Genomic DNA, 144,179 nt, shown 5'->3' with positions numbered 1-144,179 from the left:
AGAACTTCAGCAGGTGAGGTAGAAAAGCTGCAGCTACAGTTTCGCCAACACACGACTGCTTTATACACACTGATCTAAATCCTGCAATCGAGAAAGAACCGGCGTTGCACGTGCGTACCGCGGTCTAATCAGGCACGCACCGTCGCCTGATTCACCCTCTCTCTTTTGTTCCTGTTCGCTACGCTTGCGTGATTCGTGAAGATTAGGCTAACGACGGGACCCGGGAGTTGCAGCCTTGGCCGTTTCCGCGTCTACTCTGGCTCTCATTATGTAAAACGTCTCTCGTGTTTTGTCTAGAGGGAGGAGCTTAAAGCGCGTTAATTCAAGACGGTGCTTTATCCGCATTCGCATTATACCCGCTTTCGCGAGCGAGCATTCGTCTAAATTAAAATTGCGCCGTGCAAGTGTATGACAACAATACCTTCGGATCGATATAGGTGTCCGAACTAAGCCCATTAAAGCACATCTACGAGCTAAATAACTACGTTAACGTTTCTGTTACAACCAAACTTTATAATGGCTGGTTAACTGAGTGAAGGCTCTCGATAGGCACAGCATTCGTAATCATGCTTGAAGCTAATCTGGACTTAGCGTCTCGTGGTTGCAATATCAGCTTTAGATCCCTTTGACATGAAATTCACGGTATGATATCGCTGAGATGTGGATACGTAAACACTTGTACTCCTTAAGGTGACGCAATTGTGATATTCGCGGTCAACTCCACTGAAACAATATGCTCATATCATCGCCTCAGTCAACGGCCAGGCGTCAACCGCACGACATTCCAGTAATTAGCAAACGTCCCGAAAGACGATAGGATGCATTTGTAGGTTCGAATTATGGTAATTACTGAAAATACATGCCCAGTTTTCCCCTTAAGCAGCTCTCCAAACATACAGTCTTCGTCAAAAGATTAGAGCCCAGGGAGTGTGCTCCTAAATCGTATAGCGACACTCCGTTAGCATTCATAGAAGCCATGCTCATCGGAGAAGGTAGGAGAAAAGCTCTTCCTAAGTGCAAGGGATTTGGAACGCTGGTAATGCATTATGAGCCATACGGGAATAAAGGAGATATTATTCACTGACATCCAATCAAGTGCAGCCGTACGGTTACAAAGAAAAGCTATACAGCTTTCTCAGAAACTTAATAGTTAAAGAAAATTCGTCCTGGTCCAGGAATCGAACCCGGGACCAGCGCTTTTCCGAGGCAGTCGCTCTACCAACTGAACTAACAAGAACGGTCATCAGCTCAGCTGGTAGGGCGAGAGCGAGTTGATCATTAACTTGAAATGGGAATGGTGTTGATCAAATAATTGGGAGAATCCCCCAATGCGGAGTGGATTTGTAATAAGAGTTATTACTCATTGACATCCATTCAAGCACATCGATACGGCTACAAAGGAAAGCTATACAGCTTCTTCAGAAACTTCGTAGTTTAAGAAAAATTAGTCCTGGTCCCTTTTACGCTCGTAATACAAATCTACTTTAGCTCGGGGTATTTTCCTAAATATTTGACCGAGCCACACGGTGTGATTCGAAAGCATGCTCCCTGGGCTCTAAACTTGTGACAAACGCTATTCATATTGCCAGGTGGTGATTTCGGTAGTTCGACAGTCAGTAAGGCAAGAAATAGCTTCCAAAAGAAACTGAAGATTTTGACCTGAGAAAGTCCACCACTCGGCGACAGCGATAGTATCAAGCCTGCTCAAGGGAATAACAGAACCATGGCCACTATTGGCCACGCTTAGTTTACAGCTGACAAAGCACTTTTAAGATGAGGGGGCAGAAGCAACAGCCACAATCTCGAACAACATATATAGAAGCAGTTTGGCATGGATGTGATATCTCAAGATAAGCCTGTTTGCATCACGAGTCACAAACAAAAGAATAAAGCCGCTTGCCATTGACATCAAGCATGAAAACCAATTATTACATTACAAACGTTTGTGGCAAATACTTAATGCATTACGTATAGCCCTTGTGTAACGAAACTATATGTGCTAAGAGCAGCAAGCATTTGCGAAAATGTTTATTGTAGCCCTACATCTCTAGCCAATCGTTTTGTACTACAGACTGGCATTCTGTGGAAGTACCAATGGAAGGATCACGTACTTCCTTTATACTCCCCAACATTTAAGGCGATCGACTCTTAAATGTCCGTTTCCCAATAGTCCTATTAAAACAGGCTCAATAACTGGCCTGATTGTGCAGGAAGTGTTAGTGTGCAGAAATGAAATTCTTATGCGGTTTTGCCTCGCACCAAGACAATGCACAATTTTGAAGGTCAGACAAAGGGAATCTATTGCTTTCAGGGGCCAGTTCTTGTTTACATTGAAAGCTAAAAAATGTTATTCCCCTAAACAGTAAATTGAGGCCATGAGGAAGATAATTTTCGTTTGTTTTTTTCAACACAAAATACTAGCGACTAACTCTTGCAGGGATGTGTAAAATATTGTGCCGCTTGATAACAGTTAGAAATGTGAACGCAAAAATGACGCGACTTTACAAGCTAACTTTTCTCTTTCGAACGTACTACATTCTACGATTGAAATTTCGCGACAAAATTTATGTAACTTCTTGGGGCAAAATATGTTTGCATAACAACAGCAGGCAAAGCTCTACATCACTGATTGTTAGAGAAATATTATTTACTGCCTTCGTTATGCGGGGAAAACTTCCGAGCACTGTGGAATCGACCCTGCAGGAACGCAAAAGCCGGAGCGTTGCTGCAGCACATGGTGCATCACGTTTGCTTATCATCAACTAAATGCACCGTCATTACCATTTTTACTGTCATCATTGTTTTTATCAATAAATGCAGCATCATTGTCATCGATACTATCATCCTCACGGTAGACAAGGAGAATTATGGCCTCCCTTTTACGATCCCGGGCGTGGCGCACTCGGCTGGGGATCCGAAGGAGGAGGTTAGGTTCCCGGTGGAGACAGGATTTTTATTTTTCTCATTACGTCATCAGGATGATTGACAGGTGAAGCGCACAGATCCGATCGACAGATCCAACGTACGGATCTCGCGCACAGCTCTCGTGCACAGGATTTCTTTCCATTAGCCTAGAAAGGCTTTCGCTTTCAAAGACCTGCTTGCTCGACGTGACTGATCCAAGCGGTAAGCTTCATTATGCTGAAACAATGAATTCACTACTATGTGCAGCACAATCTCATAAATAGCGTCTAGTTTTCTTTGTGCACAATTATGTAAGTAAGGAGCGAAATGGTTAAGTCCCTTCAACCTTAATTCGAGTGTTGCGTCAACTGTTGCTTCAAATGTTACTTCGGAAAGTAATAAAAAAAAAACGCATCGAGCACGTTTGCTCGTTGGGTGTTCCCATATAAGCACACTTTCTCGTCGCTTTCGGCTTTCGCATAGTGGGCTTTCCTACCGCGCGCTCCTCCGTCTGATAAGATAACAGGTGTCACGAGGATACCCGCAATGCTACGCACCAGTGCGAAGGTAAACAGGCCAAATTAATTTGACGCATTTCGTTAGCATTTTTCAAGGGTCCTTTATTCGCTTTGCTAACATTTCGAAGAAGCACTGTTCAAATATCCTTTGTTAGAAACCTATATCCGGCTGAAGCAAGAGGGGGTAGGCTGTTATCTTGGAGTAGACGTAACCAAGGTGCTCATTACTATACCGACAACATTGATGATTGTGAATTCAATGCTGTATTTCTAGGTCTGCTAGTCCTCAACTTGCCTCGACTTGGCACAATCATTCGGTCTCTCTAAACAGATTTATCGATGCCCAGCCATGCGCCACCTTGAGAGACCGACCAACGTGTCCAAGAGGCGGAAGGCTATAGAACGCCCACCTTTCAATCTTGCGTTCCGAGAGGGAGCTCCAAGCGGAAGCGCTCTATTTTCCCGGAATTGGAAAAGGTTGTGCTTTAGTGCTTCCTTGCCTTAGCGTCTATCTATCGATCATCGCGAATGAAAGCATTCTGCGATAAAAAAAAATATAGCAAAAACATGAGCCTTTTCATTTATTTTTTTTTTTTTTAGACATCCAATACACTTTTCAGCAGTATTTACGAATCCCGGGATGCGTGGGAGGGGACCGAATGGATCTCAGGGAAGAAAGCAGGGCTTCCAGAAAACTGCAGGAGAAAGCTACGAGTTTACGTGACCCATCCTTGTCAACTGAGCGTGTACAACATGTGTGGTGTGCTATGTTTGTTGTGTTTCGTTGTTTTGTCGTATTTATTATGTTGGGTTGGGTTAAGTTGGGTTGGGTTGGGTTGGGTTGGGTTGGGTTGGGTTGGGTTGGAATGGGTTGGGTTTAGTGGGGTACAGCATGCTTTTTTCTCTAGTTTATTAAATCAGTCCAATCGGCCTAAACGTATATTGCTTCGACTTACGACTTAACGGAACAGTTACAACCGCGCCTACATTCAGGAACGCAGGCTCTGCATAAGCCATTCGGATGTTTAGTTACGAAATGCATTTCAGGACTCTGAAAGACTCGTCAATTTTACGAAAAAGAAATTCGACACTACCAATAAGGCAGCACTGACTCTTACTAGCTCTAGTCGTTTTACATGTTAACAAAAACAAAAAAAATCTTGATGTTTAGCTCTTCTAAACCTATATGAACAGCGTGAACTCTGTTTGGCTTTGTTAAGCTGGTTGTTAAGCTTTCATATCCAAGGTCAAAGGTCGAGGTCATTCGAGCAGTGTCAAGCGGCCTACGTAACCTAAAACGAAACTGTTATTTTCAAGGTGAAATTGTCCCACCCGATGACCTTGGCGAAACCTGGCGTAGTAGAGCTCTCGCTCCAAAAAAAAATAAATAAAAGGCATCGCAAGCACACGCCAGCTGCAGCAACCGATGAGACCACCTTTACATGTTTAGTTCTGTTCCTCAAGTAGAGATGTGATCCGAAAATGCTTGCTCACTGTGCTTACCCTGTCGCTATACGAGCTATATGAAAAAGCAGGCTTTTAAATAAAGGGCTAAAAATAGTTTGACTTCTTCAGAAACCTTTTACCAGCTTCTTCTTTCTTTGTTTACGCGATAATGCGGTGCTTTAGATTTTTGTATTGTGTATTCCATATTTTTGCTCCTATGCACGATATGCCGACATGACGCGAGTACCGTAGCTCCTGTTCGACTCTCTTTCGTTGGAAAAGCATCGGATATCAGGGTCTTCATTAATCGCACCCACGCAAACATGACTTCAAATCACATGCTGCCATGACTTCAACCTTCTCCAGCCGTAGAGATTACACGTCTTCTGATTGCTTTCTTCTCTGAAAGATCGTTCGAAACAAGAAAAGAACGTACAAGTGCAGTTTTTTGTTTTCACGTTTCTTCTCCGCCAGGCTCAGGCAGGAACTGATTAAGAGGCAGACTCAACGATGAAGTTTTCGTCAGACGGATCCCTTTTCTTCCATGACGGATTTCTCTTTTCGTTTATTAAAGAAGCTGCAATAACTGGGGAAAAGAGCCTGATGTATGCTTGAGTCTCGAGAAAGTCCATTAAGCCGAGTCAGTCACTGCTGTCACCTATAAATGCTGAAGGCTCATCCGTACGCCGTGTGTATAGCTAGGAGTTTGTGGGTGGAAGGGAAAAAAAGATTTTCGGAGCCTCCGGCTGTCAGAATAGGTGGAAAAGGCAAATGCCACTTATAGCAGACGCATTTCCTTGGCACACTGAATGAAAGAGCATGATTCGCGGCTATCAGAGGTGCGTGCAAAACGAGGGCCGAAGTGTTTGCAGCAAGTCGAGAGTGACTGTTATGAGACATACAATTAAACAACGTTAGAAGGACAAAGATTATTGCAGGATGCAAGAAAAGAAAGTCTTGAAGTTGCCCTAGTCTGTTGATTACCAGTGCAAGTAGCAAAGTGAGGTTAAATGATGAGGAATCCGGGCACGTACCACTAAGCATCCTGGGTCGCTTGGTTCGGACCATAGTCAACACAACCTTGGTCGTTGCCGTACTTGAGCAGAGTTACACGGCAGAATTGATCCGCAGTTCACCGGCGATCAGTCTAGCTGACGAGAAGTTAGGACTTGCTTGCCATATTGGCTAGATAAAACACACGCTTTATTCCTAGCGTCTCGGAATGTGTGATTCCAAAAGCTTGGTCAGTCATTTGTTTGCTCTTCAGCCGCTGCATTCTTTTGTTTGCTTTTGGCGTCTCCAGGACGCGTCGGCAGTGTCTGTGTCAGGGCGCGTCAGCCTGTCATCAGAGTGTGTCCACAAGAACACTCAATAATCCAATAAGTACTGGGTAATTTATATAATAGTATCAAGTTTGGTGTCCAATCTAATTACAGTATAGCCAACTCGAAGGTGGCCTCCAAATTTGGACCGGTCACACCCAAATTTTGCCTCCGTAAAAGCCTAAATTTGATTTTGCCATGCTGCCTAGCCTAAGTTATCGCCAAATCAGTGCTAGCTCCCAAATTGGAGTGGGCCACCTTTAAAATTAGGCTCCCGAATGTCCGAAATTCAACCTTCTCAGAATTAGATAAAAATCGATGTTTTACCTAATTCGAGTATGGCGAATTCAGTGGTGACCTCTAGCTTTAGGTGCGCCACCTCTAAAATTTGGCCCCCTGGACCACCAAATTTTGATCCCGCAAGAATTTGACTAAACTGGTGACGAACCTAATTCGATCATGGCCAATTCAGTGCTTACCTCCAAATCGGGATGGGCCATCCGCAAAATTTGGCCCCCTGGATGCCCGAAATTCTACCTCGTCAAAATGTGACCAAAATCGATGCCCAACCTAATTCGAGTATGATCAATGTATCGGTGACCTCCCAACATAGGTGCGCCCCTCCCAAAATTTGACCTTCCTGGTCCCCGAAATTTTACTGTTCGAGTTCGACCGAAATTGGTGTCTAACCTAATTCCAATATGGTGAACGCAGTGGTGACCTGCAAAATTCGCTTGACTATGACCCCCAAAATTTGACTTCGTCCGAATATGAGCAAAATTAGTTTGTAACCTAACCTGAGTATTGCCAATTCACTAGTGCCTTTCAAATATGAGCGCGCCACCCCCGCCCCCCAATTAGGTTCCCTGACTCCCAAAATTTGACTTCGTCCGAATTTGACCAATAGAAACGGCAACTAAGCAACGGTACCAGTTCAGTTCAGTTCAGTCGTTCAGTCGTGTCCGAATCTTCGTGACCCTAAGGACCATGTCACGCCACGCTTTCCGGTCTCTCACTATCTTCCTAACATTACATAACTTCATCTGCAGTGCCTCGAGGATGCCTTCAAACCATCGCGTTCGCTGCCTACCCCTTCTCCGGCGACCCTCAACCTTTCCCAACATCAAATGTTTCTAAAGCGACTCCTCTCTTCTCATTAGATGACCAAAGTAGCTGAGCTTTAACTTTAGAATTTGACCCTCCAATGAGCAGTCAGGGTTTATGGTCGACAATATCGACTGATTTGATCTTCTGGCAGTCCAAGGAACTCTCAAGAGTCTTCGCCAGCACCACAATTCAAACGCGTCAATTCTTCGGCGGTCAGCCTTTTTCACAGTCCAACTCTCGCATCCATACATCACAACTGGAAAGACCATAGCACGAGTTATACGGATCTTGGTTGGCAGACTAATGTCTCTGCTCTTTACTAGGCGGTCAAGGCTAACCATTGCTCTCTTTCCCAGAAGCAGGCATCTCCTAATTTCATGGCTGCAGTCTCCTTCTGAGGTAATCTTGGAGCCCAAGAAAAAAAAATCTGTCACAGCTTCCACTTCTTGTCCATTGATGCTCCAGGACTTGATAGGGCAAGACGCCATGATTTTTGTCTTTTAAATGTTCAGTTTAAGCCCAAACTTCTCACTCTCTTCTTGCACGCGCATTAGAAGTCTCTTGAGTTCCACTTCACTTTCTGCCATTAAAGTGGTATCATCCACATATCTAAAGTTGTTGATACGTTTTCCAGTAATCTTCACTCCAGCTGAAGACTCGTCCAGACCGGCCTTCCTCATGATGCACTCTGCATATAGGTTAAATAGGCAGGGCGACAGTATGCAGCCTTGCCTCACTCCTTTCTCGATCGGAAACCAATCAGTAAGACCATGCCCAGTTCTGACTGTGGCTTCTTGCCCTTCATACAGGTTCCTGAGGAGACAGATGAGGTGAATTGGAACTCCCATCTCTTGGAGAGCTTGCCACAATCTGCTGTGATCTACGCAGTCAAACGCTTTCGCATAATCAATAAAGCAGAAGTAGATGGGTTTCTGGAACTCTCTTGCTTTTTCCATGATCCAGCGAAGATTAGCAATTTGGTTTCTAGTTCCTCTGCCCTTGCGAAACCCAGCTTGCACGTCCGGAAGCTCCCGATCCACATACTGCTGCAGCCTACCTTGGAGGATTTTCAACATCACCTTGCTAGCATTGCGAAATGAGTGCGATCGTGCGGTAGTTGGAACAATCTTTGGCACTGCCTTTCTTTGGAATGGGGATGTAAACTGACCTACTCCAATCCTGTGGCCACTGCAGGGTTGTCCAAATCTTCTGGCATAATGTATGCAGAATGTTAACAGCGTCATGGTTGAGGTTTTGAAGCAACTCCGCTGGAATACCATCAATTCCGCTAGCTTTGTTCATAGCAAGGCTGGCTAAGGCCCATTCAACTTCACTCTTCAGGATGCCCGGCTCGAGATCAGTACTCACAACCGTCTTATGTTGGGTTTGCACATTCGGGTCCTTCTTGTACAGTTCTGTGTATTCCTGCCACCTCTTCTTTATCTCTGAGGCTTCAGTGAGGTCCTTGCCTTGTTTGTCCTTTATCACGCCCAGCTTAGCACAGAAGCTTCCTTTGATATCTTTGATTGTCTTATACAGAACTTTTGTGTTCCTTCATTGGCTGTTATCCTCACTGCTTGGCACTGTATGTTCAAGAAGGCATTCCTATCTCTCCTTGCTATTTTCGGAAAATCCGCATTAAGAACCTTGTATCTTTCTCTTTCCCCCATAACTTTTGCCATCCTCCTTTCCTCAGCTATTTGCAAACCTCTTCAGATAACCAATAATTTGCTTTCTTGCATTTCTTTTGCTTTGGAACTACCGTAGTAGCAACTTCTTGTATTGTATCACGAACATCTGTCCAGATCTCTTCGGGCTCTCTATCTTCTAGATATAATTCTTGAAATCGATTCCTCACTTCCACAGCATATTCTAATGGAATTTGATCCAGATCATACCTGAAAGGCCTTCTAGTTTTCTGCGTTTTCCTCAATCGAAGCCTAATTTTGGCAACAAGAAGCTGATGATCGGTGCCACAGTCGGACCCAGGCCTTGTTTTTACTGCTTGTATAGCACTTCTCCATCTCTGCCGGCAAAGAATATAATCGATCTGATTCCTGTACAGACCGTCCGGTGAAGTCCATGTGTACAGGCGCCTCTTGTGCTGTTGAAAATGAGTATTCGCTATGGTCAGGTTGTTTTCTTGACAAAACTCTACTAGCCTCTGCCCAGCTTCATTTGGCTCGCCAAGACCGAACTTGCCTATAATTCCGGATATTTCTTCACTCCCGACCTTAGCATTCCAGTCTCCTATGAGAAAAACGACGTCTGATGATGGGGTGCGGTCTAAAAGGCATTGTAGGTCCGCATAAAATCTCTCAACGTCAGCTTCTTCAGCAGTAGTGGTCGGTGCATAGACTTGGATAACTGTTATGTTGAAAGGGTGACCCTGGATCCGAAGTGAAATCATTCGGTCGTTTTTGGGGTTGTACCGTAGCACTGCTTTGCCCATTCTTCTGTTTACTATGAGAGCGACCCCATTCCTTCTCTTGGATTCGTGCCCACAATAAAAGACATAATTGTTGCCGGAGTTAAATTCTCCCATTCCGGTCCACTTGAGCTTGCTGATACCCAAGATATCAATGTTCAATCTGTCCATTTCTCGCTTGACGACATCCAGTTTACCTTGCGTCATAGATCTTACATTCCATGTTGCTATGTGATATATCTCCTTGCAACATCGGACTTTCCGGTCGCTTCCCGACACATCCACAACTGAGCGTCCTTTTGGCTTTAGCCCAGCCGCTTCATTCGTCCTGGAGCTACTAGGAATCGCCCTTTGTTCATCCCCAGTAACATGTGGGACGCCTTCCAACCTGGGGGGCTCATCTTCCGGCGCCATATCATTAACGGTATTGTGACTGGCCATAGGGTTTTCTTGGCAGGAAATACTGGAGTGGGTTGCCATTACCTTCCCCAGTGAATCACATTTTGTCAGAACTCTCTGCCGTGACCTGTCTATCTTGGGTGGCCCTACAAAGCAGAGCTCACGACTTCATCGAGTTTCACAAGCCCCTCCGCCACGACAAGGCAGTGATCCATGAAGGGGAAGCAACGATATACAAAGGAACAAATCGCGCCAATAACGGAACTAGCCACGGAACTCGCAATGCTTGTATTTATAAACTCAAGCAGACAAGTACACACCTGCAAATTTCGTAGAAGTTGACCTGTTTGGTACATAGATTCATTTTATTTTTTCTCTTTTTCACTCCCCTTATTCGTTGCTTCGTTCGTTAGATGTTTAGCTTGCTCGCTTCATCTTTCTTTTGTTCCTTATTCCTGAATTATTTTGCTTCGTTTTGTTTTTGCTGTTTTGTTTGTATGCGGGAGGGCAAGGAGACAGATGCGTAATGAGTGCCTTCTGCTTTACATCAAGGAGGTAAGTGTTTTCATGTGACGAATAAGTCTAACTTCTACTGTGCGTCCTTCGAAATCATTACGGCGATTTCCTTCCATTCTTTTCTTATCCACTCTCTCCCTCTCCTTCAGAAGTCTTCTTATCAACCTTGTTTCTAATTTCTGAATATTTACGGCACCTTGTGGTTTTTATAATCTCGCAGCATGTCAGGATATATGGGGTAAACTCCTTATGTGCAGTGTATAGGTCTGCCAAAAACTTGGATCATAATTCACTCTATAGCTTCAGTGTCGTGATCTCGCATGCAAAAACAGCAAACATTGTCGTACATGCTGCGACTCCAAGCGCTTGCGATGGTCGGAGCCAGAATGGACATGATCTGCAGAAATTTAAACTCAGTGTTGCGTCGTGGGAGCTCAGATCAACGTGGTCAGAAAGATCTCGCACCAATCATGGAGGCTATTCACCCAGCAACGGCCACTGCGAACTGTATACCCGACACCTACTCTGCAAAACGATTCCGTATATGTATATCAGACGACGCAGTTTTAACTAAAAAAAAAAAAAGCTCATAAGCATTTGCAAGCTGTGAAAAAAAGCATCGACAGGAACCTAAGCATTGCGGTGTGAGCCTTAGGGGTCGTTGCGTTACGAAATCATATGCCTTCGCTGAGCGTGTGAGTCATTATACACGCAGGAAAGGGTGAACGCGAGCCTGTACATCGCCGTATTTGGCAGGACTAAAGGTGCAGCGCCTTTAATTGCGAACTAAAACTTTTATTCAAGTTCTTCTCCATAAGCTTCGGCGGTAACTAGAGCTAAATAGAACTGCTTCAAACCCTGTACCTAAACAAAAGCTAATGACGAGTAATGGGCCATATATGCACAGGAATTTCTTCATTGTAACCGCACCCACGCACTTACGCACACACACACACTGTGATTCCAAATTAGGCTATTTTATCAGATAATAAAATAACAATCACCAGAATCTGAATGCGAAAGCCTTATATGTAGTCCCGCTGGAGAAATGTTTTAGAGTGAGGTTTTTCGACACGCACGAAAACTCTTCCTGGTCGTATTGTATTTAATGCTCGTGTCTGCGTATTCACGTGGAATGTCGTGGCTTCGCGGGGTGCCTAGGAGCCATATTCGCCGAAACCCCCGTTCGAAAGCCTAATATTGAAAGCATTGTAATGAATCTGAGCGACAGCAGTTCACGCGGCGGAGCGAAGAGGCAGACAAAGTGCAGCATGAAACCTGCGTGACGCCTGAGAGCCTGTCCGTAGTAGCGCTCTTCAATTAATGACTATCGACCTGCGCTTCAAACAAACACCATTACAGTAAGTATGTCGTTGCTTTGAATGTCTGCCATTAGCTGGCCTCCTACTCGACTAGCATATCTATATGTTATATGAAACTAGTAATCGCACGACACCATCCGGAACGCTGCACGACAACCGGTTGCATTACAGATTTTTAGCACGAATGTCGGGAAAACTGGAGCCGCATGGAGCTCGGCCAGAGACGTGTATAAGCAAAATCTAGTGTGGTAATGGCCTCTATCGCAGATTGGTATGGATGCATCCATATGATACATCCATGCTGTGTGTGCCGTGTACGGCCGCTTGATGACGTCACCCTATTTCTCTTTCTATCGCTGGGATTGTTATGACACTCGCCCGAGCACGGACGAAATTAACCTACCGTCTTTTCTCGTAATGGAGGACTAGTGACATTTTTTTTTTTTTTTTGCGTTCAAATAGCAAACGCGTCACATTTGTGGACTCAGTGCTGTCTCCTGAGTGCGCATTTGTCCAAGGAGAGACATCTACCGGAACTCTCGGAATATTAAAGATACTGCTTCTACTTCAGCAGCACTCTCAAGACAGGTATCGTTCCCGTTTGCTGCACATAATCATGATGTAAGGAACAAGAGCTGTTCAAGAGATTGTCATGTGGTGGTGACAAGGCCCTAAGCAAAAAAGAGAAGACAAGGCGTAATCGCCCTCAGATCAACTCTTTATGGGCTGACTTGCGCCCGCAAAATAACTGAGCAACTAGGCGGCGGCGATAACAAATGTACTCGTCGGTCATCGAAGTACGAATGCCTGTTTCGCTCGTCAGCGCTGAATTTAAAGGCGTTGTAGAAACATCTAGATGAAACCCGGAACAGTGACTAGCATAACCGAGAACATTATAGAAATACAAGCGTAGGGTTGGAATCATTCGAGATACATCTCGAATCATCTGCCACAACAAGGAAATGATAAAGCGCGCTCCCGACAACGAGCATGAAAAAACAAAGAATACAAAAGTGATCCGCGCCCTAGATTTACAATGATAAGACCGCATGCCGGCGGCTGTCGAAAAAGAACAATTAAAGATTTGAATGGTTCGCGGCAATATGAAGGTGACATCTTCTTATCAGGCACTCTCAGGAATTTTTCCAGTGCCTCCTTAAGCACTATTGTACGAATTTACCAACATTAATATTTAGCCAGTAAGCAATTCAGAACCTGCAAGGCAACCGAGAGTGATAGGCTTTATTATAAAACTGGTCATTTTTCTTGGTGTATAATATAAAACACTTGGAGTACCTTCCTGTGCATTGTTGCGCTTACGTAGGAACTGGGACACAATCGGAGACGACACAGAACAGAACAGACGACACAGAACTGGGACACAGATTGTGTCCCAGTTCCTACGTAAGCGCAACAATGCACAGGAATAACAACCACCAACTAGCCCAATTTGAAACTCTCCTAATGTTTACTTGGAGTACCAAAACATTTTATGCGTCTAACGTGGCACGTAGCTCATTCGTAAAATACTCATTCCAGAGTACCAGAGCAAACAACTGCTAAAACGTTTTAAGCGTTTTGAAAGTTATCATTTAGCATTTAAGCACTGAACAGACTAAACGCTGCCTCTTGCCTTTCGAGTTCGTCTTTATTGCTCCCTAGTTTCCTCTTTTGTTCACTGAAGTCCTATAATCCAAAAACAGCCTTAACCCGCAGCATAGCGCCCCTTCCGTGAGGTGCGCCTGTGAGCCAGTAGCCACGAAAAGGCACTGAGTAGTAAATACACCACTCGTGGCTAGCAGAACCAGACAACCAAAAAATTATATTAATCTTATTAAAAGTACGTCCTGAAACGTGCGTCCTGATATACAGCGCGGCTTTCTTTTTTTTTTTTTTTTTTTCAATGTTGTTCACCTTTCCGAACAGCGTTGCGTGGGCAGCAATATCCCTTCGACAGCACAGCACAGGCTCAGAACTTTGATACAATCACCTGTGAAGTAAAAGAGATGTTTGGTTTAGCTTAACAGAACTGAACAGCGGTGACATTCTTGTGTTTACGGTGACATTATTGTGTTTTCTCGGTGGAAAGTGCCCGGATTAACCTTTCTCTAATCCTCTGTTGAAATACAAATGTCAATTTGGTTTCTCTGTGTAATTCGCTCTATCCCTGAAATATCAGGGGCGAGTGTGTCCTGTGTTTGTTCGTGGTAACGCCAAGCAGCGATGTTGGTTGAGTGACAACCTTTGACATATATGTTGCATCACGTTCAGTTCATCCTCCATAACTGCTATCAATTTACCAAAGCTTTTATTTTGTCAAGTTTTTGCATTCGACTATTTGTCGTGCACTTTCTTCTGCAGCCTTGTTTTAAAAGTTCAAGTAGTGTATCGCGGCGATGCTTCTGTAGTCCCCAAAAATTGACTTCCGTGTTAGTAAAAATAAGCAGTCATTTTTAGACTAAACTATTTCGCATAGAATATATGATCAAAACTTAGTTTTTATGAGTTTTATTATTCGCACTGCTCGCAAAATTTAAGCAGAGCTATTTCAGCTATAACCGAGTGCGAAGAATGGAGGTACCCTGTACATGTATCTTCTTTAACAGCCCCGGAAAACTAAGGATCAATCTGTGAAATAACTCTAGTTTTTACTACATGTTCGGACAAATGGGAGGGGGGGTATCGTACTTGTAAAGGCATTCGCATTATAGGAATGACAATTGTTTAAAATAATTACTTATACAACTCCAGACTCCATTGAGAGTGCCTGTAGGCGTACCTGAATAAGTATAATGTTGTGCTTATGAAAATGTATGCGATTAAAATACGGAAAGTGTTTGACAAACGTCTGGCTGAAAATTGTGTCATTCATCAACATAGAATGGATCATCTCCGAGACTTTTTACGATTAACTTGTCTCATAGGCTTGGGCTTAATGCTGTCACAAAATTTCCCAGGGTTTCTATATCTGGTGAAGCGTAGATAAGACGTTCTTTTTAGCATTTTAACGGTGGTTATATGCGTTTTAACTGCGACTTTGAGACCAACCCGGCGCTAGTGGATTAGTGGAAGTCTGGCTAACCGATTTGCCGATGAATTTGCTTTTTTTTTTTTTTTAACGGGACTCTCTTAAGCCGCATGCAAGTCAGGAATGGTCGTGCAATTATAATAAATTTCTTGTCTGGACGCTCACTAGAAGCAGCAAATATTGCAGATAGAGTAAACCTACTAATCTCTAGCGTCCAGCTATCAGGACTGAGACAACCCTGGTCTTCTAGGTTAGCATTAGCATTTCATAAGTTAGAGGATTCATGGTTGGCTAGATAAATAGCTGTGTTTATTAAAACAGCATTAATAGTTAAGAAAATGATTAGGCTACATGAATATAGAAGACTTATTAGGTACTTTGTTGGTTTTTACGACATATCTAGAAATTCGAAGAAAAAAAAAAGCCTGGGTGTTCGAGGAATTTTGAGCACATTCAATGAGTCATGAATTTTCAGAATAAAAGTTAGCTGGAAAAATTAGGAAGAATAGCTCACGTTCATTATAGACTACAACCTTCTATAGCTGTAAACAGGCTGGCTCAAAGTAATTGTAAGTTACAAAACATGAAAGTAGTACATTACGAGCAGAAATTACCACACCCACGATGCCTGTCCGATGTCATTTGTACATCCTAAAGTTGTTTCCGCCACAAAGTTAAAGCATTACAAAATAAAACCTGTTCCCGTAGATACCTTTTTGTGATTAAAGCATGTATGGTGCTTGAATTCCTGGTGACAGTGAGGCTTCTATTTTACTGTGCTTTCGATAATAAAACTATAGAAATTTACGATTTTGCGATGATAAACATGCACCTCCTAGTTTTTCAGGCCCCAGGGTAGAATTGGTAGATGATCCAACCCAAGCACGGTAACCGCAGTACAACTGGAAGACTTTCGCAAGCGGCTGTTCACTGCCTCATAAACTTCCATTTCACATTTTTCGGTCCTTAATACATCGAAAAACGTTGTGTATTGGCTCCGTACACTGCACTTTGAAAAATCAAGTATATCGTGCATCCCAACGTATGGCATACATAATACAAATTAAAAGGCGATCTTAAGAGCTCCGCAAAATTTTGCGACGGGTCCTGTCAAGAATCCCAACCTATTCGACTCCTGGAAGCAAGCTAAGATTTGACCCTACAATGTCTACTTTCTCTGTCTTCCTCACCTGTCACTTCGTGATAGTAGGTTCTCTATCTGCTTTCTGTGTGTTGAGCCTGTTCCTTTCTTCAATTTCGCTTTCTCTGCTCCGCTCTCGAACTCACCGGAGCAGAGTATATACGTCCCAACACTAAACAGCCGTATGCAGCGCCCTTCAAGACACGCGTGCAGCCTCTGGGAAAAGCGGTCATGTAACGGCTGCTTCAAGTGATCGATTTCTTATTTATCCGGCAAGCGGGCCTTCTCCGTAAAAGCCTTTTCGGGTCGACGCCGACGCCGATGCTTGTCGTCACTTCTGTTTTCCTTAGAACTCTTTGTGACACGTGTGCGTTGAATGCGGCCTGGTGGTCTTTGATCATGCTTCATCCGTCGCTGGTATTTCCTTCTTGTGCCGGCCTCTGGGAACGAGATTATTGTTGTGACACCACCCAAAAGTGGTCTTATGCAGGGCCAGAGTGGCCCCCAAACAGGAACAGTAAAGCGCAAAATGACCGCTGCTCGCCGTTTTTCTCCGCGTTGCCATTTCTAGATCGACCATTTCTCATAGTACGGTCGTAACTTGCTTTGTACAATTTTTGCGTTTGTTTCACACGCAGCGCAGCTATTAAAGGCTCATTTGCAGGCTGCGCGTCTTAGGCGGGGCAAGTGATTACTTGACTACTCCCAGACACATAACCTTGGACCGATGACACGACTCACGTGCGTTATTAATTATTCTCAGAATGATGACGCCGCCACTCACGTGGCCTCGTTGATGTCACTTATTGGTTATCAGGATTCATAATAAATAAGTCAAATTCACACCTTTGATCAATCGATCGGCCATAATATAAGAAACGGCGAATGTTGGCTAAAAACACGTAGCCTCTGTCGGCTATGTCGGCACCGGAAGAGTCCGCAAGATGTGTCCGCAGACACACTACACAATTCAGAATCATGGTCATTACTCATAACCATTTGTGTGATTATTCAATAACACTAATTTATAGTCATAATTAAAATAAATAGTGGTCGTTATTAATTATAAATATATGATAGTTAATAAATCTATAATTATGATTAGGTGCATTTGGTTAAATAATAAATGAATTTTTCAACCTGAATACATACTTTTGTTAATTAGTTAATTATTAATCTAATGAACAAGATTAATTAAGGCTGGCATGCGCCGCCATCAATCCGTGACATCATACCATACGTCTGATGGCGTCCCACAAACGACCAACCAGCGCGCCCATGATTGGATGCCGATGTTATAAGTCGATTTTCACCTTGGTGCTTCCTTCTGTAGAAAATCATTCAAATGCTTAATATGTACCGCATCATGGCAAATAAAAATCACATCAAATCAAATTAGGACCTACTGAAGTCGACCAGGAGTTCACAAAGCCTTCTAGGAACCGCCAAAGTCGATAACTTCGCATTTCTTCAATGCAGTATCTGCAGTGCTCTTAAAGTTCTTGTCAAAAGTTAAGAGTTCAGAATGTTTTCTTCTAAGGCGTGTAGTGAGGATGCTTTAGCATTCGTGGAAACCTTACTCACTGGACAAGGCAGTAAAAAAAAATCTTACTTTCTGGAAATCCCAAAGACAGGGATGATTCACGAGCTAACGGAGTGGTTTAGAAGCAAGCTTCTGGGCTCTAAACATTTCACAAAGGCTTTACCTTAGCTGCATCATGCGCTAGTGGGACCTAGTGCCCTGTCTAAAATTTCCTAGCACGCAAGCAAGCAATACAAAAGCATTACAAGGTAAGCATGGACCTCAGACTAGAACCTTGAATGAAATTAAAAAAAAAATTAAACGACAAAATATGCACACCGTTAGAATAAAGTATATTCAATAATATCGAGATGCATAATTAATGAACCGCAGGACTCAAAAACGCATTACCGATTGTCGCAGCAATTCAACTATTTTTTGTTTTTAATTCGGCATCTGCTTTTTTATAGTAGCTGAAATGGGGGGGGGGGGGGGGGGAGAAATACACCTCAAACTGTCCTCGGAGATAGTGGCCTCCTCTGAATTCACGTCAATCTAAAGCGCTCAAGTTAATTAACCATTGAAATATTTGGTGTGATTAAGTAATCGCCAATAATTAGTACGGGTATCGCCTGCTACCACGCTGCGCGCTGTAACGCTTCCTGTTTTAGCAGATACCTTACTCAAGTGCAGCTGTTTCTAACAACCTATAACCCTACCTTGCGCCGCCTAGTATTCGAAACAACGAACACTGCAGTCTGCTTCGCTATCGTTTTTAAAGGGAAAACCTTTAATTCCTTATCGTTGTCAGCAGGAGCTGTCAGCAGAAGGTGTCACACTTTAGGAGGCGCACCATATATATGCATATTGGGAGAGGGGGGGGGGGGGGGGGGGTATCTCTGGTGCGTTCTCCTTTTCAGCACTATTCTTGTGTTACTTCCACTTTGAGAAACTGAAGTCGGTTTTCAAAGGCATCAATGCTGTTAACCTTGCAAAACTGTCTATGGTTAAGGGAGAGAAAACACGGAACCTTTATGTTTTTGTGTGTGAGCAAGGGTTTAGCGGAACCACTGGGGTCCGCGGACCACAATGGTTTGAGAAACACTGATGTATAACATGATGCTATAGCGTTAACCTAAATTTTAGTCACGCATAACTAATAAATGTAATTAATGAAGATCGGCAATTGGTCCAATAGAATTATATTCGGCGTAAACTATCGAACGATATATGCTTGACGCAATTTAAAGGTTCGTTTTTAATCAAAATGGACTATAAATAACTACGACGTACAAGTACTTCATTTCCTTTATTTCTCCCTTAAAGGCCCTTAGGAATTACATAAAAGGGGGGGGGGGGGGGCGTACAAAACCTAAGAACCAAAGGACACAAGAAGAGAAAAACAATACGGCATACAGCTGGCGCATCATCACAGTATGTGTTTAACAAGTCTAACGTATGCTCGGTAACAAACGTTGCTAGAGTTGTGAAAAGTGACTACCTAGTTTTTCACGGAATAGATGGCGGTCGGGGCATGTGATGATGTTATCGGGGAGGCTGTTCCACAACACCATAGCATCAGGGAAAAAAATGAATCACTTATGGCGGCGGTGCGGACGTTAATGCGTGCAATGGGGTTGCCGTGGCTTAAATGGGATGACGTTCTCGTGCGTAATTTAAGCAAAGGATTTCTTGGCGAATGGCGAACAATTAAAGGAAGAGTGAAAAAGGCATAGACGCGAAATTGCGTGGCGGGTTGTGAGTATTGGCAGACCGAGGGATCGTTTTAGTAAAGTGAAGCTGGCATTCATTGAGTATTCCGATGTGATGAAACGGGTGGAGCGGTTTTGCATAGCTTCAAGATTTGAGGTGAGGTATGCTTGTCAAGGATGCCAGACAGATGAAGCGCATTCTAATTTCAGGGTACCAATGTTGTGTATGCAAATTTTTTTTTTGCTTAAGGTGATGCATATTTCAAACTGCGCCGAAGAAATCCAAATGTGCGTGATGCTTTGCAACAGATGGTGTTAATGTGTTTTGCCCATTATAATGATGACGTAATGTGCACTCCTAGGTATTTTATGATGATGTTTTATTCATGATCGCTTATTTAATGTTGTAAGCGTTTTCAATTACGGCATGTTTCCGTGAAAATGATATGGACTGGTATTTGTTTACATTGAGAGGCATGTGCCATTTATCGCACCATGCTGCGATAGATGTTAGGTCCTGTTGGAGAACGGTGAAGTCGTTAGCACGGCAAATAGGACTGTAAATAACCCCCTCATCTGCAAATAAAACGCAGTGTAGATTTTGTCTATCGGAAGGTCATTGATGTAGGTGAGAAATAGCAGAGGTAATACGCCTGCTCCTTGAGGTTGTCACGTCGCTAAGAGCTGAGCTGCCGTTATTGACGAAGGTGAACTGCTTGCGTTCTTTTAAGAAATGTTCCACCTAGGAAAGCAAATTTACTCGAATACCAAGCTATGACAATTTTAAAAAAGGATGGTTATGCGAGCCACGATCAAATAATTTCGAAAATCCTACAAAGATGGCATTGATCTGGACAAGGTGGTATAAGTACTGTAGCGTTTCGTGGGCGAATTTAGCTAGCTGTGTTTCGCATGAAAGCAGCTTCCCAAAGCCGTGTTGATTCGTAAAGAAGCTAATCGTTTCCAGGTAGGTCATTAGATTGTAAAAATGATGTGCTCAAGTAGATTAGATGATATACTAGTGAAAGAGATGGGATGATAGTCGTCAGGGCACGTGCGCTCACCGGTCTTATATAGGGGTTAGATTTCAGCAATTTTCCAGTTGTCGGGGACGACTTTTGTTTCTAAAGATTGCGGGAAAATTAGATGTAGTATCTGACTGGATGAAGCGATGGTATTTTTAGTAGGCTACCAGGGAATATTAATTGCTGACAGGGAATATTAATAATTAAGGTCAAGCAATAGGCTGAGATATATTTTCCAGATTAATTTCACTTTTCGGCATTTCTTGGGGTGCGCTTTCAGGATTGCGTTCTTTAGATTGAAAATTAGCAGCGGAGAAAACGGATGTGAAGTAATTGTTGAGACCGGTGGCGCATTCATCGCTTACGATAAGATCGAGAGTTCAGGAGCTGCATACGATGCAAATTTGTGGTTTGCTAGACAGCGCAAGAATCTGGTGGGACTAGAGCGAAGGATTGATTCTTATGAGTAAAACGTATCTTTAGCCATTTGTAAGTTCTGCGGTGTACTGATGGGAGCATAAGCGATATTTTTCCACGCTGGGCGACTATTGTCTGGTTTTGCTGTATGATACGGGCGCTTCTTTTTGCCGGGGAGAGACTTGAGGCATTTGTTGAACCATTGATTGTAGCAATCTGATCTTATAAGTATTATCGGATAGTGCTTGCTTTCCGGTGTCAGCAGGGTACTTTGAACAGCTTCCAGCTTTCGTTCGATGTGCGGTGTAGATGAGAGTAACGAAAGTCGTCAAAAAAATTTAAGATCACTGTTAATCGCGTCAATATGAGCCATTGTGTAGTCTTTTAGTAATTTGCTTTTTGGTGATTTCTTTTTTAACTCAAAGGGTATGCAGATGTGGAAGAGGTTACGTTCACTTATTCTAGGAAGAACAGTTAAAGCTTTTACATCGTCCCGGTGAGTTGTAAGCAATATATCTAAGATGAATTGTCTCCTCTGATGGCATCAGCGATCATTTGTTGAAGTTTGAAGTCAAGGGTTAGTTCTAAAAAATGTATCCGGTCGTTTCTTGACGATGAGCATAAGGTCAAGAGGAAAGGCCAGTTAATTCGTTGGTAATTAAAATCACCGAACAGAAAGATCAGCGCTTAAGATACTCATTCCTGATGACCGTTACCTCGTTTCGAAGTGAATCTGGAAATGTTAGATGGCAGTCCGGAGGTCCATAGCAAACACCAAACACCAGCTTTTCGAAGGTATAGTGCCGCCATACCCAGATTAATTCTAGGTTAATATCATTACGGATAAGTGAAGATGACAAAGGGTTACTGATAGCTAGTAAAACTCATCCGCCTTTTCGGTTAATTCGGTCTTTGCGGTAGACGTAGAAGTTGAAATCTTAAGAGAACACATCTCAGTCTTCTGCCTCATTGTTTAGCCATGCTTCCGTAAGCACAACTATGGCGGCCTTTATGACTTCAACGAAGCTATGAACCTTATGGCATGTAGGAAGGATGCTCCGAATATTTGTAACACCGATGTTGATGGGTGGTGATGAAGGATCAGTTCACGACGGAATCGGTTTAGGCAGTTCAGCAGTGTGTCATTTTGCTTAATAGGGTATAGTTGCGCGCGTAATATTGAAACTTGATGCGGGCATTGAGTGCGTGTCTATTTATATTATGGTGTCCGAATCACGGATATAAGTGTAACACTTTGAGCCGACAAGAATTTTATCAAACCGATACTTAACGCTGCATCCTTGGGGCTTAATGAATTGGGTTAATTTAAAGCGAGCAAGTCAAATGGGGAATTCAAACTCTTCTCTGATCACATATGGTGTTTTTCAATTTACGACTACATATGAGCACGCTTTTTCTTTTTTTGCCGAAGTGAGTCATTTTGACTATTATTGGCCTTTTTTTTTTTTTTTCAGATGAGAACTAGTCAAGACTTGGCCAGTACGGTGGGCGCGTTCTAGCGCGTTTGGACAGAGGCATATCTAGTTGGCCTTTGCATAATGCGAGCACATTTTCTTGAGGCTCTGTCAACATTTCTTTGTCGGGGTCATCTATGCCGAATAACAGCTGGTTGTTTCGCTGTATTCTTTTATTAGCGTCTATGTTGGCAGCCCTTAATTCAGCTATAAATTGTTTAATCTAGCATCATGGAAAGTGTAATTATACTAGCCACAAGCTATACAGCAATATTTGACATACAGGTGTAGTATAAATCTCAAATTATTTACAATTACCTCATTAAAAGTAACTATTTGCGGGATCTAATTTTTCTAGCGCAATTATACTCAACATATTCTACCTAACGATGTAACACTTGCGGCTGTTATACTCGACATCAACTGCGCAGCCGCTGCGGACGCTTTCTGTACACACATTCCTTAGAGGAAGCAGTAGCCAAGTAATGCCACGCATTAAAACTAAAGCAGAGCTAGTCTTTGGCCATAAATACCTGCAGTTCGATCTAAGAGTAATGTTGGAATAATCTAAAATGCGCTACACTACCTAAGTTATTGTTTTGGTTGCTTCGGGCACCTTCCGGGTCCGGAACGTGATTGTAAGTTGGTTCTGTCATGCATCTGCTAAGGACGATAGTGTGCTATCCGCATTTATCTACCACCATTTGCAAAACGCTTCAGCTCCCATCAGTCACGTACTATACCCTCACCGCCCTCCACTGCACACACACACGCACGCACATTAAGCCCCAAGGAGATTCTCCGAATGTGGCGAACCTTGAACTGCCGTGTCGGACAAAGTTCCTGCTTCAGAAAGGCAGTACAGCCATGAATGCAGAAAACATGAGCGCTCAGCAGTCGCCGAAACCACGTAGGTATTTTCGACCAGTGGCGGCTGTCGGCGAATTTTTCAGCTAAGCCGCAGCCGAGTTTAGCTGGTATTTTTCTTTATTTCTTTCTTTTACCCTCGTTTTCATGCGTATAAACGAACGTCTCGTTGACTAGATCTTGCGACACTGCAACCAGCATCGAGCGTAATGCAGAATTCACCCAGACCAAGACTAATATCGGAAGCACTTGCCCCCCCATCTTTGTCCAGATTACAGAGTTGCTTCCTACGCCTCAAAGAAGCCTAACAAATGAATAATTCGAGCCAATTCTTCTGTGACTCCTCCAGTGCGCCGCAAAAGTTTGCCGTGAACCTCGGTTATGCCATGGTTAAGGTCGTGCCACCTGAAACAAACACATACACCTACGGCGATAACTCAGTTGTAACGCGGCGCCGATTCGTATCTCGTAAGCTTCCTAAGAGGCATTTTCTGCTCATATTTCCTTCTCCATCTTTCTTTTGGGGAACGATCGAAAGGTTTGGAGCGCCTGAGTTCGGAAAGAGAAAGAAAACCTGCCAAACGCGGAATAAGCTTTCCTGTCGTCATAGCAGCTGAAGCGGTCTCCTACGCCCAAGCTCGTACGTTCTCCCCTCGAACCAGTCTAAGCTTGTCAGGTTTGTACGTGAGATAAACCTTCTCTTTATAGGAGCTCAAAATGATGTTATTTCAATTCTTTTCTTTCCGAACTTTAACTACTTTTTTCAGCGCTTTCCTGCAGACTGAATCCCTGCGTTGCAGCGTCACGTCGCGGAAGGGTGCCTGCCAAAGTTCGTACAGAGCACTTCCTGCATCTGGAAGAGTTTCGTGAACTACTTCCAAGTTCTCTCTCTCTTCGACTGAAGCAATGCGCATTCGTTTGCCTCAATTTTCGTGTTGTTGTTGTTGTTGTTTTTTTTCCTCATCTGCGTCTCGAGAGTGATGTCGCGACTGTGTAATCCGGTTTCCCTTGTCACAGTCCTTTCTCTCGTTTCTTTCCCTGTTTACGTCCTCCCATTTTCCGCAGGAAATAAATCCCAATTTAAACATTTTCGCGAAGAACTTCTTTTGTTTGCGTAGGTGCACTACTCGATGAACGAGAGAGCCGCCTTTATTTGTTCGTCTCTCAAAAGAAGAAGTTAAAGACTTGTACAGCGTTAATCCATTAAGCCTTTCAGGCGGATCTGAATTGATTGAAAGCTAAATTAATCCAAACATTTCCGGCAATCAAATCCGACGCGACTCAGTATTAAGCAGAAAGTGAATGCAAAAACTTCGCCCCTTCCATCACATCCCCAGTCGCCATGGGACATGCCATGTTTCCTTATGTTTTCCAAGCCGTCTGGCTTATTTTTCGATGAAACTTAGTTCGTTTAACTGAGCCCAGCATAAACCTTGTCAGACGATATATTTCGAGCTGCTTCAAATAATGGCGCAGAAACAAAATATGAGCAACTACAAAATGAACCAGGGTTCGCCTAAAGTTGCCGTATGATGGAAGGCAGACGAACACGTGTAAATAAGCGTGCGCTTTTACGAATCTAAAATTATTTAGATCCAGAATACGGAAAGGCAAAACGTTTGCAGGGACAACGAGCGAATAGCTACCGGCTATATCGGAAATAGCTACTGGATATATCAGTATTTTCATATCCTTAAGAAGAAGAAATGGACATGGGCAGGACATGTAGTGCGAAGAGAGGGTAACCGATGGTCGCTGAGGGTAACAAACTGGATTCCAAGGGAAGGAAAGCGTAGCAGGGGGCGGCAGAAAGTTAGGTGGGTGGATAAGGTTAAGAAGTTCGCAGGGGTCAAGTGGATGCAGCTAGCACAGAACCGGGTTAAGTGGAGAAATATGGGAGAGGCCTTCGCCCTGCAGTGGGTATAATCAGGCTGATGATGATGATGATGATGATGATGATGATGATGATGATGATGATGATGATGATGATGATGATGATGATGATGATGATGATGATGATGATGATGATGTCGGAAACTCGGCTAAAGAGTTTTAGCGCAAAGGTGACCTCACGAAACGCTATATAGTCTGTAAGCGAATACACCTCATTCATCCATCAGCATCTTTTAGACATGAATACCTTACTGCACAGCTATGAATGGTTCGCTTGGCGGTCGAGAAGAGTCAGCGGTGGAAAAGCAACACTTATTAGCATGGTCCCGGGAATTTCCGACGATTTGATTGGCTTAATTGCGGGGCAGGCCCAATGAAGTTGAGATGAGCAGAAAAATTGTAGTATGGTGATTTAGAATTAAAAATGAGAGGAGAGAGGCGCCCAGCACACACGATTGTCCATAACTTGGGACGCATAGCTATTTCACAAATGTTCAACCTATTCTCGACTGCTGTGAATTGGATCTCCGATTTCTTCAAAAGTTGTGATCAAGATGCTGTCTTGTCGTTGCAGAGGAAGAAGCCACCGCTGGTACGGCCGCTTGCCTCATAGGACAGTCAGCCGCATGGGAGATGGGGATATGTTGCCACGGATAAAACGATAGTATGAAGCAGAACTCCTCTCGGGACACTTGTAGTTTTCCCAGTCTAAAAAATTGTACAACTGTGTCAAAACTACGACAAAATATTCTGTATTTCTTTCGTAAGCGTTAAAATTTTCTATAGTTTTTTAGTACTTTCCTGCGATCTGCAGTTCTTTCTGCCGTACTTTTCTGCAGTATGTAGTTCTTTTCTGTCGTAAATACAGAAATTTATGTTGTCACAACAGGTTTCCTGTCAAAAACCTCACAGAAATTCCGTTTTGACAACTGAAAATTTGTAGTTTCTTTTCTTTTTTTACTGGGCTTTGTGAAAGCGACGTACGAACAAGCTTTAATAGCAGAATTTAGTTGCACGTTCGATGATTGCGTGTCATTTCCATCAGTATTTTCATAATAATATCCTATAGTATCCCACAGCTGCCTCGCAAAAGAAATAAGTCCAAAAAAGCTAGATTTATATCCCGAAAATGAAAGAATCTCGAATCCTCCCGTGCCACCTTTGTGGACTGCCAGATTTATAGGGCCTGAACTCTTGTATTTAGCCTGCACATTCGGAGAACAGGTCGCGACCACACAACCTCAGTAACGCGTATACCTGCAGACAAGGCTGATAGGGCACATAGGTGGGGGCTTATTGCAAGCAAACTGCAGAGACAGAAGAAACTTCATTTACTTCATTTTGCATTCAAACTTCATTAAAAATTTAATTTACGTGATCACCTGCAAGCTGCACGTTTCAGCTGAAGTACCTTTCCCGCTACATTACTTTGTAAAGCCACAGGACCGTGTATTGACCACTCACATTGAACACAGTTTCTGTCCAAACGCACCAGTTAAACAATTCACAGGTAACAATTCAAAGTGTCGTAAACGTTTTTGCCTCAACACTTATATGAAAAAAAAAAAAAGAAAACGCTAGAAATCCCCGAGCATTTACGAAATTCCCGCAATAAATTTTGTTACATTGTTCTCATTTTGTTCACCAGAGTGCGTTGTGAGCAATATCCGCGCATCTTGCGCAAGTCAAATGTTTCGAACGAAATCCAGTTTTGGCAAGTAAAGCTTTCTTTTTCTCTTCGCTCCCTTTTTTCATGACTGTGGCCTGATCCCAGTAATAACTTCGCCGGCAACGCGATCGTTTCAGTTTCAAAGGCATTTAGCTACTTTTTCCACTGCACAGTTATCCCGATGCAAATGCTTGCAGACGCGCTGGAAGTTGCACATAAAAAGCACCTTTCACGCAAACATAACAGCAAGTACAAATCAATGCGCTGTTGCAATGGCCGGTGAAGTTTTCAGCCTTTTGGATTTTTCCTAGCAGTCTCTGGTTGCGGTTTTCTGCATGCGATCGCCCGTCCCCAGCTTTTCACAGAAATTCGCTGCACAAAAATAGAATGCTATTTCTCCCCGCTTTCAGCTGAATTTGTCGTAGCCGTGAGCAAATAGTTTCAAAGTTTCAACCAGAGTGAAAAGCGGACGCATAAGATGGAAGCCTTTTCACGCGTAATGATCACGAACGATGCTTAAGCTATGGTTCATCATCAACTGATTATTATGCAGAGGAGGTAATGTAGCTGTATTAGGGGTGTCGCTTGTAAGAAAACCGCAGTCGAGTAAGGCTTCTTCAAAAAAAAAAAATACAATGTTCTTATTTCAAGCCACACACGCTGCTGTGGCTTCGGTGGCTACAGCTTTCAGCTAGTGAGCACTCAAAGACGCGCGCTCGAATTCTAGCCGCGGGAGACTCTTTAGTGACGGCATATTGCAAAATGCACTCGTGTTGCTGCTAAAGATGAGTGCACACTAAAACATGCAGGTGGTCGCATTTTTTAATACATTTTTATTTCTGCTTCAAATAGATATAACGTTAAGGCAGAAAGGAGGCGCTCTAAGGAGGTGGGGTAGGTGGACTGCTTTTCTTTTCATGAAGACTTGGAGGTCCCAGGTCGGTTGTGCTAACAAGCGACCAAGTCCTTCTTTGATCTATTCCAGGAATGCTCGCCATGGTAGCAGAGAATCCCTGGTTCTGATTTGCGATAGCGGATCGATTCGCATCTGTAAGGGGCCATAACAGTGCTCGGCCAGAGCGAGAAGTGTTATTTCCCGGATGGCGTCGAAGGCAGAATAAGTCTACAGGGTGTGTTGAACCGTGCCTTTGACCAGGCATTCCGATCACTTAGGGCCCGGATGTGGTTGTGGGTTTGGGAGATATGTAGCTTTGCTGGGGACAGAAGCTAGCCAATCTAGGCTCGGCAGAGGGGAACCACCTCTATCCTTTGGAACGTGCCGGGTGGACGGCGATATAATCTCTCCTGGACGGCCAAATACTGGAGAACGTTCCGAAGATAGCACTGTGCACGATACCATGTCTCAACCCTATCCATAAGGGGAGACGTTGGATCTTCAAACGTGGTGGTCCTCAGTATCTCAAAATAACGGATTGAGGGGCTAGTTGATGCTGCATCTTATTCAGAAATGTGGCGCCACATTTCTGAATAAGATGGTCCTCAGTAATCTGCAGCCCTCCACTACGGTGTCTCTCGCTGCCACCCATGTTCTCCATCAGGGTACAAAACCTCGAATATCGAGCGACATCCCTTATGATCCACTTGCACACCATTACCATCATAAATGTGGTCTGAAAACACATTGCCTGCGATGCCCACACACATCATTATCGCGCTTAGTAAAGCCATAGTAGAGTCATTACATAAGCACGGTGGTTGTGGCTCAATTCCATTTCGAACTGCGGCTCTTCGACAGAAGCTGGCCGCCCACTGCAAGCCTTTTCCCCAATGCTGCCATGTTGCCTGTAGAAATTGTACGCTTTCAGCAGTTGCGTCGATAGTGGCCGTAGCAGGACGGGTTGCAGAGGATGCAGTAAAGGGATACCGAAAGCCAGAACCTCCTCCCAATCCTGCTTCGCATTTGCCTTTGAAGCAGGTGCCTGGAAGTTATCCCACATCATTTGTGGCCTGCATCCCAAAAGGGCGATGTACAGTACATGTCTTAGCACAGACGTACATCTGACAAAACAAAATTCAAAGTAACAAATATAGACTAAATATACAGGGAGTATCGAACGCAGATGCCCAGGAGCAACCTGCCTCTGCGTCATGAATAAACCATGAAAACTGCCGTCAGCCAAGAAGTGAGTTAGAAGAAAGAAGGCCTCCCCCACGGCAAGGCGCAAGTTTGAAAGGCAGCGTAGGATTTTGTGTGGGTGTGTGCAATTGCGCTTTTGCGTGTGCTGGCAGATGCATATAATAGCATGCATGTAAGCGTGCTAGATGTTTACTTGGGCCAGCAGTTTTAATGATGCACATGGCTGGGTCACCCGATTTTATTTTGACGTAAATTTCACCGGACCACTGAATTCGGAGATTTATCTGGACGCCTGCACTGGGCTTGTTGTTTTAGGGAATACTCGCAAGGAAGTGTTCTGTGTGCACCCAAGAGGAGCAGCTTTTAAGGCGCCACGGACAACTTCAAAGTGGTCTCTTTGGAACTGCGGCCATCGAGCGTACCTCCTTGGTGCGGCACTTTTGAATAAGGACATTATAATAATGACTCTGTCCGAAACTGAGGCCATGCTCAGTTTTCAGCCTCTCCACAATCTTGCCAACTGGATTGCAACATCTACGGTGACGTTTTTACCTGCCTACACTCTAAACATGAATTTCTGTAAAAGGGAGTAAAAAGGGAACATTCGTGGGAGAAACTTATATATCTCTTAAGTGCGGTAAGGTGAAAGCCTTTTCTGCAATTCTTAGCACTCATTTGCTTCTTTGTGTTTTACTATTTCCTTTTTCCTCATTTTGTTTGCATAATTTTAACTTATTTTGCACAATTTCGACATCCGTGGCTGTTTTCATGGCTGTATACTATACCGGCATCTTTGGCTATTTTCACATGAAATTGACCTTTTCAGCTCTAATCAATTGTTCCACATGAACGACATTTTTCACACAGACGTTTTTCACCCTTTACCTTATACAATCACTCATTTACTCATAAAGCAATCCATTTTTCGACTATGACGGCGTGACACCCTCTGCGGAAGCACAAATCATCTCCACACTCATGAGCCTATAAGGGCTTTCGTCTCAACAACATGTCTTTTAGCTCATGCTCTTATCGAGGCAGGGCGTTGTTCCCTGCCCCTAATAGGAAGTATTGGAGTGGACATGTTAACCACTTTTTACTCCCTTATAGTTAATTCGTGTTTATAGTGTAGCGCTTCGATGCGGGCCAAATGCAAGACATATTAAACCCGGCAGCATCGAGCTTTTCACATGATGTGCTTCAAATGGCACTGATGGATTGTCCAGGCAGAACTGCAACGGCGTTCATAAGATAAATGTGTTCGATTTCTTTCTTTATTATTATTTTTTTTTTTTTTGCAGATTCAGTAGTTTTTTTGGAGCCGTGAATCTCGATTACCACCTCTCTAAACTTAACGCTTTGTTTTAACAACAGGTGCTATTTTCGCTAGTCAAACAGCTGCGCTTAGAGTTTCTTGTTAAGCTTAACTTCAAACTGTAAACTGCACCAATCTAAAGTGATCACAAAGCAGGTTCTAACAGGGCAGTAAAAAGTTTGAAATAGTGACAAAGAGGACAAGTATTTATTGCGCTAGGTGGTTGTCGACGATTCCGTTTTTATATTTTTGATATTTGTGTACAGTCCGATGAAATGCGTTTAAAAAGGCGTTCTGGTACTAATTCTTTAAAACCTTCTTCATGTAGCGTTGCACTGTTTATAGGCTCAGGAGTACGGTATTAGTTGTACAAAGTTTAATTACGTTTGATAAGAAGGGCGGCTTATTTCCTACATGCTAATATACAGCATCAGTTGTGGTCTTTCTACTGCACGTCTGGGGGCATTCGCTTAGTATCCGATGTACGTACTGATTGCAAAAAAAAAAAAAAGAAAAAAAAACCTGGCAAGTGAAATATATTATAAGTAACGGCAGGCGGGGTTAATACACGGTATCATTGAAGCCCACAAGTGCCGCTTTCTTGGGTATCACTTTTAATTGTGAGGCGACTGCGAAATATCGTAAAATACAGTTGTGAACATATAGATAGTACTGCTCTAGATTTCCTATGCTTAGCAAAATGGCGTCTTAAAGGTTCGTCTCGTGCTCTCATCCAGTAGTTAGGACTGGCTTACAAAATTAATTTTGTAACACATAGCAGAAAACTACAAGATTATTGACTAATATTGCGCATTGCATACAAGCGTAAACGCATATTGATTGTTAGGTGCAATCATACGATATGCAAAAAAATGTAAACAACTCCCCGTTGAAAAACTTTCAGGGGTGCACTTAAGTCTGCTTAGGTGCAGTAATGCTAAAGCATGCATGGATGGATGGATGGAATGGATTGAATATAGGAGCGTCCCCTTTGAAACTGGATGGTAGCAGTTGCTATCATGCTCGTTTTTTTTTTTTCCTATATCTTAATTGCTGTTTTAGATCGGTTAACTATACCATCATTCTATTTATTGAATTTTTGTTTCTACATTACTGACATTGTCTTACTTTTCTGCTTTTAAACCACCAATCTTCCAGTCGTTTTTTTTTTTTTTTTTTTTGCTAGCTTCCACCGCAGGTTCCTTCACCCGGCCACTGGTATCTCTAAACCCCAGGGCCTCAGGAAGAGTGACTGCGCCTGCTTCGACTTCCGGATGGATACCCTCACATTCGAGTACAAGATGGTTAATTGTTTCTGTGAATTTACCACATACTGCACATGTGTCATCTTCATGGTTAGATTTCTTTTTGTAGCTGCGTGTTCTAAGGCACCCTGATCTAGCTTCAAAAAGTAGGGCACTGCCTCTTGAGCTATCAAAGAAAGCTTCCTTCCTGATCTGCCTTTTCCACTTCCGGTATAGTTCCACACTGTTTTTTTTTTCATAAAATTTATCCAAATTGTACCATCTGTGTTTTTCACCTGTTGCTTAATGCTCTTTATTTATTCGTCCTTGTTACCAGCATACTTACTGGTTGGTTTCCTAGTTCTTTTCCTCCATTGCGAGTAAACGGTTTTTAATTATAGGTATTCTAATACTTTTTCTGCCCACCTGTTACTGTCCAATTTCCTCAGACGTTCTTCATATAATATTTTACTCTGAGCTTCCCGTGCTTCGAAAGATGCCCAGCCCATTCTCCCTGTACCGCCTCATTTGTGGTTTTGTCGTGGGCACCTAGTGCTAATTGTCCGACGGCTCTCTGATTTATTTCTAATATCGACTGTACCTCTGATTTTAGGCACAAAACCGCATTTCCGAAAGTAAGCCCGGGCACCATAATTCCTTTCCAAATACCCCTCAAACCCTCATACCTGTTGTATCCCAACAATGCCCTCTGCTTGATTATCCCGGCGTTTCTTCATGCTTTCCAATGTATGCCAATCCTTCGTTTACCCATACCTCGAGATATTTATATTTTATTACTCTGGGTATTTCATGGCCTAGTATTTTAAGATCCTGATCAGTTTAGCCGTTGAAAATCATCAGACCAGACTTAACTGCGCTAAAACTGAAGCCTAGAGTGTCCCCTTCGTCTCCGCAATACTTAACTAGAGTTTGCAATTCTTCCAAACTCTCAGCTAGCAGCACAATATCGTCTGCATACATCAAACCGAGGAGACGCTGCTCTACCGCCTTTCCGTCTAATCTATACGACAGGTTAAAACCTAGTTTACTTTCTTCTATCCTCCGTTCCAGGCTTATCATATAAAGCATGAACAGCAGCGGTGATAGAGGGCAACCTTGTCTTAATCCTTTGCATATCTTAACAGCTGCCGTACTTCTTATTCCTTCCCATGTAATTTCTACTTTGTTATACCGGTATATTTCCTGTAGGAAATCTGTTATCTCACAACCGATACCTTCTTCTTTTATATGTTCCACAGGAGTTCCCTGTTAACGTTGTCGTCGCCCTGTTTAAGTCTAGGAAGGACAAATACAAAGATCTATTTTCCGCTCTAGATATTTCAATGCATTGGGTAAGCACGAACAGGCTATCATCTAAGCTCCTACCATTTCTAAAGCCTTCCTGAAGTTCTCCGAGTATCTTCTTACTTTCTAGCCATCATTGCATCTTTAATTTCACCGCCTGCATGACCAACCTGTATATAACAGATGTTAAGTTAGTCGGCCTGTAGATAGATAGACTAAGCCTTAATGTCCAACGGATGTGATCTACCCACCCACCGACAAAAAGGCCAGGGGGCGGGTGCCGCCGCCTTTATGTGCATCCTATCTTCTTTCCCTTTATAAATCAAATTCAGTTTACTCTGCCGCCAGCTGCCCGGAATGTGCTCATTCGTTATGACTGTTTCCAAATATTTTAATAACGTTTGCTTACTTCTTGTAGCAAGTTCATCAATCAGCTTGATCGGAATTTCATCTATTGCAGTAGATGTGCTTTTAGGAATATTTTTTTCGGTTTTTTCCAGTTTAGATTAGTCAGTTCTAAGCTGCTTCGTATTCTTCTATCTTGTGTTGCTTTCTGATTTGCGGAGAGTACCCTATCATCGTTCTTAAATGACTCGGCTCTAACTGATGTAATGTAGTTCACAGCGTTGTCTCCCTTTAAGCAATTTCCCTCGTTATCTTGAATCCGGTCCTGCATTCTTTGATTCCTTTTACCTAACCAGTTTATAGAGTTCCAGAACATTCTTGGTCCGCCTCTGGTGGCATCGTGTATTTCAGCCATCCAGTGATCGGTGGACTGATTTATTTTACTTTGGACGAGGGCTTGTACATCAAGTTTCTTTTGTCGATACTACTCCCATTTTTGGTATATTTCCTCCTGAGATAGCTGTGCTTTCTTTGCCTCTCTCTGTTCTCTTGAAGCTACTCGTCGTTGTTCAATGGTTTCCCTGATTTCCTTATTCCACCAGCTCCATGGCTTCCTCTTTCCATTCCAGCTGTTTGCTATTTTAACCTCCTTAATTTTTCTTTTTATTATTATTTCTACCTGTTCATAATCCCAGTCTTCCATGGCGCTTTTCTCTATTGCTTCCTCTATATCTGCTGCTATCTGCGCTATTTGATTGTCGTTTAATTTTGCGTTTACTTTTTGTCTAAGTTCCATTTCTCATTTCATCAAGGGCCCCATCTGCAGGCTAATACGTTTATAATCACTTCCCAGACTGCATTCCCCTTCTTTGTCTGTTTGCATTTTTGCGATCTTGCTATAAATTCCTTGCGACATTAGACAGTAGTCAATGGTCGTCTGTCTGTTCCGGAAATCCCACGTGATTTGCCCCTCACCATTGTGTTTCTCTATTTACAATAACTAGGTTGTGTCGCTCCCAGAAATCTAGTATTAGCTTCCCGCTACAATCCGTGTATCCATCCAGATCGTCGATGTGGCCTTTCGTGTCCCCCAGTAGAATAATATCGGTCCCGTCTCCAAACTGGCTTATATCGTCACTGAGACATTCAACGAGATCCTTGTTTTCCTGCCTGCATTGGTGTCCTAAATAAACTACCCCTATCCATGTCCTCATGCCGGCAATTGTTCCTGATACCCAGATATGTTATTTGCAAGATGATTCTATTTTTTGCCAATTTGTTCCTTGGTGTATCAATGTACCTACCCCTCCCCCTTTTTTCTCCGTTCTCGTTTTGTTGCACCCTTCCCAGATGTAGCCTTCTATACGCGGCGGATCTTCTTGATGCCTGAGATGAGTCTCGCATAGAGCGTACACACCTATTTCGTCGTCCTTCAATTTCTGTTTTATCTCTAGCCATTTCCCTCTTTTTCTACCCCCCAGCATGTTTATGTAGCTGATCCTAGAGTTAAATCTTTTTTTTTTTGTACTTTTTGTTCTGGACCTCCTCTTTGTCATTTGTTAAGCTCAGCCTCCATTATTACGCTTTCTTCTGCTTCACTTCCACCTACCCCTGCGACCGGAGCCCTCGCGGACCCCCTAAAAAAGCTAGAGCCCTCCCTGCCAGGCGCCAGCCGATCTCTGCTCCCACCCTTCTGTTAAAATGGATGCCATCTCGCTGAAACGCCCTGCCAAAACCTGCTATATGCACCTCTCTGTTTACCCCAATCACTTCGAAACGCTTCTCCAGGCTTTAATTTTCTTATGTGGTGATTAACTGTCACCCCGTCCTTTTCAAGCTTTCCGTTTATTCCTAGCACCTCCGGTATTGTGCACACACAGATCTGCGCTCGCTGTGCTATCTCCCTGATATCGTCAACTCCCTGAGCTAAACTTGCCACCACTCCTGCAGGTTCACCATTTAGGACATAGTTCAGCCCCGCGGCTACTATCACCATATTGCGCTCTGCGGTATCGAGTGTTCTGACACGCCGCCTGGTGGATTTGCCCGACACTACGCTCGCGGGCATCGACCGCACTCCGTAAGATGCACATGTGTATGGAGTATTTATCCAGGTTAAATTAACGAGCGGAACAGATAGAACTTTAAGAATACGTCGATGTTCACTGCTCAGCGCGAAAATGCGTTAGCAGTTTTACACGATGCCTGATCGACTGTGGCGACAGTATAGAGCCTTCGTGCCAGGGCCAGGGAAGCTGATTGAAACCAAAAGACGGCAATGTTTTTTTTTTATTGGTATTTCGTCTGGATACGCTCTGCCATCAAATTCAGACCATTGATCCTATCCACAGACCTATCCACATTCCTCTGATGAGCCATGACATGCTATTGCATTAAAGTGTGCTTCTCCAGAATTTCTTGGTATGGCTAAAGAAAATGAACGCGTAATGCGTGCCTAAAAAGGAACACTAGACTAGGGGCACCGATCACCGAGGTCCTGCGAATTTTTTACATGTTCATGAGGCCGATTTTGTAATATAAGCTATTTATTGCAGCTTATTGCTGATGTACCAAGCTACCAAACTTCAAAGTTTCAACCCCCAACGGAGCTGCAGATATTTGTTTGTTTATTTGTAGTTGTTTTTTTCAATAATAGTATTTTTGTTCCTTTGCAAACAGCTTTCTGATGCGGCACCCGGCGCAGACGCTGGCGACACTAACCGACGCCGCATCGCCTACCGCATGTCCTGTGCTCGAGCAGCGTCTACCGCGCAAAAACGATGTGTTGGACCCAAACAGCGGTTACCGCAAACTGAGCTTATTGATCTCTGTTATCGCTTTTAACCTAGGGAATAGTGGCGTCTGCAGACGAAATCCAGGTGCACGTTGGCTCCCGAGTACGAAAAGTGCGCGGGTACGCCCCCTCCTACAACGTGCATATTGTAAGCTGAAACACATCTTCAAAGCAACACATAAAATGCGCAGTGTATAGAATGTCGCCCGATGGCACAGCAGCAGCGATTCGACGCGCTACATCCGGGCGCCCCTGCAGTAATGCCACCCAGTCGGGTCCTAACATCGTTTGCGCTGCTTATTGTCAGGCTCAAATCTCGCCTCAACCACATCAAGAAACTAGGCGATAAGCTCATCAGGCTGCAGCACGGGACGCCGCAAGCGTGCCGCAACGGTACCGCCGGCGTTCGCTGCGTACAACGGCGCTCTTGCCGTCTGCTTCTCCCTAATCGTCGCTAGGCCTATATTGCATCGCATCAAAGCCACAGCGGAGGGCACTTTGAAATTGATCAGTGACGCGTTATGGTAAATGAAAGGATCTCGAAATTTCCTTAAACTTGACCCCACTGTTTAGTACTGAAAGAAAAAGAAATATTTTCGGCGATGCGTTAGCAGCGGAACTAGCGTGCAAGACATACCCCGCTTTTGTGGTGTTAGAATTTGGAATGCTATCCCATGCCGAGTTATATCCTCACCTAGTACATTTAGAGCACTGGAGAATTTTTTCCTCCATATTGAAGTGTCTAAATATAGTTACTTTATTTGCATACTCTACCTGTGGCGTAGCAATCTGAATATAAAATGATCTTTCATTTTTTCCTTGCGTATATTTTTGTCATGTAATAGGGTTTCAGTTTGTATAATGTTGTCGAGTATTGCAGCTGTTCCATTCCGCACTGGTAAATATGTATTTTTTTTTCTTCCTGAGTCATCAGTAGACTTACTTGTATCCATTTTGGCATCCACCACTAGCCTTCGGCTAAGGATTGTTGATATTCTTTGTAATCACATGCCTGCTTTGGAAAATAAAGAAAAGAATAAAAAGGGAAAAGAAACCGGCGCCACAGCTGCTATGCGGCTGTGAGCAGAAACGCCCACCGTGTGGGTCAGCATTCCTCAAGGAGCCCTCATATTTGATTTCCCTTTACCAGTGCCTATTATTACCGAAAGGTGGATTGGTGGGTAGGAACTAGATCGCGCTTCACTACAGTCTCTGTTTTGTTTTTTATAAATGTGCTGAGTACAGTCATTGGGAGTCGCGCTGGTTTGTAAGCAAGTTCGAACACAGTATATTGTGTATCGGAAGCTTATAGGAGCCGGCACAGTAGCAGACGACGCTTTGGCTCGTGTCGATGTGTGTCACCATCAAGCATTTGAACACGGCGATCGCTGTCGGTGGGACGAGCTTCGCGGTCTCAACTTCACTGAGTTATTTCGAAATAAGGAATGCGTCTAGGGAATACGAACTCCGCAAATAAAATGATAAGGTTCAGTATTATCTGTCAAGCTTCAAAATTGTAATATATTGGATGTCTATGCCATGATTCATTTAAGCTATATAAAAGTTCTGTCTCTCTTCTCCTTCTCCCAGTTTAAATGACTGGCAAGACGCTGCTCCATCCTCAGTGTGCACAAAATAATTCCTTTTAGAGATCACGCCTCCAACAGATCAACGAATTATAGATCAGTACAGCTTTCCGCGAGGCACTTCTTGCAAATTTGTATCAAGAAAAACTCTCATTCAGGAGCTTGACCTACGTTTAAGTTCAAGAAAAATCCAAGCCAAGTACAAAATTCACTCTTAATTCTCGCCACTTCCTCAGCAGTGGACGAACGATCGATGATCCAATTTTCTTCTAATTGTTTGTACAAGAAACTCAGTGTAAACAGTGGGTGCCACCGCGTGCAGTGGTGTTTTTTTTTTTTTTCTAAATACCACGTTGGATGGCGGGTAGCCCAAGTCCTTGACCAGCGAGGATAAGAACAACTTCCGTTCATGCCGTACCGTAATCCTGACACTTACAAGACATCCGCGAAGCTGTCAAGGCTTAGCCACAAGTCCCAGTAATCCGACATAACATTTTCCCGCCTTCCGCTCTTAAAGAATTCATTGTATGCATCGGCAAAGCATTTCTACCCGCGATTATGATCTTCCTCGCCTTTCATGAGCGAGTGGCTGTGAACGAAGCTTTCTCTCCGTCGTTAATTTCCGAGCTTTCTTGTCTTCCGCCACCAAAGACGAGACGTGTTCGTGCGTCAACCCGGAGTGGCTGCGGGCAAGTGGGGAAGCCCCGGACGCAAAGGGAAGGTAAATATTGACCCTTCTTCCGTCCGGCACACCCCCCAAATGCGTTTGAAGAGAACCTCACTCCACCGTTCCCTTCCCCCACTGCTGCTCTTCGCGAACGGACGAAAAGGGCGAGGGGCGACCACAGTTCAAGCACACTCCGGAAGTCCGAGTACGAACTCTGAATGCGCAAATGCGCGCAGTTACTCTGGCTAGCTCTGCGTACACCTTCAGGGAAGGTTTGATTTGGTTTGATTTGTAGGGTCTAACGTGTCAAAGCGACTGAGACTGAGAGAGACGCCATAGTGGAGGACTCCGGAGAATTCGACCTCCTGGGGTTTTTCAGGGGAAAATATACCTGTCCCAGAGTGCAGTAACACTTGGTTCAAGTGTTTATAAGGGATCCAAAAATAGTTTATATTTCCGGTCATCCAGTGTTCTCGCTCCATAAGACAATAAAAGAAGGCTTATTAATGCTAAAGAATTACTTCGCTGTGGTCACAGATATCTGTCCGCAGAACGTGTCCGCAAAATCGTGTCCGCAGCAGTGGTGAGTAATTGAGAAGTGCTAGAGGTTAATCAGTGGTGTCAATCAATAGAGGGTGAAGTAATCTTGCGTCCTAAAAAATAATTAGGCCGATATGTTAAATAGCCAAATAATTATAGGCAGAAAATGTAAACGTAAAGGCGAAAATGGTCTCATTAGCCAATCAATGGCTTGGCGGCACATTTGAATGTACCAAATACAAAAATATCTAATTAAGTCAGTCAATTAGGGTGACGTCAAGATGTACCAAAGACTAAATAGTTCAATAAATCAGTCAATTAAGGTGACGTTAAGGATGTGACGTCATGCATCCGGAAGTAGAGCCGAAAAAGGGCATAGGAAGGGATTGGCGCGCAATTTGAAAGTACCAAAGACTAAAATGGGTAAACAAGAAGTGAATTAAGCAGCTAGAAGCCACCAACCGTGCATCCGTGCTTTCGCATTACTCCAATGCAGATTCTGCAGTGCTATTTAATGTTTGTGGATCGGTTAACCAAAAACGGTTTCTTGATGGGCCGGACAGTGTTGCAAAGATACTCGAGTTACAATTAACGCGTGTATGAATACAGGCGTTCTTAAATACCGGTAGCGTGTTTTGGCGAGTGGGTTGAAATTGAGGGGTGAAAAAATCTGAAGAAATTTGTCAGTTCATATCGGGAGCAAATCCGCTAATCTTCGGTCCTGCATAACTGAAGCCCTTCGTCAAAGATCGGATTTTTTTATTTTTCCTTGTTCTTGAGTCAACAATGTGGTAAGAAATGAGTTATCGAAAATAAGCTTACAAATTCACTTCCTTCTTTATTTATCATGCGGAGATATTAGACGTAGGACACATTTTAGGGCTGCATATGAAATGCTCTTGTTTTGATCGCTATATTCTGAAGCAATCCAGAAATGTCAGTTCGAGCTAAGAAATTCTCTCATAGCCAGAAATTAATTTTATTTTTCACAATTTATTCGTGACCTAAACTGACATTAACAGTTACGTACACCTGCCTACATTTCCCCATATATAAAACGTTCCAGTGAGCAGTGACCGTCTCATGCTTTCAACAGCTTTGCAACAGAAGATTTTAGCGTAGCCAGCGCCTGATAAAGTGATGCCGTGACGTATGCCGTACTCTGGTCTAGCCTATTAATTTGCAAACTTGCTTTCGTGCTTAGCCCCAGGTCACGCTCCTCTGCTTATAAGAACAGATGAAAACAAAAAGAAAAGGTTTAGAGCCTTTAAACATTGTATTGGCAAAAAAAAAAAAAACAATGAAATAAGCACGCGATATCCGCTGATTCCTATGCGGTGCCTTCAATTTTCTGCGCCGGTGAACTGCAGTTTCTTGAGCGATTATTTCGCACAAAAATTGGGTTCAACTTTAAATTAAAAGAAAAAAAAAAGAAAACTACTTGAGACGCAATATTATGACTAAAATCGATTTTAGTTGAAAACAAAAGCATTTATACATAACTCAATTATGGAGCGTCATTCCGTTCTCTCAACGGTAAGGTCCCGCAACTTGTTTCTCGACACTGTCTCTCAGTGAGTTAAATGGCGATTATTGCTGGGAGGTGTTTTTGAGCGCAACCTAAAGCTAACATACACACACTGAAGGCAGGAAATGAGTACGGTAAAGGCACTTGCATAGTGTAACTGTTGTCATACCGTCACCTCCTGGCTTTGTTCTCGGCTGGTGTTGAGACTGCTAAGGATTAAAAACCTCACATAATGCAAAATAAAAGAGAACACACTCCAGGAAAGATGTTAGTAATTCATTTTAATCTTGTGGGTTGTAAAAAAAAATTCAGAAAATAATTTCACTCCGACTATTCAAACAGATGTTTTGAGTGCCGAGATAGGTAGTATTATTCTATTGCTCCACAGAAGCCACGGGAATGGTGGGATTTAAATGTGATCTTATTCCTTTTGACAATATTTATGCTTTTTGTTGCCAGGTGACACTGCTCAGAGGCTCCTACCGTTAAGATAACGGAAACACGCAATTTCGGAGTAGCCATGAAGATCCACATAATATTTTCATATCATCATCATGCTCGCAATGTAAACAGTTTTACCGAAATCCTTCATTTACTTTCTGCTTACGAGAATTTCTGCCCCAAAATGTGACAGAAATGCATTTCAATGCGTTTCGAGCTTCTGCTCAGTTGGGAGATGTTCTATATGACGATTCGTATCAGCAATTGTGATGACTAGAGTTGTTTTCTTCACTGAAATATGCACTTATTTGGTCCGTTGCATTGGTACACGTGATAATAGAACTCCTCAGCTCTTCAGTTATTGGGCGTTTCTGAATTGTAATATTTGAAAGATGGCCCGAAATTCCGCCTTCTAAGCAGCCAATGCCGATTCTTAACAAGTGACGCCATTTCCTTCATATATGTTTAAAAACGACTGTGCTTTAGTTTCGACGATTTTTTTTTTTATCAGCTATCTACGAGACTATTTTCGTATTTCGCAAAAGACCTGTCACCACCAAGAGATCGCGGTAAGCGTGGCGCCGATGGTGGCGCCCTCGTTTCGCGGTGATTCTCTTTCGCAATGATGATTTTCTCCCGATATCGCAGTATCCACACTTGGCTTCTCAGGTACAAGCGAAACCTTTGCGCGATAGGATAGCGTTAACTCATCTTATTTTAGTTGGGAAAGGCAGCACAGCCCGGACAGTCGACGGATGTCCGAATTTAATTTCCGTTTCCGCTGCCGCTGATGAGATTCGCTACTTTCCAGGCTTCTTATTGTACCGGGAATGTTCTGGAATACTTTATGTCACGAGAACTGTATCCGATAAGTGTTTTCTGCGTCCTATAAGAGCTGCCGCCGCCACGTCGACGCTGGCTGTTTGTCCCAATTTCCTCTTCCTAGCGCTGCCGTCGGTGAAGAGGATCTAGACGACTGCCTAGCACCTGAGACGGAAACGTTGCCAGACCACATATAGTTCCAGCAAGAGTAATGCCAAGAGCTCACTCTGACTCCGTTGTCTGATATAAGGCGCGCAAGTCTGCATCTACAACATCCTTCGTTATTCGAGATGGCGTATACTCTTCAAAAAGAACTACTCATCTGAATCTGCCAGTCTGCTGCTTGTCGTCCCGGATTCTCTTCGCGGCGCCGTCCTATACATGCGAAGCGTCACGCCATCGCCCCAAGTCACCTCGACTTAGTCCGCACTCTCGCGAGAGTCCGACAATGTTTCTATTGGTCAAGGTTATACACGACAACAAAGCGCTAAGAACAAGTCATGTTTTTTGCCAATGCCTGAAGCAAAGAACCACGCCACCTGCTGGCCTTCTTCAACCGGTAGAACCCCCCGCATCGCCTTTTGTGGAGTTTATCTGATTGGTCTTTTCCAGAAGTCGTCTGACGACCGCCGCTGGATTATCGTGACTATCGTGACCATTTGACCCGATATGCGGAGATGTCCGCGCTCGTTTCTTCCACAGCACCTGACGTGCCGATCGTTTATTACACCATATCGTTCTCCGTCAAGCCGTGCAGTTTACTGCAGATATCGTGGAAGAACGTTTGCGGCTCAGTAGCTCCGAATACCGTCGCTATACTCCCAACCTCCCTCAGATCAATGCCCTTAGTGAGTGCCTACCGGATTCTCATTAACATGATTTCGATATGTATGTCGCGTCAGATCACAAGAACTGGGAAGCCGTCCTGCCAGTAGTGACCTAATAATGCAGCAAAGCATGAAGTGACCGAATATTCTTTTTTTTTCTATTCTTGGTGCCCCATAACCCACCATGTCGCAACACCTATTGAAGAAGCACGTCGTCAAGCTCCTTTGCGAACCATCGCCTTCGAAGACCGTACGAAGGTCCAGTATGATGCACTTCTTGCTGTTCTTGCTGCAGACACGAACCCGGAGATTTGGTTTGACTTTGAACGTCATTGCGACGTCGTGGACTGTATCAACAGTTCTTGCGGCAATGCGCCAGACCCTTTGTTGTTCTACGTCAGTTGAGTAACGCGACCTATGTTGTCACTAAAGTGAAGTCAACAAATTTCTGCTCGCGGAAGACGCAGCAGGTTCACATGGCACGACTGAAATGTTGCTATTCTAGTTCTTGTTGATTCGCTCGAGGACGAGCTACACCTGCCCCGGGTACAACTCTTACGACAATTACGCTGAGCCGCGTGGCGTTGCTCATGAGGAAGAGAAGGGCGAGGTGGAAGCGTGAGGACTGGGAATGGGACAAGCCTGATACTGACTGTTCCTGCCATTCGTGCATTCCCCGCCTATTTTATAAATAATAAATCTGCCACTTTAATACACACACACTGTGTAATACACTGTGTATTACACAAACACGCACACACACACACACACACACACACACACACACACACACGCACACACGCACGCGCGCGCGTGTTTGTGTGTGTGTGTGTGCGTGCGTGTGTGTGTGTGTGTGCGTGTGCGTGTGTGTGTGTGTGTGTGTGTGTGTGTGTGTGTGTGTGTGTGTGTGTGTGTGTGTGTGTGTGTGTGTGTGTGTGTGTGTGTGTGTGTGTGTGTGTGTGTGTGTGTGTGTGTGTGTGTGTGTGTGTGAGTGTGTGTGTGTGTGTGTGTGTGTGTGTGTGTGTGTGTGTGTGTGTGTGTGTGTGTGTGTGTGTGTGTGTGTGTGTGTGTGTGTGTGTGTGTGTGTGTGTGTGTGTGTGTGTGTGTGTGTGTGTGTGTGTGTGTGTGTGTGTGTGTGTGTGTGTGTGTGTGTGTGTGTGTGTGTGTGTGTGTGTGTGTGTGTGTGTGTGTGTGTGTGTGTGTGTGTGTGTGTGTGTGTGTGTGTGTGTGTGTGTGTGTGTGTGTGTGTGTGTGTGTGTGTGTGTGTGTGTGTGTGTGTGTGTGTGTGTGTGTGTGTGTGTGTGTGTGTGTGTGTGTGTGTGTGTGTGTGTGTGTCTGTGTGTGTTCAACATTAGCGTTACTCGGTCGACATACGAATAAATGCAATCATATATCTATGTTTCACTAATCGCAGCAAGAAAAAAAAAAGTATGTTGTCCCAAAAGAGAAAGAAAATGTACTCTCCGATCTCGCATATCCCAAAGCAACGCATGGCAATTGCATCCAGCATCGCGAACAGGTCAACACGGCAGACGCTGTTGCATTTCGTCTCAAAGCTGAAGAAGATTCCAAAGTGGTTTCAAACCTTCAAGCACTGCACACAGTGAGCGCCAAAAGGAAATGTGCCTATCAAATTAACAGCTCAATAATTCGTGGATACACTTGATCTCGGATATTAAACTGAGTTACGTAATCCACGCCAGCAGAGGCCGGAGTGCAGATGCCGGTGCAAACAGGCTGTTACTCTTCATTGCCGTATACGTACTTACACTGCATGCCTACTACTTGCCGGCAAAAGCAAATTGATTTATATCTTCACCGGGGAAGCGGGTAATGCACCAGAGCATATATTGATCCTAATTTCTTCGCCTTCGTAACCACTCATTCGAAGACTAGCCCAACACTGCCTACCTTCGGCCTAAACCCTGATCGCTTCAGTGCTTCGTCGCTTGCTCTGAAGAAATACGAACCAAAATATTCATACAGGTGGTCCTAAAAGATGCACTCCGTGGACAGTCGGCAAAGGCACAGTTTCAGCGGACAAAATGTTCCGTCGCAATAAAGCACTGAATAAGAATCACGCAGCGACCCGGGCCACCGCTGAAAGCAAGTGAGTGACCAGCTAGGTCATTAGGTGATGACGCTGTTCCCCTAGATGCAGTTCAGTTTTCCCCGACCACTTTACATTCGTCACCGGAGTACAGACTAGGCCTTCTTATTCAGGTGGCAACAGCTTATTTTGGTGGCGCTAACGGGCTGCCGCCTCCTCATAGCATGAGTCGCTATAAACCAAACCAAACCAACCTGGAAAAGCGAGCATTGCATATTACCAATCAACAGCACATGAGTGCTGTCTGAAGAGGTGGTCTACTAGTCAAAGAAAGTCTTTAAAAAAAGTCAGTAGGGCGGACCATTCCTGTTTCAGTCCTCAGGCGCCTCATTCCTTTCACAGAAATCACGTTAAGTAGAGTTACGGGGAAATAAAGAACACGGATACTATCTCAAATTCAGTGAACACGACGCCTGATCCGCGCAGTCGGTGAGTGGATGGAGGGGTTGTAAAGAGAGTGGGCCGGTAAGAGTGGAGATAGGATTACGTAAGTACTGCTATTTAGCATGCATAGTAAGAGCTGCTTCTCCATGGGAGAACTGTGCGAAAACAATGCACCGCTAATGTAGGAGCATCGCTAGTTACTTCAGGGCGTTTTCACCCTGCGCAAACAGCTCCTTACGAGTACAACCACTAAAGACCTTATGTGTTCACAAACCACGGCTTTCACAATGGTCATGCCGGTCGGCTTAAATGAAGATGCCTCCACAGACAAGCTTTTGCTCAGCTGACGAGCACGGCGTTTAGGATGACAAATTTGCACTCCTTTAGAAGCACCCCTGGGGCCATTAATTAAGATTTCCTAATTTTTGTGATTATTGCATTTAAGTCGAACATATGGAAGACTAGGAATATATGTCTTCTTCCTCTTTCAATTTACATCGCATGTTATGTGAGATACCCTTAGCATTGAATGATTTTACCTACAATTCTCGGGAAATTCAAGCGAATTTAACCCAGAAAAAGTGATAAACGTTAGCCAAGGCATACATTACAGGAGGACCTGAAAACGGACATTATGCCAAACATAAGGCCGAAGTTCAATGAGAAATTGAAGCAGAACCTTCTGCTGAACTTTCCTCAAACTTTCTAAACGTTTAACTGAGAATAGCAAACAGCAGAAAAAAACTTACGCTCAAATCAGCGTCGGTGCAAACGAGACCGATTTGTTTCCCAGTCACTCGACCAAAGCCGCAGCACTTTTGCCGCTAGGGTGTTATTATATCCTCATATGAAAAATTGTCCGTTGGCGTCGGTGGCGTTAATCGTTTGCAGCTTCGGAGCCTTGAAAAATCACAACAAACATGCCCCCCTCTCCCCCCCCCCTCCCCTCGACATACACACACACCCTCCCTCTTGCAGGCTCCGGGAGCTAGAGCGTTAGTTACCCCATATTCCCGTGCCGTTCCTTTTGTCCAGGCATTTACACCCAATGAAGTTTCTTCCTGGGAAGGTTTTTATTTTGCACAACTTTTCCAACTTGTTTGGTGCGGAAAAAAACACCTTTGTTTGCACCCGAGCGGCAATTCTGTGCATGTTATTCTATATATTGTGGATGTGTGGAATGTTTGTGAAAAAGAAACACAAATCCCCTGCGGTCGCATGCGGCAACGCAATTGTTTATAGGATTCCGCTGACATGTGGAAAGGCATACGTTGGTCAAACGGGACACTGTTTAAATGAGCGCAAAAGGGACGGGAATCTTGTTGGCCATTGTCAGGACTGCAAGTGTGAACTGTGCTTCCAAAAGACGGAAGTAAAAGGCCGAAACCGAGACCAATCAGCAAGAGAAACTATTGAGGCACTATACATAGCAGATGATAAAGAAACATGTGTAAGCAGCACTTTACTAATACTTCATGAGAAGGAAAGGGCTTTTTTGGAAGGGAGAAGATGACATTTTGTCACCCGACGGATTTGGCAGTCACTTTCTATCCTTCTTCGAGTATATAAAGACATGATTCATGAATAAAACCTCAGTTATTAGTTCAGGGCAATGTGGGGTGTTTCTCTTGCTATCTGTCCGTGTTCCTAACGCTGTTCTAACATGCCCAACCAATTTGCCCAGCAAGCCAATTTGCAAAACGACTTGCCCACGTAAGCTGCTTAATCCGAATGCAAGCCTTCTTGCAGGCGACATTGGCTGCTATGTCTGCTATATGTGTTTTATTCGGGAGGTAAATACAAAAACTTCCGAGAGCACTGCAAAATCGCCTCTGTAGAAACGCGAAACCATGAGCAACGCTACTGCACACGGTACATCGCGAGCCCCTTCTAATACAGCTTTTGCTAGCAAACCCAGGGCTCGTGCCGCACGGTGAAACTTCCCTTTCCTTGGTATATCGTCGCACCTGTCGCGGGGCGTTCTCATAGCCAATGTGACATCGTCATGCAATTTGATTGTCACGTGACTATCTAACTTTAGGCTCTCATAGCCACGTGAAATTTTTATGTAACTTGACTGCTACGTGGCCTTGTCACGTGATACTCTCTTAGTCCCTTGACTTGCTTAATGATCGTTAATTAATGTCATTATTTAATGACACAACTGAACATGACTTATGGCTAACAACCATGACTGTATTGATTAAGCACTGCCTTTATATAATTCACCGCGACACTCTTCTGATAATGGCTTGCCACATCTGAGGACACATTTTGCTTACACTTCCAGTGCCAACATAGCCTGGTAAGACTTTCGCTCTAACGATAATGTGCGACATATAATCGCTCTACCATTTAATGAACTTTAAGGGAAACCAGACAAAAGTTTCAACTTACAGGTTGCGCAGTCTTGCCTCGTGTACATTCATAGAGCAAAAAAAAAAAAGAGAAACAGGGTACTCATAGCTCATGATAGTCGCTTAAGATATTGAGAAAGGTTTACCCATGCTTTAACGTCTGGAAGCCATTGCTGTGGGTAAAATATCAACTGGAGGGAAAAAGCAAGCAATATGCAAGTACTGTAACTTCGGGCATAGAATTACCAATTCTATGCGTTTCCAAATGCGTCTGTTGGGTAAAACATTCCAGTTGGATATGAAGAAAACTTACCTCAATGAGAAAAAAAGGCCAAGCTTGAATATCGTTCCTTACCGCAGACATCAAGTCAAACAGGCGAGTCGCTACTTTGAAAAGGTGAAGAAGAGCATCACGAGCGAAAAACCTAGACCATCCTGAGCTGTTAAGTCAAGCTGACGCTCTCTCTGCTCCAGCTTCTCGATACCGTCCGAGTGGAGTTTTTACTCCACTCGAAGTGCACGCGAATGAAGCACCATGTAGAGGAGGCCTTAATGAATGAATCGCTTTGGACACTTTTAACAATATCCATGCAGAGGCACTCGTGAATTGGTCGTTGCTTCGCAACAACCAGTGTTATATACTGATGAGTCGAAACAAGCAAGAATCAACTGCGGTGTATGTAATAGTCAGATGCGCAAAGCGACCAAAACACTCGGAAGAAATAAGGTGGTAGGGTTAGTCCCGAACAACATCGGCAACATAATGGTAGACTATGGTACTGATGGAATTAATTGCGCTTATCACGTGCGTTGAATATTTCTCGTCACGGTCTAAATTTGCTTATGTATTATCTGACAAACGAAGCTCATTACTCATTTTCGTGCTTGTTAGCGAATAAATCCATGCTCTTTTAACCATGTGTTTTATTTTTGTTTTTCTAAATTTCAAATTTTCATTACAAAGTCTGAACAAATAAACCTTTTTTTAAGCCGCTCAAATTTTCCGGAATTTTTGCATTGCTGCTATCGACGTTTCTTTTCTTCAGATCTGCAGTCTCCAACGCAGACATCATGGCAGATTTCACCATCGTCGTGTAAACATGTACGTCTATCGCAGTCATTATGAGCTTCAGCGAACGAGGTGTAGTAAGACCTCAATCATCGCAACAGTAAAAATTAACATTCAGTGCACTAAGTCATCAATGCAAAGAACGAAGTACACCGAAGGTTCGTGCACTCTTGGTCCACTGTGCGAACGAGCATTGGTTTCGTCGTAGAGTAGAAACCTCAGTTGACTTACTTCTGACGCTTTGGAAGTCATGTCGAGCGCCGCGATACATTTTAGCGGATGCGAACTCCTTCGTGATGGCATTCCCTGGCAGTTCTGTTTGCTGGCATTACGATCGGCTAGTGGCTCCTCTCATTCAAGAAGCCAGCTTGTAGAGGCAGACTCAGAAGATGCAACTCTCTCTTTGTTATCCTGAATAAATTTGAGCTTTAGTTCAGGCTTAATTGATTAATTACTTATCAACGTCGACACAGGCGCAGCTGTACGGCTACAAATTAAAGTTAAGCTATACAGCTTTCACGAGAACTTCGTAGTTGAAAATATAATCATGTTCTTAGGTTTGAACCCGGAACTACCGCCTGTGCGGGGCAGTCGCTCTGTTAAATATGTTAGCCAGGATGGTCCACAAATTAGATGTTCTATATATAGAGGGAGTGAATCGATCGACATTTTAAAAAGGGAAGCAAATATTCCCTTAATAAAACCATTCTCCACCTTCGCGGATCCCGCTCATTATTAGTGAATTTCAAAATTTGAGACTGTTTTCCAAGGAAGGATACTTAGAAGCAAAAGGTATTCTTCGCGTTTTTCCTCCAAGAAAAATCGCTACTTGAATTTTTCCTCTTCTATAGCGATCGCACCGGTACATGTGGCGGCTTGTTTCGATTATTTGATGTTGAATCATAGGACAACTCCGCAGTAAATGCAGTGAATAATGTATTCCGTCAGAAGCTGTGCATCATTGTGATTATTCGCTCACTGTTCCGACAACCCCGATGTAGACGACGACGCCAGCAGATTACCTGGACAGCAGGGTATATTACGCTCTGACGTTAGAATCAGACACTCAAGATGTTATTCAAATCTATTTCGCAAGTACTTCAAGAAAATAGACTGTGCCTCTGCACCGCCATCGTGCGGGAAATTGCGAGAAAGCACCTGCGTATAACGTTCTCTTTTTTTTCTTTTGTACGAGAGTAGTTTGCCGATCGATGAACAACTTCGGGAGCGTCTGTTTGCATACATCTTAGGCGTCGCCTATGCGAGGCTGATTTGTTTGACAATTTCTTAATTTGATGAAATGAATAGAGGGCACACGTGTTCCACACATTAATTGTTTGTACAGCTCACGGCCTTTAATGTTTGAAGCAGCGCTAGGATGTTTCCGACTTGTAATGTTGATCCATCTCAGCACTCTTGCACCGATTGTATACGTGAGTGTGCATTAGGACGTCGCTCGGCAAGACGAGGCATCTGGAGACCAACTTGATGCAAATAAACGCCTTTATTTGCATCAGGTGGGTTGTCAACTGTCTCCCACGTTCCGCACAGTAAGTGTCGATGTGCTCATCAAAATTAGGTATCAGTGAAAGAGGACGGGGGCGAAGAGTGTCTCAATCCTTCCAGCTCCCAAGGAGGATTGCTTTCGGCGAGAGAGCTTAGTGGTGGGCTTAGCGTGCCAGAGGGTGCGATGCTGTGCTTAGAGGAATAAAGAGGACGAATGAAGAAGATGGAAGGCAGGGATGTTTATCGGAGCATAGCGTCTCGTCGGCTGCCATATGGAAGGGAAGGTCAAATGTGGAGGCACGCGCAGTGCTTGTGTGTATACTGTACTCCAAATCATACGCGTCAGTGCATAGTTCCTGGATGAACGTCTGGAGAAGCAGGAGCGCTGAACGACTTCTATTCTCCTAACCTTGAGCCCCGTAAGTCTCTGTGTTCTCCCAATGTCGCGGGCACAAACTCCTCTCCAAAAAAAAGGAGTGCAAGAGTGAAGAAAAGGGTGGTAGGTAAAGTCTCAGCTTCATCGATACTTGCCGCATATTGATTTCATAGGGGACTGGCCTTGGCCTTATGGGGGGCAAGAAAGAAAAATAAGGAAGAATTTGTGTGATATCGCAGTGCAATCTGTCCACTTTCTTCGTCTTTCGTTTAGGTATCATGAGCTTCCCAACGACTTTGCGGTTGTTCTAGCCAAAACCGAAACCTTATAGCCACTTGGATCGTGACAAAGGTGGCAGCGTGTTTTTAAATGCGAAAGACAAAGGTTTGACTGGCACGGTTGCTATCTGGGTGCACACCACACGATATCAGCATCTCAACACATGCTACAAAGGCGAGAAATGCTGAGGCAAATGCGTTGAGAAGTCCTTGTGCGCCTTGTTCAAAGCTTCTTACTCCGCTCTATAGAACGTCACACAAAGTGATGCAACCGACGTTGAAATATCGGTAATGTACAAATGCTTTGCAAGAAGTAAAAAATTAGTACCGACAAAAAAAAACAGCAAATGGGCTGTTATGATCTTCCGCATAATATTCGTTGCTGTGACACTGCGCTCTCAATCAAGACAAGCACTAGCAACAAGCATCTTTCAGCTCTCCAGAACGACAAAAAGAATGCATTTAAGGTTTCCAAAAAGATATGGGTTATCTTAACAAAATCAATTAATAACTGCTAACTGATGTGATCGTAGAACACTGAATACATGTTAAAATTACTTGGCTTCGTATAGTGTTCGAGGTATTGCTGTCTGGTGAGTCCGCAACATCGCAGAAAACCCGAAGGTTACCATCAAAGCTTTCGCTGACGCTTCGGGGCATATACTAACTTTTTCTCAGGAATAAAAGAAAAAAGAAACATAATCCAGCCATAATGGTAGCTTATACAGAATGCAGTAGTCGCCTCAACGAATTTCTGGATGCTTAGCGAAGATTTTCGTTCCTGTTATTCACAGGGTTGGACGTCGTCTGCAAACTTTCAGACTAGCAGCAGCCTTGCGCATTTCCTTCAGCGATGACGATTTATTTGGCATCCAAAATTATTTGTTGTTCCATTTGGAGCCCTTTTGTTTTCTCTCTCTCAAAGGTATTTAAGGCTGTACGACCCTTACTGGCATCACTGCGGAGCTGTCTCAGACGACTTGGTCAATTTTCTGTCTCCTCAAAACGCCTGTGCTGCAACACAAAATGGTCTTCCAGTGTTCTTCTTCTACTATAATTATTCTCCCTCCTTTACTTCATTTCCTTCCTGCATTTTTTTTTACCCAGTCAAAAATTATCAGTTGGAAAGTATGCAGAGTTAACCAGTTGGTTCCAATGTATTTTTTCAGATCCTGCAATGCTGTTTCGCTGCTCTTAATAGGATCACAGTGGATGGTTCGTACATTGTAAATGGTATCACAAAACTTGGAACGCGGCAGATCGTCGCTGGTTTTCGCGAGGACCACGCGTAATTACCTTGTCTGACTTGGCAACTCAACTGTAATCCAACCGCACTCTCTGGGACTGTCTTCGAGCGGGAAACTGGCGTGCACCTATGTCTGAAAAATACTTCTTTGTTCCAAAAAAAAAAAAAAAAAGCATACTTTTGCAATGATCACAAGATTATGCGAAAGTGACATCATGTCACTTAGTTACGCAAGCACCGCCTGCTTGTGCACCTTTCGTTGGAAGAAGAGGGAACGGACTTGAACGTGGGGGATGTTGACGACGCATGGGTCAAGGGTGAGCCCTTAATTGGTTTAGTTTGGTATATGGGGTTTAATTTCTCAAAGCGAATCAGGCTATGAGAGACGCCGTAGTGGAGGGCTCCGTGTATTTCGACCACCTAGGGTTCTTTAACGTGCACCGACATTGCACAGCACACAGAAAGTGCAATGCTAAGTTGAAGGGTTTCGGCGCTGCAGGAGAGGTGCTGCATACCTGGCGCTAACGATACGGAAAGACATGACGTGAATAAACAGTAACAAATGAAGGGCTAATTGGCAACTGTTTTGTTGCATACAATGAGGCGCTTTAGACAGAAAAGACTGACATGAAAGAGTGAAGCAAAGAAATTACAAAATAATTTTCATTCTGAGAAAGAATACATTCACCCGTCTTCGCGCTCCGTGTGTTACACGTTACGTTTCTCTGCAATAGTTAGCGCGATATATCCATTATGAGAAACCAGCTAGCCCCGTTTTCGCCTTCTAAGAAAGGGCGTTATTGTGCGACATGATGTGACAAAAACCTCCGCGTAGGGGCATGCCTATCATGTCAAATCACGTTAACGAACCTCAGGTGGTGAAAATTTCCGAAGCCCTTCACTACGTTGTCTCCCAACCAAACCAGAACATTGTCTCGTGGTCTGTGTAACGCGACCAGGGCAATGGAACATGCGGTTACTTCTGGCTACTTCTGTTACAATTGCGCACTTAGCCATCGCATGCGCACGTGTGTGTGTGTGTGTGTGTGTGTGTGTGTGTGTGTGTGTGTGTGTGTGTGTGTGTGTGTGTGTGTGTGTGTGTGTGTGTGTGTGTGTGTGTGTGTGTGTGTGTGTGTGTGTGTGTGTGTGTGTGTGTGTGTGTGTGTGTGTGTGTGTGTGTGTGTGTGTGTGTGTGTGTGTGTGTGTGTGTGTGTGTGTGTGTGTGTGTGTGTGTGTGTGTGTGTGTGTGTGTGTGTGTGTGTGTGTGTGTGTGTGTGTGTGTGTGTGTGTGTGTGTGTGTGTGTGTGTGTGTGTGTGTGTGTGTGTGTGTGTGTGTGTGTGTGTGTGTGTGTGTGTGTGTGTGTGTGTGTGTGTGTGTGTGTGTGTGTGTGTGTGTGTGTGTGTGTGTGTGTGTGTGTGTGTGTGTGTGTGTGTGTGTGTGTGTGTGTGTGTGTGTGTGTGTGTGTGTGTGTGTGTGTGTGTGTGTGTGTGTGTGTGTGTGTGTGTGTGTGTGTGTGTGTGTGTGTGTGTGTGTGTGTGTGTGTGTGTGTGTGTGTGTGTGTGTGTGTGTGTGTGTGTGTGTGTGTGTGTGTGTGTGTGTGTGTGTGTGTGTGTGTGTGTGTGTGTGTGTGTGTGTGTGTGTGTGTGTGTGTGTGTGTGTGTGTGTGTGTGTGTGTGTGTGTGTGTGTGTGTGTGTGTGTGTGTGTGTGTGTGTGTGTGTGTGTGTGTGTGTGTGTGTGTGTGTGTGTGTGTGTGTGTGTGTGTGTGTGTGTGTGTGTGTGTGTGTGTGTGTGTGTGTGTGTGTGTGTGTGTGTGTGTGTGTGTGTGTGTGTGTGTGTGTGTGTGTGTGTGTGTGTGTGTGTGTGTGTGTGTGTGTGTGTGTGTGTGTGTGTGTGTGTGTGTGTGTGTGTGTGTGTGTGTGTGTGTGTGTGTGTGTGTGTGTGTGTGTGTGTGTGTGTGTGTGTGTGTGTGTGTGTGTGTGTGTGTGTGTGTGTGTGTGTGTGTGTGTGTGTGTGTGTGTGTGTGTGTGTGTGTGTGTGTGTGTGTGTGTGTGTGTGTGTGTGTGTGTGTGTGTGTGTGTGTGTGTGTGTGTGTGTGTGTGTGTGTGTGTGTGTGTGTGTGTGTGTGTGTGTGTGTGTGTGTGTGTGTGTGTGTGTGTGTGTGTGTGTGTGTGTGTGTGTGTGTGTGTGTGTGTGTGTGTGTGTGTGTGTGTGTGTGTGTGTGTGTGTGTGTGTGTGTGTGTGTGTGTGTGTGTGTGTGTGTGTGTGTGTGTGTGTGTGTGTGTGTGTGTGTGTGTGTGTGTGTGTGTGTGTGTGTGTGTGTGTGTGTGTGTGTGTGTGTGTGTGTGTGTGTGTGTGTGTGTGTGTGTGTGTGTGTGTGTGTGTGTGTGTGTGTGTGTGTGTGTGTGTGTGTGTGTTTGTGTGTGTGTGTGTGTGTCCTACTGGTCCTGCGTCTTTTTCGCTGCTCTTTCTCTCTTCTGATCACTACTTTGCTTTTTATCACGGAAATCAGACCTTACCCGCTACCTCATTCGTTTATTCATTCACGCTTTTATTCATAAACCAGGTTGTAAATGAGGCCAAGGAATAAAGACGTTCTACGACGGCTTCAGGAGCCCTAGCCGCAAAAATGCAGTGGCAACGGAAAACAGAGACACACTGAGAAAATGATTACACCCTAGTGACAACGAAGAATATAAACTTATTAGCGTTTAAGCATGCACAAGTATAAGAAATAAACCATACGGAAGTTCTAAGCACACATATATGCACACACAAAAAAAAACATCCAAAAATTTGAAATCAGGCTTTGATTAGCTGTTTAAACTCAGAGAGAATTAATTTCAAAACATCAGTGCCTAACCTATTGTATTCATTTGGGAACCTTGGTAATGTTTTCTTTTTGCATTTTTATACCGTAGTTGGTGCAGAATTTTTGGGACTTTCCAGTGTTCTGTGCTTCTTGTGGGATACGCCAGATTATTTTGTGACTATACTCTAAAGCAGACAGATCGAGTGCTTTGCACTAGAACAATACCCGCAAGACAATATGTAGAGGTAAAAATCGTATCTTTTGTGTATGCAAGCAATAACTATTTGCATTCCTAAAATGTTCTACAGCATGCAGTCGCAGTACGATTAGACAAGCTTCGTGAAAAAAGTATCGCCAGTAGATGTTTATGACAGGCTCGATGAAGTAGTACAAGACACTAAAAAAGCTGCAACCCGTTTAAAGAGCTGCAACCCGCTTAATTAAAATAAAGCAACGCATTAAAGAAAACACGCGTATGGCCAACAGATATTACCTGCGATACAGGAAAAAGATATTCTCTGGGCCCAGTCGAAAAGTGCACCCGCGTGTACGCTGTTGAGGTCAGAATTTATGAAAGCAAGAAATAAAGTTAATGTAATGATTCGTCAGGCTAAGCCAGTATATCTTCGACACTAGTTTCAGAATGCCGGTCCCAGTACTAGAAAAACTCGGTCTTTGGTAAATTAAATAACTGAAGAGGTGTAAAAAAAATAGCGCTTATGGGAAACATTTTGTGCCCTATTTTGGCACTGACGAAGTAAAAATAGCAAATGACTTTAATAAGTTCTTTTCTATAGTATCGGGAAGAACACAACAGCAACCATCGTCACATAGCCTAAACACCAGCATATCAGAATCCGCAAATTCGTCCTTGATTAACGAGGACGATTTAAGGTCGATTGTCCTCAGTCTTAATCAGAATAAATCCAGGGGGATTGAATTTCCGTTGATGGTCTGCGAAATTGTTTCGGCATACTAAAGGATGCCTTGTTGTTGCCGTTTAATAGCATTATATTAAGTGGTACTATTCCATTAAACATGAAAAATGCCAGTGCTAGTTCTCAAAGGAGATGCACGTAAAGAAATACGAAAACTATCGCTCTGCCTCAATCTCGCCTTGCTTGGCACTGACTTTAGAAAAAAGCCTACTTTTGACAATGGGAAGTTTTTTTGGATAGGCGTAAAATTATGTCACCCTGTCAGTATTGTTTTGTACTAGGTAAAAGGGCAGAAATGCTACTTGAGGATTTTACTGACATGTTAAATCAATCATTTGAGTGTGACCGAGTTGTATGTGCATGGTTTCTGGATGTCAGCAGGGCTTTTGATAGTGTTTGCCATAGTGTGTTACTAAGCAAACTTTTCATGTTGGGCTTTCGTGGTTATTTCTTTACGCTCTTGAAATAATATTTCAGCGGAGAATGCAATGTGTTGCGATAAGGCGAGCCAGCAGTGACCTTTTGATAATCAAGCCGGCGTCCAGCATGGGTCCATACTCAGCTCACTGTTGTTCAACATCTATATGAAGGGGCTCGCTAGTGCTGTACCTGAAGACTTGTTCCAATACGCTGATGACATCGTCCTCACAGCCCAATTGACTAATTACTCAGATGCCCTTTCTTCTCTTCAAACAGCAGCAATGTGCGCTGTGGACTGGTTTTCTAAAAATTTGATTAAAGTAAACAAATCAAAAAATCAAACTTATCTGCTTTCATAGCCCATTAAAATAGGTCAATCTTAACTTCCACTTCTTGTTACACAGATCTGAATAATATCACTGCAATTGCAAGCAACTGCATTTTTAAATAATATATATTACTTGGGATTACATTTTGATTGTGCCCTTTCGTGGAATGAGCACCTCCCCTATGTCTGAAAAATGCTGGGTGCCATCTCGTGTTGTAAGACGCCCGACTACTGTGCCGGAGTTCCCGGGTTCGAACCTGACCACGGCGGCTGCGTTTCGATGGAGGCGAAACGAGGTGGCCTCCGTGTGCTGTGCGATGTCAGCGCACGTTAAAGATCCCCAGGTGGTCGAAATTACCCCGTAGCCCCCCACTACCGTCTCCCCTTTCTCTCTTTCTACCTTCACTCCCACCTTCCTCCCTTCCCTTACGGCGCGGTTCAGGTGTCCACAGAGCAAGTGCGATAGATACTGCGTATTTCCCTTCCTGTGAATCAATTATTATTATTATTACTATTATCTCGTGCGTATTATACAGTATCAGATACTACATGCCACTTTCAGTGCGTAAAATACGTGTCGATGCTTTAGGGTACAGAATTCTGCGCTGCGGCATTACTGTTTATGGACACTGCGTGGTTCGCTGGAAGATAAGCATCAATTCCACTCCGCGCTCATTGTTAAAAGATGTAGGTCATGATCTTGACCTTGGTTCTTATTCCGATGTTTTAAAACCCTTTCATTGCCAGATTTTGATCAGCTTCTGATCAAAACTGTCGTCCTTGAATATTTTCAGCATAATAAATACAAAACCCTGTATGTTTTGACGCGGCCCCTTCGACCTAAGCAAAGATAATGCATTCCTCGACAGTCTACAAGGTATGGGCAAAAGATAGATTTTTACGTTCCATATTTTTTAGCAAGTTAACCCTTAGCATTCTTCAGGCAAAATATAAACTGTAAAAGATGTTGAAATACGCGATTTAATTGTACGTTAATGGCTTTTAGTACAACTTTTGTACAATTTTATAACTTTTCCACACAACATCTTGGTAATTCATGTGTCATAGAGCGGCACAAATTCGAAGAAATGTATTTACAGCACGAGTTGATACGTTACAGAGGTTTCGATATGTTGGAAGATATGTTTCATGTTTCATTTATATGCATGTAATACGATTTGTGCTTTTCATTTGCGCACTAGTGCATGCAAAGCATCCACTGCGGAAAGCAATTTTGTAAATTTATGTCTCTCTTTGTTTTTATACATATCGAACTTACGATAGATATCTTATCCTTTTTCTTTGTGTAAATGCTTAATCATGCCTCGCTTATATGTATGTGTTTCCGCTGCCTGTCAGGCTCTGCCGCTAGAGCTTTTTTAGGCTTTTGCAGGCCATTTATTTGCACTCACTCGATGTTGATGAACTAAGGTATTATTAAAGTATTATCATGGCGAGCTACGCAGAAAATATTGATGTAACATAACACAGCATTCACATTTTACATAACAATATTTATCGAGAAATGTAATGTCCGATGGTTGCTCGCTATAAGTTTTCTTGTCCTTCCCTTCCCCAATGCCAGCAAGTATTGCAAAAGCAGGTGCAACTAAAGAAGTTGCCATCTGAGTACGGTCAGGGGAACCGATGACGCAGGTCGCTCTATTTCGGTTGCCCGCTACGTGGGCGGCACAGAACGTCGCCGAGAGACGGTGAGTTACAAGGCGGCGTGGGCAACAACAACATGCCATGCTTTTGTATTGTTCTCTATTTTGTGCTCCACCGCCTTTGTCGGTCATCCACGCTCCCCACAAAGAATTTCTTGAGGGCCAAGGCGAAGCCCCTTCCGCACTATTTGCACATGAAAGCAAGTCATCCGAGTTTGAGCGCCTCAAAAATACTGGGAGTTTGCCACGAGCAAAAAAAATACAATCATGAAAGAGTTGCTCTAGCATGTTCCACATGCTCTCCTTGGGAACAGACGCGTAGCTCATGTCTAGGTCTGCCTTCTTGAGGACGACTCAAACAACGTCGTTGATAACGACTGCGGATATCCCCTTTGAAAATGTCACCAGCACACTCCTCCGTGAAGCCGCATAGTGATGCGTCAATGCCACTCCTTTCCGAACTCGGGTAGGTTGGAAGTGACAGGGTACGGTATCTGAAGCGGATGATGTGCTGGCGTTGGCATGCGGCAGGACCCCTAAGTAAACCCGAATAGACCCTGGAAGCCTGCAGAAAACAGAAAGCTGGAGAAGCATGGTTAACATATCATCGCTCCGCAGGAGCTGTCTATATATTATTTCTTGCACCCGCTACCCCAAGCCCAAACTCTTTCCATTGGTCGCGCCAGGGCAAGTTTCCTTGCTCGGAACGATGAGTTCGAACTTTTGGTCGACCAAGCTAGGTTGCGCGTATTACAGGTCGTTTAGAGCAACTCGCAGCACTGTAGCTCGATCTGCCGACCAAAGTGTCGGATCTCGCTGGAAGTTCTACTCGGCGATGTCGTCACTTCCGGATGTTGGGGGATTGTTTTGTTCTTTTTAGTGGTCTCATAAATATCGGGAGAGGACACTGCGCCCCACCGCTCTTTTTTTTTTTTTTGCGCTCCTATATCGAAGTGTGTTATCGAAAAGACGTTAAAAGCGTGCGAAAGCAAGTTGCAGAGTGCCACGCCCCAGTCTCTTCATTAATAGCAACAGATTTTGCCTCTAAATGCGACTTTAACTTTCAGAACCAGTTCAGTATTTGGGGCCCCGCTCCACTGACCTTTAAAGGCAGCGGCGCGCCAGCCACATTTGAAGCGCGCGCCGCTTCCAGGCAACCCCTTCCCTCAACTGCCGAACAGAAACTAATCCTTGATCGGTCTCCGCTCGCACCCCATAAAACGAAGCGCGCCGGCATCTTGCACGCCTCTTCGTTCTCTTCTGGTTCTTGCTGCCCGCTCGCTGCGTGCTCTCCCGACAACGACCTCTGACCCCTCGGATCTGCATGGACGGACCTCCTGAGTGAGATAAAGATGTTTCTTCCACGGCCCGCTGTGTGTGTGTCTTGAACTCCGACGACCTCCGGCACTGCATGGTTATACACAAAAAACAATACACATACAAGAGAAATAAACCAGGATGTTAACACAGATGATGCGCTCGCTACCAACTGCCAGTTTTTGAGGTACGAAGAAAGTTTCTTGGTACACAAAACTTGGGGTTACAATATGAATACGGAGTCGTACAGCCAACTAACCCGCTCGCAGGTACTACTGAGTGTGTGTCTTGCTTCTCCCTCGGGTAGAGCAATCGCCCACAAGTATTACTTGCACTGCATGCTCGAATCGACCAACGGAAATCGACATAGAGCCACCATTCCACCCTCTGAAATTATCCGGCGGCCTTCGTATTCTCTTATTAGTCTTTTCGTTTCATTTCGGCCTTAACTCACGTGGAATAAAACGGTCGCAAACTTCTCGTATAGACGCATGAGGAGATACCCTCGTATGCAACGTCACCGTTTCTCGTCCGATTGTTCGGTGGTAGCACCACTCTGACGACACGCCGTCGACAAGTGCCAACAGCGGTCGACTGTTATCTTCCGATCACAAAGCCACCACCCTCACGTGCGCCTGTTCCAATAAAGGCACGAATACGTCAACCGATGTGTTAGCCAGAGTTCACTTCGAGAACCACTGACAAATGGCGCGTACAAATCGCGCATTCTGTCGACAGTTTCCTGCAGTGCCCCCGTATGCTCCGTGCTGTGTTTCGAAATGGCTAGTGCTGCTGCGAAAGGTAAAGAATAGTGTGGCCGCCGCAAATGCTTATTCAGCTCGGCTGGCCGCGTCTGGTGGGCTATGCGTTGGCACTCGCTATCCTTAATGAATCTATACTGGAACCTATAGGCTCCGCAGTCGGTGCTTTCACTACTATAGTTCAGTGCCCTAAGCATTCCCCCCAAGCCCGAGGACGCACAGAAAAAAAACGGAAGCATTAGTTAGATCGCAGCCTTGCCCATTGTAAGTCCACGGTGGCAATTACTATTCCGAGTTTCCTTTTATGCAGCTCAGGATTACCTGCCCTGCACTGAGTCTCCCTCGGGTGTTTCGCCGAGTAAGGCAGACTGATAGCTTCGCCATGAATAATGCATTCACCTTTCGGTACTGGAATGCTAAATCCGCCCGCGATGAGCTTGATTTTCGCATAACGAAATTTCGATGGAATACATTCTTCTTGTTCGTTAAACGGTCAGCGGCTTTTTCAGCCACTGCTGACAACCTGGGAACGTAAGTTTACGGCAAACTAATAAATAAATCACCGGCAAACGCGCCATAACCAGAATACTCCAAGCTAGTTTCTTCGTTTGTTCCAGGTACTCGAGGAGAAATACAAGACCGGATTTTCAAGCCTTGAAGTCATGGCTTAATCCTTCCGAGCAGAACATTAATATGAACACATCAAGCGGTCTTGCTGGGCTCTTTGACACATTGAGTTGATCCCGATATCACTCTTCCGCTTTTTATCAAGTCGCGGCCGCTTCAATTACGCGAACGATAGGAGGCAAGGCACAGAAATTGCCATCCGGGCGGGAAGCAATAGTCCCGCACTGGCGAACGCCGGTAAAGCCTGACAGTCAAGGTTGCAGCCGTCGCCATTCGACCCGTATATCGACACTTGCCGGTGTTGGGGGCCCACAATCCTACAGAGAGTACTGTCGACATAAGACTGCTTAAGCCGTCTGGAAAGCTCCTTTGATTTTCATCCTGGCCGACAGCCAGTAGGCCGCGCAGAATTGAGCGCACTTCAGCAGGCTGTCGAAAGGGGGCTGACGGACTGGGAAGATATGAAACTTTGCAAACAATTCGCCATCACTTCACTACATCGCCTGAAATCCTCTGCAGATTTAACGAAGCGCCCATGAAGCAAACAGGAGACAGCCTTAATAATGAAAGCTCGAGAAAAAAAAATATTAGTTGTCCCCTGTATTCTTTCAGGCGTCATCCCTAGCAAGCACCCTGTGCCTATTCTCTACCTGCCAAGAAACGAGAAATGCCTCTATGTAGGCCACACTGCCGAGTCTATTCCTCGTGGAGAGCGTTGAATAAAGTCTAAAAGAAGAGACAGCGAGTAATTCGAGAAAGTCAGAGTACTTTCGCCATGGTGACAAAACGTCGGCTCTTTAATATCAGCAACAAGACAAAAATAAGTCCTCGTTCCGGAACAAATGAGCCCGGCGAAAAACACAGGAGCGAAGAAACCAAAAATGATGGGGGGGTGGGGGGGGGGGGGGGGGGGGGAATTCAGTGGAGTCTTGGAACTTACCCCGCTAGTTCTTTTCTTGTCATTCTCCAATTATTTCTGTTTCTAAGAGCCAGCTCAATTTTATGCGAGTTCCTTTGAAGTGCCGCCGCACAGTTAAGTCAAACTCTATGCTCTCGGTATTCCGATCTGACTCCAGGGACTCGCCGTGCGTCCATACATATCTGCGTGACAAGACTCAGGGAGCCACGACTCTGGTGTAACGCTCTCTTAATTATTCATTACGCCGAGATATGCTCCACGGAGCGGCGCTGGCTCGAAGTCGGCGGGGTCGTCTGGCGCTACCCCCTCGGGAAGCGTTATCAATATATCTATATATGCTCGCGGCACCATACCGTCGCTCAATCGCAAATACTCAGGGCGCGGGAGGCGCGCCACGAAGAATGGAAACGGCTTCCCTAGCGAAGGGCTGTTGGCATGGAAACCCTCGACCCGTGGGGAGAATGGGCCAAGAAAGGGCGCTGGTCAGAAAAGCAGCATTCGAGGAGGGCTCGGCGAACGAATGCATTTGCCGCGTTCTTCCGTACGCTACGCGCCGTAGTTACTCGCGAGACTCATTCATATGCGAAAGACAAATTTTTGTCCACTTGCGTAAGCACTGTACTGCACTTTGGTTAGAGAAAGGGGAAAAAAATAAACGTGTACTTCGCAGTGTATACACTGGCTGCTCCGCAAGGGGGAAGCTACGCAAACTTATCCCTTCTGCGCAAGCAGTTCTCATTTGCATGGTCAAGTAGAGCACGGATATGAAGCGTTTTTCGTGTGCCTTGCAAAGAGGTATCCTTTTGCGACGCTTGAGAATAGCGAACTCTGGAGACGGGCCTCATATATCCGGAATCTTTGCACATTCTTGCTTCTAATCCGTAATGTTTGTTCAAGTTTGTTTCGTAAAACTTCCACGATTAAAATGAACTAATTCACGGCCAAACTTGGGAGGTGGTGGTGCGCGCTCTATGGCTACAGTTGAGACTGCGGTATTACTTTACTCTTTGTGGGCACTTTTTTCTGTTTCTTTCTTTCTATTTATTTCTCGCTATCTCTTTCTCTCTCTATTTCTTCCTTTCTTTCTTGCCTTCCTTCTTTCTTCTATTCTTTCTTTCTTTCTTTCTTTCTTTCTTTCTTTCTTTCTGTCTTTCTTTCTTTCTTTCTTTCTGTCTTTCTTTCTTTCTGTCTTTCTTCCTTTCTTTCTTTCTTTCTTTTTTTTTATTTCCTTCCTTCTTTCTTTATTTCTTCTCTTCCTCCCCTCCTTCCTTCCTTTCCTATTCCCGATAATTTTAGAGAATTTTTTTCTCTCTCAGTTTTTTCATGTTCGATTTTTACAGTATCGAGCGTTAGCTCTGACGTCAAAGTGGGATTTAGGCCACGTGAGGGTTGAAAAAATTGCCATATAATCGCTTTCTTCACTCCTTGTAACTGCGGCCCTTAAAGCAAGGTATAGCTTTAGCGTAGTGGTGAATCAAAAGGAGTTATGAGTGGTCATCTCACAGTTTTCAATTTTACGTGACCTAAATGCCATTTTGACTCATTGATATCGATCGACTGTGGGTTAATCGAAACCGAAACAAGCTATAGAAAAAGAATCAATTTGAAATTATATGGTAGAAGTAAGCACGTAACACGTGGTGAATCGTGTGTAGTAATTCATACGGCATCATTGCAAACAATAAAACACGCAAAAAGAATTTAAGACTATATGTAGGCCCAAATTATTTGACTTCATCTAATAGGTGATATTCCCCAGCTATGATACTGTCAAAAAGTAATGAACTTGCCTAAGAAGTAAAGGAAGAAAGAGACGTCAAAACAGGACAAGAGCGCAGGACAATTCGCACTCTCTCCTGTCGTCAAGACATTTTTTCACCTTGACTTTTTGGGCAGGTTTATTACTTTTAGCTACTGTGAACCAACTCGTCCAGACGAATGTCTTATGACAGTACTGCGCTCCATAAGTCGCATATAACCCACCTGGCGATATGTTATCGGATACTCAGGAATTTTCTTGTTTCTATTTTAAGCTTTTGAATCGGGATTTTTCACTATGTTCTTTCGCCATTTAAATACGTAGAACAAATGTTTACAGTTCTTTTCGGTGCCTTCCCGCTCTTCCTGACTCCAGAAGCAATTTCGCCGCTCCGAAACCTGCGAGCCTGGAAGGGAGGCACTGCTGGGGCCTCACGCTAACACGCGTTCAATAAGGTTCTTCATCATTATCAGCATCATATGCCGGACTATACCCCTGAGGGGCAAATGCCTCTCTTATATTCCTGCAATTAACCCATTCCTGTGCCTGCTGCATTCACTTGACCCCTGCGAACTTCATAACCTCATCCGCCCATCTGACTTTCTGCCGCCCCCTGCTACGCGTTTCTTCCCTTGGTATCCAAATCGTTACCATTTTCTATCATCGGTTATCCTCTGTTCTCGCTACATCCCCTGCTTATGCCAATTTCGTTTTCTTGATTTCCACTAGGATGTTATTAATTCGAATTATTTCTGTGACCCACACTGCGAGCTTCCTATCTCTTAACGAGCACCTACCATTTTTCATTCCATAGCTATCTGCGTTGCCCTCAACATAAGTAGAACCCTTTTCGTAAGCCTCCATTTATCAGACCCAAAGGTGAGTACAGGTAAGATTCAATTGTTATATACTTTCCTCATGAGTGATATCGGTAAGCTGCTAGTCATAACCTGCAAATACGTACAAAAATATCTCCATCCCAGTCTGATTCTCCTAGTTATTTCTCTTTCACGATCCGGATATGCGGTTACTATACCTGTCCTAAGTAGATATGTTCGCCTAACACTTTCAGTGCTTCGCTACCTAACGTAAACTGTTGTTCCTTCCCGAGGCTGTTGAACATTACTTCTGTATATTTATTTTAGGCCTACCTTTCTGCTTAACCTGTCTAGGTCATCAATTATTATTTGCAGTTCATCCCATGGTTACTTAGTAAGGCAATGTCTTCAAGGAAGCGCAGATTACTGAGGTATTCGTCATCAACCCTCATCCCTTACTGCTCCCATTCCAAGTCTCTGCATACTTATTGTAAGCAAGCTGTGAATAGCACTGGAGAGATCGTGTCTCCTTGCCTAACGCCTTTCTTTATTCAAAACTATGCTTGCTGTTCAGTCACAATAGGTATCATTTAGTACTTTCTCACATAGCTCATCTACACCCTCCTTTCGCGATACCTGCATGACTCCCAAGATTTCCAGTGAGTGAAACGCTTTTTCGTAATCAAAGAATGCTACATATAAGGACTGGTTATATTCCGAGCATTTTTCTGTCACCTGGTTCACAATATTTATAGGACCGAGAGTAGAGTATACCCCTTCCGAAAATCTACTCGATTCTTTGGTTGATAAAAGTCTAAAATTGTTTTATTCTGTTAGTAATTATCTTAGTAAGTACCATGTACGTAACGGGTCTGTAATTGGTAATGGGTCTATAATTTTTTTCGTTCTTAACGTCCACTTTCTTATGAATTATTATTAGCATTCTTCCATGATTCTAGTACCATGATGACACCAGGCATTGCGTATACAGCGTGGCCAGTTTTTCCAGCACAATATCCCCCTCCCCCCTCCCGTTCTTCAACAAATCTGCAAGTACCTGAATCTCCCCAGCTGGTTTGCCCCTTTTCATAGTTTCGGAAGCTTCCTTGACCTCGTCCTTCGTCACTGAGGAACGTCTGACTGCTCTTCACTACTTCCAATCTTATTACTGTCCTGAATACTACTGTATATGTCAGTATAAAACTTCTCGTCTACTTTCACTATCAGGTCCCTAATCGTAATGACATTGCCCGCCTTGTCATTTAGCGCATACGTCAGATTTCCGTCTATGCCTAATTTCCTCTTCACCGCTTTAAGGCTGCCCCCGTTCTCCAGAACATGCTCGATTTTCTCCATGTTGTAATTCCTTACTTCGAGCACTTTGCACCTATTGATTACCTTTTATAGGCTTTAGGGCCCTAAAGTGACATTGGCTACTATGTATTTCACAGTGGAGGCAGAAAATTACGTCCACTGATAATCTTAAGCGTGCACTAACATCGCATGATACACAGGAGCCTTCCATTTTACAACCATCGAACCAGCCCCTTGAGTTCACAAAGCAAAACAGGAGAGCGCAGCCCTTACGGTCAGAAATTTGAAAAATGAAAAGTTTAGTCAGCGATTTCTCATTGCCGCCATGCCCGACGGTGTTCCCCTCAATTGGCTGTAAGAGCACGTGTGTCGGAAGTCAGGTAATCTTGCGAGGCACGCTCTATATGGGCGCGTCTAGGATTTCGAACGATTCATCAGAGCAGTCTGAAGGGCCTACATGGTAAGAATGCCCGGTACATGCGCTCTTCTCGAACGGAAATCAAATTTCCTGCCGCTGAAGCCTCCGAATTCCACCCGAGGCCGGAACAAAACATTTTTTTTTTTCCTCTAGTGGTGCTCGTATGACTCCACGAAAAGTTGTACGGCACGTGCGACGAGATATTTTTATTTGACTTTTTAACGAGGGAAGGGGGGGGGGGGGGCTACATGGGAGGGAATTTATGGACACAGTTGAGAGCCTCTGACACGTGGGGGTGTTTAACACGCGCGGGCTGCCTTCATTCTTCCTTCTTTTATTATCATCACGCTATCTCTCTGCCTTTCCTTTTGTGAATCGTCTCCTCGCATAAACGTGTGATATCTGCAGGTTGGCACTACATAAGTGTCTTTTCTTTTGTTTCTTTTATTTCCATTTAGCCATTTCGAATAAAATTGACTTTAGGACGTGCAACGTGTGAACTCTGCTGACTGTCACTGCCTAAGTGTCTTTTCTTTCTTTTTTCTTTTTTTTTTTCTTTCATTCAACAGTTTCGAGTAAATTGACTTCGACGAGTTCCATGCAAGGAGCGGCATCGATTTGTTTGCCCTATGTGTAGTCGAATGCTGCCGGTGCAGTGACGCAGTTTCGGGCGTTTGTTCACCGCGAGTGGAATGCTGAAAACGTTCGCCGCTTCGTCTGCCGTGGGTTCTGCTGTCAAGCTCTTTCTTATTCGCCTTGCAGGAAGTCTGACTGCTGTTCAAAACGTCGCCTCACGAGTTTTTTCGAAGTCCTCGACCCTCTTGTTCTTTGGCACTCGAGTGTGTCAAACGCTGTCGACCCGTTACTTAACTCTTGGATCGGGAAAAGTTCGACTCGTTAGTATTCTACTCGCAGTGTCCGCCCCTTCGTGTGTGTGCTCTCTGAAGCGTTGTCTAGAGCACAGCAGTTAGCGCACTTTTTACACCGGAAGTTGTGATATTTCTTTAAGTAATTTGTCCTTTCATTTCAGATCGATGCAAAGAGTTCATAAGACAGTTCGGAGATAGTTGTATATCAAGATGACATATATCAGGTCAGGCGACAATTGCAGATCACTAGTAAAAGATTTTGGTGGACACTTAAGCTTCGCCTTTGCGTGTTTACGCGATTATGCGCCTGCATACAAAAGGGCAGAGGTATTATCTGCAACTGTGCCAATGTGTATACTACAGTGACAACTGGCGTGTATTGAAGTGTCGTCAAGTGTGTACCAAGGTACCCACAATCCACAAACGTTCTTTGTACAATCACATCAGCACCCTCCATTCGCATTAAGGCTGCGATTTCTTCCATTAGCACCGCTGCGCTCCTTTACTTCCCCTTTCCCCCTTCCCGCAGTGTCGTGGCCGGGTCTATTTACCACTGCCCGACCTCTCCACATTCTCTTTCGTTAAGTGTGTGTGTGTGTGTGTGTGTGTGTGTGTGTGTGTGTGTGCGTGTGTGTGCGTGCGTGCGTGCGTGCGTGCGTGCGTGCGTGCGTGCGTGTGTGTGTGTGTGTGAGTGCGTGTGTGTGTGTGTGTGTGTGTGTGTCATAGTTGTCGGCAAAAATGAAAAAGCATTCCCAAGAACACAGCACAATTAAACCACTATTCGTAATTTCATTGAATGTATGAAGCTTGCATAAAGTGCCGTATTTCAAATTTTCGACGGATATCGATTTTGTCATTACTGACGAAAGCACAGTTGCGAGTACGTTTTTAAAACCAAACTGTCGAATCTCAGTTGAGTTTGCTTTACCAGGAGCCGTCTTATTTGCGCAACGGCCAGAGACCCGCGGCAGACTTGGATGAAGTCCACACGGCCCCGCTAATTTCCATGCATACGAGGTCAGCTGTATAGCAGTTCCGTCTCCTTCGTCTTCCTAAATGCCTTTGACTTGCAAGTGTTTTATTTTTGGTTCTTATTTTGGGCTCGCAATAGCTGGTGCACGAGACAAAGGAAAGCAGATCAAAGCGAAAGCGTATACTTCTGGAATCAAGATTACATTGAAAGTAAGACAGCAATGACAGCCAGTATATGAAATACAGCGCCACAAATCCGAGAGTCAAGGAAACCAGCAAAATAGAGGTCGTGTTGCAATTCTCGGCGGATATTTTCAACTTGTCCAGCTTTCTATTATTCTGCACGGTATACAGGTTCCTAAGCAGGTGAGAAAGATATAGCCTTACCAGCAGCGCCGCGCAGGCTCAAATATTAAGACGAAAGCCTTAATAGGCTCATGAGTGTCCGTCCGCGAGAAGCGTCACACCTTTTCATGAGATTCCGTGGGATACCGCGAAATTGTGACGTCATCACCTGGTGACGTTATCCGTCATGGCCGAATGTGACGTCATCATGACGTCGCATTCAGTCACGTATAATACCCAGAACTGACGTCATCATGACGTCACATCCGATCATGACGCCCCGTCGAGCGTCGGATCCAGGCATCTTTGCTGCGCTTTTTATTGGCGCTTCCTCGAGCGCCGTACCACACAGCACACAGAAGCAGACACAGTAAAGCCGTAGCGGGCTCACGGTAACGAGACGCTCTCGTCTCGCGCCTTTCGTCTCCTCGCTTTTGAAACGAGGAAAAGTTCCCCGCGCCTGCCTCAGCCTCAGTTTTAGCAAGTGCCGCAGCTTTGCCGCTCTGATAACTTTCGTAATGGACTCCAAACATTAGGCAAAGACTGCACACAGAGGAACTTATTGTCATTTCATTTTTGTAAATTATGTCGAGTGAGGGTGAACCATCCAGTGCACTCACCACTTCCCCGACGTCATTCACAGCTGGGTTAATTAAAGGAGGCATTCAGCGGGCTGAAGAGGGAACTGTCAGTAATCAGCAGTTTATAAAGAACACCTTAGTAGCATCCGTTTGGATAATGACATTGCCATGCGAATTCATTCCACGGAAAGATAACAGCGCATCATTTTGAACCCTGTTAGCTAGTTCTAACTTTATACTTCAAAAATTAATGTGACTAAAACTACAGCTATCTTCAACTCTCTAGAACATGAATCAGGGTTTACTATGAGCAGTAACATATTAAACGATGTAAAGGAGTGCATGTTTCGAAAGCAGAAAAAAAAAATGCTGTGGAAGAGGAACAGAAAGACACGGCCTAGCGCATACCCTCAAACGTGATTTGTAAATGATGTACGTCCATCTTCGCCAAGTAATGAACAGAGACCACCACCATGAGAAGGGTAATACGCAAAGAATGACGAGACTCTGGTAGAGTGCACTTGGCAGTCTCTCAAATAATATGCAGCGGGTTATCAATGCCACTAAAAATATATGCAAAGTGCATACTGAGCGCAAGGATGCATACCGTGGCGCTACCTGTAGGTAGCAAAGCGAGGTAACGCGCGTTCGACTGGTACCTAACCCACCCCCTTCCCCTCTAGGCCTCAGGTCATCATCATGAATAAACGTTTATGAATAAATGAATGACTGCTCTTTCATGTTTTTCTGGATAGTTTAGTTGCAAGTCAGTATCGCGCGTACTTATTAGGGCTAAAGCCTTATATATATATATATATATATATAAAGAACACCTATATATATATATATATATATATATATATATATATATATATATATATATATATATATATATATATATATATATATATATATATATATATGTGTGTATATATATATATATATGTGTGTATATATATATATATATATATATATATATATATATATATATATATATATATATATATATATATATATATATATATATATATATATATATATATACATATATATATATATATATATATATATTATAGAGCTGTCAAAGCACAGGGACGACAGCGCGCGCCAGTCAGCGTTTTAAGGCCAAAGCCTTCAACAGCTGATGAGTGGCGTCGGCAGAATGTGTGCGCAGAAAGTGTACGCAGAAACTATGCGCGAGATCTATGAGCGAGATTCCCCGTGATATCAATGATGTACTGGCATAGTTAGTGGTATATAATGATAGTAAGAGAGCGATAGTCTCTCTACTCTCGGTCTAGAGAGTAGAGAGTAATGTAAAACGCATGATGGTGATTCTTGATATTGATTTTCTGCAGGAGTGTCGTGCAACTTTAGACTATGGTACGGGAGAGATTACTATGAATCCTTCACTACTTTCGGCTCTTGTGGATGATTCTACATCTGATTTTGGAGCATTTGCGGTGGAAGAAGACACAATTGTGTCAGCTTTATCTGCAGCATTCATGCAGGTTTTCTCTATTCGTAGCCAGTGCGAATCTTTTGAAGCTCTAGTAGAACCTACGAGACTCACCTGCTTTAAGAAAAGTACCCTTGTGCCTCGTTGCGTCGTTCCCGTGACTAGGGGCTGCACTAAGCTGTGGACAGTTAATCACTCTGAAGAGCCAACTGTGTTGCCTCGGGGCCTAAAACTCGCCCGTTTCGAGGAAGGCGTGTCAGGGTCCGTCGTGGCGTTAAACAGTTCTGTCATTGAGCAGCACGTGCAACCAGCTATGGATACCCAAGTTACGGCTATGATTAATAAGTCTCTTTCTACAACCGAGCGCCGCATTCTAGTGAAACTGCTTTTGAAACACGTGAAAGTGTTCGACTTTGCCAAGGATGACTCAACACCACTGCCTACCAGTCGTATTCATCACACGATCAACACAGGGTGGGTTCACACCTCCAATACTTCAGAAGCCCTATTGAGTTTCAGCAAATGAACGTAAGTTAATCGATGAGCAAATTCAAGGCATGCTAAAGCGCCGCATTATTAGAGTCTTCCTTGGGCAGCTCTAGTTATTCTTGTTAGAAAGAAAGATGGCACATGAAGGTTTTGTGTTGACTACCGCCGCTTAAATATAGTCACGAAGATATCTGCCCGCTTCCACGTATAGATGACGCAATTGACTGTCTGCCCTCAGCTTCATACTTTTATTCTATTGACTTGAGATCCAGTTACTGGAAAATACCATGCACACTGCAGATAAAGAAAAAACGGCACTCGTAACACCAGATTCACTTGACGTTATGCCTTTTGGATTATGTAATGCGCCTGCCACATTCAAGCGGTTCATGGATACAATCCTGCGTGGACTAAGGTGACAAATTTTTTTTGGTATTTGGACGACGTTGTAATTTTTAGCAAAACATTTAGTGAGCACAGCAGCCGTCTAGATGTCGTGCTTGATTGCATGGAACGAGCTGGTCTTGTATTGAATGCAAAGAAATGTCTTTTTGTGGATCGTGAAATAATTGTCTTCGGTCACTTAGTTGATAAAGAAGGTGTTCGACCAGATCCCAAGAAAACTGCAGCTGTCAAAGTTTTACGGTGCCCCAATCGTTAAAAGAGCTGCAGAGCTTTTTCGGGCTATGCTCGTACTTTCGACGCTTTATACTAAAGTTTGCAGACATCGCTTACCCACTCACGTGTCTATTGCATAAAGATGCACCATTAAATTGGACCAGCGAATGTGACTCAGCTTTCCGTCACCTGAAATTTCTTTTGACCTCGAGACCCATCCTCCACCACTTCTGCCCATCAGCACCAATTGAAGTACACATTGACCCAAGTGGTATCGGTATCGTCGCCGTACTTATATAACGCCATGGAAGCGATCAGCATGTGATAGCGCATGCCAGCCGCTCGTTGAGTAAATGCAAAAGAAAGTACACGGTTACGGAGCAAGAATGTCTCGCTGTTGTTTTCGCTCCTTTCTGTACGGGAATACTTTCACCGTCGTGACCGACCACCATTCCCTTCGCTGGCTCGTGAGTCTTCGTGACCCCAGTGGACGGCTCGCTCGATGGACTTTACGCCTACAAGAGTTTAATTTTACTGTAATGCATAAAACAGTCATAAACACTATAAGTGTTTGTGTGAGTGGGCCGGGGAGGAGGAATTTATCATTTATATTCACTTTGGTCTACCATGCATGTAAACACTTGTAAGCCCTATCCCCTCTGCCATGTCCTATAACCCTGAAGGTAAATAGCACGAACGCTCGCAGTAGCAGCTTACCTTTTACCATTAGAATTCTCCTTTTTACACATAATTCACGGGGCTCGATGGTGATCCCTCCTTCAATCAACAGTGTAAAAAAGCGCTTACGATGTTCACCCTCCAATGTTTTTATTAACCTGCAGGCTCATGAACGCCAAGCACCGCAGCAAACCGTGCAAGAATTCGCGCGTAGTCTCAATGAGCGGCCCAATGCAGCTGTGCTTTGCACTGAACTGCATATCATCATCATCATCATCAACCTGACTAAACCCACTGCAGGGCGAAGGCCTCTCCCATAATTCTGCAATTAACCCGGTTCTGTGCTAGCTGCATCCACTTGACCCCTGCGAACTTCTTAACCTCACCCGCCCACCTAACTTTCAGCCGCCCTCTGCTACGCCTTCCTTCCCTTGGAATCCAGTTTGTTTCCCTAAGCGACCATCGGTTATCCTCTCTTCGCACTACATGTCCTGCCCATGCCGATTTCTTAAGCATATAGCACATATAAACTGCAGTAGACGAGCATTCAGCAGCCGTACTCTACACTCAAGATCGACGAAGCTTTGCCCGCCATATAACATGCAAGGAAACAACGGTGTGGCAATTACGCGATCGTCTTCATTGACCCATGAGTGTGATCATAGAGCACAAAGTTCACTTTGTGGGTTCCCCGCACATGCACGTGCAGAACGCTTCCCACACAAGACGACAGCGCAGAGCGGCAGGTCGACCCAGTTCCGTCTTCCATTCGCGACGAGGGGAACTTTGGAACGCACCAACCTCCGACCTGTGTTTCCGCGGCAAAGCAAGATGTGCACGAAGTGCTCGCGCCGCCCAAGTTTGCTTATGTTAAGGAAGATGCGGTTGGGCCCGCGTTGCCTGGAACAATATTATCTTTCGGCTGGCTCCCTTCAGGCACCTTTCTTTGAAGCGGTGCTCATTCAGGCTCTCATTGGGAGCGGCGAAGTGCTCGGAAGTGGAGGCTATGATGGCGTAGCGATGTGGTCATGCGCTTTGCAGCACTAGATCACAATATATTTGATTTGGATCCGAAATGCGCAGCCTCTAGTTGCCTGGGTTCATTGACCCAATATCGATAGTGCGCCAGTATTCACTGGTTGGCTGACTTAACGATTGCAGTACCATACGGCTGGCGACAAAGAAATTGTGGACTACCACGGGGGAGTCTAATACTCACTTCAAGCACCCAGTCCACGCCACACACCTTTTCAGATGCGAAAGCTTCGATCTATAAAGTCAATTCCGACAGGACAAAAAAAAAAAAAAAATCACAGCGTGCGCGTTAACGCATCACCGCCACCGGTGGCGCTGCAATCGGTGGCCTCACTTGCTCTACTTTTGCATGTTATGCTCCGCGAGCCATCTTTGTGTGAAAAGCCCCGTGAAAAAGAGACGAACTACCGGTGATGGAGTATCGAGGGAAACAGCAAAAGCGGATCGAAGTCGCGAGGCCTGGTATCTGCGGCCGAGGTAATCATCACAGTGTGAAGCTTTTGAATGCCACCATATGCAGTCAATATTGTTGAGAAGCGTCGGAAGGCTGAGTCCGCTTGCTAGAACCCCCAACCCGAGCCGACCATTCGTTCTCTTCCTTTTCCACGGTCGTCCCTTTCTCGTCATCGTTTCAATCTGGACGTCACAATATACTATGCATATATGCGTTTTGTGACAGGGATTTTTATTTATCGCTTCAATGAAACCCGCGAAGGCCCTTTCGTAAACACCTTATATGAGGAGAAGGAGAATCGTAGGACACGAGCACGGAAGTAGGTACAAATCATTTGGCATATGCAGCAGTTAATTTATTGCTAATGGTTCGTTGATCCGGTGACAGATTGCAGAAAGCGGACTGGACAACTTCGCAAACTATGTACACTTAATTACTCCGGTCAAAATCAGTTACGTATAAGCCAGAGTGGTTACTGACAGCGTTCAACCTCTCACAACGCCGTGGCTCGCTCGTTCCATATTTCGCCTCTGCGAACGTCCTCAGTTGTCAGTCTCCCCCATCAGTCTCCCCATTTTAGAGCCAGGAAACGTGTTTGAGTACACTTCCCCAGCATCCTGAGAGCCGGCTTAGTAGCCAATAGGAAAAAGATATTCAAGGAGCCAATCGGAACCATTTATTTAAACTCGAACTAGCCAATGCCACGTCAGTCCCAGCTAGAAGGTTTCCTCGTCAGCACTGCATGAGCGCTTTCCACAAATTCGTTCACGGTTTAAAATCAGGAGAGAAAATACAACTGACAAAACCCACACTTAGCCGCCACTTTTACCAGGCGTAGATCACAACAGATACGCAGGGGTGGCACCTGGGCTCCGCTGGCCATAAGCAAAGAGGGGAACAAAAGAACAAACCGTTTTCAAGCGCGCGCCTGTCTGCCGCGGATAGTGCGAAAGCGGCCCGACACGTCATCATCCATCCTCGCACTTCCCCAATACTTTCCTTGCGAACCTTTGATGCTGCTGCTCACAAGGGTCACGGAATGACTCACTAAAAGGCGCAAGACGGGGCACGACGTCCACACGGCGTCCGTAAGACGTCCGCACGACACCCACGAGTCGCATCCCTGTTGGCCCGAAGACGGCACCCATCCCTGCCGATACATCCTTCCTTTTTGACAACCCCCTGCTCGCACGTACTTGCGGAGTGCGGTCCGTCAGCAGCCTCGGGGCGCTCTCCCTCCGCACAGCGACACAGCATCTTAACTGGATCGCTGTTAAACTGATAGCATAAAGTGTGCATGTGAGTTTTTGTTGTTGTCAACCAAGAACAAGTGAAAGAGCCGAAAACTGCCCGGGGGCGCTACCAAACGCTGAGGGATAGACTATGTAGGTCCCGCAAGCAAGTGCAGAGCCTGCCCTTAAGTTCTTGGCTACGACTTTTGCAGTCGAAACAAACTGCGGAAACGAAGAGATGAGCCGCATCATGCAAATTGTTACAGTCGTGTATGTGCAGCACACGTATGTCGCTTTTCTCTCTCACTATTCTTCAAGAAACTGCGCAGAGCAGACGAGAGGCCTTAGTAAAGCTGCTAGGACACTTCTGCAGCCGTGACCAGGAGGCCGGTACGCGTGCAACGCCAGGGACCAGAGCTCATCATCCGTGACCACGTACGTGAATAAGCGACGCGAACAAATGCACGAGTGCCTACAAAGGGTGACATTTTCTACAGTAAGGTCCTCCTGCTGCTTGCGTCATTCTGGGAACTCGCCGGCTAATGTATTGATTTTCCTACCAAACTGATCACAACCTCAGCGGCGTCTAGTAAAAAGCCGGCAAAAGTGCCTCCCGAACGTTGCAACACTTTTTAGTTAATCAATCACATTGTAGCTATCAGCGTCAATGCAGTGTTTTAAAATTTTCTGCTCGCTTTTCACTTACAGAGCTTCTTGCCCCAAAGGTCCTCGCTGTCGGTAAAGAAATGATCAAGGCAGCAGGGACGCTCTAACAAACACATGGGCGTAGATCAAGAGCACAAAGTTCGCTTTATTGCTGCGCAACCTTCCCACAAAACCCATTTCCCTCGCTCACTTATCCAACCCCGCAGTCTCATCAAGAACCGCGGCTCCTTTTCCACTCGGTCAACTCGGTTGAAGGCAAAAGCGCCTTCAATGAACTTCATCTCGCTGCGTGTCTTCACCATCTTCGCCTCACCAGAAATCACAAGTACTCTTCACTTCGACACTCCCAAGTCCTGGAAAGAAATGCAGAAAGGAATAAAAGTTAAAAAAAAAAAAAAGAGAGACTCGTAAACAAGCAGTTGTCAATTTGAAGTTATCTTCGTGACTATAACGTCGGCGCCGTTACAACATCGCGTGTCGCTCTCGTTGATTCTCCCGGCCCTTTGCTACGTTCAAGTAAAAGGTCTTTAATAATAACAGCCGCGAAACAGGAGGCCGTAGTATTCAGGTTTCGAGATGGTGAAAAACATGCAGACAATTGACAAGGCTGAACAGTGCACAACTGATTGAGATAAAGTGAAAATTGCTGTATTGTTTCTGCTTCGTGGGGGAGAAGGGAGGAGGGTGAGGAGGGCACATCAAACAACGCAGCCGACAGCGGCCGCATGAAAAGACGGTATTTTCAGGCAGGAATTACGCAACTATCGTATGACTGAAGACCTTTCGGTATCCTTCCGATATTCTCTTTTACTTCAACATTGATTTATCATGTAATTCTTTTTTTTTTCTTATACTTCTACACTGGTGCCGCTCCAATTCCCTCTTGTGTCGACGAAATAAGATGACAGCAGTCAAGTGCAGCGCCAGAGTCAGCTTCGTGGCGCAGCCAATCATCGCGGCGGCGGCGCCCCCATCACCTCGCCCTCCGTCGTCGTGGCCGGCTCATCTCCGTAAGCGGTGTACACACAGCGGGTTGCTATCTTTTCATTCACCTTCCCACGTTTCCCCGGCAGCGGACAGTTTTCGCGAAAAAGGCTCTTCACAGAGTGCGCCCAGCGGACACTGCTCGCTTCATTGTACGACGCTTTTCAACGTGTCGGAAAATTTCGCGAGCCGTCGTTATCGCTTTTGTCGCTTCAATGTCACCCCTTTATCTTTTTTCTCTCTCTCTCTCTCTCTCTCTCTCGCCATTCTTCCCTTTCCTTTTGTTTTCTCCTTGCGCAAGCGCCCAAATTCCAGAGGCGAAGCAACTCATGCATTCACTCATTACTTAATTCATTATTTACAGTCGTTTCCTCATTCCGAAGAGGTTTCGGTCTTCGGTCGACTGGGTTATTATTTCGTTCCTTTATAACACTAAGAAGAACGCAATAACACTATCAATCAAATCACAGAGGAATGCGCAGACTATGACGAACCCCTATATATGACCTTCGAAGGTTACGAGAAAATACTTGATTCAGTCTAAACCTCGCAAACAGGCAGATGTTGCGACGTACCCTGTGCAGCGGCAAAGCCCAGGCTTTCGCATTTCTCCACTGCAGATTCTGCAGTGCTCTCGGAACTTTTTCATCGCGTGTTTACATGAGATATTCAGACATCTCGGTTGGGAAGCGTTTCGGGTATCAGTGAATAAATAGATTAATAATCTGCGATTCGCCAATGACACTGCCTTGCTAAGTAACTCGGAGGATAACCATGATCGATCACTTAGAATGGAAAGCAGAAAGACGGATCTAAACATTAGTATTAGTATCAATTAAACCCCTTTTTAATTACTTTGCATGCAGTACAGGCATGCAAAAAACCAATGTTCACGTCTCCGAATGGAACAGCAGTTTGCAGGAGGCATCGGAGCGATTGGGGTGCTAAAGGAATACACACGCACACAGGGCTAGTAGCGAGGAGCTAGTAGCAGCCAAGAGAGCAGCTTGGGCAAGTAGGTTAATCGTTTGTGGCAAAACAGAACGGAATAACGGGACAAAAGACGAGCACTGCTTATAACATCTGCACCGCCCTCAAATTACATGCGTAACAACCGTATCATTCAAGCAATCTAAAATGATAAGCGAAGACTCGTAATCAAAGACACGAATAACGTTTTTAACATTTCCAATTCCTTCCCTGTTAACGCAACAAACAGCGCGCTGATAGAGCTGTCGCACAGCCTCGCTATCGAAGCTGCCTCGTTAATTTCGCGCGCCAACTGCTCTTTGTGATTAACAATTGCTATGCATTTGCTGCGCTCACGTACACAAGTTTTTGAGGGACGATCTCTGCAATAAAGCCGCAGGTTTCTGGACACTTGCTTGAAGTTTGTTTTGTGTCCTAGAAGTCTTTCATTGACGCATCTGGCGGTCTGTCATATGCATTATTTCTCACGTGCTCCAGGCAGCGAATAAAGGAGGCCTTCGGAAGATTCTACAGGGTGCTTGATCGTGCATCCCAATTTCTTTCTTACAGTGTTGGCATTCATTCGTCTGAAAAGCTTTTTAGTTTGTTAAGGTCATGTTTCTTGTTTCTTTTCCCGTTATTCCGCGCTGTTTTATTGTGATTCATTGTAAAACTCTCGCATCATACTCTTAAAGGATGAGCTTAAATATCCCCAATAATGTGGCACCTTACATTGATAGGGCGTGATAGGGGAATAATGTAGCAGGCAAAAGAAGCTTCCGCCTTTGCTATCGCAATTCAACTAGGGTTAACGAGAGTTAAACCACAACTAATTTATTTCGACACAGGAGAGAAATAACGAAGACAATAAGAACGGGCTGAAGCGAACTTAGATGTGCTCATATCACGAATGACACCTTACCAGGATCCGAGAAGAGAAAAGTATATAACTGGTATATCTTACCTGTACTGACTTATGGGGCAAAAATGCGGTTGCCAACAAAAAGGGTTGAACTCAAATTGAGAAGGACGCAGCGAGCTATGATGGAAAGGAAAACTATTCCCGTAACTTACGAAACGGTAAGAAAGCAGAGTGGATTAGAGAGCAAGCCAGAGTTTATGACATTCTATAGTCGAAATCAGTCAGAGGAAATGGGCATGTGATGGGAGGGCAAGATGACCAATAATCGTCAAGGGTAACAAATTTTGTTCCAAGGGATGGCGTGCGTATATAGAAGGGAGCGGCAGGATGTTACGTGGGCGGACGATATAAGGAAACTTCCCGAAATAAATCAGCCTCAGCTGAAACAGCACAGGCTTAACTGGAGAAATATTGAGGGTGCCCAATTGTCCTGCTGTGCTAGTAGTTACGTTGGAGATTATTAATAATAATAATAATAATTAACATCCACTTTAGAAAAATATTTACTACCGAATCAGCGCCTTTTAATTTCCCTGAACCTCTCGAACTATTAGTTCTTCATCCATCATCGGTCGTCATTACTGCAGCTGGTGTTGCCAGTGCTATAGATGCGATTGCCACTAAATTGCAGCCCTGGTCCAGACTGTATACCAACACTAAACTTCTAAAACTTACAACACATGTGGCAGGTACCATACAAACTCGCATATTTCAGCGGTCTTTAGATACCGGATGCATTCCAGATGACTGGAAAACAGCAAACGTTGGTCCGTTTTTTTTTTTTTGTTTTGTTTTCTTTTTTTATCCGGTGACAGCACGTCTCCGAAAAATTGTCGCCCCATATCACTAACCTCGATTTGCTGCAAACTACTTGAACATATTCTTTACTCGCACATAATAACCCATCTAAACGACAACAACCTGCTTATTGACAACCAGCATGTCTGTAAGCAAAACAAGTCTGGTCAAATACAATTATTCGAGCTCGCAACAGACCTTCATAAATCGGTATACGAATCAATATATACAACCGCCATATTTATAAATTTCTCAAAAGCTTTTGACCGGGTTCCCCATAAAATATTAATGAATAAAGTTAATGACCTTCCGCTGCATCGCGACATCACCCGATGGATCGAAGAATTCTTAAGCAATCCTCCCAAAGGGGTATTCGTCTAACAGTTCGCGCGTCGTATTCGGGGTTCCACGGGGATAAGTTTTAGAGTTTCTGCTATTTTTAGTTTTCATTAATTACATAGCATCTATTATATCATCTAACGTACGACTCTTCGCTGATGACTGCGTAATTTATACAAAGATAGTTGATCCATTTCACGCAGTTATCCTACAGACTAACTTAAAGCATCTAAATGAGTGGTGTCAGATATGGCAGAGGGAAATTAATATGAAGAAAAAACAAGCTGACGACCTTTTCCGAGCGCATTAATAGGCCTTCTAATGCATAACCGAGTTTAGTTGAATGAGCAGATTGCTTCAAGTACCTTGGTGCTTTTGTTGCTGTTGTTGTTGTTGTTTTTCAGTGCTGATTTAAGCTTGAGCGCCCATACAGATCACGTCACACAATAAAGCATTTAAAAAATGGGACTCGTTAAACGCCGTTTATACCTTGGCAACTCCGAGACAAAACTTCACGCGTACACTACTCTCATGAGGTCAGCTTTAGAGTACGCCTCAATAACATAGAATCCCAGCAGCGTTTCATTAATTAACCGTCTTAAGTCCATTAAAAATAAAGCTGCCAGGTTCAGCAATTCGTCCTACTCACCATATCAAAGTTGCTAGAACAATCTCTCAATATTCCCGACCTTATCACTTTTGACGCAAGTTCTCTCGTTTATCATTATTTCGTCCTTTCTATTACGATGACTCCACATTTGCAGCTGATCGCATCGCTCCTGCCCCTCATATTTCATCCCAGACTGATCATCCCTGCAAAGTGCAGCCAATATTCGCACGAAAGCTAAAATATCAAACCTCACCCATACCGTTATCTACAGAAAACTGAAGCTCATTACCTACCGTTATCTATAGAAAACTGAAACTTATTACCGAGTGACATAGCTACTGAAACTACTTTATCACAATTTCAAATAAAACTTTCAGGGCACCTTGGTTGTCAACCTTCACCGTAATATGTTTTGACTATTTGCCTTCTTAAGCATTATGAGCTGTGCCCTAGGTATATTCATTAGTGAATGTAGTGCTGTGTATTTCGATCTGTATGTATAATTCTTTAGTGCATTTGTTAACTAATACGTGTCAAGATTATGTATTGTGCTGTTTTTATGCCACCCCTCCAATATGTAATGCTCACTCGAGCCTTTAGGGTATTAAGTAAAAAAAAAACAAATAAAAATAACCATAAAGTGAATAAAAAAACGTGTAGCCTTCAATAAAGGGTGAGGGATTTGTGCTGACGGCTTAGAGGTCAGTCAAGCATCTACCGGTAGCAACAGCCTGGTGGCTATGGCAGCGCTGAACCCAAAAAGGTGGGATCGAACCTCGGTAGAAACGATCTGACCTCAACAGAGACGAACATAAAAAAAAAAAAGCCTACGTAGCGTGCGATGCTAGCGCCCGTTAAAGAAACGCAGGCGGTCGAAGTTAAACCGGAGCTCTCCACCACGCATAGCCGTCTCTCACAGCCTAACTGCACGTTGAAAACATTCCTAATATACAAACCATACAAATGCACGAATGTATATACACATCCTTACAGTAATTACTCAGATCGTTCACTAACCTTACTTTGTTTTCTCGTTGTCCGCGCTTCTTCGGTAGTCCCCCTCCAGAGCCTAGACATCACACGCTCAGCGAAGTTGATCAAGCGAGTGGGGGAGCTTTACAGCTAAAGGGATACCGAGGACACACTGAAGTTGAGCATAATCGATGAGTTAAGGCATTCCAATCATAAAGGCATCCCTGTCACCGAAATCTGAACTTCCACCAACTAGAACGCACAAAAAAAAAAAAAAAAACTATACGAAGGCGCCGATGCTAGTCCCGGATTTCACAAGTAAAATACGTGCGCCGATATCGATTCTGGACTGTGGATCCCAAAGTCAGCAACGCTATACAACAACATCAGCTTAAAACGATGGCGAACCGTCATTTTAGACGATGACGTAACGACTTTTAATCGAGTGGCGGCGAGATAGTTAACTCGAATCTTCTCGCTGATGAATGCGCCTTTCGCAGAGGGAACAATGTCACCGCCTGTCACAAAGAGCCAGATAACCAACTAGCCTGAGTCGGTTTCGTACGTCAAATCCTATAAACCAAACTAGATGAGCAGCTTTTTTCTTTTTTTTTTCCCCGGAACAGTTACCGAATGAAGCCGTCCTCAGTGCGTCTTTAAAATACCGCAACGCAACAAAACGGAGTGGTACAATATAGGAAAGAATCAATGTGCTCAGGAATCACAAGTCCCGAAATTGTGTGTTTTTTTTTTTTTTTTTTTTTTTTTTTTTTAGTATTCAACGCACGCAAACCAGCGCTAGTTTTTCTCCTAACTACGGTATTTACCTGGACCTCGTCTCTTTTTCGTTTTTTTTTTTTTTTTCTGACGGAGCATGTTCAGAAAGGCTTTTCTTATCTCGTTTCCCACAAAAAAAAAAAAAAATGCATAGCACGTGACCATGGTGCGAAGTGAACAGCGTGTAGAAGTGAAAACGTGCAGTGGATCGAAGAAGGCAGCCAGGAAAAAATAAAAAAAGACGCTACGCTGGCTATACACGCATGGCTTAAGTTCGCGTTTGGTGATATCGACGACAGCAACTTTACAGCAAGCACTTACTCGGTGGCGTGGGTGGACAGAGACGAGTTTTTCTCTGGAAAGACGTAGTAAGCCTCACTTACGCATTCTGCAGTTCTTTTACTGGCTGTCGACGCACTCAGAAAAGCAGAGTCCCTTCAAAAGAACACTCGCACTGGCAAATGGTCTTCCGAGAAAAATTCAACATTCTCAGCGGTAGCCTCTCATCCCCAAGGTTGCACTCGCAATGCCCCCATTACCTGTTATAGTTGCCTCCGCCAACAGATATTACTATTCCGTCTGCTCTGTACTTTCTCGCCCTTGCCAACGCCCCACACCACGCTCCTCCTCCTCCTTCCTTTTTCACAGTTCTGTCCAAACTCTGCAGCTTGCCAGTCCGCTCTGTAGTTCGCTGAAAGCATTAGCCCAGTGCGGCGCCTCCTCAAAGCACTTCTGATCAAACGTTTCACTGCTGTAAACTGATCAGTCTGAAGTAAGGCAAGAGCGGCTGACAAATTTGTGGGCCTTCGCCAGTTATCATGGCGTATGAAAACTACTGAATAAGTATTTATTTATTTATTTATTTATTTATTTATTTATTTATTTATTTATTTATTTATTTATTTATTTATTTATTTATTTATTTATTTATTTATTTATTTATTTATTTATTTATTTATTTATTTATTTATTTATTTATTTATTTATTTATTTATTTATTTATTTATTTATTTATTTATTTATTTATTTATTTATTTATTTATTTATTTATTTATTTATTTATTTATTTATTTATTTATTTATTTATTTATTTATTTATTTATTTATTTATTTATTTATTTATTTATTTATTTATTTATTTATTTATTTATTTATTTATAAAATGCCTAAGTGTTTTTAGAATTGTGCTGGCGGCGCAGTTACAGAACGATTTGAACGTGCGGGTGAGTCTTTAGGGTTATTTAATCAATAACTGCAGAAAATAATTATAAAAAAAAATCAATAAGGGAGGTTAAGTCTGTGAAATAATGAGTGAAGGTGAGATATAGACATAGAATGAGAGAGCGAGTGAGCTAGTGAGTGCACGAGTTAATACTTGAGTGGGACAGTCTGCGAGTAAGTAGGATGAGCTAGTGAGTGAGCGAGCGACCTGGTGAATGAGCGAATGAATAACTGGGTGAGACAGCGAGTGGATGAGTGAGTGAATGAACAAGTCGGCAAGTTAGTCAGCAAGTCAGATAGTGACAGTTAGCGAGCGGGGAAGTGAGTGAACGACCGAGCTATTTAATGAGCGAGTCTCGAGACCAAGCGAGTGTTACTGCGTTGGGACGGCAGGAGACGACGCACCCCTCTGTAGCGAGACCTGATCTTGGCGTGGAAGAAGCGGAAGAAGAACAGCAGGTCGTCCACGTGTCCCGCGCAGCCTTGCAGCTCGAGCAGCCTGGTGACGGCCATGTGGACGGCCTCGGCGGTGGCCAGCCAGCTCGACGGCTTGCCCCGCTGGGGACGCCAGAAGGCGGAACGGCCGCCCTCCAGCACGGCGCACGGCAGCCCTGCGAAGTGATTCGGGTTTTCTCCTGAGGGCTACACATCTTCAGCAAGTATGGAACTTCCTAGGAAGCATGAGATAATATTAGCATGTCAAACCATGGCCCAAAGCCAAGAACGTGGTGCATGACCGTCAGAAGCGACTGGGCCACCGAGAGTGGCAGGCAACCAGGGTACCGTCGAGCTGATTACTTGCAAACACCGGCAGATACTCCACTGCGCAACGGAAGGCGACACAGGTGATAGCGGCTCCTTCTAAGAAGTGTTCGACATCGACACAGACGCAACAGATGTAATTACGGCTTTCCTGTGCTGTGTGGTTACGCATAACACCGGCGCGGAGGCACTAAAAGGCACAGTAACTTGACCCTGCATGCCTTCCCAAAGTCATTGAGAAGGTTTCAACTGATTGCGTTGACTAATTCGCTTGTTGTTTTCGCTTCTCTATCCACCGGCCATTCTGGCGTCAAATCATCGATGCAGCTGTTTTGAGGATAATTTTTGTGCTGTATTGTGTGTCGTGGCAGGATGGTGCAGGATGATGTAAGATGGTGCAAGATGTTGCAAGATGGTGCAGAATGGACCGAATGGGTCAGTGCTTCCACCCCCTGACGCGATATATATATATATATATATATATATATATATATATATATATATATATATATATATATATATATATATATATATATATATATATATATATATATATATGTATATATATATGTCCCCCAACCCTCCCACGCAAAACTCTACCAGAGTACAAGGGGGCACCAGAAACGATAAAATCGACGAGGACCGACCTGACTATAGTGGAGGTCAGAGCCGTTGCTATGGATTTAAGATACTGAGAAGCCTAGGTGAGGACTCCATGGAAGCCCTCGGTACTGGGCGAGAGAAAATCGTCAAAGCATAATCAAACTCAGTGTTGACAATCCTGACGTACCGACAGTCAAAGTCAGAATCTTAAGAATGAGGCCGCAAAACAATTGCAAAAAGTCTATCCTCATCGGAAATATATGCACGGATAAGAGGGCCACCAGCAAGAACAAATGACTAAAAAAAAGAAAAGAAAACGATACGGTAAGTACAAGGTTTCGTGCTCTCTGGAATGCGCTACGCGCTCTCATATTTTAAACTAACGCAAAAGGAAAGAAACAAAAGAAGCAACGTAGATGCTCTAATGCGCAGGGGACTCAAAACGGCTCTCAGACTACCACCGACACCCCCCCCCCCCCCCCTTCAACGGCGAGGCTGGTGGAATTGGGTGTAATAAACATGGCGAAGGACCCCCATTAAGGTGCAGCTGACAGGGTAGACAGAACCACTCTCCTGCAGGCAGAAAATTCTAGAAAGCTCCAGCGTTAAATGCAGGCATAATTGGCCTCAATTTGCAGATGTCGATGAGGATATGAGGGGACGCATCCTCATACCCCCTCGAACAAGAAACTCGCACCCCTCGCAGAACAGTGGCAGAAGAAAAGCCTGCGCGAAGAATCTACACAACATATTTAGACAAACCGGTGCTTGTCTACGGCACCGAATACAGGCCGAAAAAGGAGTGTGTCGCGAAACTAGCTAACCACAAAAAGTAGTCCCTGCGACCATATATCGGCAAAAATTTAAACAGCATACAATTTTGTTCGCTACTGTATGCCATTCCTTTTTATTTTTTTAAGTCCACGTTCTATACATGGGCTGGAGCAGCGATGTTGCTATCCACCCCACGCTAGAACCCTGCGGAGGCCCCTGTCAACGACCAGCACATCGTGACTGAAAGTGATACCGCATATAGACTTTCGGGGAAGCGCATGATATTTCTTTGAGCGCCTCCGCAACCTCTCGGAAGATTCGTCGTCCTGTAGCAGTTCCTCAATACCGGCGGTATGCATACTCGAACACGCCCACTGTCTGGACATCTGTGCCTTCCCTGAAGACTCAAGAAAAACAAGTCAGCAGAGAGATGCGTTTCGCACCAGCATGCCAAAAGCACAATGTGTCGCATACACACGCTGAGAGCACGTTATGCATCCCCCCCCCCCCTCTTTTCCTTCTATTTGTCTTTCATGGTGAGCAGCACACGCCGTCACGTACAGATTGCAGCAACACCGAGGCTATGCTTGAACCCCGCCGAGGAGCCGTTTCGGCGATCGTTCATGCATCCTCCGATAGACATCAGGCGGAGCCGCTCTCGGTCTTCTCCATGCCGAAAGGCCGCGGCATTCACTGCCGCCGCGGAAACATCGGCGCGACCGAGATCACACAATGGGACGTGCCGTAACCGATTGGACAAAACGGGCTCGCAGAGAAGAGCGCACGTGCGCCCAATATAATTACCTCGCCCGACGATTGCGCGACGACCCATGTTAGCGATAGATGCTTCGATGGCGTCGACAAAACAAAAATTGTAGGGGTTTAAGCATGGCTTGAACCTAATGATAGAGCGAAAGCTGTGAGTGTTTCAGCGAATTTTTCTGCGGACACCTGGGTTTTATGTGCCGCCGTCACAACGCTCCAATGAGCCTTCTGTCCTAGCAACTCGCTGTTGTCGTTCACCTCTACATACTACAGAGTTATCTGTTTTCCTCTTCTTCCTGTTCTTCTTCTTCTTCTTTTTCTTTTCCTTTTTCTTTTCCTCCTCCTCCTTCTTCTTCTTCTTCTTCTTCTTCTTCTTCTTCTTCTTCTTCTTCTTCTTCTTCTTCTTCTTCTTCTTCTTCTTCTTTTCTTCCTTCTTTTTCTTTCTGCTTCTTTTACTTCTTTTTCATTTCTTCCTTCTTTTCTTTCTGCTTCTTTTACTTTTTTTCATTTCTTCGTTCTTTTTCTTTCTTTTCTTCTTTCTCTTCTTCGTTTTCCACGGTACCACGGTGCCACGCCGACGACTTGAAAACCTAGCGAAGCACGCCGCATTCATCCAGCTATCGCCATATATATGTATTCCGCGCTCCCTTCCCCGTATATTGGATGGTTCCCGTGGCAAGAACACAGAGGTCGAGAACTCAACCGCTCTCGTTACATTGTCGTCCTTCTGCGGTAACCGACTTCCGGTTGATTTTGTGAATAAACATGCATCTCCGGTAGCACATATGTCCTGCCATGTGCCTAAGTATCTTCTGGCTGCGTACACCTCCCCCTTATGCCACACCCTTCTATTTCCCCGATAACGTGCAGCCTTCGAATGAGCAGTTCCCTGCTCTCACTATATAATTCTGCTTCAACAAACCAAACCAATCCCCTTCCTCCTCCTTCCTCGCAGTTACGCCCTCCGGTTAAGCGCCTATGAGATGACCAGCAGATATGACCTGCAGGCCCTCTAATAGGGTAATGTAGCCCTGCCCTACATACCTATCAGTCTAAATAGTATCTCTTTCTCTTTCTCTGTGTCTGGAACCGATAGAATGGACATTTAAAAGCCTGTCAGTGTAAAATATTGGCGCCAGCCACGGAAACTCCTCGGACGCGTGCTCAGCCACCAGAAATACGTACATAGTTATGAAGGTGGAACAAAAACAGGGCGAATATTAGAGAGGATAGGGGAGAGGATCCTAGTTACAAAGAAAAGGCGCAGTTTAGACACGGTTTCATTTCATTTCATCTTTTTTATTTGCCCAACAAACATCCTGGAAGAATCCCGCGGCTAAAAGCTGTTATAACAGCTTGACGAGTCAGTGAAACGTTATCAATTGGCAGGTAAACTCTATAATTGTTTTTTTTTTCTTCACTCTAAGGCAGCATATAGGATCGGTACCATATAGTATATCCTATATCCTATATATCCTATATGCTACCCTATATACTATAAGGGTAGCATATAGGATATAGGATAGCATATAGGATATACCCAAAAGTAAACTCTCTTTAAACAGAAGGCTCAGATGCTCCACGATCGATCCAGCACCGCGACGCCGCGGCGCAGCCACCAGCCGGCGCCATGCAATGCTCGCACATAGAGTTACTCAGAATACTCGCGAACCATCAAAGTATGAAAAGACCACGTTACCTTGCAGCTTGGCATCGAGGTAAATCCTCTTGGTCTGCTTCCACGTGCTTCGATTGGGCAGCGATGAAGGCGACAATGCCGCGCAGATGTTCGGGGAAGGCAGTGATAGGGGAGAAGAAAAACAAACAAACAATAAATAACTCTGGGGACGCTACCGACAAAGCCTCGATGAAAGAAGCAAATTACGACGACAAGATAACGGGGCCCGGTTAAATGAACTTTTCTATTCCTCATTTAACGCAACTGCGAGCTTTAAAGGAGAGACAAAAACGTCGGCGTGTGACCAGCGAAGCGCGCAGTTTCTTAATTATTTTTTTCTCTGGATACGCAACAGGCAAAGTGATCGTAATCTGCAAAAAAAATTATTTTAAACAAAAATTAGGAAGGCTGGAAATTAAGATGGGTGCCGCCATCACCGGACGCCCACTGGGCTCGGCGGGCTTACGATAGCAGCCAAGTTACCTGATTAGTTCACCAAAAGATGTTAATAATTTTTTTAGTTATTCATCTTACTTAAAATGTGCTCATTTGTCAACCGCCGGCCTGGATGACCGGACTCGGGAGATGGCTCGGGTCACAGCTTCCTGCACTGAGGAAGCTGCCCACTCGGGGCGGACATTTCACGCCTGCTCCCAAAAAATAAAAGTCCCTCTCTCTCCATCTTTCCCTCTCTATCTCTCATATTGCGCGCTGCCCCCGCGGTCTTCAAGTCTGTTTTCGTAATTAACCGATTTTATTGCAATAATAAGCAAATTGTGGTACTGAAAATAATCACCGATGTATTCACCGACTATTTCTCCGCTTGCCTTCTACCACACTGTGTCGAAACTGGACACCCAAAAAGCGCCAGAAGAATACAGTCATTTGTCAAAAATATACATACCACTGGGTTTGCTTCTGCGCTGCCATAATCATCATCATCATCAGCAGCAGCAGCAGCTACAGTCATATTATACCCACTGTAGTGCGAAGGCCTCGCCGATATTTCTCCACTTATCTCGATCACGTGCTAGGTGTATCCACTTGACCCCTGCGAACTTCTTAACCTCATCTGCCCACCTAACTTTCTGCCGCCCCCTGCTACGCTTCACTTCCCTTGGAATTCAGTTTGTTACCCTAAGCGACCATCGGTTATCCACTCTTTGCACTAATGTCCTGCCCATGCCCATTTCTTCTTCTTAATTTCCACTAGAATGTCGGTAACTTGAGTTATTTCTCTGATCCACTCTGCATGCTTCCTATCTCTTAATGTTACCCCTACCATTTTTCGTTCCATAGCCCTCTGAGTTGTCCTCAACTTAAGTAAAGCCCTCTTGGTTAGCCTCCACGTTTCAGCCCCACAGGTGAGTACAGGTCAGATGCAACTGTTGTATACTTTCCTCTTGAGCGATACCGGTAAGCTGCTAATCATAACCTGCGAGAGGTTGTCAAATGAATAATCTTCCCAATCTTATTCTCCTAATTGTTTCCCTTTCATGATCCGGATCTGCGGTTAATACCTGTCCTAAGTAAACATATTCGCCTATGATGTCCAGTGCTTCGCTGCAAACTGCAAGACGGCTGAACATTACCTTAGTCTTCTATGTATTGATATTTAGGCCTACCTTTCTGATTTTCCTGTCTAGGTCATCAATCATTCTTTGCAATTCATCCGTTTTACTGAGGTGTTCTCCTGAAGTATTTTTACTGAGGTATACCGAGCTATTCTCCATTCACCTTTCTTTCTAACTGTTTCCATTTCAAGGCTCTGAATACTTCCTGTAAGAGAGCTGTGAATAGTACTGTGCATGGAGATAGTGTCTTTTTGTCTAAAATTTTGTTTGTAGGAATTTTGTTACTTTTTTTTATGCAGAACGACGGTTGCTGCACAGCGACTATATATATCTTCCGTTACTTTGACATATGGCTCGTATACGCCCTGATTTCGCAATGCCTGCATGACTGCCGATGTTTCTACAGAGTCAAATGCTTTTTCATAACCAATGAATGTTATCTGTAGAGGTTGGTTATATTCTGAGCATATCTTTTTTTCTTGCATTTTTCTATCACCTGGTTGATAGTATAGATATGATCAATAGTAAGTACCCTTTCCTAACGCCTGCTTGGTTGTTTGCTAGATTGAAGTCTAAGGTTGTCGTAATTTTATTAGCGATTATCTTAATAAATACCTTGTACGGAACAGATACTAAGCAGATTGGTCAGTAATTTTTCAAGTCCTTAGCGTCCCTTTTCTTATGAATTAAGATGTTTGCTTTCTTTGATGATTTCGGTACCATCGATGACACCAGGCATTGCGTATACAGCGTGGCCAGTTTTTCCAGCACAATATACCCCCCCCCCCCCCTTCCTGTCCTTCACCAAATCTGTAGTTACCTGATCTCCCCCAGCTGCTTACCCCCTTTTCATAGTTTCTAAAGCTTTCTTAACGTCGTCCTTCGACACTGGAGGAATATCTGACTGCTCTTCACTATACTGCCAGTCTTATTGTCCTGACTACTACTGTACAGGTGAGTATAGAACTCCTCGACTACTTTGACTATCCTGTCGATATTGATGATGACATTGCCCGCCTTGTCTTATTTTTTGTCTATGCCTAATTTACTCTTCACCGCTTTTAAGGCTGGTCCCGTTCTTTAGAGCATGCTCGATTTTCTCCATGTTATACTTCCTTATGTCGGACACTTTGCACCTATTGATTACCTTTGATAGCTCTGCCAGTTCTAGCCTTTCTGTTGTGTTGAAGGCTTTCATCCTTCGCCTTCATTAATCAAATGTTTCGTCTGCTTAGATACATTACACGTATCCTCTTTAATTATCCTACCGCTTACTTCTACCGCGTACTCAGTAATGATACCCCTGAAGATATCGCGCATCGCTTCTACACTACGGTCGACATCCTCGGCTAAAGCTGAATATCTAATGTACAGCGAGATCCTAAATTCTTCTGCATTCCCCCTCAGCCCTAATTCGTTGATAGACTTCCCCCTAACAAATCTGTTTCGTTCCCCTTTTCAAATCTGGACTAATTCGAGACCTTACCACCCTGCGGTCACTGCATCTCACCTTTCAGACTGCCTCCACATCGTGCATAATGCCAGGGTTTGAACACAGTATGAAGTCAATGTCATTTTTAGTCTCCCCATATAGGGCTTTCCCACCCATGTCCATTTCCGGTGCGCTGCCATAAAAGGCACTAAAATTCGTCATCCCAAAAGATATGACTGCACCCACAAGGATAAATTAGGGGTGAAGAGCTCCACTACAAAGCTCTAGAAAAAAAAAAAGAGAAAGAAAAACACAGGCTGCAGATTTTTGACCCCCCTGCCGATTACAACCACTTCCATTCGAACCAAAACTTCAACGTTCTTGCTCCGCAATTGGGGTAGCAGAGTGATAAATCGCCGCATTTAGTGGCATTCGCGCAAACTGGATTCCAAGGGAAGGAAAGCGTAGCACAGGGGGCGGCCGAAAGTTAGGTGGGCGGATGAGGTTAAGAAGTTCGCAGGGGTCAAGTGGATGCAGCTCGCACAGAACCGGGTTGATTGGAGAATAATGGGAGAGGCATTCGCCCTGCAGTGGGTAGGCTGATGATGATGATGTTGTAACCACCAGCTTTGTTGGACAAAACAAAATGACACGCTCCCTTTATACAGGGCTTCAAATAGTTTTTGTGGCTTTTTGCATATTCCTATCCGGCACTGTCCGGCATATACTCTTGTGATATACTATAAGTGGTACGTTAAAACTTCTTAACATCGCTTTGGCGATGTGTCGAAACCGGTTGGTTACGAGTACGGCCGGCGCTCGATCGAGCTGTCGGCGCACGGGCTTGTGACTTTTATACTGAACCGCGAAGCTCGCCAGCACGTAGTTCCTTTTTTTTTTTCTAACAAAGGCAACTTTACATGTACGACCGCGCACACGGCAAACACGAACGTTCGAGCACGTGGCTTGGACTGACGTCAGCGTCGCGGTTGACGACAGCTGCTGCACTGTTCGGCTTGGCTGTTCTTTCGTCAGAGGCCGCTCTCTGTAAAGAATGCGCGGTCTCGACGGGGCGTATCACCGCCTTTATTCCGCGGCCAGGACACCAAGAGCGTGGCTAATCAATTGGAGTTTTCTCATCGCGGTAGCCTATTTTAGACGAGCGAATTCTCTGTAACGAACAGCCACTGACGCAAGCGCAGTCAAAGCAAAACGGGAACCAGCTATTGTTAGCCGTCGTACGCAAATCGACAAGAATGATCTTAAACCACGCAGCCAACGTGCTTTTTTTTTTTCAGTCTGAGCCACGTTGTCAAACGGTCGTGGTACGTTGTGAGGGTGCCGTAACTGTATGCCTATAACTTATAAGCTGGATGCCTACGCTCAGCGAGTTCCGTGTTATGAGCCGGCTCCCTGTAATCGTCCCTTTCGTCGGCAGGAGTTTATTCACTCATTCTGCTAAACCTCTGCTTCATACTGCTAAGCCTCTATATGAGGGTCATTACGGGGAGGGAAACATAACAAATACAAGTGCAATTTTCTTCGCTAGTTAGATAACATCTCTCTCATTTCTATGCCTAGAGCTCTCTGCAGTTCCACAAAAAGAAAACCCGTAACAACGCTGTATAACATCGTAGATGTGCGCTGGAATGGAGTGCGATCGTCGCGCGAAGATTACTGGAAAACTAGCCGACCCCTAAATTATCGTTGAAATGACAGTCGCTCGTGTTAAAATCTCGCAAGGCAAAATTACGTTTGGAGAGTAATTAAACATGCATCACTTTCCAAGACAAAAAAAAAAATAGAATGCAATCAAATTGCATTACAAATTATAGCCGAAAAAAATATACAGTAAAATCTCGTTAATTCCACCCCCATTAATTCGCATAATTCGAACGAGAAGCGTGGCCCCGGCTAACACCCATATAAGTCTGTGGCGTAGGACGCTCGCTTTTCGTACATTGGCGGGCCACACGTGACCCAATCAATTCGGACGGGCGATTGCATCGAGGTACGACTCACGCAGCCAGTGATCACCGAAATAGGACTCGCCAAACCTGAACTGCGTGGAACGGTGGAGGTATCCCGTTTCGCATAGTTTCCGTTTCGCATTACTTACCTTAATGCCACTGCGTGGCACTGCGCATGCGCTATGAGAGACACGACAACGATCGGAAGCACTCGGTTTCACATAATCACGGTCGCGGGTTCAGTCAGTCGCACAGTTTCGGACGCTGCTTGGCGTGTCGTTGTTCTTTTATTTATATTTCGGAATGACGTCACGCTGTAATAACGACTACGCACGCATCTCTCGCGACTATTCATTCCTTAAAACGCGATGGGGGCGATTTGTGAAGAGGCACCACTGCTACTGCGTCAAGCTGCCAAAAGGGTGACGAAGGCCTCTACGATTTTGGAGCACTTTTTCAACGTTCCCGACAGCGCGCGTAACGTAAAGCACTTGACAAAAATATGGGAAAACCGTCGTCCTCTTTTCAGTTAAAATGCAGAAAACCAGCATAGAAATAAATTTAATGCGATGAAAACGGTTTTCCGCAGTTTTTTTTTCGTCCATTCGATAATTCGAACTTTCGATTAATTCGAACATTCTGTCCAGTCCTTCGAAAGCCGAATTAACGAGAGTTTACTGTAAATGCCAGGCTATACTTTGGACTCCTCAAGAGGGATTGCGATAGCTATTGAGTTCTCAGCTGCATTGCCTTTGCATAATTGCGTCAGATTGTTTGCTCTGTTCATCAGCACACCACCTGACACCCATCGCGGTGGTTCAGATAAGACCCAAAATATTTCAAGTAAGCAAAGACGCCATCTTTTCTTTTTCTTTTTTTCTAATTTGACTCCAGTGGAGGTGTATTCTGAGACTGGGTGCCTTCGAGGTCACAGCAGCTTTAAAGTGTCATCACTGCATCGACCAATCAGGGAATTTCATCTCCGAAAGTAGTGGGGTTTTGGTGAAGGTAACTCTAACCTATAGCATTAAAGAGTAATGGCATTACATTGCGCCTGCTTCGAAAGAGTAATGCACCTGCCGCGGTGGCTCAGTGGCTAGGGCGCTCGACTACTGAATTCAAGAACGCGGGTTCAAACCCGCCCGCAGCGGCCGCTTTTTGATGGAGGCGAAAAGCAAGGCGCCCATGTGCTGTGCAACGCCAGCGCATGCTAAACAACCCCAGGCGGTCGAGACTGCCGTACCCATCTACAATATTGTCCCTCATAGCATGAATCCTTTTGGGACGGTAAATCCGACAAACCAAACCAAGGCAACTACTTTTAAATTATCTTTCGGTTTCCCCGCATACAGAAATGTCACCCCGGTCACAGCTATGGTAAACATTTCAGATTGTCATTTCAGATTTATTATTTTACTGAAGCATTTGGGCGCAAATTTTCTCTGCTTACGCGGATGAGAGGAAACCCGATGCTATACGCGGAAACCGTTTTCACCCAGTATGACTCATAAACCGTAAAATCACCGATTTCAACACTTCGCCCAGAACTTCGCAAACTACACAAACCCACTTCAATATCGGCAATAGCCAACCATATTTAGAAGTATAGGACGCCTGGTACGCCAGTTTTTAATAGCAAACGTCCACATCCACCCAGTTACAGTGAAGTATCAATCAGCACACCTAGTTCTAACAGTAGTATCCCAGCTTTGTACATATCGTCACCACTATGATTTCCCGCTGCTGCTCAGCATTTTCACCGCCGTCCCCATCATGGAAACACCCCGCCGGGGTGGCGCAGTGGTTACGGCGCTCGACTACTGTTCCCAAGGGTGCTGGATCGAATCCCGGCTTCGGCGGCCGCTTTTCGATGGAGGCGAAAAGCAAGACGCCCGTGTGCTATGCTATGTCAGTGCACGTTAAAGAACCCCAGGTGGTCGAAGTTTTTGGAGTCCTTCACTACGGCCTCTCTTTGGACGTTAAATCCCACAAACCAAACCAAACCAAACCATCATGAAAATGCCCCGTCATCAACAAGCCTGCATGGGTCTCTCCAGTGCTGCCCCCCTGACATCCCTCCACCAAGCCCAACAATATTTCCGGTATTAGCAACAGGTTTCCAATATACCCATCATTTTTTACCGTCATGTACATGACAATTTCCAACTTAAATCATGCTGGAATTTTTAACAAGATCTCAATCTTCATCCGGAGGTATACGGTTAACTATTCGATGTGTCATGCAGTGACCCCCCAATGATTTTCAAGAATTTGTCGTTTATGTCACGTGTAGGCACTCTGCGATTCCTTGTTCACCACGGCATCTTTATGAAGTCAGCACAAACAGATACTACGGTATGGCATTATAGATATATAAATAGCAGCAGTAAAATCTAGTTGGTCTACTCATTTCCGCACAACACAGCTCTAATTACATAGTCTCTGCGAAGTTCTCCAGCAAAATAGAAGACAAGAAGGAACAAATCATATATTAAAGAAAACGCAGCGCATTCTTAGGTCTTCCAGCCAACTGCCTACTCCTTTTCTTTGCCCAGAGCTCGGACCATCACAAAAATAAGATAATGCGTTCGGTTTCTGACGTAACCATGGTAGCGCTTATATATACGCAGCCTCTCCTGATTTCTTTCCTTAAGTATTTCATTACTTTTGCTCTAAATTATTACGCCTAAGCAGAAAATTGCATCACTAAATTACTAGACCAGAGAAGTAACTACACATGGGACAAATTACCTCGAAAAATAAATTACTGCCACGTCTGTTTAAAATGTATGTCAACGATCACCTCCCCACTAGACGGCACATATTCCTAAAACGAACACTGATAAGTACTAACGAATATATCTACAGAGTGTCTGCATTCACGGGGTGTTTCCATCGTCGAAGATGGAAGAATGCGGACGTCTTCGGAAAAGACTTCAATACCAGCTTTATACGGCCTGTATACGTAAAAGCGCACCCTGAAGCAGGCAGCATTCAGGGAGCGGAAGAGGTTAACTTTATTCCATGCCGGAGCCAACACCTTGCTAAAGGAACAGCAGGAGGGAGAAGTAGAAACAGGCAAACGGTGGGTGTAAAATGGCAAGCGTTACAAACGTACGAAACGTAGACACACTCTGTACGCGCCATATAGCTGACATCCGGGCAGTTGGGACAGTCACTTGCCGCACGACATCTGAATGTACAGATCGCTATAACAGGAAGAACTTAAGTATTGGCCAACAGTGTATGTTTTGTGTTGACTGATAAGTGCGGCTAAGTAAAGGATATTGTTCTCCAATGTGTTATTGTGTTCTATTTTTGATTAATTATTTCCTGTTCTGCAGTGTTCTTGAAGTTTCCTGATGGTAAGCAACGGCGTCTCCCGCTGACGTTGATTTGGTCAGGGTTGTGGGAGATATCGCAAGGTAATCTCACGGACATGTTGATGGACCAACTCATTACCATCCCTTCCTTCGTGGCGGGGCACGCAGCGCAGCGAGAAATATGCAACGCGGTGACTGCGGTTATGGGGTTGGTTTGGACTTCGCGCACGTGAGCTTCTTGTAGTCTGTTCTGCATACTGCGAATTGCATTGGCCGAGTCATTGGAATGCGGCGAATCACCCAGCCTTTCTCCAGCTGCTACTCATCGATCCAGACAGCGATAAACAAGCGGTATTTTGATTTCTTGCCATGCTTCCTTTATCAGGATCTGTGAAGAGAAGTCTGAACCATAAATCGAGTTTCTTACTCTAACCTAGAGGGAAAGCTAGGGGCGCTGCACTTTAGCCACCATTAAAGCCCCTAGCCACCATGGGCGCGCTAAGAATCATGGACCGATGTGGTACTTGATGAGGGACAGTCACATTTTTTCGAGAACAACGAGTGGCTTACTAAGATGTCTCCTCCGCATCATCTTTATCATCATCTTGAAACGCGAACGTAAAGCGCAAAAGTCATTTAGCGAAGGCGCAAAAGCAGATGACAGCAATAAAATATTCTTGTATTCTGAAATACCACTAAAAAACTTCCTAAAGTGAGTGAGCGATGGTATATATTTAAAAAAAAAATTCTTTTTAAAGAGTGCCTATTAGATGTCAAATGTTGGTTTCCGTTCTGCTCAATACTTAGCCAATAGGAGAGAGAGCCATCGTTTATTTTGGACGAATTTTACACTTGCATGCTGTTTCGCTCCCTTTTTGCAATTTATAGTCACAATATTGTGCTGAGAAATTTTTGATTGTAGAACAACGTTTATTTTCGAATTATTTATGACCAAAAGGTGTAGTTCTGCACCCGGTAGCTCTCCGCCCCATTACGCTTTGGGCGCCATAGTGGCCAAACTGGCCATGCTTTCCCTCTAGGTAAGAGTAACAAACTATATAGTACACTCGGCGCCCAGTGTTTATGTATGTATGTATGTATGTATGTATGTATGTATGTATGTATGTATGTATGTATGTATGTATGTATGTATGTATGTATGTATGTATGTATGTATGTATGTATGTATGTATGTATGTATGTATGTATGTATGTATGTATGTATGTATGTATGTATGTATGTATGTATGTATGCATGTATGTGTATGTATGCATGCACCTACGTATGCATGTATGCATGTATGTATGTATGTATGCATGTATGTATGCATGCATGTATGTATGTATGTATGCAAGCATGTATGCCTGTATGTGTATGTATGTGTGTATGCAGGCATGTATGTATGTATGTATGTATGTATGTATGTATGTATGTATGTATGTATGTATGTATGTATGTATGTATGTATGTATGTATGTATGTATGTATGTATGTATGTATGTATGTATGTATGTATGTATGTATGTATGTATGTATGCAAGCATGTATGCCTGTGTATGTATGTATGTATGTATGTATGTATGTATGTATGTATGTATGTATGTATGTATGTATGTATGTATGTATGTATGTATGTATGTATGTATGTATGTATGTATGTATGTATGTATGTATGTATGTATGTATGTATGTATGTATGTATGTATGTATGTATGTATGTATGTATGTAGACGAGACACTATTCTTGGCCTTGCCCGACTGTCGGCTTCATTCGTGCATCCTGCCGAGCCCCTCATTACATTTGTGTGTGAGTGCGCGTGCGCAGCTTCTTTTTGTGGCAGCCATCTGCCTTACGTAGTGAATGTTAATCATTGTTCACTGACAAACGCGTTAAGGCGATAAGCCCAGCCGTACTTTCTAACGCAAGAACATTTGCATATCCCCTTTCCATTAAGAGGTGTCGACGCCTCGCAATCTGAAGCCTCGCAAACTAAAAAGTCACGAGCATGGCAAGCTCTTAAAGCAACAGCGTTAGAAATCCCCACGTCGGAAATCACCAGCATGCCACTGGCAGGTGGAGTAGGCAGGAGACACAGCCGGCAACCAATTGATAGGAGGTGCACTGGCGCTCATGGAAGTCGCCGGACACTGATTGGTCGGCGAGTTGTGTGACGTCACGAGGCATGGCACAGCCGATTTGGAAAGAGCTTTCAACCCGAGCAGCTCATTTCGCATGGACGGTTGAGGTGGGAATAGCGCACACCGGCAGCTATGCATCCCGGCCCATTCCGAAGCCTCGCAGCCTCGAAAAGCACAAGCATGTCTGTGGCAGGCGGCGAGGGGTTGAGCTCTAAATCTTCAGGTGAAAGAGAGGTCGACGGCTACTTGACGTCCAACGTGATCTAACTCACAACAAAGGAAAGTGCCGCAGCCAAACCAATGGTAAAAAAAAAAAACGGGAATTTATGTTCCTGCCACTTTACAGGCGAAAACATAATTATACAGCATTCCGTAGAAAAGCGGAGCTCTCGTGCATATGCCGCAGGAATCTCATTGATCATCTGTGAGCGTCTTTTACGCATTTAAGGATTATTCACCCTGTGAAAGAGAACTTTGATTTGGGCCTGAGTCTTCCACAAAACATTGTTGGATATTATTGCCACCAGTTGATTGTGGAGGAAACTGATAAACTTAGAAGTTAATTTGGTTGCACTGCTATTAGTCAGCCCCTTTCAAAACCGGCCGCCCCTGTTAACACACGGTAAAAGTGCGGCGGAGTATACTTGTGTCGCCGTCTATTGAGAAAAGACAGAAACCATACAGACCAGTGGCAATTTCGCTTCTCCTGTTTTTCGAAAGATGGCTGAAGTTCGCACTAGCGCCTCTTTTCTCCACCCCGACTGTTGCACTCGAGCCTCGGGGAGCGAAGGCATACGAGGAACACCATTGCGAAGGGCTCAAATAATTTCGACCACTTGATGTTCCTTAACGTGCACTGACACATAGTACGTGAGATCCTTGCGTACCGCCTCCCATCGAAGCGCGACCGCCGCAACTGGGATCGAACCCGCGTCCTCGGGCTCAGCTGTCTAACGCCCTAATCTCCAGTCACTGCGGCGGGGCCGCCCAAATATGCCTTTCAATTTCGGCGTCTTTAAGTAACTCGCCTCTATACCACTAACCCCCCCCCCCCCCCCCCCCCCCCATCATACCCATTACCTCACTAACAGCAGCACAAGTGTTGCTGTCGTTGTTGGTGCCGTCATTGTCCTGAATCAAAAGCTATATGCACCAGTGGTATCAACTGATGTCGTTCACGTTGCTACAATGATGCGTGAGCAGAAAAAGAAAAATACCGAGTTATTGGCGCCAAATTTTCCTTGTATTTACGCTTAGGAACTGTGCGTGAGACTTTAGTAAGTATATGGAACGCCCCGCGGAATTCGCTTCAGCTCATAAAATAGCTTCTTATTGTATTTCTTCTCCCATACAATTTTCGTTTTGGTTTCAGGATGCCGACCGAGCGATGGTTACGACCAAGGACGACATATAAAAACTTCTATATCCTCCTTGGTTACGACGGCACAAGTGAGTGTGCGATCACATAAGGCACATGAAAACTAAACTGCAATATAGTAGATCTTAGTCGAGTCGCTGTCATTCCGGCTACTCGATCATTGGCCTAAGAGTTAGCGTGAATTAAAACGACAAAGCAGCGGTTATATTGCAGCTGTCATCTGTCTCGCGCGACCTCTTGGTCTCATACTCACTTATGACAATGCAACCATCGTTAGATAGTCCGAAACCAAAAGTGAAAGTACAGGTTTTAAAAATTCAATGACAAAATATTTATTGAGCGCTGGCGAATTCCATGCAGTGACACATACATGCTTACAAATTTCGTACGTATCATTCCTAATAAACAACACTGAAAAATTGATTGCCTCCCACCCTTTCAAAAACCTTAGGATGGAAGGTTTGAAAGAGAAGAAAAGCTTTCAGCAACGAAACTTAAGCCGCGACAGATGCTAGTTACCTTAAAAGACATTAAAATCAAACAGCTAATTAACTAAAACTTATAAGGCAACTTTTTATTGAACGCAGTCTGATGAGCAGTGCCAACGAGAAGTTAGAGTCATGGACAAGACAATGTCAAACAGTGGAACCCGGATACAGTCGAACCCACTTATAACGAACTTGACGGTCACGCGGATTCCGTTAGTGGTGTCCAAAATTCGTAGTAATTGCATTTGCCATATTTCAGTTAAATGAAGTGTGAAGTTCGGCAAAGGTGACTTTTAGTTCTTGAAAAGGCCACTTCAGGACGTCTGTTTCTTCAAAGCAGGCACTATCGAGCCGCTTTATAACCTATCCAGCGTGATCATGTGATCCTGGCTGGGACACTTTCTGAAGACCAGCCGCTTAATTACGAAAGCTATTTAGTGATAGCGATTAAAGCGTTCACGGAATTTGGTAGTAGGTTGCCATCCAATGTCCTCGATTTTCGGCAAGGAAGCAGCGACGATGGCAACACAGCGCACGTGTCGGCATGATGTACTACAAGTCTACTGTCTGTGCGCTGCCTACACGCGGCAGCACCACAGAAGGCGATGATCCGACTCTGCCGGCGACACACGCCCCGGACTTTGTGTGCCAGCAAGCATACCTCATGAATAGTAATTATACATCATATCGGTGATGGTGGTTGAGTTACGGCAGTGTGCAGCAGCTTCCTTTTCAATGATGCCCTTTTCCCCTGCATACCACACTTTTGCTTCCAATTCAATACTCTACCAGGGCACACGCATGCACAGATTTACTTTGTGGCCTGCTTGTCTCAATGAATAATTTGAAAACTTCTCTTCATTTGTACCTCGCACCTCCACCAAGATGATACGTGGCAAGGTAAGGCCAAGAGATTAGTCCAAGATGACTCCGCACACAGCACACAGAAACACAGCAGCGTTAACCGGGCACTAACCGACACTGCTCGCACGTCGTCTTCACCAAAACTCACGAGCTTCTTCTTCTTCCGTCCTTATGCAGATGCCAGTGCATGCACCGCCTAATGTAGCAATACCAGCATCTCCTGTGTACACCCCAACTGTCACTGCATCTAAACGTTACAAAATATATAAGGAGGCACGAACATGTTATGCTCAGCGTATACAGCTTATGAGTGAATCGAACATTTTGAAGTGGTAGCTTCACTACTAGAGGTTTCGGGCTCTCTTCGGCACGCGCTTCCCATGACCTTCAAGGCTCAGCCAAGGTCAAACCTTCAGTTTATGTTTGGAGAACCACTGGATAGTCAATGTTCAGACCAATGGACCATTCCGTAGGTTGAATCAAGATCAAAGGTCAAGGTCATTTTAAGATCAAGTCAAGGTGAAGCCGGGGTCGTCAAGGTCACGTTAAGGTGACTTCAATGTCGACCAAAATCTGGTCCCGTGATCAAACCGAGTAAAAAATACATACCATCGTGAAGCTACTGCTTCTCACTCGATTTAACTAAAGCTAAGCCATCGTTATTTTTTTTTTAATTGAGGAAGAGGGGGTACGACACCTTGGAGATGCATTTAAGTCGCCGCATTGGCAGAAAGACCGGTCTTTCGAATGTGGTGAAGAGTCTCCGGGCCTCCCCGAGTGATGCTGCCGCCCTTGTCTATTTTACCTGATACGCAGTGCCACAGCCGTAGTGCATATTTACCCCGCCGTGCTGGTGGAGTGGTTAGGACACTCGACTGCTGCGCCCAAGGATGCGAGATCGAATCCCGGCAGCGGAGGCCGCTTTTCGATGGAGGCGAAAAGCAAGGCGCCCGTGTGCTGTGCAATGTCAGTGCACGTTAAAGACCCCAGGTGGTCGAAATTTCCGGAGCCCTCCACTACGGCGTCTCTCATAGCCTGAGTTGCTTTGAAACGTTAAACCCCAGAAACCAAACCAAATCAAACCTAATGCATATTTTGACGGTATAGCTACCAACCTTGTTTGTAAATGTTAACGATTGCTCTGACTGCTTAAGAGCAGAAAATCCGAAAGCCTTTCTCTCTTCCTTTCTAAATTGTAGGCTCGGGGCTCACATGCTCCACTCTGTGCCCCGCCGGGGTGGTGCAGTGGTAAGACGCCAAGACTGCTGTGCCGGAGTACCCGGGTTCGAACCCAACCTCGGCGGCTGCGTTTCGATGGAGGCGAAATAAAGAGGTGTACGTCCGTGTGCTGTGCGATGTCTGCGCACGTGAAAGATCCTCAGGTGGTCGAAATTACTCCGCAGCCCTCCACTACGGGTCCTCTTTCTCTCCACTTTAACTCCCACCTTCCTTTTTTCCCTTGCGGCGCGGTTGATGTGTCCACAGAAAACAAGTGAGACAGTTACCGCGCCTTTCCCTTCCTATAAATCAATCAATCAGGCAATCTGCATGCTCCTCTCTGCCACACGAGATCGCTCTGCTCTAGTATTTTGTGTAAACCTCGCTAGATGGCTCAACGCGTCTGTCTAACGGTAGATTCATTGTCTTTGCTTCATTTTCATTTTACACGCGCAGATTTCGAAACGCTTTCGTTGCCCGCTATAACCTGCCCTCTGAGACAGATTTGTAGATTTTTTTTTTATCTTGTTTTGTGCTGTCAGTGCTGTTCTTTCCCTCAGCGCCCTCCATGTCCTTCACTCCCTACTGAAAAAACTGTAAGGTGCAATAACCTCACATTTTCTCGCACAATCTCCCTCAATTCACATACGAAATCACGTACAAGTCGCATATAATTGCATAAGTTCTCATAGTTTCTTGTACATTATCATAAATTATGTACGATATTTTATGATAATGATGTACACCGTATGAGACTATGCGATTAAATGAGATTTTATGAGGTTATTGCTCCGTAGAACTTTTGGGTTTTCAGTAGGGTAGGCAAGAAGCATCACAAACGCGTTCTCAGGCAGTCAGCGTGGCGTAGTCGGGCGCGCTCGGCTAAGGAGCGGAAGGATATATGTTCCATTACTGGCGGTGATGCAGATTTTCTTCAGAATCAGTTCGTGTGGACACATTTTTGGCCGACACTACCTGTCTACACCACTCATGATGATGAACCAAAAAAACGCGCCTTAGCGAACGTTCGCTGACTGATTATTACGAAAAAAAATTGAATGGATAAAAAATGGCAATAGCCAAGCCTATATGCAAGCTAAAAGCAAGAATACAGTGCACCCACGCAAATGATGCGATTCTGGCACCGCCCGCCGTAACCCCCGCATCCCAGCCGCAGCGTACGGTACTTTGAATGTAGCCATGACTACCGTAAGGGTTGTTACCAGCACAGTAAATAGAATAATCGCTCAAGAAAATTAAGGTACAGCAGGTTTCCGCAATGCCTTCAGCACAGAAGGCAATGACCGCATTTAGCTGGTTAGGTTGGCTTCTCTCGCCGGGGTGGCGCAGTGGTTACGGCGCTCGACTACTGTTCCCAAGGATGCGGAATCGAATCCCGGCCTCGGCGGCCGCTTTTCGATGGAGGCGAAAAGAAAGGCGCCCGTATGCTGTGCGTTGTCAGTGCACGTTAAAGAACCCCAGGTGGTCGAAATTTCCGAAGTCCTCCACTACGGCGTCTCTCATAGCCTGAGTCGCTTTGGGACGTTAAACCCCACAAACCACAACCAACCACCAGGTTGGCTTCTCAGCATGACAGTGAAGTGACCTAGAAAATGAGCAACCGGAGAGCAAACCTCAGGCACATCTCGCGATCTCTTGAAGAAGTTTCATAGTTCCAGCGCTACCAGCAGAAGTCTAAGCCTGCTCAGCCAGCCCGTGCCTCCCGGCGCGCGAAAACTAACGAGATGCCGGCCGTGAGGAGAGGCACCAGTTGCAGGGCGCGCGCAGTGCCATTCGGTACGTCTATGGAATTTTCAATAGAATATTCTGTGTTCGGTACAGCAGATAACTCGAAATATCCAGCTAACTTCAATAGGCTCAGGTCTGTATGAAAATTTGAAACAACAAAGAGCTCTGCAGCGCGAGCAAATACGCGGCGATTTTTCCCGCACGAAACCGAAACTGAGCACAGGAGGCGCGCAGGAAGTACAGGAGTTGCAAATGCAACATGTGTACCAGTAAATATGGCACCAATTCGAACTGCTTTATTATACCACACCTCCTAGGGCTTCGTCTCTGCTGGTCTAAAAAACTCACAGCCACGCTATTGATACTCCTTGTAACAAGCGGCGAAGCAAAAGAATGCTGCTAACCTCGGAGCAATGTCATGGTCGGGTACAACTATGGTCTCTGAAAGCAGCAGATGCCATGCCTCAAAGGCCCTAGCTTCAGCCAATGGCGGCGTCGACCAATGACGCCGCGAGTAATTCGATTAATTAAAGGGACCCTAAAGACACCCAAGCGAGTAACCCAAATATGCTATCAAAATCTAATAAACCGCATTTGGTGACACTGTCGCCGCATATCCGGCAGCAAAAAACAAAAACAAAATTGAATTATTTCTGAGATATTGCGATAAGAAGTTGAGACTTTTTTTGTTCCCGCCGGTCGAATTCAAACTGTTTTCTCCTACTACCTAACGATGACGCACAGTATGACGCAAAAGGAGACTCCGTGATTGCTGGCGCGCGGGGAGCGTTGAATACTTCGATACTTCGCAGGTGCGTGCCGAGTCATGATCTTCATTCGATACGCACTTATACTTAGGGTAGGCGCATCTGCTGCTGCGGCCTCGTATTTCAGGCGCCGCAGGCCCAAACCAAACTATCCGAGCACGCACGAAGTGCCTGAGACGGAACATAACCGAAACTGAAGTGGACGCCTGTAGCGCCGCTTTAGCTGAGAGACTAGAGGCATCTACCGACAAGCGGACGAAATGAGTATATATTTATATTTGCCTTGCAACATTTATGTTGTCTTTTCGCCGTCTTTTACGTGTGATAAAAGCATGTTATCATATTCGAGACAAAGCCGACCAGCGCATTCAAACGGTCAACGTAATTCGCATTTGTCAGCCTCCGGGATCTCTTGCGCATCACGTGATTTGTAGTTGCGAGCCTCGGCCGTTTCGGCTGTGGCGACGATACCTGTATTCCTGTTCACCGTGTTCCTGTTCTTCCTTTTTACTACCTTATAACAGCTCTGTTTTCAGTAAGAGTGGCTTTTTTATAACCAGGAACTGGCATTCTACCGATGCAAGCCCACTTCATTTTTCTCTTTAATGTCCCTTTAAGGCGCAGTGAGCCTCCTTTTATATAACCTACGTTTATATCAGGTCCAAGGGGATTATTCATGGGATTCAGTCAACAGCATTGACTGTAGGGGGAGGAATGCTCAGGGTTCCATCGAGGGATAAAAGACGACTGCTGATCCCAAGATCGCGGGTTCAGTCCCGACTGGGGCGGCCGCTTTTCGGTGGAGGCGAAAACCACGGTGCACGCGAGTTGTGCAATGTCATCATCATCCACATCAGCCAGACTATACCCACTGCAGAGAAAAGGTCTCTCCCATATATACTCCACTCAACCCAGTCCTGTGCTAGCTGTATCCACCTGACGCCTGCAAACTTAACCTCATCCGCTCACCTAACTTCATGACACCCCCTGCTACGCTTTGCTTCCCTTGGTGTCCAATTTGTTACCCAAAGTAACCATCAGTTGCCCTCTCTTCACCCTACATGCCCTGCCCATGTCTATATCTTCTGCTTGATTTTATTTATTTATTTATTTATTTATTTATTTATTTATTTATTTATTTATTTATTTATTTATTTATTTATTTATTTATTTATTTATTTATTTATTTATTTATTTATTTATTTATTTAATCATACTGCAGACCCAGTGAAGGGTCCTGGCAGGAGGGGCAACAATTCCAAAAGAAAACAGAAAAGCATAAAGTGCAAAAACATGAACATAAAATTTACACAAGTACAAGTAAGACAGCAAATCAATGCACAGCCTTTTCTAAGGAATCAAAGTCCTGAAGGGATGATAATGGCAGGTTCACTAAAATGTCACTACCTCGAATTATTCCTCTGACCTACTATGCGCACTCCCTGTCTCTTAATGTTACACCTACCATTTTCCGTTCCATAGCTCTCTGTGTTGTCCTCAACTTAAGTAGGACTCTTTTCGTTAGCCTCCCCATTTCCAATGCGATGTCAGTGCGTGTTACAAGAACCCCAAGTGGTAGAAATTTCTGGAGCCCTCTACTACAGCATTCCTCATAGCCTGAGTTGCTGCAGAACGTTAAACTATAAACTAAAGGAAAAGAATGAGCCTCACTTTGTATAATAGTGAACGCTGTTCCGATCTAGTGCTTTTGGCACCAGATCAAAACAGAACCATATTTACTTGGACCTGCTAAATGTTGACTGGGAATTGGGTTAGTTCAAGTATGCACCCACTGTGGCCATGCAATCGCATTTAGTGGCACACCTACCGCAGCCACTTCATTACACCATGGAAGAGATTGTATTAGGCCTGAATGTTTTAGCATAACACTATGAGCAGATGCTTAGAAGCTAAACACACCTACAGATTCTGAAATACAAATGAAAAAGAAATTTCAATTCAGATAATTACTCTCTAGGCACACAACGAAGCAGAATCCTGTTTTAAAGAAGCTATGAGTAGTAATATAGAGCATTACATCTTGTCACAATGAAGGACTACAGTTCTAGTGCAGAAAACTACTGCGATCAAACGAATGACCACCAGAAGAACAACACACGCTAATAACTCTATTGGCCTCAATCAATTTCTATCATGAGTGAAAACAAGCATGCTGCAGATTTTGCTTCTCATCGTGCTCTACAGGACATTTTCCTGCTCCTGAGGAAAAAGTAATGATGCAATAAGGTGAAAAAGATATGGCCCACATAAATACCTGTCTATAAATATTAATATCTTCCATGGTATCCTGATGTGTTTCTTGCCACAAATGATACAAGGTGACGTAGTGCTGGCCAATACATTTTGGTTTTCCTCCCAGAGCTTCTCAAGGGGTTGGGCATTTTCTCCGGGAAACAGCAGTAACACCTAGTAAAAGAACAATTACACACATAAGTAACATGTGCACAAGTCTAAGCAAGGCTTTTCCAAACTGATAAAGGCAATTTTGGGAAGTTGTCCAAATGCTCGTGATAGCTTACAATCAGTCATTGCAACTAGGAAGAAAAATTATGCATTACATAATTTCAACTCTTTGAGAAAATAGTTCCTTTAGTTGGCAAATTTTTTGCGAAACTTTGTTTCGATACATCATTATGTGTTCACCCAAGTTTACTGGAGGTGATGCAGCTAGAGCAGCACTTCTCAGCTTTTCAGAGGTAGACGTGTCTTGTATGATTAGCATAAAACTATAATCACACATGATGCGCTGGGGATTGAGCTATTTTCTGGTACATACACGAGCAGGAGGGGAAAAAGCAATGGTCTGCTGACATAAGAACTATCACTGTCATAAGTGCAATTAACGTCTGTTTGAGTGAAGCTCCTGCCAGAAAATACTTCTAGTCGAATCCAAGCATTGATTATGTGTAGAGGTAGCAAGCTCTTAAATCGAGGAACTTCTTAAAAATAGAGATATGAAAAACAATACTGTAATTGTTTATACATGAAGCTGTACATTAGCAATTTTATTTCTGAGGCATTTTATCAGCACTAAAGGCAGGAAGAAGAAACAAACTGGACAGAACAAACTGTAGGCTTTACTGCTTGAACACAGAGTAGCACTAGAATGAAGAACTGAGGCTAAACCAGCATAATATTGGCTTTGAATGTTATATTTTCTAAACTAGGCAATGTCTTTGTCATGCACTGCTTTAGATCACTATGCAGAGATACAGACATTAATAGTTTAGGGCACATTGGAAAACTACTGCAGAAAATATCAGCATACACTACCCTTTGCATCATGTGCATAGTAAAGAAACAAATTCAAATTGTGCTACATAAAAAAAATAATAACTTTGTAAGCACCCATTCTATCACACATATTCCTGAAGAATATTTCATAAGAAGCCATGCAGCACACATATGCAATGAGAAGTAATTATTTCTTTTGCTATCACGGCTTCTATTACAACCACATTTCCAAGTCCCATCTGTAGCGGTGGCAGATTTTCTTAATAACCTGTACACTTTACTGTGATGCCATACAAATTGTTTGAATGTATGTTTACTGAATCGTTCAATAATGCTGATTGTTGATAGCTTGAATATTTGTTCAGATTGCGCAGAGTTCAAATTCATGGAAATTTTTTTAATACACTGCTGATGGAACCAAAGTGTTAATATGTATAGGCAGGCACTTCGAGTTGGAAGACACCCCAATAGACATGTGAAAGCAAGACTTTTTGTATGCAATCATTTCAATTTCTGCATTCCTTAAAAGCTCCCGAGTAAAACATACAGAGTAGTGCAGGCACACCAGGTTCCAGGAATTACCTCCTGGGCAGACAGAAGGTACAAATAATAGAAGATTGAATGCTCACATCAGCAGGGTTGAATGCTGGGATTTCTGGAAATGTGTAAATCTTCACATGTTCAGGAGCCAGGACAGGCAAGTGAGCTGCCGTGCTCTTGCCGTCAACTTCACCGGCATGCTTTACAATAGCAATCTGCACAGGTAACTGAGATAAAAAATAAAGGAGGAAATATACATCACTAGTTTGCAGTTCACACTAATCTCCAATCACATAATATAACTAGAACGAAGGCAATAAGTCATTACAAATTCGGATCAAGTACAGTGAGATCAAGATGTAAAAGTGCAGTTAACGTATACACACAGATCTACATGTCGAAAAATATAGTTCAGCAGCTGCTACATAGTATAGCACATGGCACAGACTTTTTACAGTTGACTTTCCAGCATATCGGCTATAGTTTATGTTTCTACTGCTCTTAGCAGAGCTGTGATTGGTTTTAACATGGCTGCTCCACTAGCTGGTTAATGCTGATGCTTTCCTTTTTTTTTTTTTTTTTTTTTTGACTAAAAGCCAGTACAGCAGATTTACCCGTTCACAGAACACAAATTGAAACTCACACAGACACAAAAAGGAGATGGATTTGGAGATAAACAAAAATTGCCGCTCGGGGCTAGCTGTTTCCATTTGATCATTGGGTTCCCGTTGTGCTTTCATAAGTGAAGATTGCATTTATATATAAAACCTTTGCTAGTTATTCTGCGCTCGAAGTCTTATATTGGGTGATAATATCCAGTTCTTTTAACCTTTATTTTTACCTTCAAATGTGGAAGTCTGTCGCGAATGCTGTCAACTGCGGTAAGGCAACTGTAGCAAAAATACATGCGCGACTTGTTACACTCGGGGCAGACGCCGCGCACGTTTATTTCTTGAAGAAACTCTGCCGACGATATCTTCAGATGGCTGAATGGGTCCTCATCCCCCCGTTCAAAAAGGCAGCTTCGTGTTATGAGCGGTCGCCACTCCTTAGTCGTGGTATTTCCTTGCGGGAACTTTGCTAACAAGTCCGGCTTATCCATTAGAGAAACGTCAGAAAATGATCTCCGTCATCTGCTTCCAACAAACAGAGATTTCCGTTCAATGTTCTCATTCGTGGATTGTTCAAATTGCTCTTGTGAAGTGTCAGGACATCACTGCCAGACACGAACAACGCAGCAACAAATTCTACCAATTCTACTTTCACTTTTCACGCTACCCGGTAACCCGACTGATGATCCCCATTTGGATTGGGATTAAAAATTGGATACTGGTGGCTACAACGTTCTGCTTTCAGCCAGTTGCGTGCAGTCTGGTTATAGTACCTAGAAATATTTCTAGGCACTATAGTTTGGTTCTCTGCTTTCAACCGAAATGTATTTTTAATAAATAATAATGACAAATTATTTTGAGTGGTGAAAATTGTTATTGCATTTTAAATTAATAGCGTCACTACTGTAGTTCACCTAGCGTCAAACTGTTTGAGAAAAAAAGCCTAAAGCAACTAAAGTCAGCTAAAGTCAAGCCTAACGTTGGGTGTGCTATCGTGAGGCGTCTTTGTAGTGAGATTTTGCCGGTAGTTAAGTTTGTGCCTAACAGAAGTTATAGTTAAAAATGTCTCTCGGCACAGGGCTTGCAGTGTCAGGGAAGAGATCGTCAGGAGCATCTGTGCGAACTCAAAATGGTACGCTCTCAGTTTTCGTCGTCAGTCATACTCGTGTGCGCTAGTCATCACGTGTGAGGTCGAGAAATTTGTAGAGAAATTTGTATGAAAAATATCTTACTACCTAGTAAACATCTTGGGTGAGAAAGTACATTGGAATCCTAGATGATCGACACATAGTACATTATACTTTAAGCTCAAAAATAGCTCCCTGACTTTACCGAACTTGCCGGTGCTCCCGAACTTCCATATATGGCCGCTTCGTGCCCTACCTTGTACCCATCTACAACAGCACATGTGTCATAAACTGAGGTTTTTGCTTTCTAACATCTCACTTGAAGCTTCTCGCACAGAGAGTGCATTAAGGGGGTACAAATAAACTTGATTTTTGTCGCTATTCATTATGGGACGCTTTGCCTCTTGTTGAGCGTTTCAGAATGCCGTGGGAGGAATCTTACCATGACACTCATGTCGGCAGATTCACTTTTTCTGCGTATGGAGATAGCTTTGTACTTAATATTGAGCTATCTACGAATAAAGCGTGCGCTCTGTTAGCGAAGCTTCTAAGCGATTTGTGCTGCATTTACATACTGAAAGCTTGTCTCATGAACGCCTGATGGAAACGTGCTTGTTTATCATTGCTTCCGTCGTAAATTGCGGGTTTCTGTTTTTCACGTGGTAACTTCGGCCTTTTCTTTTTTTTTTTTTTTACAACAGTTATGGCAGCATGTTCCATTGCAAACATCGTGAAGAGCTCATTGGGGCCTGTAGGTCTCGATAAGATGCTCGTCGACGACATCGGGGTGAGTCACTCTCTGAAAGTTGATTTAAGCTGATTTGTTGCATTATATTATTTTATTCGAAACCATGAAGTCTGCATTGACACAGCTCATCATATAATGTCATCTTTCCCTTTTTTGTTTTTTTTTTTTTTGTTTTTTGTTTTTCAGGATGTGACCATCACCAATGATGGAGCAACCATACTGAAGCTTCTGGAAGTTGAGCACCCTGCTGCCAAGGTTTTAGTCGAGCTTGCGGACCTGCAGGACCAGGAAGTTGGAGACGGAACCACGTCTGTGGTACGGCTATCCGATTATCATCTTGAGAAATGCAACTTTCTTGTTTGACTATCCACTAGCTTATGCCAGTGTTCTGCAGGCAGACCTGATTAATAAAGATGGAAATTTATGTCTGCATGAGGTAGTGAGGCACACAATGAGTAAAGATCTCCAGGTTAAGATCTCTGATTTCAACCACTTCCTGTGGAAACTTGAAGGTTACGAAAAACGAATTCAACTTGGTGTAATCTTGTAGAAACAGGAAATTATAGACCTAGGTAGGACATTTAATGTGTTGAACTGATGATTGGTGGTGCATTGAGGTAGCATAGTGGACTTGAAACAGCAGCAGCTGAAAGTCAAGCGGGGAGATGGAGATAAGAAATTTGTTGCCACGAATGGATCGGGATGGGGTCAATTAAAACTGGAAGAAGCTTCTTTTTTATACTGAATGAAATCCTGCTGCTGCTTATGGTTATGACAAATGGGAGTCACTAATGTGCTGTGTAATTGAAGTGGACACAATTCAACATTTTGCTTTCAGTGATATGTGGTGGCTATCACTGAAAATTTAGGTCTATCTTATGCGGGTTGGTGCAAAAATGAGCTGCCTTTTGAATATTCAACATTGTTGAAATGCACTGTAGTGGCTCTCGATAATTCAGGACCAGAGCTGGATTGAAATCTTATTTGAATTAAGGAGGGCCAAATTAACTGGAGCATGCCCTAATTTACGGATGGAGCAGCCTTTTGTATTGTGAATTCAAAGTAATACCAGCCAATAATTCCACAATAGCGATTCATGGCTTGCATATTGCATCGAAAAATGCCACGGCTTTAAACATTGTAACTCTTTGTTTCTGAGCTAATGCATGGTGCACATTGTTCTGATGAGGGATAGGTTCAAACTTTGTTTCTATGTGCTATCATAGACCTCTGGCAAGCAAGGAGCCATTTTTTGTGTATCACTGTCACTGAAGACAGCAAAATACAACAGAAATCCAAAAATGAAAACCAAACAGCGATATACCAACTGCCGTGAAATATCAAGAACTGTGATGAGGAGTGATATGAATCTGAAATAGGACACAACTTTGTACGTCTGTACAGTAGAAGTTACGTACTGAAACAGCTAGTTCCAGGCATGTGTGGTCAGTTTGTGAGTACTTAAAAATTATATACATGTGCGAGTTATCATGTCATGTTTACAGCTTCTAATACACAGACAAACAGTTGTTCCCAGGCATATCTCGTCACGAGTTTATTGGTACGTCTTATCCCGGGGACGAGGAGCTTTCCACTGCAGTCAAAGGGTTAAGCATTGAAGAGACTTTATTGTGTCAATGAGCCTGCTGCAATGAGAAACATTAGAAAAAGGAAAAACAAAGTCTTGCTTGCATTAATTCTAGCAGCACTGCCAACACCTCTTAACTCTAAACTCTGCTATCTAAAAAAACGCTTATTAAAGGGACATGCTTTCATGTATAGCCGACTTGTCTCATAGCCTGAGTTGCTTTGGTATGTTAAGCTTCAGGAACCATCATGTATAGTCAGGGCACACAAATCTTCCACTTGGCCAGAAGCAGAATTGTTGACAGTTGTCTGTTCCGTGCCTTGTTCCGCCAGGTTCTGATTGCTGCCGAGCTGCTGAAGAATGCAGATGAACTTGTCAAATGCAAAATCCACCCCACGTCCATCATTAGTGGCTATCGTCTTGCTTGCAAGTGAGTAACTTGGTTTTTTTGGTTTCTCAAGTAGCTCCTGCTTTGGGCACCTTGCCTATTAAGTCCCAATAAGCTGTACAGATCAATAAGTTTCTGCTGTGCTTGTCGTTCTAAAGGGAGCATGTTTTGTTGGTAAGCTAAATTTACAGCACCAGCTGCAAAGTCACACGTACATTCTTTGCCAACAGTTCACAGAGCCCATGTGGTCTGCTTCTAGGCCGTGTAGTAACACTCCTTTATCATTCATGGAAGTCCTGCCCGTTGAAGGGGATAGGGCAAAAAGAATCTTACTTTCATGAGATTTAGAACACTAGAAATGCTTTGCGAGCCACGTGGTATGGCTCAGAAGCAAACCCATGGGGCTCTGAACTTTTGACAAAGGCTGTACTTTGTTCAAGCACGATGATCTCCATGCTTTAAAAAAGGCACTTTTGTTATATGCACTTCTGTCAGTCATAAGGGTAAGGATGCATGTAGTGTGATGTTCTGTTCATGGTGTAAAGGTTGGGTCAGATGATCTTAAACTTGTATGGGATGCTAACAGGGTGCAGTTTTCATAGTGACATTTGCTGACAAGAGTGCTGTGCCCTGTTTGATCTACCAGGGAGGCATGCCGATACATCCAGGATCACCTCACCACATCAGTGGAAGAATTGGGCCATGAAAGTGTCGTGAACGCAGCCAAGACTGCCATGTCTTCTAAGCTGATTGGAGCGTATCCTTGGATTTGGTGTGCATTCCAGTAGCTTTCCTGTGGGGGGCAGAACTTAGTTCCCTGGATGCTGTTCACTGAGGGTTGAGCATTTTGTGCTTCACAAGCTAGACTGAGACTTAGTGCCTTCTGATCTGCATCTTACACAGAATCTTGCACCTCTTTTGTGAGAGGGCTTTTGGCATGTTCATGCGTGCCTGCATCTGTTCCCAGTGATTACGAGAGGAGTGGCCTGAATCTGGGCAATGTGGAAAACAGTTCATGCTACACTGAGGGAACTGCCTGCAAGCACCGATTAGCGACTGGTGCGGTCACCATAGGCAAGCACTAAAAAAGCAAGTTTATAAAATGGCAATACAGTAATTACGTAAAAGAGACAAATTTTTGGCACCCATTTTCAGTAGGTGCTATTGCGTTTTTCTTACCATTTGCTGACTGTTTCATCTTAGTGTCCGTTGACCTAATTTAAAGGCACCCACCTTGCTTCTCTGTTGTCAGTTTTGAAGTGTTGGCGGACATAAATGAATTATTTCATAAGGAACGCAGAGGGCCAAGCCTAAACAGGCGCTCATTCGATTACTATAATGACTGAACTTTGCCCGTGTGCATCCTTGACAGCGAGCCACAGAGATTCTGACTTCTTTGCAAGCATGGTTGTAGATGCAGCCAATGCCATCAAGGTGTCTGACGGCAAGGGTGGTTTTCGCTACCCGATCAAGGCAGTGAACGTGCTCAAGGCTCACGGGCGCAGTGCTCGGGAGAGTGTACTTGTCCATGGCTATGCCCTGAACTGCACCGTCGCATCCCAAGGTATGCACATGATTAGTCAGCACGTTAGATCTTAGCATCTAGGGTAGTCTTATAGGTATTCTGTTACTTACTTTTCAGAAGCAGCCACAGCCAGGTTGCATTGATGATCAGTTCTGTGGCTTTGTTGTGCTATAGGCCGGAGTAAGGTTCTGTAGCAGGCAGAAGAAAAGCGATGCATGTCAAAAATATTAGTGATCAGCAAGTGCAACAAGACTTCAGCTGGTGCAAGGAATCAAAGGATATCAGACCCTGTGTCTGCTCTTAAATTTGTCGTGTTCATTGGCTCTCCTAATCTTAATGCTCTCTCTCTCTCTCTCTCTCTCTCTCTCTCTCTCTCTCTCTCTCTCTGTGCATGTGTATGTGTGTAACGCGGTAGTTTTGGAGCTTCTTTCTCCAGAAAATCCGGTGTTGAGCATTGATTTGTGATTGGGAAGTGTAGCATCACAAGACTACATGAGGTGAGGTGGTCGTGTTCCTGAGGCTTCTCATTTGAGATGGGAAGGTGAGGGGACCCTTGGTTCCCGAGCCACACACTACTTCTAGGCCATGCACACACATTCACATGGCTTAGGTAAAGGTGCGCTAAGAAGCATTTTGACAGCATCTTTTAATTGTAGGATTTGACCTACACTCTCCACGCATTCTTATAGACTTCGAATTGTTGCCCTTAGTGGCGGATTTTGCTGTTGAAATCAGATGAAGCATCCCAACTCCCATCCTCTTTTGAACTCCCTGCAGGGAGTAGGAGTTGCCCAACGCGCGGAGTTCATTTCAAGCAATCGCACGGTGGCTTGTCGCTATGCGGAGTGAATTTGCGATTATAGCACACTTGCATTGGGCTTGTTGTTTCGGTGATGTCCTCTCTCAACCACAAATATGTAGCGGTTATATCAAAATATTATTTGCATCCTATTAAAAACAACACTAAAGATTATTTTGGATGTCTTCACTGATTAGGACATTTTCATTGGTACCAGCAGCATGGAGAAGTTGTACCTTGCAAAAGCAAAAACTACTGCGATATTTTGATGGCTGTGGGCTTCCGTTATGACTACGTCATCTGCGTCTAAAACTATACACACATGAAAACCCAGAAAACAAAAGCAAAAAGAGAAAAGGGAAATTTTGCAGAATGCTACCTATTGCACCTTTAAATTGGGCTTTGTAGCGGATGGTCTGCCACATCGTGTCATCGTTTATGAGATGCTAAGCAAAAGGGCATGTAGGACATAGAGGCACAAGTGAAGGGGTTGCGGATTAAATGAGGAAGAAAGGGCATGTACACGAATGAGGATGTTTTCCCTTCAGTTTTCTCTCTACTTTTCAAGCGTTGGGGCAGTTTATATCTCACAATGTCACAGATGTTGGGATGGAAGCAAAAATACTGCAAAGAAAGACAGTTTCATAGTGGCCATATGTGCTTTGAGTTCTCGCCGAGCTAGCACCCTTGCAAATTGGGAGAAAAAAGAAGTAAGGGAAGACTTAGCTTATCCTCAAAATCAACTCTCCCTTTTTTTTTATATATATATATAGCAGGGAAGGTTATGAATAGAGGGCTTATTTTTGATCAGGTCATCATTGGCAGCAAAACCTCCCACAGTGGACTCTTCGTTTGACTGCTGATACCAAGGTCGCTGGTTCTGTCCTGGCCGTGGCAGCCATATTTCAATGGATGTATATAATACAAAAATTTGCCTGTAACACTATGGTGTACAAAGTCAACAAACAAGCTCAGATGGTCTAAGTTAACCTGGAGCCCTCCACTGTGACATTTTGCACGGCATTTGTGTTGCTTTGGGATGTTAAATGCCGTAATTGTTTTTCTCTGGTAACATTGTAGAAAAAATGTGGACAAGCAAGAAAAGAGGAACAACGGGTGCACTGAATTGCCAGTGCTGTCAACAGTAACATATAATTAAACTAACTTGCCCTAAATTCCTTTCCTGGGTACACCAGCATGTGTATTGGACCATCCGGATGCTTGTGCTCTGTCCTGTGCCTGTGGGTGCCTGTGCTCTAAGCCACTCGTCATGGGGACCTCTGTCTGTTTGCTGGTGTGCAGCCATGACCAAGAAGGTGACTGGTGCCAAGATTGCCTGCCTGGATTTCAACCTGCAGAAGGCCAAGATGAGCATGGGGGTCCAGGTGCTGGTCACAGACCCCAAGAAGCTTGAGGCCATCCGCCAAAGGTGGTGTAATGTTGGCTGTACATGCTTAGCTAAAAGGGGAGACCCGGTGGTGTAAACTAATTGTGGCAACTTTTATTATACATGGATGAAAACAGCACACCGAATGTGTTTTTGTGTGCTGAACACAAATATGCAGTCTGTTTTTACCTATCGTGTCAATTTTGAAATATTTATTAATTTATGACTAATCATTCTGCCTAAGTTTTTAATAACTTCCTGAAAAAAATTATTAAAATTTGATGTCTGTGTTTTACGAAAGCCAGGGTGTGCAGCTGTACCATTCTTTTAATTTTTGCTTTCCCGGTATATAACTTATAGCCTCATCAAATACACTTATTAAGTATGAAAATTTCAATGTGAATCCATATAGTTCAATTAAATTTGTAAAAAGAAATCGTAAGTTGTTTAGATCTTATTGCACAGAGCATTTTATCAGCTTCAAAATGCAACAATAATTATTTATATGTGAGTGCTACATCTGGAGATATCATGGGCAACAGTACATGCAGAAGTCAAAAATCGCGTTTTGAGACAACACGGAAATAAGTTTCGAAACGCGCTGAGAGTTTATTTATTATAAATTGAAGCTCAGACTTCAGCTTATCTTTTGCTAGAAGCCTCCAGGCACATAATCACAATCAATTTCTTTCCCTCATTTTCTTTTCCATCACTCGCTCAAAATTTCAGCATCTGTTGCACACATTAGAGCAGCTCTTTCATGGCTGGGAGGCTCAGCGTGGTGAATGGCGTCTCGTTTCCCAGCGCTTCTTCGAAGTCCCCACAACAGAGATTGCTTGCGGCGGTTAGCGGATATCGTAGAAAGCCTTCACTGGTATTGTGCACATGCCACCGATCCTTCCATACGTGCCCTGCACTGGCTTGTTGGGCTAATCGTTGCTGGTGCTGGCATCTCCGATGGTTCCTTGCATATCCAAGGCCGCCGTTTTCGTTCTTTAGCGAAGGCATGAGCCATTCGGAACTTCCGTTTTCAACCAGCCGTTGTGGCGGAGAAACACAGTAGCAGGGCAAAACAGCGGACGACGCTCTTTTGTGCAGCAGACAGTGCTTCCCAGCGTCCAATCGGGGCGCAGGATTCGCTCCACGAGGTGCGAAAACTACTATGGCGTTCGAGATTTTAGTATTTTTTGCAGTGGACTAGCTACACTGTTGCCAGACTGAGAACAGTTTCCCGCTAGAAGCAGAAAGTAGAAGAGTGCAGCTTTCGAATGATAGCAAAATGGTCGTGCTCCGCTGCACCGTTGCTGCAGGTTGCAAGGTTGAATTCAATCAACCTTGAGGTCTTTTTATGAGGGAAACTTATGAGCTTTCACTCGTCTAACTAGGTTCAAGCCGTGTTTAAACCCCCACGATGTATTTTCGTGCCTGCATCCATGTGCTGCTTCCATTGAACTGAAACTGTGCACTTGTTATGCATTGTTCATAGTCCATGCAGTGAAGCATACTCAAAACACGACGGGGCCATTTGTGAGCAGGCACTACCTCTATTGTGTTGCACTACAAAGAGGATAGCGGAGGCCTTTACGATCTTAATGAAGTTTTACATTGCCCGTGTGCTCTCAAATTTCTCCAAAATGCTGATGTTGCTGCTAAGAAACGATTATAGTTCTGTTCCATAGCTACTCCAGAATGCGCACTTTGTGCTTCATAATTGCTCAAAAACGTATATTTTCCTGCTCCAAGAGCTGCTCCAAAGCCTGTTTTACTGTTCCACCCCTGATTCATAGTGCTTCTATTTGAAGCAACCTGCATGCACGGACTGGTGACCTGCGCTATCGGATTACACAACTTTGTATTTTAAGTTTCCAAACAAAATGTGGGTAGCGATGAACTCTGGTCGGGGGTGGAAATGCTGCTCCATTTGCTCCAAACTGCTTTTCCTGCTCCAAAACTGCTCCAAACTGGCTACCTCGATGTTCCGTCAAATTTAGCAGCACAGGGGACTATTAATAATATTTCCTCCTAAAATGTGATTCGATGCAATTTGTTTTATTAGCAGCGAGAAGCACATGGGACAGTGGCATGCTGTGAGCTTCGTGTACACGCTCTAGGGGCTGCTGTAGTCGAAACAAAGGCAGCATAATGGTGGCAGTTATAATGCACCTCATGCTGACCTTAATACGTATAAAAGTTTCATAAACAGAAGAGCATAGAGTATAACAAATTTGGAAGTAAATTTTAAGGGGGGACACCCCTCTTAAAACTTTTTTCCTTATTTATGGGTGGATCTGACTGAAACTTGCACCATTAATGTACTTTTGCATGCTGATTTCAAATATCTGATTAGTTTTCTTGTAGATGAAATAGCTTTCAAAATATTACCTAATTCATGTTCTTCGTTTGGAGGTGAGTTAATTACTAAACACTTTATGGCATGAGGAGAATAGCCCTGCCAGAGTGATCTAGAAGGATCATAGAGTGCCGCTAGTCATGAATTAACGTGGTAGAAGAATTTGAACCAAAGTTACAATAAGTCAAACTTTTATGAATAAAAGCCCAGGTTGGCACCTAAGATTGATAATTAATTCTGTAAATGTTGCCGCATAGTAACTGTACATATTTTTGTCCTACGGCACTGTCAAAGGTTTTCTCTTTCTAACAAGACAAGAATGAGAGCTATAGCACAAATAGACTAAGAGATATCTCTCCTCCAAAATTGCATCACCCTCAAAATTGCAGTTTTGAGAAAACGAGGAAAAACACTTCACAGCATGTAGGTGTAAATTATGTCAATGATTGATATGTCAACAAGATCAGAAACAGGTGGAAAGTGATCTGAAGCGAAAATTAATGGCCTATGCCAGTTTGAGCCAAAGTTACGCAATAGGAAACGCTTGAAAGGAAAATTCCATTTGGGTACCGAAGACAACATAACCTTCTCAGCAAATTTTCTTTTGTCGTCACTGCATTTACCTTGGTTTCATGAGACTCGCAGGATTCCCTTTCTAGAAAAAAATTTTTTAAAGCAATAGCAAGAACAGGACCAGAGATATTGATCTTTAAAAAATGCAACACTACCAAAATTGGGGGATTGTCGGAAGCACTCAAGCCTGACGGCATTTAATCAGGAAGGGCAACCTCAAAGACCTCATGCTATTAAAATGCACCAGGAGCATAGTCGGGGTGCATGCTGTCGCGGTGTTTTCTTTTTTCTGTTTTAGCAACGCCAAGCGAAGCCGCCCGCTTCTTTGCAGAACGTACGCTACGGTGCAAGTCCTTTTCTTCAGCTCTCCTGGACCCAGTTGCTGTCACATTTGTACTGCATTCTTGCAGAATTGCTGCTGCTGTATGCTTGCAGCCGGCATTGAAGCGCAGCACAGCTTCTGCTGTGGCTGCTTCCACAGCAAACAGTGATGAGTGCCGCTCTTTGTGGATCAAGGTCCAGATGACCGAGTGGAAGCTTTCGTTCGAGTTCTGGGTCTTCCCCCGAATGCACCTCTGCAGCAGGCTCTTCTCTGATAAACGACTATAAACAGGCAAAAGAGCATCAGCCACATCTCTTGGCAGACTGTAATTGTGCTTTGGTGCAGGCTCCTCTTTTGCCTTTGCAGCGTTGTGGCGGCACCATGACTTCTCACCGGTAGGACACAAACTGTGTTTGGGGCAGTCATCAGTAGATGTGATGTGGTAATATGTCGCCATCACAGCTCGCTGCATGGCATCCACATCACCTACATTTGATCGAAGCGCTCGGCCATAATATATTGCCAGCTTGTCAACTAGATCAGCTGTCAGCCTTCCTCTGCCGCCAAGACTTTGCTTCCCTGCACCCTTGTGTCTCTGCAAGAGGTTGCGCAAAGCTGCTCCCATACGCTTGTGCACGTGATTTATGCAGTCCTCTTTGACTATTTCAATGTAGCCATAGATTGCAGCATCTTTAAGAGCACTGAACGTGCGACTGTCCCCATTGCATAGCATGGTTGTGTAGCGCATGTTGTGGCGCTGCAGAGATCTTTCAAACAGAATTTTGCCAGCCTCTACTTCCATTTGACCAGCCTTGGAGTTGGTGTTTTTTTGGCACTGGTGGCGTGATTTCCAAAGTTCGTAGCCGTCAGTGTTTGGCTTGGGACCAATTTCGCAGCCCAGACAAAAGTTTGACAACACCACATAATCAAGCACGTAACCAGTGAAGAGTTCCACCACGGCACCGACGCCTATATGTGATGAGTGTCCGCGCGTCATCCATGTGCCGTCGTAGCACACGGCAATGTTCCCCCTATGCCCAAAACACAAGTCATCGTAGACCTTCGCCACTGCCTGCGCGGCTTGTGCCATAGCGGTCGTGGCGGCTCGGGTAGCAGCGGGTTGCAGTGTGTTCTTCAGATGCCGTTGAAACGTCTTGTTGTGCATCCCGCGCCGCGACAACCCCATCGCCGAAAAGATATCGTTCATTGCTGTCTGGCCGTTACCGGTCGACAGCATTGCTCGACTAGCCAGAATATTCAGCTCAAAAGGATTGCACCTTTTCTCGCCGTCAACCCTCCGCGAGTTCCACTCGGCCGCAATCTCACCGCAGTTGTCGCACAGCACGATCAGTTTTACGGCGAGGCCATAGCTCCGGTCGCTGGTAATTAAACGCACGCATCCACGACACGTTTTGCACCGCACGGCATCCAGAAGGATATTCACAATGCTGAGGTCAATTACCGCATAGGAGGCTGTTCCGTCCGCATCTGACTCTGCGGACGCACCACTTGCATCGGCGAACAGCGCGGTCTTTCGTGCCGTCGCCGGCGTCGATACCAGTCTATCAAGCGTAGCCTGCTCACGGGCACTCACTTGAGTTATGTCACTGTTAGTGACAGGCGCGGTATCAATACGTACACGACTGCAGTCGGCACGAAGAACGGCGCCGTTGTCCAGCGGAATCGGAGAAGCGTCGCCGCCCGTAACGTGATCGTCACACAATCCCGTAGCACTGGCACTTGCTTCTTGCACAGTATGCAACGAAGTCGCATTCTTAACGCGTTTCTTTGGTTGCTTTCGCCCGAACTTGTGCAAAGAGCGGTACTTCTTCGCGCCTGGCATGACTCTCGCGTTGCACTAGCGTGGTCGGCAGAAAGACAAAATGGCGTCACTGGGAGTCCGCATTTCAGGGCTAGCTTGCCGGAACCAACCAAACGACGCCATTTTGATCACGTGCCTTAACCGGCCAATAGTAGCGCGCGCTGCATGCTATCTTTTTGTTTGTTTTTTATGGGGAAGGCGGAGCGCACAGGGTTGCTTTCCGAAAGAAAAAATAAGCCGAAAGCGCGCGCTTTCGAACGAGACCAAAATCGCCGCGGTGGAGCGCGTAGTTCTCATGCGCCGGGCGATCGAAATTGGGTGTCGTTTGTCCACAATTTAAAGGGCAGTGGGTGTGGTACTGCATTTTTTAATCGCTATAACTTCATAAATACGCGGGGTATAAGGATGAAAATTTGCGTGCAGATGTGGAATGGTGCGAGGAATACGAAAATGAAAAAATTGAAAATCCGATTTTCAGGCCGATTTTCGGTGCCAAAGAGCCGTGTCCCCCCTTAAAAAGCCACAACAAGCGATTGAAGTGAAATAATTGGGAAAAAATGTTTTGTGCACTTGACATAGCACCTTCCCCAACCAAGCCTTTTGAATTACCGGTGGTGAGAGAAGTGAGTGAAGCAGTCATGGTGGGTATCTCGAGCCGTTAGGAAAGTTGTCCAACAGCACAGAACAACCCGGTTGTTCTAAGGGTTCATCTGTGAAAACAAGCAGGTACTTCATCATCGCGCCTGTTTGTTAGTACCAAGCGGGTCACGCCTATATCAGACAAAAACATACTTGAATCGTAAATGGGCGACACCACAAAGATGCCATTCTCTAGACATATTCTCAAGAATGTTAGAAAGCCATACAGGGCCTATAGACATCTTCAAAATTGGCCAAAGGGCGCTGCCCTATTGGAGACTGGGCTGTGCTCATAGCACAGGAAAAAGCTGCGGATTCTCCCCCCACACCTGCTTCACATCCCAGTCAAACCGGTTTCTCGCAGGGTCATGAAAAGGTTTATTGCCAACGTATTTAAAATAAGAAAGTGCCGGTGTTGCTCAGGTGAAAGCAGAAGCCACTGGCACAAGGCTATGAAGCAAAAGAATCTGAAGGAGGAAAAGGCTACCTTTAAGTGTAGTATATGCCCTGGAATTTTTCAGCACAGGCATAGGATCAAAGAAGATATGCACAAGGAGAGCAGAAATATGCTGGTCATTGATGTGAACTCCAAACTAATGCTCATGCTTGAGCACATTAAAATGATAGACTCCACGTTTCAATCTATCATGCCTAAATAGTCGAACTTGGTTCATTTATCACATGTAGAAGCTAGCATTTGGTTCGCTTCCAGTCTTTTCCAAATTGTTCCACAGGTCACTTGTGTCGGCTATTTTAAATATCTGCATGTTTTGGCTGTTTGTCCTGTCTTGTCAGAGAGGCAGGTGCAGTCAGCAAAGCATAGAAAGTTGGAACAGAAAGAAATCAAATCGGGTATTTTTTTGTCAGAAACAAAAACTTACAAATATTAAAAGCATTTGGCCCTAGAGACATGATCCAAAACATAGTTCGAATGCACCAAACTCTCATTTTATTGCTCCAAAGCTGCTCCAAATTGACTTTTTTACTGCTTCCTGAGCTGCTCCAAAATGCTAGAGTCTGCTTCCACCCCTGCAATGAACTTCATAACTTTTAAACCCAATCCCAGTTTTCTATTTCGCGAATTTTTCAGACTGTTCTATTCGACAGACCATTTGCCTGGTCTTGCCGACTCCGATATATCTCAGCGACTGTACCAGCTTTCAGGAGACATGACTTGCAGCACAGTTGAGTGACTGGGAGAAGCGTTGTTTTTACGGTGGATCCTCTAAAGTGCACGGTCGACACAGTGACCGCTTGGTGGTATTCTGTGCTTATCTTCATGTTCATCTTATTTGGTAATCTTTTGTGCGGCACTCTTGGAGCTGGAGGGGTGCATGAAACCATTTTTAGGGGTACTTTAGTTCACAAACTTCTAGCCATTTTTCCGTATACCACAGCCCTTCCCCTCGCTTTACATTCATACTTTGTCATCATTTTTTGTATAAAGTAGACCTTCGTATGACAGTCATGGTCACATTCAAGTAAATATATTACATGCGACCATACTTTGGTGCTTCAATTTTACCTTACCACGTTGTGCCTCGTCCCGACATCCACTAGGTCATGCATAGATTACAATGAAATAGTGGTGTTGTGCTCCGCTTACTTTTTGCATCATCTACACGAGCTTCTATCTACGCCCTCTCATCAGCACTGGTGAATGGTGCTTTATCTGGGCGCTGCCGTGGCCTTTGCAGAGAAATGGACATCACCAAGGAGCGCATCTCCAAGATCTTGGCCGCTGGTGCCAATGTGATCCTGGTTACAGGGGGCATTGACGACCTGTGCCTCAAGTACTTCGTGGAGGCTGGTGCCATGGCCGTGCGTCGTTGCAAGAAGCAGGATCTTCGTCGCATCGCAAAGGCTACAGGAGGTAGTGCCACGTTTTTTGACACTTTTCCTGGCGACATACAATAAAATCTCGTTAATTCGAAGTCATCTGGACCGCGAGAATTCTTCAAATTAAGAGGGGACACCGCTCTTAGAACTATTTTTTTTTATTGTGGGCGAATTTGCACCAGATTTGCACCACTTATGCATTTTCTCGTGCTCATTCCAAAGCTACAAACTGTTTTTACCTAATGCAGGTAGTTTTATATATATATATTAAGGAAAACTGATCTTTTGCTTGTAGGAAGCATAGTTAGGAAACATAAGGTCTTGAGGAGAAGATTTTAATCCTTAAATAATCTGGAATCACAAAGGATTGCAATAAAGCATAAGAGCATTCTAGGATACTTTAGAAGAAAGTTGTGGCTTGTCAAACTTGCCAAAGAAAAAGCTAATTTTAGTGGCTGGAAAAAATTATTTATTTTGTTAATTTGGCATACAAACTGGTTAAAAAGCAGTGTTCTTTCTGGTAAAAAAAAGAATTATAGCAATAGCTGCTCTAGAAGCCATATCGCTCCTCCAAAATGGTGGCTGTCCAAAATTCAATTTTGAAAATCAGCGAAAAATGTTTTTGGCATATTTTTGAATTACCAAGGCTAACAGCAACTCGCTAAAATGAGTTATGACTGGTTTTTGGTGTGGATGCACCATTTCCCATCGAGATAATTGCCCTGAAGCTCGGAACAAAATTTATTTCGACAAGGTTTTAGATTCCGCATGCCGCTCGTGACGCCATTTCGCATTCGGGGCTGCCACCGCGCCTTGGTTGTGAGAACTGAACGTCGCTAAACCAGCTAGGCCTAACTACGCGACCTTTTCAAAATGGTCATTTAGGTGAAATGCTTTCAGAGCCCAAAAGCAGCGCGTGTTTCGCACAGTTAAACACGCGCAGTTTCCTCCCTTTGTTTTCCGCTTCGGGTGTTCGCTCACGAACGCCAATCATGACATGGGAATAGCCTGAATTGAGATCTTTCAAACGAGACCAAAATGATGCCGGCGAAGCCAGCTGCGTTGGACTCACCATCTCCTGCGCAGAGTGCATTGATGGGGTCACAATACTCTGTTCCTTCTTTGTCATGCGTACATTGGTAGTCATCGTCTGCATCAACAATGCTTTCACTGAAGAAACTAGCCTGATCAATGTGGGCTCCACTTGTGTCCAAGCATACACCATGAGGCATATGTCTCCGAAGAGGTTGATGGAGTTCTTGCCATTGTCATAGCGAAGGAGCACACGCTTGAGCAGGTGGTGCTGATAAATCTTCCTTTGAAGCAGCGAGGCTTCCCAGTCTTCCCCACAACCACTAGCGGCAGCTTGTATTTACCACACATGTTCGTGCCAAACAGCACAGTAGTCCTGTCCTTAGCCTGTTTTCAACCCTTGACTGCGGTGTCCTTCACTGCGAATGTTTTTGTTGGCAGCATCTTATAAAAAAGTGCAGCTTCGTCAAGGTTGCAAATGTAGTCTGCACCATATTCGCTAAGCAGTGGTACCAAAGTGTGCTTCTTTCGATTCTCGACAACGCTCCCGTTAGCAGTGCTGCTCTCACCAGAGACGGTCAGAAATGCCAAATTATTGCGTTGTTTAACACGGCTAAACCATCCGGGAAGGTGGGCTGCGTTTGCTTTCTGCAGCCAGCATAGCAGAAAAGATTTCACATCTTGATATGCGCCGCACTCGTGACCGCTTCGAAGAATGTGTCTTGCCGTAGGCCTCTAGTACCTTCGACTTGTTGCTCAGTATTGTGGGCAACGTTGAGAAGGGCACGCCATGCCTTTTAGCCAGCTCTGTCCGGGAACAGGCATTCTTGCCTGCTTCTTGGATCAAGCAGGACTTCTACTTTAGCTTTAAAGTCCTGCACTTCGGCATTTCGTTCACCACTTCTGCACAGTCTAAAGCACAAAGCTTTCAACTCTTTGCCTGGTTTTATTACTGGCCTGACCCACTGTGGGGTGTTAGTGCACTCAAGCCATGATATGTCAAACATCGTTGTCATGAATTATTAACTACATTTAAATATTCTTAAGGGGAGATGCGCGTCGAAAAAGCGAGTTTTCCGAGTAATTTTTCAGTTTTGAGTTTTTGCCTGTAAAATTATCTTTGAACATTTAGCTACAACTTTCTAAAAGATCAAGGCAAAATTCGATCGTGAAGTTAGTAAAATGTCCATTTTATTCAACCACGGTGGCTCGAGAAAGTGCTATTTTCCGCGCAAATCGTCAATTTTCGTGCGCCTATACCTCGAGAACGCCGCGTCGCCCGCCATTGCCATTTGCTGGGAGAGGTTGAGAAAGCCTTTCTCTTGTAGATAGCATCTCTCGCAGTTTCGTATCTCAGCTGCAAATAATAAAAAAAAACGTTTTCCGCGCACGCTTCGAGCGTCCCTACTGGACCTTTTAAATCACGTGGTGCTCTAGAGAGGCCACCATTGGCCTGGACTGATACGACGCTGTGGCGAAGCCTACCTCCTGCTTTCGTTTTGTGCAGCATCTGGATCGCGCTACATCGTGCTCTGCTAGTTCTTTTCAGCGGCATTTTAGCATTTGTTGAGTTCGCGATGAACGACACGCAAAAGCGCAACTTCCGAGCTCGAAAGTCTCGGTCGAAGAACCCGTACCGAGGACGCCGTCGCGGACCTCACCGGAAAACTGCAGCGGGAGACGCATGCTAGTCCTAACCAGGCCAACGTGCACTCGGACGAGATCGATGCCGTGGTGAACTTTGTGAGCGCCTCGGAGGTGAAGATTGGACTCTTCAAGGAAGATAGGGCAGCATGCGGTCATCGATATTCTACGAGTGTTGCGATATGCGAGATTAGCACGCTTACGGTGCTGGTAAGCGGTGCTGCTTGCCCTACGTGCCGCACCTGTACCCCTGCGGTACGCGAACCGGTGGAAAAGCGAAATGGGCTTTCGGCTTTTCTTGAGCTGCACTGTGAAAGTAGCGAGTGCCTAGCATCAGTGCTTTCTGCTGTGCACACCTCGAGCCGCGCTGTGCCCGGTGGACTTGCCAGTGGAAATCGGGACCATCGAAGCGGAAGCTCTCGCGACAGCTTCGCCGTCAACGTGAAGGTGGTGGTGGCTGCGCGTGCGATTGGCATCGGACACGAACAGCTGTCGCGATTTTGTGCAATTCTTGACCTGCCGAACCCATTACACCACACGAACTTTGCTGCGATCATGGTGCGGCCATGAAAGCAGTGGCAAGAAGTTTCATGTGCTTTTGTTGTGTTTATGAAAAAATACAGATGTTTGAAACTTTCAAATGCAATTTTCTCCATTCGTGGTTTTCAGCATTTTTTACATTTTGTGCAACAAATTTTGAGTACTTTCAGTAGTCAGATTTGGATGAAATTTTGCGCACAGCCTCTTCAAAGTGTGTAGAATGTTGTTATCTACCTGGTTATAAAAAATCTCTTGAACTTTTTTTGAAAAAAATTCAGAATGTTGACACATGGTGCCCAAAATATACACATTGGTGTTCCTGAATTTTTTTTGCAATTATAGGATAAAATGAATAAATTTGAAGTAGCTTTCGACATACTATATTACCAAAGCAACATAATGAGCTATTGCAAGCTGGTCTAAACATGCATTTCATTATCAAAAAAGTGTGCACAAAAGGCCCTATATTGTGCTTTTGCAGACACTTCTACACAAGAACTAATAAAGATATGTGGAAAGTAAAAACATATTTGGAATCAGCATTAAAAACTCTATAAATGGCCAATGTTTCATAACCATAGGTTCAATATTAAAGAAAAAGCGTTTTCGAGGAGCATCTCCCTTTAAATATTGATACAATATTGATACAATATAAACAATTTATAATAATACCAGATATAACAATAAATCACTTATAACAATCAACTTTTTTTAGCTTTATCAGTGACATATTTGATACAGCGGTAGAATTCTGGCCACCCTGTAGGTATTTACCATGAAAATTGGTCTGAATGCTTGATGAAGTATGTAGCCGAGTTTTCTCTACTAGTTGCTCCTGGACGGAAGGCATAAATTTTTATAATTCATGATCATGAAACAAATTCTGTACTTCGGTCATATTGGTATTTTTGTCAAAATATTTTTCTTTCATGACGCTAAGTGATCAAGGGCTAAGTGCACAACTTTTCTGCAGTAAATTAGCATCAGTGCACTTTGCAACACCTGCAGTGCAGTAGAGGACATACGACGCCTTGACATATGCTAGTATGATGAGAGCAAATACAGTTAAACCTCGATATAACGAAGTCGTAAAAATCGGCACTTTACTTCGTTATAATGAAATTTCGTTGCATCGAAATTTCGTACCTAGCATGCGGAAACATTACCAAATCACTTGCCAGTTGTAAGCACTCATCCTTTATTTTCTCTGAAAGTAATCAGTGACTTTCTTTTGCGTCTGCTTTGCAATCGGAGATGGCCTCACACTGCGTTCATAGGCCGCAAGGATTGCATTGCATCTTGCTGCCCATTCGAACTCGCGTGGCGCCGCAGAATATCAATTGCGTCAAGCACTTCGCGGCTGCTCGGGGCATCGTCGTCTTCAGCATCGATATCGCTGCCTGGGTCCTCCTGCGTGCTTCCTAGCACATCCTGCACGATGGAGTCGTCGGTAACTTCCTCGGTGGCAACGACGCAAGAGTCTGCGTAGAGGAAGTCTTCCAGAGCGACACCGTCAGGAACGGCCCCATCACTCTCCAGGCACCTCCATGCTTCTTCAAGGCCGGCTTGATCGCCTTCCTCGCCATCGAGCGGAGCCCTTTCATTAGCCTCCGTGCTGTTGTCTTCGGAGGCACTCGCTGCTGCTGCCACGCCGTTCTCAAACCCGGCTTTCCGGAAGCAGTTCTTGATAATTTCCTTTGATGTCGCCTTCCACGATGCGGAAAACATCTCTAAGGCTTGAAAAATATCCACCTTGGTGGGGCATTTTAAGCGGAGATTGAGCAGCAGCTTGTCGATCAACCGGCGACGATACGCACACTTCACGCTGTTGATGACACTTTGGTCGAGCGGCTGAAGCAGCGACGTGCAGTTCGGTGGAAAAAACTGTAGCTCGACATTGGTAAGCTCTAAGTCGTCGACGTGATGGGCGGAACAATTGTCCACTAAGAGGCACACGCTGCGGCCGCCATTCTTCATATCCTTGTCGAACGCCCGGAGCCAGTCACGGAAGATGTCGCGGGACATCCACGCTTTCGTGTTAGAAGTGTACTCCACTTCCAGCTTCCAAGCGTTTCTGAAGCACTGCGGCTTCTTGCTCTTGCCAATCACAAGCGGCACTCTGTTATCACTGCCATCCATGTTGGCGCACAGCAGAGCAGTTATGCGCAGTTTACTCTGTTTGCCACCATGGCAGCGATCACCTTTCAGTGCTAGCGTCCGATTCGGTAGCATCTGATAAAATAATCCAGTTTCGTCCGCGTTGTAAACGTCCGACGGCTGGTATCGCGTCAGTATTGCTGGCATTTCCTTCTCCAGCCAACTAGCGGCTTCAGGCACGTCAGCCGACGTTGACTCCCCACACAGCAGCCGTCCGACGATCCCGTACCGGGCCTTAAAACGGTGGAGCCAACCACTGCTTGCCTTGAATGAATCCTTCTCGAGCAGGCAACCGAAATCCTTTGCTTTTGCTGCAAAATTGCGCCACTTACCGGCACATTCTGCGCTCTGGCGTCCATGAACCAGGCGAACACAGCCTTATCTACGTCTTGATACGTAGCAGGCTTCAATCGCTTACATTGGGCGCTCGTTCCACACTTCACTGAGCTGAGGATAGACTCCTTGGCTTTCAAAATTGTTGAAAGCGTACTCATGGATATGCTGAATCGAGCCGCTACGTCCTTCTTCTTTTCGCCTTTCGAAACTGCGTCCAGAATCGCCTCTTTTTGCTCAAGCGAAAGGGCTTTCCGCTTGCCACTCATGGCGGCGACGCACGCGGGCATACACGAGGGCAACCAAAGCAACGCCTGCGATGTATCCAGCACGTGTGGTAGCAGCGAGTGAACAACGCGACAACGCGGACAAAGGAGTACGGCGGCGACGTAAGCCGCGCAAGTGCGCAAGCAATCACATGGGTTGGCAGATCCAATGAGAGACGGGCGTGTAAGCTGACGCATGCACAGCAAAGAAGCCTGGGAGGAGTGGGGGGAGGAGTGCGCCGTCGCCGGCGACCGAGCAAAAAAAAATAAAGACAGGCCCGGACGGGGGGAAGAGAGAGGGTTGCTCTCTCTCTCCCGCTTGCTGGGAGCGAATCCGCCTTTTGCGCGAGGATGTGGCGCCATCATGCGGGAAGCACATTGAGCGGCAGTGTAGCAGACGACGCGAAAGCGCACCATACGAAAAGGCCACGCCAACGCAGGTAGAAAGCGAAAGCTTCCCCCCTTTTTTGGCCTCGGAGCGGAAAGTAGTGACAGTGATTGCAGCATATCATGTTCACGCAGTATGGGGGAAGGTAGAGCGTTTTCACAATCCACTCGTAACGCACGTACGCATATACTATCTTCGTATTGTAAGAGCGTGTAGCGCGGGCCGTGTTCGACGTGACAGAATGAGACGCTCTCAGCGTGCAGGTTTTCGGCAGACAGGAGAGCGTGGGGGCAGAGAGAGAGAGGGATCTCAAAGGGCAAAGCAGCCAGGGGTTTGTTGATGCTGCAGAGCTAGGTGGAATCGTCTCCTGTGACTTTGAGCGGCGCATATGCGCGGGGTGTCTTGAGTTACCGAGCACAATGCGGTCACCGCGGCGCCGGCATGGTGCAATGGGCATCGCTTCCTCCTCGCGTCATCTACAACCGTGCAGCTATAGGATTTCATCCACGAAGATCGGCAGAGAGTCACATATACACACCCCGTGAAAAGGGCATTGTCCCGGCCAGAATGCACACCTGCAGGAAACGCGCTGCATTTTTCTGGCAATGGATGATTCAGAGCTGTAGCCGGTTTCTGGCCTCAGGAGTCAGAACGGATGTGGTCGCAGTGGTGAAAAGGTTCTCGATGCGCAGAGAATGGTCATTCTGTTGTGAAAGGATCTCCAACATTCAGTTCTGCCTCCGCTGCGATTTCTGCGGAATCAACAACTTGGTGTCACATGTGAATCTCCTACATATTGGATGCGCATCTCAGTCAGGAACCAACCCTGTTCTACGTCCAGAGCGATCCACTCTGCAAGTGAACGAGCATGAACCCTCCAGGAGACTCATTTATCGTGCCGGGCGGTTTCCTTGCCGTTGCAAACGGTTGGACGAAGACGACGATTATCAAGCTCCCTAACGAAGTGCATCTGATTGCGTACATTAAAGTAACAAAGTCCGGATGCTTTGGCGTGCACGAAGGCGAGCCTTTAATTAGAAAAAAAAATACTGTGCGTCGTGCAAGTGTCAAGTGCGTCATATGCTCCGAGCGGCAAAAACACAAATACTACAGGAATGTATGCATCTAAGCGAAATAGGCATGATGAAAAGTACCTACTGGAGTTTTCACCCAGGCTGTAGCGCACCAGTGATAGCTGCAATGAGGATTTCTTCGGTGCGTGATTGCTTCAGTTGCACCGGGGCCTGAAGGCGATGTATTTTGTCCCTTCTTATCTTTATGTGCGAAAGAGCTAGGTAGCTTAGATATCACAGGCGGCTGTGTGCGCTAGGCCGTAATATTTAGCATGTTTTATCGTGACTGCCACCTCACTAATAAGGAAAAAAAAAATACGGCGTTTTAATGCACTGCCGTTCGCGAGCCTCATGACCAGCTCAACCACTCGGCTCGCTAACGGCGGTGCATCACAACAAACACCCTATTTTTTTCTTCTTTTTAGTCAGGCGGCAGTCGGGATAAAACATGCTAAATATTACGGACTAGCGCACACAGCCACCTGTGATATCTGCGCTACCCGGCCCCTTCGCACATAAATAAAACAAACGAGAAAATACATCGCCATCAGACGTCCCGAACAATGCTCATTGTGGCTATCACTGGTGGGTTACAGGCTTGGTGCAAACTCCGGTAGATACTTTTCATCATGCACATTTCCTTTAGATGCATACATACCTGTAACGAAGTGTTTTTCGCACAGTCGAGAGCACGCAGTCGGCTGCCAAGGTCGCCCATTCACGTCTTGACGCTTGGTTGCCCTAATCCAAGCTTCACGCCGTTGCAGGTCGCGGCTCGCCGAAGGAAAGCTAACAAAACGCGTCTTGCATCCCGGCACGCCTCGAGGTGGTTGGCATCGTTTTACCGAGGCTGTGAACGTGACCGCGCCTCCAGCCCTCGTGCGTTGGCTATGAGTGCGGCGACGAGAAGCGCCGTCGACGCCGCTCAGTGTGTTTTCATCAGTCACCGCTGGGGCTTCGCGCATGCGCAGAAAACTCGCGCAAAAGGCGGATCATGAGGCCCATCCGCGTGGGTTACCCAAGTCACTCACGCTAGCACCGCTTTCCCCGCGGCCGTCATCGTCACGGCGACATTTGCCTTCCGGGTAAATTTTTTTAGGATACGCGACTTCGTTGTAATGAAATTGCAGCAATATTACTTCGTTATGTCGAGGCAAAATATACATGGTTTCCAAAGGGGAATAAGTTGAATATGCCTTGTAACTTCGTTATATTGAGGATTTCGTTATATTGAAGTTCGTTATATCGAGGTTTAACTGTAGTGGCTACTATTTTATCTCATAAGCTTGTGTAACAAGTTGTCACCTTGACTTCAGGAATCCTTGGTTGACAACCTAGGTGTGGTAGAAGGTTCAGTAATGAAAGCCTACTTATAGAAATCTCCCATATAACAGACAAAAGCATCTCCCTATTCAATGCAGTTCCTTTATTTAGAAAATCGGAAAATCCGGTCGTTAGGCCTGGACAGGCGAAAGGAAAAAAAGAAACAAGGACACACCCACATCTTCCCATGCATGTATGCTTGCCTACTTACTTGTGATTAGGGAATCTGTTAGAACAGTGTGAATCATCGTAAAGAGCATGAACACTTTATTACAGAGTGCATAAATAGCCGTACAATAACTGAAGCATGCATAAAAAAAGTTGGGAAATTCACGTTTGAATGGCAGCCGAATCTTGACAGTCACTGTGAGTGTCACTTCCGCTGGCGGCAGTCCTTTTGCGTACACGAAACCAATTGGCGACTGGATGAGCTGCAGGGTATCCCCAGCCTTGATTGATAAAATCGTAGAATGCAAATGCTCATATTTTTTCATGAGTCTTCCCTACCTTGAAACTCTGCATAAAATTTTGTTGATCCTGCTACTTCGCATCGAGAGCTGTCACTGTCCTCTGGCTCTGTGACTGCTGGGGCAGGCAACGATTGTGATGATGATGATGATAGCACTCATTTCCTAACCGCACGAAATGCCGCCTCTTGGATTTTACCACGCCAGTCTGTTTTCAGCACTTACACCTAGTTTTCACGTCATTTTCTTCTTGGGCATTTTTAATCGAGCGTTCAGACAAAGTTTCGTTATGAGCTACGTTTTGTTATATCTGGTATCATTATAAGCAGATTGCACTGTACCTGTCTGCCAGAAAGGGGTTCAACTGTAATAATTGAATTTGATCTGCCATGTGTGAAAGCCAGATAGAATACACGGCGTCCCCCTGCACCTTTTGAAAGCATTTGGGATTCCCAGAGTTTGAAACCATTGCGAACCCGAGCTTTGATCGGTTATCTGTTCCCCAAAGTACATGCCTTGCCCATGCCTATTTCTTCTTGATTCCAGCTAGGATATTTTGAACTCGCGTTGGTTATCTGTCAATTTTGTTTCTTAGTTCTTAGCGTTATTCTTAAGCGCTTTCATTTTCCTGCCAGTTTCTGTCTTCATTCATGTCCTGCAGCTTCACTTGAGTCACGTTTGGTTGTATTTTCTTTCCTCTGAAACTGTCTGATCACTCGTTTATATTATATTAGTCCCTGTTCATGCTCCTTTTCCGGGGCTTCCGAGTGAGCGAGAACTCTTCGACTTGAATCTCTTCTGAGCGTGCTTTGAGATGTTGGTGTCTTGGCTTGCAGCCCAGCTGCTGGTCAGCTTGGCCAATATGGAGGGTGAAGAATCCTTTGATGCCACCATGCTGGGAGAAGCCGAGGAAGTGGTCCAGGAGAAAATTTGCGATGACGAGCTGGTTTTGATCAAAAAGTGAGTGGCGCTGGGCTTGTTGCATTCTGCAGCCTGCCTGAAGGTGCATTCGATTGCGCATCTTCATTTCACTTGCTAGGATTTTTTGCTGTTGTTCGAGCCGCAAAAACTTTGTCGCAGAAGCTTTGCATTTCTAGGTAGATGCCAGAGCTTAGTTTACTAAGGTGTAAATGCATTGACATGCTGGAGATGAGCACCATTGATTGTCCTTCAATAGACTAGAACTTCAGAACTGATCTCTTCTGAGCGTGTCATTGAATCAGAGTGTTTACTGGGGTAGTGTAGTGCAGAAACACATTCAATGGTAAATATTGCATGCCTACAGCATCATATTTTCTTTTTTTGCTTTGTGAACTTAGAGCAATGGTTGTTTTATTTGTAGATAATATTGCCTTGATAATCCAAGCATGTATATTACATTTTATTTATCTTGTATCTGTAATGCATCTATATTAAAAAGTTCTCCAACTTCCTGATGAGCTAGTTGTTTTTATGCATGAAATTCTTATTATTACATGAGGCAACCAGGTTTGTGAGGTCCCCACGCTCAGACTTTATATTTGCGTCTTGTTCCCAATGATTACAAGAGTAGTGGCCTGAATCTCTTCTGTGGAGAAAACTCCTCATGCTACACTAATGAGGGAGCAAGTCGCAGACAAAGTGTCTAGTGCTAGAAGGTGCAAAAGTGCTTTATTTTTACAGATTGTGTTGGCTTGATAATACGAGTACGAGGAAACTGTCAACATTCCTTCTTTGTGCTTCCCATCTCTGGACAGGCCAAAGGCACAGACTGCGGCATCCATCATCTTGCGCGGCGCAAACGACTTCTTTGTGGATGAAGTGGAGCGCTCCATTCACGACGCTCTGTGTGTGGTCCGTCGGGTTCTTGAGTCCAAGACGATGGTGGCTGGAGGAGGTGCCGTCGAAGCTGCACTCTCCATCTATCTTGAGAATTTCGCTACTTCTCTGGTAAGATATCTGTTCATTATTTGTTTTCCTTTTTTAGGCACAAAATTCTTATGGCATCAGCCAGCCAGGTTTTGGGGGGCTCAAACAGCTCAAGTTCAGACTTGTGCATTTGCAACTTGTTCCCAACGATTACAAGAGTAGTGGCGTGAACCTCATTGTAGAGAAAACTCTTCTTGCTACACCAATAAGGGAGCAAGTCGCAGATGAATTGTCTAATGCTAAAAAATGAGGCAGTGATTCGTTTTACTGCAATGGTTGGATTGTGAGGCCAGTCTGGTGTACCGTGTTGGTTAATCGCTGTGTGCTCTCTCTTCCGGCAGAGTTCCCGTGAGCAGCTGGCCATAGCAGAGTACGCCCGCTCTCTGCTGGTCATTCCCAAGACACTGGCTGTCAATGCTGCCAAGGATGCAACTGACCTGGTCTCCAAACTTCGGGCATACCACAACAGTTCTCAGACCAAGCAGGACCATGCACAGCTGAAATGGTGAGTGAACTTGTTCTGCAGTCCTCCGTTCATTCAAGCTATGTCATGAGCGAGAGCATGACTAAAGGGTGGACTACAATGAAATCTTGTCATGGGAAAAATAAAATATACGCTACAACCCCGCTGTTGCGTTCCCGGGTGCAGTATTTTCCCAGCTGCTACTTTGTTGTTGTCGAGTCCTGGCATGGCTCCCATGGAGCTCTGTGCATTAGAAACCCACTGTTACATCGTAACTAAGTTGATGTTGCCACGTGATACGTCGGGAACAGGTATTGAAAGCCGGCCTGAGTGACGAGTGTCGACTGTCATGTTTGCTTTTAAAGTGCTTTGGCTTGCCGCTATTGCTGTTTTCAATTTGTCATATTTCCCGGCTCTCGCACTTTTTTTTTCTTCTTTTTTTTCCTTCTCTGTCCCATGAAAAATGTATTGGCGTGGTTGTACTGTATTATTCGGTAATCATATTATTCGACACAGGCTCCAAAATGCCATCAATGAAACATACTTGGCACGGAGCTTAACTTTAATCGCATTTATCGCGACACTTTGGAATAATCTGTCACTTTGCACTGAACATTTTGTTCCTCAGTGTCCGGAAGCAAGCTTTTTCTGAAACCCTAGATTAGTCGCAGTTTCATTGCGTAGCTCTGTGCCGTCAACAAAGACGCAAGGAGTGTCTGTACTTTTGCACTCTGCTAACTTCCCCCATGTGTCAGCCCCCGCCATGGTGATGCAGTGGTTAGGGCGCCTGGCTACTGTGCCCAAAGATGCAGGATCGAACCCCAGCCGCAGCAGCTGCTTTCTGATGGAGGCGAAAAGCAAGGCACCCACATTCTGTGCGATGACGGTGCACGTTAAGGAACCCCGGGTGGTTGAAAATTTCCGATGCCCTCCACAACGGCGTCTCTTATAGCCCGAGTCACTTTGGAATGTTAAACACAATAAACTAAACCAGAATGTCACCACCGCAGGAGATCACATCAAAAAATAAACACTCGAAGGTGTTATCTGCGCAGAATCTTGTCACGCTGCCAAAGTCAGTGCTGCAGGCAGCGACAGAACGAAACTGTCTTGTCTTTATAGGGCGTCGACCAGGAATGAAAAATTAAGCTCTTATAATGTTGAAAAACATGTTGAGCGGGATAGCATCAGTGAGATTACAATGTATATCATGTCAAAGACATAGCTGACACCTAAAGCTGTGTTCGATAGTGTACAGTTCTGTGAGCCTTCCAGGCAATCTGATTACAGTAGAATCTCAGTGATGTAAACCCAGCTGGTACGAATTTCAGAACTATACGAATTCAAAAAGTGGCACTGATTTGAAGGCTGCGTTTATTGAGGAGATAAAAATTTTGCTAGAGTCAGCGATTTATTGTTTAGCAGTTATTTACAGCGTGACTATGTTATGTGAATAAATAAGGTGCATTCGAGGCAGAAAATTCTTAGTAAAAGTTGTCTCCAAACAAGCAATAGCTGATGCTATTAACTTAAGTATCTCACCAAATGGCAACTGGCATTTAAAATATGCGGATGCAGGCCTACATGGAAGTAGAGACAATAGCACCTTTGGCAGCATCCTTTTCGTGTGACGTTTAGCTATCAGCTGTGAAGCATCAACAAGGTGCCAACATAGCGCCCTCATCTTTTACAGGGTTGGCTTGGACTTGTATGAGGGAACAGTGCGCGACAACCAGAAGGCCGGTGTTCTTGAGCCAACAATTTCAAAAATCAAGTCCCTCAAGTTTGCCACTGAGGCGGCCATCACCATCCTTCGAATCGATGACCTCATCAAGCTTGAGCCTGCCCCCTCAAGCCAGGACGACAGGGATGAGTGCATGTAAAACTGCACAACCTGTGCTTCCTTCACCCAGTACACCTCCAGCGTGCACCGTCAGTGGCAAGCTGTAGATATCACCACGCAAAAGCTCGAAACATCTTGCAGGCATTGCTTGCTTGGCTTTGTGATCGAAATAAGTTAAAGCACCTTCACTGGCCACTGCTGAACAAGTGGTGTTGCCAACACGAATAAAAGCTTTTCTTTTCTTTAGAAAATGTCCCGTGTGCATTTCCTCTGCAGAACTTCTAGAAGCCTGGTTCAATTTATTCAATACAAGTGTTTTCAAAGTTTATTTTCAGTTTTCCGTGCTCCTGATTCCATCTATGCCTCTACCCTTCCTTTGCACATTTATTTTGGAATCGTTCATGCTGCAGTTGTTTACAGCAGACTGTTACACTACACAGTGCATACGTATTGGAGTTCCTCTGTAATGTGATTTGGCTCCTACTTTTCAAAGCTGATGAAATAAACTTGCTTTCAAAAGTAGATATGGCAACATGCTGTGATGCCGCTTTTGTGCAATTCTGAAAACAAATCGGCAAAAATTGCACTAATTTGCTCCTAGCATTAGTTGTCATGGCCATTTCAAAACCAAATGGTAAGATCAGTTACGTTGCTTATGGCGAACATGATTGTCATGTGATATTTGTTCTTTACATCCTGAACTATGCTGTAAATGCACTCCTACAAAGAAACTTTGCCACGCGGACTTTTGATGGTGCATCATTGATGCCATATTCTTAAAGCTTCATCGATTTGGAAATGTCCTCTTTGCTGCTCTCCTGCTTAGAAAACATCAGCAGCACATTTGTGAAGATGGAGGTCAATTGACGTCCTCATCTTGCATGTCTTTCAAACCTACCTTTCGTCGGCATGATTTCGACTGACTAGCCAATTAGATCTATTCTGAATTACGTATTTGGTGCTTTAATGCATATGCGCAAATATGCAATTTTCAGATTGTGCGGCAAATTGCATCTGCGGAATGTTTGTTGAGCATTGAGGGTGACAGTTTGTGGGAGAGCCCACAGTAATGCGTAGACGCCATTCCACACGTGGAGGAAGGAAAAATTTTAAAGGTGCCTTGAAAGGGGGTTCATAAAATGGTCATCAAATGTATGCACTATACGAGGAAATGCTACTGGGTTTACATGCGGCATGCAAGCCCTCAAAGGCGAGCTGATAATTTGGTGGATATATTCAAAATTGTCGCTTCCATGCCACGCAGTGCCGAACGGCTGCCCGAATTCCCGCACGTCTTAGTGTACTAGAATATGCAGGTGGTATCGTCTTGCATGTGTGACATCTGTTTTGGAGCCTGCTGAGGAGTACCACGTCGCATCGAAGAAGGCGGAATGCTCGTTCGGGCCGGGAGGAAACCGCAGCGCGTGTGCCTTTCCACTCTGCTGACTGGCTCCGAAGGAGGAGCATGCGGCAAAATGAAAATGCAGCCAGTTTAGCTGGTAAAGCATTCATGGACAGAGCATGGTGCCAGTGAGCTTTGTGGACCTTGAAGTATAATGGTCGTAATGAATGTCAATCGAGGGTGCAGTCGGACGGTTGGCCCTCGAGTGGCGAATGACATCCTCGAGCCACTATTATTGGTGTGCTATATTTTACGGGAGGTGTGTCAACACAACTGCAAGCTATGAGTGAAGAAGCTGTTGAGAAGAGGAAAAAGCCTCGCCTCCAGGAACATGGCATTTATGGCCCGAGCACGTCGAAATATGTGCAAAGCGAACTGGAGGACAGAATGTAACGAAGCCCCATTTACGCCTGTCACAAGGAAAGGCCACCAGCCAATATTCCTATAGTATTTCACCCACTAAAGGCTGACAGCTTCGCCAGCTCTGAATCCAAAGCTTTGTCAGAAATCATTTCTGCTGCGAAAAAGAAAGTGGCGTCATTCGGAGTAAATAGCAATGGGAGCTTCTCTTTTTACGACCTGGACCCAGGGGTGTAAATGTAGCTCCATTCTGATCCAAACCGACTGCCTTGATGTTTTGCCAAGGCGAAAAGCAAGGTGCCCGTGTGCTGTGCGATGTCAATGCACGTTAAAGAACCCCAGGAGGTCGAATTTCCGGAGTCGTCCACTACGGCGTCTCATAACCTGAGTCGCTTTGGAACATTAAACCCCACAAACCAAACCATTAAATTCAGCCAGACACTGTTTTTCTGCACATTGGGTATTAGTGGTATTGTCTGCAAAATATGTGGTTTGATGCAATTTAATTAACCGACTGTCAGAAGGGCAGTGGCGTGCTGAGAGTTTATTTACATTGTATGAGGGTCGCTGTAGTCAATACTATGGCAGCACACCTGTGGATGAGGTATAAACATTTCTAGCTGAGCATGGTGCATATAAAATTTCCACAAACTAGAAAGACATAAAGGATTATAAACGTTTGTTTACAAGTAAAATTAATATGGAGCACAAGCTTAAATGCTCTGTGTACGTGGCAACACTTTCTCCCAGCTTTTGAATCACCAATGGTGGAAGCAAGAGCAGCGTGTGAACAGACGCCGCAAACTACCACGAGTCATTAAAAAATTTGACCGCCTGCAAAGAACTATGTAAGCTGTTCTAATGGTTTTGTTGTGAAAACAAAAAGTCACTTCACTACTGAAGCTTTTATGTCTATGCCAGACAGAAGCATACATAAGCTGTTATCGATGTAGCGCCACTGTAAAAGTGTTCTCAAGAGTGTTGGAAAGCCATATAAGGCCAATTACCAGCTTGTTGAAATTAAGGAAGCCTGAGCATAGCTCAAGCAGTAACGTGAGCAGCCACTGGCAGAAGCCCATAAAAAATATAAAGAGAAAAGGGCTATCTTTCAGTGCCATCTATCCTCCCTGAAGGTACTAAGGGAAGTGGGAGTGAAATGAAAGGTATTGAACATTATTTATCTTGATCATGGACACATATTAGAACGATAAATGCTACATGTGAATAAGAATTGATGGGTAATTTATGTTACTGATAAAGCTAGAAGTGACTGATGCGCTGCTGACCTGTGCCCAGAAATTTATTCGCACAGGCGTAGAATCGTAAAAGATATGCAAAAGATACACAGCATAAATCTGCTGTGCATCGATGTGAACTCCAAACTAGTGGCAGTGCTGGAGTGCATCAATGTGGTAGACTCTACCTTTGAATCTATCAAGTCAAAATTGTGAAAAGCTTTTTGTTGATGTTCCGTTATGAAGTGAAGAAGCAAGCATTCCATTTGCTCCTAGTCTGTTTCGAATTGTTGCTCAAATCTGCTGGGTTATATTAATGATCTGTCCAGTGTTTAGCTGTTTGTCATGTCTTGTCATGGAAGTGTGCATAGTCAGTAAACTATTGAACGTTAATGAAAAGTGATCATATTGTTTTTGTGTGTCTGTGGGGAAGCAAAAATAGCCATTATTATAACATTTGATGTTTGTAGAAACATGCTCCAAGAAATAATTCCTTGGCTCCAAAACTCGTTTTATTGTTCCGAAATGGGTTTATTACTGCTCCCTGAGCTGCTCCAAAATCATTGAGCCTGATTCCACCCTGTGCTCCTATTCTGGAAACAATTAATCGAGCGCAGAACGGTAAACAACAGATTTTCCAAGTCTACAAAGTATATGACTGTGCTAAAGAAATGTGGTCAGCAAGATAGAGCGCTCCTGCAGCTATGTCACAAACTTCCGCACGGAAGAGCTAGACTTGATCAGCAACGGCCCGAGAGCCAAGTTCAAGGTCCGATTGTGGCTTTGGGATATTGTAGCGAGAGCTATACATTGGCTACAAAGTCGTATTTTCGCTGCGGCGGTGGCCGAGCCGTGGTCGCACCGCTCCTACATCACACCACATCCAGCAAGCTGCATCAGTGGTGTAGTACTAATGGCTAACTATTCGCTAACCAGTTGTAATTAATGGCTAACTAGTACTAATTTGTCATAAGTAATGGCAATGACTGGTTATGACGTCATCACATGGTGACGTCAACGGGCGGTTCATGCATATATAAAGCTGACCCCGCCGAGCGTTCGATCAAGGCGTCAGTGCGGCTCCATTCATTTGGCGCTTCCTCAAACGCCGCGCCACAACGGTGTTTCAAATTGGTTTACAGGAAAGAAAAGGCGCAGTATCTGTCACAATTCTCCGCGGGCACCTTAACCGAGGCCTCCACTGTATATAGCGCTGAATAGCTGGTTACCATTGTGATGAAGACGCACGGCCTGCCCGAATTTATTTTCGTTTCCCTTCCTGTGAACCAATTATTATTATATTAAAGCATTGCAAAAGCGATTACAAGTGTTGCAGGGAGAAGGTGAGCATCTTCAAGGCCCTGAATGATCCTGAGCGTCTGCATGGGCTATGGCAATTCCTGGGGGCGGCCGTCAGCTCACATCGAGAGATTACGTCTGCAATAAGCATTTCACGAGCAACATGATGAGACGTGAAAAGTATTACGGTGAGCTTGGAGGCGAGGTAATCCTTGACCACCCGAAGAAACCTGGACTGCGTCCAGAGGCTGTTCCCTGCATCTGTCTTCCGTATTCGGCAGCTTTGACATCTCTGAAAAGAAAGCGGACTCCCCGGGAAGCGTCATGTCATGCTACCAAAGCACCAAGAATGAGTGTATGCGACAAGTCGAGAACATCAGCGGCGTGGAACATCAGCGATGTTGACATAGCGGGTTAGGCCCAGGGGCGTGAGGAAAATCAGCTCACTTTGCATTCACGCGACGACGTTCCTCTATGTGCCAGTACCACAGCTCCGATCATGCTGTGCGCCTCAAAAAAGCTGAGCAAAGGTATCAACATTCCTGCGACTGTCGTGCAGTCATGCGGAATTCCTCGGCTGAACAATGCTTGCTTCACAAACTCATGAAAGAGAAGCCTATCAACTTGCCGAGCCCAGCATGGAATCGCCATGAAATAAATATGGAAGACGTCAAAAGTATTCGTTTCGCGGAACTCGGGAAAGCTTCAGCAACTTCACCAGCTACTATGATCAAGAGTTTTTTAGAGCTAGCAATGTGTGAAGGGCTCAAAGTAAGCCAATATGTTTTCGAGCGCGAAATGAGAAGTAAGGTGTTCAAAGTTCTTAGCCTCCACGACGTCCCAGGCATCGCTTGCCACGTTTCATAAAAGCGTTGTCTGCGACGGAAGTCCTGCAAAGAGCAATTAAGTTCCTTGGTATCCAATTAGAATTCGCCACAGTTGACAAACTCGGATTCTGGAGGCATAAAAATTGTTCCCTGCTTCTTGATGCATCTGAAACTCAATGTAGATCATGAAAATCCTTAAACACGCTGCGTGTTCACAAAGCGCGGAAAGAAAAACGAGCGACAGAGACACGCATACGACATCCGGTGAATCCTTCGAAGAGACCAAAGTTGGAAGCATTGCGAAGGCAGCGTGCTGCCTCCTACCACTCAAAGTTAAAAAGAAGAAACTCATCGATGAACTACTCAAGCATAAAGAAAAAGTTCAAGACCTTAAAGATAACGAAACGAAGTGGAAGATCTGGCAAAGAAAGCGGGGCTCCCAGAAACACACCATATGTTGTTAACGGAGTGCATAGCTGCCGCGAAAGCTACATCAAAACACGGAAGGCGTTACACGGACAACTGGCTACTAGTGTGCCTACTGCTACACATTCGTTCGCCATCAAGCTACAGGTTTCTTCGGGAAAACGACATATTGCCTTTGCCCTGTGTTGGAACCATGAGGAAATACATTGAGTGCTGAAATGTGGTTTCGACTTTAGTTCTTTCGCGGCACTGAAACAGAAATTAGTGTAGTGAAATCTAACTTCCATGTGTGGACTCGAAAACGCGAACCTACATCGGCCTCGTAGGCTATAGGGGTGAAACGTCTGCGCTGGCCAACCACGGACTTGTGTTTATGTTTTGTCCCTTCGAAGAAAATTATGCACAAGCTATCGTGGTGTTTGCATCAAGGAGGAGCGACAAAGGGAACTGTACTGAGCCAGTTGGTGCATGCTGCTAGCGATAGTGATGTTGAAAAATGCTGGCACAATTGCATAGCATCTTATGTCATGGCGCCAGTACCAACAGGAAAATGTGGACTCGGCTTGGTGTCAGTGGAAAACTGGACACAGTCAAGCACTTCTTTGAGAACCCGATGTATGAAGACAGAAAGGTGTATGTATTTTCAGACGTGCCGCACCTCTTTAAGTACATTAGAAATAGGCTATTAAAGCAGCGTTTGTTCAAAATAAAAGGAGAATGGGTGAAATGGTGGTTTTATGTAGCTGTCCACAAAGATCTGAAGAATGCCGGCGGCTTGAAGGTATCCCCCAAAATAACAAGCCGCCACGTACACCCTTAAAACATGGACATCATGCGTGTCAAACTCGCAACGCAGGTCTTCAATCGATCCATGGCTTCAGCCATCAAGTACTACAACGAGTGAAATGTGTTCAATGCACTCAGGGCGGCGGGTACTATGGATTTTACATAATGTGTCAATGACTTATTTGACGCAGTGAACAGGCGACACCCCGGAGACGCCGTGCGCAAAGAAGGCAAAGACATTCTTGTGATGAAGGAATGTGTGAAATGGCTCAACGACTGGGAACGCGATCTCAACTCTAGTGTTATCATCAAAGAAATGTTCCTGACTCCATTAACAGCCGAAGGTCTCCGGGTATCCATCTTATCTGCATTAGACCTGATAGAAAGAGCTTTTAGCGTGAGCGTAAATAGCGGCGCTAATAGAAATAAATTTAGTTAGCGCTATACGACTCTTTGTTCGTCTGAAGCGGACGGCTGCCCGATCCAAGGACGCCACCATGTTTTCACGCTAAATGCGCAAAAGACGCACGCTAACTTAAAATTGCTTGCGTGCGCTAGCGCTATTTTGTTGTTAGCGTTCAGCGCGTGCGCATATTTCCGTCCCGCTATACATATATATATTCCGCTAATCTCGCAATCACCGCAAAGCCCTCTAAACTAAATCTCTCTCTGTTAACGTATGCTGCTTCAAATATGTGTACAGTCTGCTGAAACCGCCTAAGCTTGGCAACTGCGAAGCGCGAGAGGAAGCGCCTGTTATTGATTTTGCTGCC

The 144,179-nt window shown here is 44.5% G+C and overlaps 2 protein-coding genes across 2 annotated transcripts; one reads left to right on the top strand and one right to left on the bottom strand.

Moving 5' to 3' along the window:
• Nucleotides 1–75,169: 75,169 nt before the first annotated feature.
• LOC146208564 (tRNA-uridine aminocarboxypropyltransferase 1) lies at nt 75,170–109,227 on the bottom strand. Its single transcript, XM_084587295.1, has 6 exons — nt 108,758–109,227; nt 108,006–108,143; nt 106,397–106,548; nt 87,240–87,286; nt 83,042–83,247; nt 75,170–75,397 (listed from the first exon to the last, which is right to left on the bottom strand). Exons 1-6 carry the CDS (start codon nt 109,016–109,018, stop codon nt 75,377–75,379), a joined length of 825 nt encoding a protein of 274 aa, XP_084443421.1. The 5' UTR covers nt 109,019–109,227; the 3' UTR covers nt 75,170–75,376.
• A 252-nt stretch (nt 109,228–109,479) lies between these two features.
• Nucleotides 109,480–137,322, top strand: CCT1 (chaperonin containing TCP1 subunit 1). The gene is made up of 12 exons (XM_084594939.1): nt 109,480–109,659; nt 110,356–110,441; nt 110,589–110,717; nt 112,323–112,420; nt 113,025–113,135; nt 113,761–113,942; nt 116,005–116,131; nt 123,493–123,668; nt 133,694–133,817; nt 134,594–134,786; nt 135,107–135,270; nt 136,922–137,322. Exons 1-12 carry the CDS (start codon nt 109,590–109,592, stop codon nt 137,109–137,111), a joined length of 1,650 nt encoding a protein of 549 aa, XP_084451065.1. The 5' UTR covers nt 109,480–109,589; the 3' UTR covers nt 137,112–137,322.
• The last annotated feature ends 6,857 nt before the right edge of the window (nt 137,323–144,179 follow it).

Source organism: Amblyomma maculatum, chromosome 1, assembly GCF_055883805.1.
Source record: "Amblyomma maculatum isolate TAMU_Amacu chromosome 1, ASM5588380v1, whole genome shotgun sequence".
In the NCBI taxonomy this organism is placed as follows: domain Eukaryota; kingdom Metazoa; phylum Arthropoda; class Arachnida; order Ixodida; family Ixodidae; genus Amblyomma; species Amblyomma maculatum.
The sequence above is the reverse complement of the archived record's forward strand: the minus strand, read 5'-3'. Positions and strand labels throughout refer to the sequence as shown.

Bases quoted from the DNA above. Each gene is read 5' to 3' on its own strand.
- LOC146208564 (XM_084587295.1), bottom strand. From the start codon at position 109,018: ATGGATAAGCCGGACTTGTTAGCAAAGTTCCCGCAAGGAAATACCACG. The intron at 108,144-108,757 runs GTAAAAATAAAG...TTTTTATCTCAG, and splicing joins ACAGACTTCCACATTTGAAG to TTACCTGTGCAGATTGCTAT. The intron at 83,248-87,239 runs GTAACGTGGTCT...ATCACTTCGCAG, and splicing joins CCTCGATGCCAAGCTGCAAG to GGCTGCCGTGCGCCGTGCTG.
- CCT1 (XM_084594939.1), top strand. From the start codon at position 109,590: ATGTCTCTCGGCACAGGGCTTGCAGTGTCAGGGAAGAGATCGTCAGGA. The intron at 133,818-134,593 runs GTGAGTGGCGCT...ATCTCTGGACAG, and splicing joins GAGCTGGTTTTGATCAAAAA to GCCAAAGGCACAGACTGCGG. The intron at 134,787-135,106 runs GTAAGATATCTG...CTCTTCCGGCAG, and splicing joins AGAATTTCGCTACTTCTCTG to AGTTCCCGTGAGCAGCTGGC.